Source organism: Cupressus sempervirens, chromosome 1 (assembly GCF_028749045.1).
Source record: "Cupressus sempervirens isolate cs-2001-9-10 chromosome 1, ASM2874904v1, whole genome shotgun sequence".
In the NCBI taxonomy this organism is placed as follows: domain Eukaryota; kingdom Viridiplantae; phylum Streptophyta; class Pinopsida; order Cupressales; family Cupressaceae; genus Cupressus; species Cupressus sempervirens.
Genome location: NC_143118.1, coordinates 598,268,173 through 598,412,351, shown reverse-complemented (window position 1 = coordinate 598,412,351; position 144,179 = coordinate 598,268,173). Strand labels below are relative to the sequence as shown.

General features: G+C 33.3%; 1 pseudogene; it reads right to left on the bottom strand.

Annotated features, from left to right (window-relative positions):
* Positions 1 to 51,398: 51,398 nt before the first annotated feature.
* On the bottom strand, positions 51,399 to 114,800 carry LOC149578860 (calreticulin-1-like; annotated as a pseudogene).
* Positions 114,801 to 144,179: the final 29,379 nt, after the last annotated feature.

Here is a 144,179-nt window from a genome sequence, read left to right as displayed (position 1 = left end):
CTCTCAAATATCTAAGAATCCATTTGATGACATTCCAATGCTCAATTCTTAGATGACTCATATACCTGCTAATGACTCCCACTGCATTTACAATATCGAGCCTAGTACATACCATAGCATACATCAAGCTTCCTACAACTGAAGCATTGGGTACCTTAGACATCTTATCCTCCTCTTCTTGTGTATTGTGACACATCTCCTTAGTCAAATTAAATGACTAGGTAAAGGCGTGGTAACACCTTTAGCATTCTCCATAGAGAAATATTGCAATACCTTTTCAACATAATCAGCCTGAGATAGCATCAATGTACTATTCTTCCTATCTCTACAAATTTTCATACCAAGGATTTGTTTTGCTGCCCCCAAATCCTTCATAGAAAATGCATGTGCTAATTGGCATTTCAACCCCTTAATGTGATCCATGTTAGACCCAACTATAAGCATATCATCAACATATAAACATAAAATAATGTAGCTGTCATCATCCAACCTTTTAAAATAAACAAAATGATCTAAATGACACCTATTGTATCCATGCTTATGCATAAACATATCAAATTTTAGATACCATTGCCAAGGTGCTTGCTTCATTGCTGAGGTGCTTGCTTTAAGCCATATAAACTTTTTTTCAATTTGCACACTAAGTTCTCCTTACCTTTGACAACAAATTCTTGTGGCTAAGTCATATATATCTCTTCGTCAAAATCACCATGAAGGAAGGCTATTTTAACATCAAGCTACTCTAAATGCAAATCTTCAATAGCCACAACACTTAAAACAGTACGAATAGAAGTCATCTTAACAATAGGAGAAAATATCTCATCAAAATCAATGCCCTTTTTCTGTGCAAATCCTTTCACAACTAACTTGGCTTTAAATATTTTCTTACCTCCTTCCTCTTCTTTCAACCTATAAACCCACTTATTTTGTAAAGCTCTTTCACCTGTAGGCAACTTACATAAATGCCATGTCTTATTCTTTAGTAAAGAGTCCATTTCATCTTTCATTTTAGACTCCCACTGAATCTTAGTATCCACTTGCATAGCTTCATCATAACATTTAGGTTCACCAGCATCAGTAAGTAAAATTGAATACAAAGAGGGAGAGAATCTTTCTAGAGGTCTAATTTTCCTTGTTGACCATCTACCATTCACTCGTGTGTGTGGTATTTGTTGTTGTGGTTGTTGCACATCATGAGGGATGGTTGGAACATTAGCTTTTGGAGTATCATCTAGCACTACATAATCATCTTCTTTCTTCTCATGTTGTTGCAACAGATCTTTGTACAACACTTTCTCATTGAATATGACATCCCTGCTTCTTAAAATTTTATGACTTTCAAAATCCCAAAGCTTATAACTAAATTCATTAATTTCATATCCAACAAATACACATTTCTTTGACTTAGCTTCTAGCTTGGTTCTATTTTCAGAATCTATGTGAGAAAATGCTTCACAACCGAAGGTTTTGAGAAAAGAATAACTCACCTTCTTACCAGTCCATGTTTCCTCTGGAATACCATAGCCAAAAGAGTAGAGGGGCCTCTATTAATAAAATATACAAAAATATTGATATCCTCTACCCACATGTGTAAGGGCAACCCAACATGCAACCTCATACTCCTTACATGCTCCATTATCGTCCTGTTCATGCATTCAGCCACTCCATTTTCTTGTGGAGTCCTTGGAACAATTTTCTATCTATGAATACCATTAGTGGAGCAATAATCTTCAAATTCATGATTGCAATACTCACCACCATTATCAGATATGAGACATTTTAATTTCTTACCAGTCTCATTTTCAACCAAGCATTTCTATTTCTTAAAAGTTTGAAATACATTAGATTTCTATCTAAGCAAATAAACTCATACTTTTCTAGTTGCATCATCAATAAATGTAACATAATAATAAGAACCACCAAGGGAAGATACCTGAGCCAGTCCCCATACATCTGTATGCACAAGCTCTAATTTCTACTTTTTGTTTTCCTTCCCAATCTTTACAAAAATCACTCTCTTTTGTTTCCCATACACACAACTTTCATAGAAATTCATATTAACACATTTCAAACCTGGTAAAACTTTCTTTGAATGAAGTAATTTCATACCTTTCTCACTCATGTGCCCAAGTTTTTTGTGCCACAATGTTGTATCAAAAACTACAACAACTATTTGTTCTCCCTGCTCAACTGTAGCAATTGTTCCTAAACATTAATTTTTTTTGAAACAATTAAAGTAGAAGGAATAATATGACCTGTATAAAGATATAAGGTTCCTACTTTCACACCTTTTGCTACTACAAGGGAACCTTTTGAAACCTTCCAATTTTTATCATTAAAAGTAATTACACAACCCTCATTTCCTAGTTTTCTTGATGAAATTAAATTCCTACTCAGCCTTGGAACACGTCTTACCTCATGTAGTAGCCAATGATTCCCATTTTGCAAATTAATCTTAATTTTTCCCTTTCCAACAATCTAATAGGGTTCATTATCCCCCAAATAAACAAGCCAAAAATCCCCTTGGATATAATCAATGGAATAACCTCTATGAGGTGTAGCATGAAATGAAGCACCAGAATCTAAAACCCATGAATCGTCAACACTTTCTAAAGATAGAAGCAAAGCATCCTCTTCGGATTTGTTACTTACCACATTTGTCTCCGTGTTTCCATCTGGTTTATCTCCTTCATTTTTCTTCTAATTCCAACAATCTTTTTTTTAATGACCTAGTTTCCCACAGTACCAACAGTCATTTGGTCCTCTCGATTGAAACCTCCTGATCTCCTTTGACTTTCCTCTTAATTTGCCACGAGTTTCAAAATTACTTCCTCTCTTAGTCATTCTACCCCTACTTTGTGCATTCAAAGCAATTCCTGATGTAGATCTAGCAGAGGATTTCCTATGAGTTTCCTCATTCAAAATAACACTGATCACAACATCATATTTTAGGGTACTATATCCATGAACATAATTACCCACATCCATTACCAAGCCATTCTAGCTTTCAGGCAAAGAACACAAAATCAAGAGAGCCCTAATTTCTTCTTCAAAATTGATACCCGCAGAAGATAACTAACTAGTAATAGTATTAAACTCATTTAAATGATCTGCAACAAGTCCACCTTCTACCATTTTCATATTAAATAAACAATTCATGAAAAATATCTAGTTTAAAGCAGTGGGCTTTTCATATAGTGTCGCTAGGGTTTTCATCAACTCTTCTATTGTCTTTACTTTTGTAATATTAAATGCCACTGATGGTGCTAGACATAATTGAATGCTTCCAAATGCCTTTCTGTCTAAAAGATCCCATTCATCGTTTGAAATAGATCCTTGATTCTTGGCTTTGCCTTCCAACGGCTTCCATAAATCCTTCTGATAAAGATAGTCTTCCATTTGCATCTTCCATAACTAGAAGTTCTACCCATTAAACCTATCAACCCTCAACTTACCCTCATCAGCCATTGCTCCCACTCAATCGTGAGACTTCCACTCAACCTTGAGACTTTCCTATAAAGGATAATTGAAAAAACAACCTCACTCTGATACCACTTGTTAGGATTAAACCACAAACACAAATAACAATTATATGCAAATATAACCAATAACAAAAAATAATAGATCACACATAAAAGAAGACAAGACACCAAGATTTAACATGGTTCACCCAATCCTTGGGCTATGTCCACCAAACAACAAGTTTGATATTATTATGATCCAGTGATTACAACCTGATTACAATCTATAATCCCTTATAGCTCAATACTGCCGCAAGAACCAATTTTTGCATCACCACAATGAAATAATCCCTAACTTGAGCCCTTTTATACAGGTATTTTTATGCTACTTTAGGATTACAACATGTCAACCATATGTCAGCCATGACCCAAATTTTTTTTCAAAGCGTTGCCTCGAACCCTAAAGAATTTATGAAGTATGCACAATACTTCCCTAATCAGTCACCACAAACTAATAGAGCCTTGTTAGAGGACTTTAGACCATTCACTTGGAATGCCACCTAGTTAAAGGATTTAAAAATGACTATTAGGTCAAACTTAATATGAAGGATTTAACTTAGATTGGTACAATGATTAGAAAGTAATAGTAAGACTTGATCTGATAACAAATTACAACTCACTTGTATATTATAGATCTATATTTCATTCCTCCATTCTATTTGGCTTTCACACACTTTAGCTCTAATAGCTTGTTCACCCTTCAAGAATTTATACTCTTAAGCCTTCTTTTTTTCTTGCCAATAGTAGTCTCTTATGTTCGATCATTGAATGAAGCAATATCTTAGATCTCTTATCTAACTTAGGTTCTCAAACATTAACCAACCTTTCTTCTGACAAGCCATCTCTATGAATATAAAATTAAGATATTTTTCATTTAACCTCTATTGTCTATTTTAGAGTTAGGTAGGATTTAATGAATCTACCCATTTTTTCATTTGAGTCCCTTCTAGAAACTTCTTCTTCAGTCCTCTTTGGATTCTCCTCAAAATAGTTTACCATGAATTTTGTGCCACCAACTCATCATAGTTATCTTCCACATTCTTCACAAAATTAAAGAAAATAAAATAGTCTACCCAAATTCATCAAATCTATGATTTAACATGAATATTAGCTCTTGACATCAATATGATGTCACTCAACTTCCAAACTATTCTTCTACTCATCTTCAACTAGATCGCTTGACAAACACTAAAGTTTACCGGTGGTCGACATCAACTAAACTTTACTCGAATTACACTATATCACTCGACATACACATAAATTTCATTTTGCTTGACTCTGACTAATCTTCTACTTGGCTTGCACTAAATTTGGTCAGCACCTACTGTTCACTTGGTCAAGCTTGGAAAACTCAATTCTTCTTACTTGTTCATCTAGGCTTAGTTAGTGTATCCAACCTTTTCAGCCTTAAGTAGATAATCAATACATTATTACATCACTATTGTAACTAATCTTTGTACTCATTTTTTCTTTTTTTATCTCATTTGATCAAAATCTCCTCATCAATCAAATAAATGATAGTACTTAAATCAACTAAGCAGTTATCTTACCAACAAGTAGCAGGTTTGACATTAGTGACAAAACAATGATTGAAACACAATCTTATACTTGTATTGATCTATTTTCAACAATCTCCCTCTTTGGTATTGATGGAAAACTAGTACCAACAACAATACCAAAAAGAAAATAATTTCTTGTATTGAAATCTCTCCCTCCATCAGTAGCTTTCATCTCTTGTATAGGCTACAAAATTCTATTCTGATCAACAAACAATCAACTCATTCTTATGACTCCCTCTTGATCACTCCCTCTTTTTGATATTTATGTATCTCTGTACTATTCTATTCTTATATCACCCTTAGTACTATCTCCCTCTTACTAGATAGATGTATTTCTTTTAGTTATTTCTCCCTCTGTAGTAATCATCAGGTACACTATCTCCCATCTCCCTCTGAGTGGATATATCTCAACATGTAGATATGAACATTTTTAGTTTCTCCCTCTGTCATGTAGCTTGTGTCTGATTTGCAACTCCAACTCTTTGATTACTTTAGGTATCTCCTAAAGTAAGATCCACTACATCAATGTGTAAAATATGTCAATCATCTTAGTTGATGTAGGGCACTACTCATGCTTCTTTAAATAGCCTTGGATGGGGGTATCACCCCTATTTTACCTCTTAGATACTCATGAGCATCCTTAGGTAATGCTTTTGTGAAGATACCAGCTATCTTCTCTTTTGTATTCACATATTCCATCTTCACGTCTTTATGTTGAACTAAGTCTCTCAAGTAATGATACTTGATTGTAATGTGATTAGTCTTTGTATGCATCATAGAGTTCTTTGATATATTTATAACACTTGTATTATCACAATAAAGTATCACAAGTTCAGTGATTTTCTCCTTCATACCTTTGAGTAGTTGTTTGATCCATACAATATTTGTACACTTTATTGCAGCAACAACATATTTAACTTCAACAGTAGATTGAGATATGAAATTTTGTTTCTTGCTAGTCCATCTAACCAACCTTTTTCCTAAGAAAAATGATCCTCCACTAGTGCTCTTTCTATCATTAATATTTTTAGCTCAATTAGCATCAGTGTAGACTCTTAACTCAAATTTTGTATTTTTATCGTAGTATAGACCATAGTCTTCTATTCCTTTTAGATATCTCACTATTCTCTTAACAACCATCAAATGATTCTCTCTAAGACTAGTAGAGAATCTTGCAACTATCCCAATAGATAATGCAATATCATGTCTACTATGCACTACATATTGCAATTTTCCAATCATAGACCTAGACAATGTTTGATTCACCTTAGCTGAACCATCATTCTTTGACAACTCATTTCCTATCAAAATAGATGTGTTTACTAGCTTGGAATCTTACAATCTAAATTTTTTTAGTATCTCCTTTACATACTTGGACTAAGTGATGTGTATACCATATTTCATCTGATATACTTGTAAACCCAAAAAGAACTTGATCTCTTCAAACATAGAAATCTCAAATTCTTTCTTCATTTCATTTGCAAAGGATTTACATAAAGTATCTTGACCTCCAAATATGATATCATCAACAAAAATTTCAAATAGTAGAATACCTTTTCCTTTTTCCATCTTCAAGTATAGAATGTTGTTATTATTAGTCCTCTCAAATCTAATCTTCACAAGATAATTGTGAAGCCTTTCATACCATGTTGTTGGTGCTTGCTTCAAACCATATAAAGCTTTTTTTAGTCTATATACCATGTTTTTTTTTGTTAGCATCAACAAATCCTTCTGGCTATTCTATATATACCTCTTCTTCCAATATGTTATTTAGAATTGCAGATTTAACATCCATTTGATAAACTTTAAAACCTTTGTATGTAGAGTAAGCAAGCAAAGTTCTTACTCCTTCCAATCTTGCAATAGGGGAAAATATTTCTCCATAGTCTATCCCTTCTTGTTGTGCATACCCCTTGCAAACTAATCTTTCCTTATTCCTTGTGACTTCACCATTTTCATCTAACTTGTTTCTGTACACCCATTTGGTGCTAATCACATTTTTATCTTCTAGTCTAGGAACTAGAGTCCATGTCTTGTTCTTCTCAATTTTTTCAAAATCTTCTTTCATGGCTTTACTCTAGTCCTCATCTTCTAAGGCATCTTTCATTGTTTTAGGTTCATTCATACTAAGAAAATGTGTATCACTTCTTAGCTTGTTTCTTGTTATTGGTCTTGCATCTTTATCTTCAATAATTTTTGCAATAGGGTGATGTCTTTTGACATACTTTGACAATCTTGGTTCTACTCTATTTTCCTCATTAGGTCTATCAACTTTTGAATCACTATGTACTTCTCTATTGGATAATTCAACATCTCTTTCATGTACACTAACCTCAGAATCAGAATGTGCCTCAACTTCATTTTGCAACTCAACACCTAACTATAGCTCAATTCCTAAATGCAGCTCGACATTCATTGTAAGCGACTCGAAAATCACTAAAACTTGTTGATTTGCAACTTTATTTAAAACATCTTCATCAGTAGGCATACTTCATAAAATTATAAAAAATATTTGTATTCCTCTGGTTCCTTCATAGGTTCAGCCTCACGTACTTCTATATATTCATCAAATTTTACATTTTCACTTTCCACAACTTTGTTAGTGTTAGTATTTAAACACTTATAAGCTTTACTTCTTATGGAATAGCTAAGGAATACACCTTCACTTTTTGTATCTAATTTACCATTCTTGAAATCTTTGAGAATATAACACTTTCTTCCAAATAACTTAAAATATTTTACATTGGGTGAGTATCCATACCACAGTTCAAAAGGTGTTGAGTGAGTACCTTTCTTGACTTGCACATGGTTCAAGGTATAAAAAACTATACTTATAACCTCTCTCTAGTATTTCAAAGTAACATTCTTCTCCATCATGGGAGTCCTAGCACAATCCATTATAGATCTGTTCCTCCTTTCAACAATTCCATTTTGTGGAGGGGTCCCAGGGGAAAATGTCCATCTTTTGATTCTGTTTTAATTACAAAACATCTCAAACTCATTTGATGTAAATTGTGCTCCCCTATCAGATCTCAAACATTTTAGGATTTTACTTGTTTCCTTCTCAACTCTTGCTAAGTACCACTTAAACATTTGGAAAGCATTGGATTTCTATTTCAAAAACATAACTATCATCATCCTAGAATAATCATCAATAAATAACATAATGTATTTGTCACCTTTGTAGCTTTGCACATCAGTTGTTCAACACAAGTTAGTATGAACAATCTCCAAAATTACTTTAGAGGTGTGAGTCTTACTCTTAAAACTAGACTTTGTCATTTTGCCTAACTGACATTTCTTGCAAATTATATTTTTAGGTTTCTTCAACTTAAGAAAAACTTTAACTCTTCTCATGTTACTGATACTAACCAAGTTATCAAAATTAACATGACATAACGTCTTGTTCCATAACCACACATCATCAAATTCTACAACTAGACAAGTAGCATCATTCATATCAAGGTAGAATAGATTACCTCTAGTTTGATCACCTTTTCCAATTAGTTTTCCATCAATATCATATATCTTAGCTATCTTGTTCTCAAACTCAACCTTGCAACCTGAACTATTTAGTTATAACACACTCAACAAATTATAGTTAAGTCCTTCAACATAATAAGCATTGTCACATAAAATATTTTCTATGAGTTTGATAGATCCTTTTTCATTTATTAGATAGGGTGCATCGTTACCAAACCTTACACTATTTCCATCATAATAATTCAAGGTAATGAACTTACTTTTATCTCCAATCATGTGATGTGAATACCCACTATCAATGATCCATTTGTCATTCTTGTTCACACAAGACACTAGTGCAGTTGCCTCATCCTCATTAGAATCATCCTTCATTGCAACATACACCACTTCATCATCATGATCATCAGATCTGTCTTTGGTTTGCTCTTCTAGAATGTATCAAGACTTCTTACCTTTGTCTTTGTAATCTTTTCTTTCCTTATCTCTTCTACTTCTATATTTTTCCCCACTTCTATTGTTTTTCTTTTTTGGACATCTAACATCAATATGACCAACCTCATTGCAATTAAAACACATGATAGGTAACTTACCTTTGAATTTTCCTTTACCTCTATGAAATCTCCTTGCTAATAGTGCTTTAAGCTATTCTACATCCTCCTTATCTGTATCACTATCACTGGAAAAATATTTTACCTTTTTCTTCTTCTTCTTCTTATTAGGTTACTTTAATGACAACTTAGCTGTGACAACTAATTCAACATTGTCAGATTTGAAGTTTTCATAATTGGATAGCTCAAAAGCAGTGAGCTTAGCTATCAAACCTTCAAGAGTTAGATTAGAAACTGGTATACATCTCAATTCTTGTATTACATAAACTCTAATAGCATAGATGGGAAACAATATTCTCAAAAAATTTCTTAATATAGTACCATCAACTATCTTACCAAAAAATCCTCTTATAGCATTAACAACATCTTTTATTCCAGAGAAATTTTGAGCAACATTCTCACCTTCTTGCATCCTCATATCATTGAACTTACCTCTAATAATTTCAAATTTGGCTCTCAAAACATTTGCATCTCCTCCATAGATGGTGTGAAGAGCATCCCACATCTTCTTTGCATTATCACAACCCTTGATGTCATCAAACTTAACATAACTTAGGGCAGAGGAGATATCCAACATTGCTTGATTGTATTCTTTCTTCTTTTTTAGATCATCTATAGCTAGGGCTCCAACAGGATCAACATGCTCAGTGGCGATGGTAGATTGTGCATGGTCTCCAAGACCTCCTAGGTGTAGCTTCATCAAAATTTTCCATGCAAGGAAGTTGTCCTTATTAAGCTTGGGTGTCTCTCTTTTTGATATCTTGATCTTTTGCTTCTAGTACCTTTAAACTAGTCCTCTTAAGTAGATGGCTCTGATACCAATTGTTGGAATTCTTTAGAAAAACTAAGAGGGGGATGAATCAATTATCCAAGGTCCAAATGTACAAATAAATTTTTTCACAGCTTAGTGAACCTATGTCTATAAAATATATTCATGCATACATCCATTAGATCATACAATCAATTGAACTTGTAGATTATTGTCCTAGGTCAAAAAAACTTTGCTAAAATGTAAACATGAAACATAATAGATTCAATACCATATTTGACATAAAGATTTTACGTGATAAACCACCAGTAACATGCTACTCATTCTCACTCTTTTGAAGTGATATCACGTGAAAGGCCAACCTAGTTAAAGGTTACAATACACATTGTTAAATGTGAATTGGTTAGAGAATTTTAATCACCTTGTTGGGAGTGAGCCTTATTAGAGGACTTTAGATCATTCACTTGGAATACCACCCAGTTAAAGGATTTATAAATGATTGTTAGGTTAACCTTAATCCAAAGGATTTACCCTAGACTGGTACAAGGATTAGAAAGTAATAGCAAGGCTTGATCTGATAAAAAATTACAATTCATTTGGAGATTATAGATCTCTGTTTTAGTCCTCCATTCTACTTGGCTTTCACACACTTCAGCTATAATAGCTTGTTCACCCTTCAAACATTCACACTCTTAAGCCTTCTTACTTTTCTTATCAATAGCAGTATCTTTTATTTGGTCACTAAATGAAGCAATACCTTAGATCTTTTCTCTAACTTAGGTTCTCAAACATTGACCAACCTTTCTTCTGACCAACCATATCTATAAATAGAAAATTAAGATATTTTTTTGTTTAACCTCTATTGTCCATTTTAGGGTTAGGTAGGATTAGGTAGGATTCAATGAATCTAACCATCTTTTCATTTGAGTCTATTCTAGAAACTTCTTCTTCAATCCTCTTTGAATTCTCATCAAAATGATTTACCATGAATTTTGTGCCACCATCTCATCATAGTTATCTTACACATGCTTCACAAAATTCAAGAAAAAAAAATAGTCAGCTCAGATTCATCAAATCTATGATTTAACATGAATACTGGCACTCCACATCACTATGCTGTCACTTGGCTTCCAAACTATTCTTCTAGTCATCTTCAACTAGATCACTCGACAAACACTAAAGTTTACTAGTGCTAACATCAACTAAACTTTATTTGGCTTACACTATATCACTCGACATACACTAAACTTTCACTTTTCTCAGCTTGAACTAATTTTCTACTTAGCTTGCACTAACTTTTCTCGGCACCTACTATTCACTCGGTCAAGCTTGGTAGACTCAATTCTTCTTACTTGTTCTTCTAGACTTAGTCAGTGTATCTAACCTTTGCAACCTTAAGTTGATAATCAATACACTATAACATCACCATCTTAACTAATCTTTGTACTCTTTTTTCTTACCATAACTCAACCTTTCCTCTAGGTTCTTTTGTTATCTCATTTGATCAAAACCTCCTCATCAACCAAACAAATGATAGTACTCAAATCAACTAAGCAGTTATCTTACCAACAAGTAGTAGCTTTGACATTAGTGACAAAACAATGATTGAAACACATTATTATACTTGTATCAATCTGTTTTCAATAGGTACTTATGGAAGACATTAAAGATGTTGGCTTACACATTTTTTCTTTATATTAATTTGTATTTCTAATATAAAAAGATATAAAATACAAAAAAAATTGCACTGTGTTGGACTTTTATATGACTTTTTTTTCTTCTTCTTTCATACTTTTGTTAGAGCTTATCTATAGGGAAAATATTTTATGCACATCAAGTAGTTAGAGTGCATCTTCAAATTCATAAAATATTTGTACTAATAAATGTCCATTTTAGCTTTATTTTATCTAAACTTTTCATATTGTGAGCATCAATTAAAAAATGTTTAACTAAGGCTTGAGGAAGTGAAGTTATATTATAATAGTTTCTTAAAGGTGTTCATAATATTGTCTTGACTAAGAGTAGGTACTAAGATGAAAGGACAAAAAATTGAAGCAATTAAGAAGATTCCAATTTCAAATAGGATTACAAATTTGAGAATGATACAATTTTTTAATGATTTTTTTCAAGTTGATTCAAAAGGTTTTATACCATATTAATTTGTAATCACCTAAGTAGTGTATAATTTAAGGACAATTTGGCACCCACCTTGGTATAATTTTTATAGTGGGACCTCGTGTGATAGTTAATGTACACCTGGAATCAAATATGTATCCTCTTTTCATTTTAATCCTATTCAAAATGTAGGTTAGCTCTTATTTCTAAGTTTCCTCTTCTATTTTTCCTCCAATGTCATTATTCATTTCATCACCTAAGCCTTATATCACCATTTATCACATTTATGTTCTCTCCTAACTTGAGAGCTAGATATATCTTAGTTTCCCACATCATTTCATTGTGTGGGACCAATGGATTTGATTTGGTTTATGATTGGAGGGTATAGGTCATTTGAGATGACCTACACTCCAAGAAGTGGACCCAAATTTGAACTAGGTTCCCATCCCAAGATTTTATTTAAGGATTTAGATTTATAATTAGTCTAGATGAGTGAGAGGTATATAAACACCCTATATCTCTTCATTTTGGGATACATCATCTAGAATCCATTATCTATTTTCATAACTCCATTATTTCCATCAAGCTATCAAGCACAAAGAAGAAAAATAAGATCAAGAGTTATTAAGTAACCAAGTCCAATAATTCAAGATCTAGAATTCTTCTTAATTATTCAAGGTGTTTCCCTCTATAGATGTAGATTAGTTACCTCACTGGGGCTAATGAAAAGGACTTTCCTATCAATGAGGGAGATATGTAATCATCTACATTCATTTAAGTCTTCTTCGATCAAACTTATGTCAAATTACAACATCCATTACATGATATTTTGTCTTTCATCATTTCCTTTTGGGTTTTTGTTAAGTAAAATCTATTACATAAACACATTTGATTTCATTCAAAATAGCATTTGTGTTATCAAGATATTGCATATTTTAATTTCTAAATATAGCTTTTGATACACGAAAACACACTTACTTTTTTCATTTCAAGGTTGGATCAAGAACATTAGACAAAACTTATTTTTTTTGAATGAAAACACATGTTATATTTTGTCTCAAATGGTAAATACCTAGTTATACGTTATCTCTAATGATGCATACCCTCATAAAAATGCTCAAAATCTATGGGCAGGTATGTTAGAGTGTCAAAATCTCAAAACCTTTGTTATAGGTATTTTTGGCATCTTTTCTGTGAGTTTTCAAATTTGAAGCTACTAGTTTCCTATTGCATTTCTAAATGCAATTATTTAATTTATAATTTACATTTCAATCTTTACTATCATTTTCCATTTTAAAATTATAGAGAAGGAAAAATTGTCCACATTTAGCACTTGAGTCACCTCTTGAGCCTATTGGGGGCATCTACCTTCTAAATTTTCAATCCTAGAAAAGAAGGTGATTCTTCATCGTTTCAGTTTCTTCCCTTTTCATTTTCTACATATTGGTGAACTGAAATATTATTTTATACTATTGATTTTGGTGTTATATTTCCTTTTTGTGTTTATTAAATTTTGTTAGTACTTGATGAGACCTAATAATGTTCCATTTTATTTCCTATTTATCCTCTTTCATGAACCTTCATACTCATTCTTGAATTCTATTTCCATTCCATATCCTACCAATTTTCCATATTATGTTGCATATGATTAAATATATGTACATGGTATTTAATATAGTTTTTAGATAAAATATGGAATTGACTATTGATCTTATTTACTAATAATCATTGTGATTATATGCCTTGAAAATAGATCTTGCAACATCTTTATGGAAGGAGAAAAGTTTAGAATTCATGTCTATTTTTGGACTTTCTATTGCCTATGGGACAAGACTAGCCACCAAAGAGACTTCATGTCACTACCCAAACTTCTTGTTGCTTGCTAGATTTCATATATTTTGTCACCTGTTGGTGTATTCTCTAGCAAATAAATTCATACCAAAATATTAGTTTTCATGAGATATTTTAGTTATTTTGTTATGACTAATTAATATGCAATTTATAATTCAAGGGAAGTGAATTTCTTTACGTAAAAGATAATATCCAATTTTATTGTAACTATAAACTAAATAAGCTCCTAAATTTAGGGAATTTATTTCCAACAAATAAAAAAGTCAAATGTGAGCCACACAATAATAGAAAAGTGACATGAAAATAGGAAATAACTTTCACTCATATTATTATGTAAATATGAGGTACATTAAGGGTCCATTTGGTTCCTGGAAGATGACAGGAATTGCCTTTTTCAAAATTTGGATTTGAAATTTTTTGTGTTCATTTCAAAATTGGGAAAATGGAATTAGCATACTAGACTTTTGAGTTTGCCTCAAAACTGGGTTTTCCAACTGGGTTTTCCAATTTCAAAATTGAGAATCAAAACCTGGTTATGTTTTTTAAGGAGTGCAAAAACAATAGTTTGGACCACTTTTTGAAATTTTCCTTCAACTCCAAGCTTACGCATAAAAATGTGTCTTCACATGCATCTTTTGAGTGAAACAAACAGTTCAATTAAAATCCCAAAAATTTCAGAATGAAGATTTGCAAAACATTGATTTGGCTAAACCAAGGTTTGTAGAAATCTTGGTTTTTTAAATTCCACAAACCAAACGGACCCTAAAGGAAAAAGAGGGAAGAGAAAAACTTATTTATTACTTAGATTAATTTTTTTTTGCATGATTGGTCCTGTGTAGAGAAGCTTTCATTTACAACACTGCACAAACCGAGATCAAGGGACCACTCCTTGGGAAGTTTAGTGATATTTTCTTTTATGCATTTTATTTATTAAGATGGGTTTAATTTATAGTTGTGTTATTTTAATTAGTTTGATTTTATTAGTTCTAATTTGTTCCTATACTTGTGTGCCTACAATTATTTTTATTTTATTTTGATTAGATAGTTGTAATTTATTTTAATAAGTTGTGTGGTAGACCTTAATTACTTTGATTTTATTTTGATAAGAGAGTTCTAATTTATTATGTAAATAATTGTGTCATTTTAATTAATTGGGTTTGATTTTAATAAGCTAGATCTAATTTTCTTTAATATTTGTAAAATTTAAATTTTATTAGTTTAGTTTGATAAAATATTTTAGATTTAAGCTTGGTTTAGAAAAGTTCATTAATGTTTAATTTTAGTATTAATAATTTGGTGAGACATTTTATTTTCTTGACTTGTTTTTTTTATTTGATGTGCGTGTAGTTCCAACAACTAGGAAGTGACAATTCCTATCACTGGAATTTTTTTTCTTCATTGCAGATTTCTTTTCATAGCTGCATTCATTCACAATTGACTTTCTATCTTCATCCCTTCAGTAGACAAGCACTATACCTTTCATCGGTCTACAACCCCATATTGACTTTTTTAGGTAAAACCAAAGGGAATCTACATGAGTCCAAATTCAATCTTAAAAGGGATATAATTGAAACTATATTTTTTCCATACACCATTATTGTTAGATAACTATGGGGGAGGAATCAGTTATGTCCAATTATTCTACAAACCTTTCAAACACTTTAGTACTAGTTTAGACTTCATAAACTTCAATAATAGTAACTTGGTAATCACATTCAACTTCTCATTTCATACTTGTAATCAAATTACTTCAAACTATTATCTCATTGTCTCTATAATAACCAAGTATTAGATATTTACCTTAAATTTTACCAAATTGTAGTAATCAATAAACAACATGAAAAATAAACACGCAACACAAAATAAATCACACATTTGACATAGATATTTTAATGTGGGAACCCTAGAAAGGGAAAGACCACCTAGGACTGACAACCCAGATATTTTCACTCTTCTAAAGTGAGCTCTACTAGGAGCCAACCTTGTTAAAGGTTACATACACATTATTAATGTGTCTTGGTTAGAGTATTTTAACCAAAAGATCATCTAGACCTTATCACTCCTTGATCTTGTCTAAAGAGTGGTATGCTCTACAAGAATTACAATGCAAACATCACTAATCAATGTTACCAAATAGAATTTCATAGACTTGTTAGGTCCAGTCAATTTAGAGACTTTATCTACTATAATGATTAAAAAGTATTAGTCAAATGATTTTTTAGGTGTAGCACTACCTTATTTGTTTAGATATCTACTCTACTTGGTCTCTTCCTTTTGATCTTCTTCTGGTTGATTCACTTTATCACACTTTCACTTTCCTCTGCTTGATCTTCTCAACTCTATTATGTTTGATTCACCTTGCTTCTTCAACACCTTCAATAATTCTCATCCACATAGCATCCAACTAGAAATAATCAAAAACCAAAATTTTTCTTGATCATCCTTTTAAATAGTAGTCTCTCAGATTTTGTATGCTTCTATATTTTGTCACTTAGTCACTATTGTAGATCTAAGATTCATTGTACTTAAGTCACAAAAAAATAGAGCTTCATTAAACTTTGTGCTCATCATTCTTCAATATCCTTCAACAGATCTTCATTACATTTTTCTAGTCATAAATCTTGTAACTAACTTTGACTTTCTCTTTTGAAATTCTCTATCATTCTTTAATTTTTTCATAAGTCGGCATTAGATTCCATTTTTCTTTACTTGTTCTTCCAACTCATACTTGGTGTTCACATTACATTTTTACCCGAGCAATACATCACTCAGTTAACTCTAGAGTTTCTCGGTTGACACTAAACTTTAACTTCTTTTTACCAAATGCTCAGTAACAACTATAGTTTTGGTGAACATTGTATTCCTTCATTCACTTTGTAGCTTGGTATAACTTAGATATCTTACTGAATATCTAAACTTCAATATTACATTATAAGTTTACATGATTGTAAAATAATCAAACCAACCATTATATTATCATAGTCCAACTCATTCAAGTGTCCATTGAATACCATACATATCAATATTCTAACTCATCAAAATTTCTTCAAATCCTCTTCATCAATCAAATGAGATTGCACTCTATTGAATTAGAATAATGTCTAACCAACCAAGGCTTTGGCATCAATCACAACATAACAATTGATATGACTCTTTCACATACATTATCAACATTAAGTTGGGGCTAATGCATGGAATTTGCTAAGTTAGATTGGTGTGTGATAACTTATGTTGCTATGTACATTTCTTCTTACTTTTCTTTATCAAACACATTGAGTGAATAACAATTTATTTGATTTCATAATGTTAGTATTCCTTCATGGTATTATTGAATATGAAATTATGAGATTATTAAATATCTCTCTTCCTATAAGGTATATTTCATAACTTTAAAAAATATTTAATTTAAAGTTTTATCAAATTTATTTTTTAATAAAATGCATGGGATGTAAGAATGAATCCAAAGATACCATTAACAAACCTTCCTTATCACATTCCTATGATTCCTATTAATCATAAAATGTCTAGCTCCTAATAATCCAATCATAGAAAGACCTAGATCCTCTCATTCTCAGCCCACCTTAATGGATAGTATTAGGGGAGATAGCTAATACAATTATTTGGATGATCTTAAACAATCACTCTTTTATCAAAGAATCATTCATAATATCATTGTTAAGCATTTTCTTGATGAATTTTATCCTAAAATATTAAGTGGAAAAGAAAATCTTAATATACCTTCTTCCTCATCACCTAAAGAAGATAGGAATAGTGATAAGAATCTTTGTACAAAGAATATGTAGTGCCCACTTGTAGTTTTCTTTTCTATTCTGATTGTCAAACTCTTTTATGTTATTTTCAAGCATGTGGTAGTTTTTGAGATGTTTGATTTATAGTTATATGATATTATTTCATGACTTGATTAAGTATCTAGATTGATTACATAATTAATTTGTTTCATGTGTTATTTGATGATAATGATTACTTTCATAATGATGATGCTTTAATTACTCTTAGTTAGTAAATGCAATAGCTTTCATGATGGTGAGCCATTTATATTAAATTATAATGCTATTTATACTTGTGAGTTTTTATAGTACTTATCCCATACTTGCATGTGTATGGTGTGTGTGTCTATTTTGTATTTATGTTTGATGTACTTGATATGGTTAAGGGAGGGATTCATAGTCACCTACTAGTCTTAGTCTACATGATGCACCACTTCCTATCATTTCCTATTTAGTTTAGATATATACATGCATTTGTACATGATTTTCTTGTAATGTAGGTTGTAGGTACTGGGCATCAACTTCCTTGAATTGCCAAGATGAGTGTGCACTATCACAATAACTCAATGGTAAGAATGGAAAGATAATGTTCAAATCCAAAAATAGTCATAACCTAATTACTTATCATATAAAGGAGGACTTGTATCTATCTATCTACCCTTTTTAAACCCATGAGTTTATTTTTGCATGTGTTGGCTGACTTTGAGTTTAGTCAGTTTTGTTTATGTTACTTTTATGTAGATTTGATTATGTTTAATTAATTAAATACTAGCTTCAATTTAAAAGTCTAATTTGGAAAATTAGATAAAAATAATTAAAATGCTAAAGATTTAATATTGATTTATTGTTATTATTTAATTAATAATGATTGAATTAGAGTTGCATTTAAATAATGAATTTTAATTATTATTATTGATTAAAATAATAAATTCTGATTGAAAAAAGTGCTTGCACTAATTAATAAAGTGGAGAAAAGAAAATAAAAGAATATCTTAATTAAATTATTCTTTGACTGTGCATGAAAGGATCAATAAACTAAACTATTTACATTTTAAATAAAGTTATTGGCTTTTCAAAAATTAGAGAACATAAACCCTTGATAGGGCCAGGGCTCTTTATTGGAGGGTTTCTAGTTCAATTTTTAGACATACAAGTTTGGGGAGCAAACAAATGAAAATTAAGCTATAGATTTTGTTGACAACTCAAGAGGGTTTAAGTAGCAAGGGTCTTACCATTGTCTCATAGTTTAGTAGTTGATAAAGGGTAGGGTTTGAAACCCATGATAGAAAACTCATTTGAAAAGATCTATATTCTTTGTGTCTTTTTGAGTGTTTGTGATTCAGTTGTTTGATTTATTGTATTAACTTAGATTTGTGCAAACAATAGAGATTTTATATTTAAATTGGAGGAGTTTGAAAATTTGTTCATTATGAAACCCTTAATTGAATTTCCATAGAAGAAAAATAGGAGAGAAAATGAAATAAATCAACTAGGGTTTGATTGAGAAACATCATAGATTTAATCTACAATTTGTTTGTATTTTCCTTTAACACACGCACGCACGCACACACACACACACTTATATTTGTGATTGTTCATTATATGATTTTTTTAAAGATTAGAAATCCCATGGTTGCTAGTGATCCTATTAGACTTGTACCTACAAACAAATTTTTAAAAAAAAATTAGTGGGGAGGTGAGGACCCCATCCTCCACCTCCTTTATTGGCGATGACATACGACTAAAAATACGCACGTGACCTACTATGAAGGCACATCAACTTGTGGGTTGTGACCTTCCTTTAGGAAAGGCCAGCAAGGAGCTACTTAGGATTTGTGACTTGCCTAGCCCACAATGCCCTTTGGGTTTTTAAAAATTATATATAAATTTGATTTAATTAAATTTTAATATATTTAAATTTTAATCTATTCATATGTTAATCTATTTATAATTTAATATAATTAAAGTTATTTGATTTATTTTTTATAAGCAAGAGTTCAAAGCCATTGACTAAAATAGTAAAAAAATCAACCCAACTCAAGAGTCGCTAAGAGGAAAGAGTTGGGTAGAAGTCCTTATTTTTTCTAGTCATTTGAAAGGTATAAAAGAGATATACAATATGTGAATTGAAATTTTCTTCTTGCACTCAATTGCCCATTCAAAATCCCTTAATCCTGTTCAGTCTTGAAATAACACAGTCAGACTACCAAACAACTCCTTGTCTACCTTGTTAATTTATTAGTTTGTATTAAAATAAAACCACAAATCTAGAATTTGGAATTTTTAAAACCATATATATTAGAAGGATGTAAGAGGACTAATAACTATCATTAACAAAAAAAAAAAGAGGTACAAAAATATATATGAATATAAGAGCATTAGTTTAGTTAAAAATTGAATTCAAAGTACATAGCCTGATTAAATTGTCAATCAGTGGGCATAAAAGAAGGGGATATATGTTCTTCCTCCTCTAAGATCCCTTCATCCTTTGTTGCTGAGGTATAAAAACATCATTACCAAAATAAATTTCCTTTTTTGAAAGATCTTACTCATAGTACTACCATATTCATTAGCATGTTTTTCCCTTTAATGATGTCCTATCCTCATAAATATATAAATATGATCTACCTTCACTTATTGAAAGACCAATTCCCTAATAAGCTAACTCGTTTACCCTCTTATTCCCTTCATGATATATATCATTGATTAAAATTTTATCAAAATAATTACAAAGCACCAGGTCTTTGGATAACTAGCATCTAATCTCTAGTTAGTGAGGGATCTTTTCCTAATGGCATTGATTATTATGGATGAGTTACCTTCTATTACTATTTTCTTAAATCCAAATTCCTCACAAAGATTCAAACCCTCTAATAAAGAAGATTTATTTTTCCTAATTGTTGGTAGCTTCCCCAATTTATTTGGTTATACATGAAATCTCTATCCCTTCATCATTATGAATGTTGCATCCTATACCAACATTACCAAGATTCCCCCTAGATGCTCTGTCAAAATTGAGCTTATACCATCCTTTCTCCGGAGTCCTCCAAACACATTCTTATGTTACTTTGAAGGCCCCCCTTCCCCACAAAGGGAGGATTTTCAATCCACTCTTCTTACCATGCATCTTCTTATCCCAATGAGACATGTTTTCCCCTTTGGGGATCATAGACAACGATTGATTCTTTTTTAATTCAATGACTAGGGCTTCAATTTTATTGACAAGATGATCAACCTCCATTTTCTTGTCCTGATATATTCTTCTATTTCTCTCCTTCTAGAGGATATCTAAAGGTTCTATTAAATGATATTTGGTTTCAGAAAGGGCTAAGATAAAAGAAAATTTATGATGGTGTTAGTGAAGGCCAAACTCCACAATAACTTAGAATACAACCACCACTAGCAATGGTTTGAGGGATGACAATTATGAAAAAGGAGATATGTAAATTCCTCTTCTAATTTAGAAAGGGGGCATATATTAGGACCTTGGCAACCCATTCTCCTAAACCTATCTATTATCAAGGCTCTATTATGGATAACAATCTAGGTAAACATTCCTACCTTGGGGAGGAAAAATTTATCCTAGTAGAGATTAGTAGGAAGATTACTCTTAAAGAACCCTAGAGAGGACTCTATAAGATTATAACCCATCCTAGAACTATAAAAATCATTCTTGCATCCATCCCAAATAAGGGTATCTTTACCTCCCTAAAATAAAATTTTCCTAGAGGATAGCATACTGTTCAAAAATTCCTTCTCACTTAAAGGAATGTTCTCCTCATCTAATCTTTTCTAATGCCATTTAAGAATTTCTTATTCAAAAACCACATAATCCTTAACTCTAGAACCCCACTTGGAATCTAGATGAACCACTGAATGGAGGAGAGAAGAAAATGTGTCTAAGACTTTGTAACCACCCCAAAATTCATGTGAAAAATGTGCATCCTCTCCATTCCCTAAATCACAAGTTAACTTATTATGAATGAAAAATTTACACTTAAGAAAGAAATTCCAAATTATTGAGCCTTTGGGGGTATTGGCTTCTCTAAATAGATTAGAGGAAACCAGAGAGGCAAGATATTTGTGACAAAGAATCCTCACCCATTTTAGGTTTCAAAACTTTATCATCACCAAAGAATTTCCTTGTAATTTGATATTCTTGATACCAACCACACCTGTGTATTTTGATTTACAAACTCAATCCCAAGATACAAGGGGGAACTTTTTCTTCTTGTTCAGCCCCTGCTAGAAATTTTTTTGAAGAAGCTTATTAATTTCATCTAGTTTACTACCTAGTAGGTCTAGCTAAGAAAGTTGATAGATATGTAAGGTTGATAAGACTAATGTTTGAACTAAAGCAACTCTTACTCCATATGAGAGCTATTTTCCTTTCCAATTTTCCACTCTTTTTTGAAGCTTCTCTAAAATAGGATCCCATAATCTGGTTGATAAAGTACTAGAGTTTATAAGTATCCCTAAGTATTTATAGGGAAGGGATCCCTTATTAAGTCAAAATTTTCACAAATCTAATCTTCCACATTTGAATGGGTGTTAAAGAAAAAGATGTGTGATTTATCTTTGTTGCTCTCTTGACTAGAGGCCAAGGAGTACTATGTTAAGATTCCATTTAAAGTATTAGCCTCCTCAACCATGCTTTGACTATAAAGCCTGGTATCATCCACAAAGTGTTGATTCGTAATTAATTATAAATCACTACTAATATAAATGTATCTAATTTGGCCTATAGATATTGTTAATCTCAGATTGGTTTTGACAAATGAGTGACAATAAACTTAAGTCATTTATTAGATAGAACTTAGTTCATGTCAAACAAGTAATGCATGCCAAGCATAAGTTCTTAGATAGTATATGTTGAGTGAGATGTACAATATGTACTAAGTAACTAGTAAGTGTCGAGTCACTCAAGTGCCGAGAAGATTGTTGAGGCCGAGTTACAACATTGAAGTTGTAGCGGATGTTAAGCATTGAGGACTTCAAGTGCCGAGTAAAATAGTTTTGGACATAGCTATTTGTAATGGCACAAACTTCTATGTAAACCATTTTTCAGCCAACTTAAGGATTGTTTTCCAATTCTAGATGACAAGAATGAATCTATATTGAGGATCCCTATGCACTGCATGTAACCAATTAGTTAAAGGGATGGATTAAGTGACAAAATGGTTGAATCAAAATCATTTATTCATACCTAACCGTAAATCACCTAGGTCTTCTTAAGGAAGGAAAACCCTAAAACATTGTATGTGTGAAGAGAGAAATTTGCATACACAGACAAAGCATTCATGGTGTCTAAGGAGTTGTGAATCAAGTTATACATTACAGAATTAGTTAAAGGATAATAGATGAAAAAAGTTATAGGACATAATTGATACATTTGATTAGAGAGGATCAAGGATACATGCAAAGAGGTGATCTATTATCTAGCAACATAGTGCTAACCATAGGATCATTGTTGAGACATTCTAATATGTGAATTAGTTAAATCTCTTAGTAGAGTAATCCTAATAGGTATTTGTAAATCCTTTAATAGGGTGCTTACTTCATTGTAAGTTTAAGTCCTTTAATCAAGCACACTTCTAACAAGGTGTTGAAATCCTTTAACAAGGTAAGATCTAACAATCTTGTAAGCCTTTAATAGGGTATACCTTTCACAAGGTAGATCATAGTTTATGATCAAACATTGTAACCTTCATTGGATACACTTTACAACTGTAGTAGTGAAGATTTTTGGGTGTCATCCCCACCCCAATTTTACCTTCTCATTGGAGGGTTTCTAGGTATCCAAATATCTTAAGTCATATATGTGTTGAATGTTTATTTGATTTCATGCTATGGATGAACATGTTTAGTTTGGTAATTTAGTTTACATGTAAATTATGAGATGGATGTGTGGTGAATGATTTTATGGTTAAAGTTTTGAGGGACTGATTCACCTCCACCTCTTAGAGTTTACTTTTCCTATTGTATTTCCAACAATTGGTATCAAAGCCCAGTTCTTTGGAAAGGAAAGCTTTGCAGATTTGAGGAAAGATCTTGAAGATGGAAGTCTAAAAGTTGGGAAAGACTATTGAGAATCAAAAGATTGAAATCTAGCTTACCCTACATCAACTAAATGAAGAAAGAGATGATTTAAAGTGCTTACTAAAGAGAAGGAAAGAGATATCTATTAAGGAGAATAACACACATTACCAAGAGGAAGACACTATTGAATTGTTTGCAGATGGAAACTCAAGTGAATTTAATACAGTAGTTGTAGATCTAATGGAAAAGAATGGTGCCCTAACTAAAGAGGTTAGAAATCTTAAGATAGAACAAGAATTCCAATCAATATTTCTATGTGAAGTAACTGAGAAGAAGAAGAAAAGCTAAAGAAGAAAAAGTCATGATTGAAGATGAAAAAAGGATACTGACCAACCTACTGGAAGAGAAGACATTAGAGGTAAATAGGATTTCTCACACGCAATTGGAAATAATGAATCAAATGAGGTTTTCTAATCATGAGTTGAATGGAAAGGATATTGAGGTAATAACTCCAAAGTTGTAGAATGAACAATTAAGAAATGATCTGAAAAGAGAAAAAGAATTTGTTGAAAGTATCAATAGACCTAATAAAGCCATCAAGTACTTTGAAAAATTGATGAGATCTCCTAGACCTAACAATCATACTACTAGATTGGGTTACACCAGAACCAAAGAAGGAGAATCAATTAAAAGTGGTAAAAAAAGAAACAAAAATGGTAAGAACTACAAACCTACTTGTCATAATTGTGGAAAGATAGGTCATACAACAAATGTTTGTAGCAAAAACAATATAAATCAGAACCCTAAGAAGAAATTCATGGGTAGGTATCATAAGTGCAACAATCAAGGACATCAAGTACATGAATGCAAGACCAAGACAACACGCACACAAAGATTTGAAGGTTACTGGTACAACTATAAGAAGTATGGACATAGAGCATATGAGTGTAGATTCAAACCTAACTAGTCATCAAATAAGCAAGCTCAGGTAAACCATGCTAAAAAATCCTACAATTGGGATTAAAATACAAGGTATAGTTGTTACTATTGTCAAGAGTATGGACATGTTGCTAAGAGTTAAATTATAACACATTTTAGAAGTGACTACAGTAGATGGTTGAGTCAAACTACATGTTTTAGCTATTTCAAGACTAGTTATATCAACATAAATTGTTCAACAAGGTCAAAAGAACCTAGCAATGAATTCAATAAAGAAAAAGGAAAGGTTGATATTGAAGAAGTCAAAGTGAAGATGAATAAGACATGGAAGAAAAAGAAGATTACAAAAAATCAAGTTCAAATGGGATGTAATGCCTCGCCCGAAGATCCTTGGAAACAAGGATGAAATATAAGCCAAGATTTTTTTTTTTATAAGTATGAATGCACATGACAACATCATACAGGGATCACAACGATCGCAACGGAAGACTTCACCACTATCCTGACAACCAACGAATTTCCAAACGCCACTACCAAATTGACACACACAAACAAAGCCAACAATGACAACGCACATGATGAGGGCACAAGAAACAACCACTCATCAACAAAACACCAAGCTGGGGTAAAATGCAGAAACCTGAAATTTGGCTAAACTTGAAATCCTGAAGCCCTGAAAATTGGCTAAGTTTGGATTTCTGAAGCCCTAAAATTTCCTAAAATCCATAACTTATCTCTGAGAGGTCTGAAACCTATCTCAAATGATTTGTCACATATATTAAAATATATCTTAAGTATAAACTTATACTTAAACGATATATTTTAAACCCCAAGAGACTAAAATAGAAACACAAAAACTTGATTTCAATAAAAACTGACATAATTCAAAATGCAACAGCATAGGGTCGAAGAACACCCAAAAGGGTATCCAAAACCACTCTCAAAAGGTTTGAATCATGAAGAAAAGTGCCCGCTGCCGTCATGCGCAGGGTTTTCACAAAAATCGTGCTACACTTTTTACTAAGGGAGGGTGACACTTATCCTTAAGGCATGCGACACTCTTCCAGTGTATTATGACATTTCTCAAGAAGACATGCGACACTTTTTAGCATCGTACGACATTTCTCAAGAAGGTGTGCGACACTCTTCCAATGTCGTATGACATTTCTCAAGAAAGCGTGCAATACTTTACAGTTTCATATGACATAGTTTGCATGGGCATGTGATACTTTTCAAAGTGTCACACTATGCTGAACAAATGTCGCCCATAGAAAAAAAAAACACTCCTAGAAGCAAAAGGGACCAAAATAGAGCAAAGAACCTCCACATCAGGGAGTACCGAATCTACGCGAATCGAGGAATGAACACTCGAGTGCAAGAACAACACAAAAAGAAGAACATCTATCCATCTAAACTACAACAGCAAAGAACATACAAAAAGTAACAACTAAACAACCAAACTAAGTGCGCGGTTCCTCCCAACCATCAATAGCATCATAAGACCATTGTGGATCCTAGCCATCCCCCGTGTGTAACATCTCAAGCCACCGACCAGATCGTCAGTGCTGTTGTAATAGGGATGTCACTACTAAAACATGCAACAATATAAGCATAAGGAAATCTAACATGCTAGTGATAACACATAAGATAATCCTACCGTAGATAACATCACCTATCACATGCTAAACAACAGTAAGCAACATATATACTACTAAATCAAATAACATCATCTAATCATATGCTAAACATCATGATAAGGGAATGCACCAAGTAAACTAACATCATCTAAACATGATAGAAAAGCATCCCAATGAAAGCATAAATCACAAGAAAGCATACTCCAAAACTCGAAGTACCAAGTGAAAACATCCAACAACGATCACACTATGACAAAAGATCGTCTCTGTACACCAATCCCTAGCAGTGGTGAAGGTAGCTACACCTCCCAACCATGTGGCACCCATAGGTCCACACCCACCGTGCTGATGGAGATAATGATCCAACCACAAACACACATAAAGCACAACATCCAAGGCTAATACTCACGCCAGACAGTATGATGGCTGAACCAAGAATCTAAGATAATGCAAGGAGTATAGGTCCTGGTCAGACACTCAATAGGCTACTATGTAGGGACTAACATCATGGAGATTCGCTTGGCATCGAAAAGCCCAAGCTAGGACTTGTGCAGATTCAACATCCCTCAATGGAAAGGCTCTTGCACCCCAAACCTTTTTATTATCTTAAGTTTTATTATCATTCACACATTTATTTAATTATCACTTATATAAAACTTCCTCTACAAACCCATGATGCCATGATTGTCGGGCTACGAGATAGAAGCACCCTCCATATGCTACCCTACCCTACCCATGCTCATCCTATGACAAGTGTCCGTGGGCATGCATACTCCCATCCCAACTCCAATGATCATAACTTCTGGCAAATCCACAGAAGATCAGGCCTCGCAAGTCACCCAAAAAATGTACATGCACATACTCGTGTGTGGCACACCACCATCACGAAGATCATAACACAAGGACAAGAATGAGAACACAATGCAAAGAAACACCCAACCGAAAGCAACATAGGAAGGCTGGATTCTACATGAATCCCAAAGCCAAAAAAAACCATACATCATAAAATCACTCAACCGGCCTCAATCCGAGAGTATGGATTCTACAGGAATCCCAATGATGCAACAAGACCAAAAGTCATGAACTTACTCAACTGGCCTCAATCCGAGAGTATGGATTCTACATGAATCCTAGTGCTCATGAAACAAAAGCAAAGGTCCAACAGAAACCATAATAGGTATAAAATCACTCAACCGAACACAACGTCAGGAGTACGGATGCAACATGCATCCCAATGCAACATAAAAGTGCAAAAGTGGTCTGACTGATATCCAAACAGATCATCAAGGTCCATGATCTACATTGTGCCAAGAAAACTCGAGAAAATAGGGTAGCACGCAAAATGAGGTAAAAACCTCAAAATTTTAGAAAAATTTCAAAATTAAAACCCATTTGACCTTTGGGTTCAAAAACTCTAAAAATCCAAAAATAAATGGAATTAGACATCGTATGCAAAAACGGCTAGCATAACAACATAAAATCCCAAACCCTCCTCCCAAAAAATAGGGAAATGCTCATACCCGCCCAATCGGGTAGAACTAGCCTACAAAAATGGAGGGGAACACTAGTTCTCAGCCTCCAAACAAATAGCTACCAAAAAAAGAAGCAGAAACGGAGCAGAAACAATAAAATAGGAAAGCTCTACCTCACAGCCAAAAGGGCAAAATGAAAAATTGAACCAAAAAATAAAACGCCTGTAGAAGTGGCTGAAAATCACGGCAATCCAAGGTTTTCCTGAGCTGGATCCAACGAGCCCAACCTCGCGACGATCCCACACCCGTAGCTCCCACAATGAACAAAATAGTAAATCCTCATGAAGAGGATTTTGGGTTTTACTCTCCAACTTTCTAATTTGAAAGTGAGAAGTGAGGAATTAAATTCCTCTTTGGATACTTATTCACTTTTCGGGTGAATAATCAATTAGGGAATTTAACCAGCCAATCTAGTTAAACCCCAAATCGACCCAAACGAAAATAGGCTATTCCTATAAATAGGAATTCATCTATGGAAAAACTGCCAGAAATAAAAATAAAACAATTAAAAAGCCCAAAAACCCAAAAATACATAAATCTCCTTAACGAATTTCGTGACAAAGTGAACCTCTAAATGCACAGACATGCTCACAGGTCTAATCACATAATGCAAATGAGTTTGAATTTAATCAACACCAAAAGGTTTAAATTAAATATTTAATTAAGGATACGTCGACCATACAAGGACGACATTGGTAAAATATGAACGACTGAATCACTAACTCCATGTGCCACTACCAGGGATATAAATCCTGCACACTAAACAACACGATCAAGTGCAATTGCATATAATAACATAGCCGAAGCAATAATTGTATTAAATCACCTAATTTAACCATTTATTTAATTATATTAAAATAAGCTATTTACATCACTCACGTTCGCATATAGCATAACAACACAAGAATGAAGTAAATAACCATAGCATTAAATCCATCATATAATGAAATCGGAGGTATGTCCAAATACCAGATAACCAAATAACCAGATATCATCATAAAACACACTGTCATCTCTAAATGGCATCATCTTGCAATATGATTAACTGAATAGCATAGTAGTCTAAAATCCATGATACTGGAATCAAAGTGTAACATTTGACCCTTGGGTCCTCTCAAATGTAAACATAACATGAGTAACAAATATCTCTCTAATAAAAAATATAACAAGGTAAATGTCCGCAACACATAACCAAATAATCTCACATGAACAATCCATTTAATTACTTACACATTTAATAATGATTGATTAGTCTACATTAAAAAGGCACTAAAACCACATAAGAAAACACAGTCATAAACATGACTAACCACTGCTACAGGAACCTAGTCCAGTGTAGCATGGTAAAAAGTACACAATGCAATCTTTGCACACATCTCAAGGTAATCACGGAACAACCTCATGATACCACATCGATCCTGGTAACCACTGGCACAAACCTCAGTGAACTAAAAATTAAATCATAATCTCAAAGATTAGTTAAAAGCATAATCAAAGCAACTGATACAGAAACATAAATCCAAACACCTCAATGGTGTAGACCACTCAGGGTCACAATCATGATCCATCACAAAAAAAGATCAGCAAGGTTGCATCCATCAGGATGACTAACAAAAGTCAAATGGGAGAGGCACTACATGGGATCACTTCATCTAATGGATCAGGTGATCACACCACCCCCAACTAGGTAATCAAGAGGTATGTGTGGGACTTATATTTCAATATTCAATTATACATAAGTTCCAAGGTTTTAGTTCTAAAATGATCATATATGCATGGAGTAAGATTTAAAGTATTGCTTAGAAGTTGAAGAAATCTATAAGTTGTTGCCAAGCATGAAAGGTTTCATGTTTTTGTTGAGCATGAAAAGTTTTACTATTGTTGCCAAGTGAGAGTTCAGTTGATGCCAAGCTATCGAAGGTGATAGTGTTGACCAAGCCTGCTATGGTTGCTGAGCATAATATAAATTACATTGAAGTTGAGTGAGTCAAAATTTCTATTGCAGTCAAGCTTACAACTATGTAAGCAATGAGCATTTATTGTGAAGTTTGAAGGGCTATATGGTCATTTTTTGACTCATTTGCAATAATTATAGATTGAAGAGAGCACAAAGAAGATAATGAAAATTGGAGAAATCAATTCAAGAATTTTTATATTGAATTCAACTATTACTTGCCACCATACTTAAGATTTCTCAAGGTATTTATCGTGTGCCAAGCTATGCTATTTGAATTTACACAAACTCTAGATAGTTGTAATGACATCTAGCTCTTTTTCTGCTATGGTTAAGGAAGGAAAAAAATGTTCTAAATGTTCAATTGATTAGTAATGAGATTAAAAAGCCACATTTTTGAGAAATTCCTAATATTTCATACAAGGGAGACCTATCTGGTGCATTATCTATGATACCACCACAAGTTTTAATGATACAAGATGTAAAGTGTTACTACACTTGTAAGGTAGGGAGTATAGGAGACATAGAAATTAGAGACTTGTATGGAAAATTGTGTAGAAATGGAGTGTTGGAAGAGGAAAACAAAATTGTAGAGAGAAAAGGGTTAACCCATGCCCTAGATTTTCCTAACATATTCCAGACAAAGTGGATTAAGATAGTTCTTAATAGAATACATGACAAATTTGTATCATTAGAAGATGACTCTATCAAGATTACAAAGAGGATTATTTAAAGATTAATAGGGTATCCTACCCTAGATAGAAAAAAGACTATGAGGAGTGATGGAAAAGAGACAATTGAAAAGAATACAGGGGTAGTATGGAACAAGAGAGGGATGACCATAGATAAAATTAGTGATCTCCTAATTGCATTTGTAGTTAGAGTCATTGGACATATGCTCTTTCAATCCAATAGATTGAATAGTGTACCATGAGGCTATAAGATAGTAAAGAAGGACCATTCTTATGACCTTGTTGAGTTACAATTCCAACAATTATCATAAAAATTTTGAGCCATAAAAAAGACAAAAAGTGCACAATGCAAATTTGGTTCAATTCTTGTTTGTATATTTTTCTATGGTAGAACACATTTCCCTCATTTGGAAAAGTTGTTTGGAAGACCAATAGGTCTATTGTAGTGTAGATTGGAAAATACGTAGAGTAACTTAGAGATAATTTTGAGACTATAATGATAAGTTACTTTGAAGACTTCAAGAAGTCAATGAAAGAAAGACTAAGAATACTAGTATCACTAGTAGAGAAACATTACAATGATAATTTTTTTCTAGTTGATGTTGATTTCACTTATGTTTAAGCTATTGTTCCAAGGGTTAGATGGCTCAGGCCATTGTCTTATAAAATTCATGTGGATGAGGCATATGCATCCATCACTGCTTTCCTAGTAGAGGAAGTAGATAAGAATGCTACTACATTTGGATATTATGATGTAGCCAAGTCTAAAATCACAATGGACTTGAAGACAACTTATATAATAAGGAAGAAGAAAAAATTGTGAAAAAGCTTAAGGAACAATTTGGCAAAGAGGTAGAAGGAGATGAAGAAGAAGAGGAAAATGAAGATGATGAAGGAGATACACTTTCCCCAGCACCACTTGCTATCACATAGGGTCAAGGTGAGGACCAATGAGAAGTAGAAGCAAAATTTGATGAAGGTACTGAGGGAGAAGAAGCCAATGAAGAACCTATTGCTACAGAAAAGAAAAAGAGAAAAGCAAAGAAGCTAGCAACAAGCAAACCCAAAAAAGTTGTTAAACCTTCACAACAAAAGCCTATAGTTCCTGTCACTAGGGCTAGCACAAGAGATACTACTGAGAAGAATCAAGAAGTTGAGAAGCCTAAAGGAAAGAGGGCTAGAACAACTACGAAGGAAGATGAAACTAAGCAAATGAAAAGGAGGAAATATATAGCTCTAGTTGAATCAGAAGAGGAGAGGACCAAGTTAGATGACAATAGTTAATTTCAAGTGGTAAGCCACAGTGCCTCTTTTGATTTGGACAACTTGTGTAATAATATAAAAAATAATGTTGATTTATCAGGGTTCACACATGTTGAGTTTGACAAACTTGGTAATATAGAAATGAATAAGGTTGAAGAATCCATGTATAAAATGATGGCCACATTCAAGAATACCCTTATTGAGTTTTCCAACACTTTACCCAAAATTTTATATGATAGAGTTGAGCAAAGATGGAAATTTAGTTTAAATACAAAAAGGAATATTAGTGAGACTACTCTTGCTAGAGTAATTCTTAAATTAGATAAGTCATCTATGACTAATACCATTAATAAGGGGAGATTTGCTCCAAAATAAAGACCCTTCAATATTTTATAGAAAAACATTGAGAAGGTTGTCAAATAGGGCACCCAAATATGGAAGGTTATCTATGGGTTGTAGACAAAACAAGTTATTGAACAAGCACTTGTAAAAGTAGGTAAAGAAAAAGTTGAACAAGAGGAAGTTGAGTTAACAAAGGATGAATCTATAAGGGAAGGACATAAGGAAGGCACTGTAAAAGATGTAGATATAGAGGCTGTAGTTGAAGAAGAACAACAACAAGATTAGAATGTACTAGAGGTACATATGTCGAGTGTCAGTCCCCCTCATGTGGACAAAGTGGATCAATGAGAAAAAATAGTAAAGATCAAGAATGTCTCTGGCAACACCACTTAGAACATTAATCCCTTAATAGAGGAGGATGTGAAAAATATATTGATTGATACCACCACCAAGGCATCTTTAGGGGAGAAAAATCAAGAACTATCCATTGTCTCCCCTCAATCTACAGAAGTTCAATCTACAATTCCTATTATAGTATATCAAAGGAAGGACACATTGTCATTACATGTTAGCACATTGGTGCAAAATGTTTTAGTACATGCAATTTCAACAGTTGAGATAGATGGGACACTAGTCTAAATAGGTCAGGAAGCTAGTCTTGCACCTACAACACAAGCATAAGGTGATACAAAGATCACATAAAAGGAGATGGATAGGGCTAAAGATTCAATCTTGACTAAAAAACCAAAGGAAGTGATAGCAATTCAGATATTGGTTACCCTACCAAGTGTAGAAGCTACACCATTGCATTCATCAAGGCCTAGTCCTAGTACATCTAAGATTGACAAGGTTACATCTTATGGTGATATCAACTTAGATGAGGTGATTGAATTACCAAAGTTTGATCTTGCATCAATCACCATAGAGCAAATGAGCATATTGCAAGATGCTCTAACTAGAAAGAAACACCAAGAACTACCTAGAAGGGATCAAAGGAAAAAACAAGCACTACATGATATCAAGGACATATTTCTTGATGCATTCAACCTACCTACACTTGATGAAGCAAAGACAATCATTGAATAGTTGGAAAAAATTATGGAGAAGGTAAATGATGAAGACTTTGACACAAATGTCAAATTACTAGAATGATCTGAGAAGAAATTTCATGCTAAGGTAACTGAAAATATATCTACTGCCATTGCACTTAGTTAGGTTGAGTTAGCAACCAAAATTGATGGTGTGAAGAAAGTATTGGAGAACACTATCTCTCTTGACACCAAGTTGTGTGATGTACCTTTGTTCACACAAGAAGTGTAGAGACACATTGACCACCTAGAGGGAGATTTGAAGTCAATAGGTCAAATCCTACAACAATCTCTCGATCAAAGTTAGTCTCATTTCAAAAATTTGTTGTCAGCACAAGGTCAGTTAGCAACTTTATAATCTCAAGATGCCAACATTTGGGCTACATTGATCAACATCCAATCCATGTTGACCCCTCACATGGAGGTGTTGTACAAGGAGCTAGCCTTTGCAGAAACATTGCTCAAGAAAGATCCCCATCTTTCTACTCATGAAGGCCTAGTTAACCTTGTTGTTGAGTTAGCTATTCAAATCAAATCTCTAGAGGTAGCATGTGACAACTGGGATGCAACACCAATGCTCATAATGGAGATCCATAAATCATTCTTGGAAAAACACTATTTGTGTACCACCCACAACATAAGTGTCAAAAAGGGGGAGAATGAGGTAAAAGGGGGACAATGAATTTTAATTGATACAAAAGAGAATGAATGAATAAGTTTTGGGGGAGACCAAAAAAATGGGGAGTCAGAATAGAAACAAAGCCAACACAACCATACAAAAAATTTATTCAGTAGGAGTATTTAGATTCATAAAAGAAAAATCAACTCAGGGGGAGATATAAAATTTTGAGGTATGACTTACAAGTCACAAGTTTTGTAAAATTTTGAAGTTTTGAAATCTTGTATGTAAGACAAGTACTGAATAGATATTATATGAGTTATGCTCATTAGTTTAGGTTATATATGCATGACCAAGTGTTTTTTCCACTCATGTCAAAGGGGGAGATTATTGATCTTAGATTGGTTTTGACATATGAGTGACGATACACTTAAATCATTCATCAGATAGGACTTAGTCCATGCCAAACAAGTAATGTATGCCGAGCATAAGTTGTCAGATAGTATATACCGAGTGAGATATAAAGTATGTGCTGAGCCACTCAAGTGCTAAGAAGATAGTTGAAGCAAAGTTACAATGTTGAAGATGCAGTGGATGTCAAGAATCAGAGACTTCAAGTGCTAACTAAAATAGTTTTGGACATAATTGTTTGTAATGGCACAAACTTCTATATAAACCATTTTTGAGCTGACTTAAGGATTGTTTTGCGATTCTAAATGATAAGAATGAATCTATATTAAGGATCCCTATGTAGTACATGCAACTAATCAGTTAAAGGGATTGATTAATCGACAAAATGGGTGATTCATAGTCGTTGATTCATACCTAACCCTAATTCACCTAGGTCTTCTTAAGGAAGGAAAACCCTAAAACATTGTATGTGTGAAGAGAGAAGTTTGCATGCATAGATAGAGCATTCATGGTGGCTAAAGAGTTGTGAATCAAGTTATGCATTTCAAAATCAATTAAAGGAGAACATAGGAAAGGAGTTAGAGGAAAAAAGTGATACATTTGTGTTAGAAGTTGTAATCTTTCCTTGGTGTGTTAATAAACCAAGGTTAGAACTCCTTTCTTTATTGTTGTAATATATTAGGATATAATCCAAGGTATCCTAATATATTTCTTTTTTGTCCTTTTTCCACTACATCTTATTTTTTCATCTAGTGGAATATGTGAGGACAAATATATATTGTAATTTCTAATTTTAGATTATTCCTCCTTAAGAGGAATCTCACACTTGGCCTCACACACATATGAATGGTGGCATTCAGAGACATGGGAGTTACATTCTAACTCCTCTCTCTCATCTCTATTTAAGAGATGATCCTCTTCTCTCATTTAACAATGAGGTTTCTTCCTCTTCTCAATTATTGTATGAGCATTGCTCTCTATCTCTCTCTCTCTCTCTCTTCTTAGGCTTTTCATGCCTCATTCATAATGTCACAAGGGGTTTTCTTTGCTTTCCCCTTTCCAAATATCTTGTCTCATGGTGTTGGAGCTTAAAGCTTTCTCTCTCCTATTTTATGGTAATATCTTTTCATGCATTTACTCAGATTCTTTCCTGGTATTGCTTATTTACAAATTTCTTTTTCCATTTCTAACATGGTATCAGAGCAGTTTAACTTTGTTTTGAGTGTTTGCATGAAGGTACGATTCGAAGGAGACTCTTGAGAGAGATTTCACTAATTTCTTCTTTAATCTTTTTAAGATGGAAGAAATTGATTTTTTTTTTTTTTGAGTTTGGCTAGTTTACCGCCAAACCCGTTTAACTTTTGTTTGCTCTAATTTGTGCAAGTTACTTCTTATTTTCTTTTAGATTTCATCTAACCCCCTTTGGAAGGCTTTCCGCCAAAGGGTTTTCATTATTAGCAACTCTGTGCTCTTTCTTTCTCTTTTGCCTCCATATACTATTTTTTTTATCAAATCATATTTTAGCCAGGGTAGCTTCTTTTTCATAAACTCGACCTTTTGCAGTAGCTGTTTTCTTTGGTGAATACGCTCAACGCTTTTCCTAAAAGCATTGCTGTGGGTTTTTACCCATTCTACAGCTTCAAAATTGTGGCGAACCCCTAAATCTTTTATTCTTGTAGAAGTCTAATATTTGTATTTTCTATATCTTTCAACCTATTTATACACCTCTGTAATGTATATCTCTCACCCATTCCCTTCCACTATCGTTCTTGTTTCATACCTTGCTTGTCTGAGGATTCGATAGTGGGATCTCATCCTTTCTTCTGTCGCCTGCCGTCTTGCTCCGGCTATGGCCTATTGGTGTTTCATCAGCCTCGTTAGCAATGAACCACATTGTTTCATTGCTTCTGCAAGCTATTTACCAGCAACCAGATCAAACAGCGGCTTCTTCGGCTCCCTTCCGTCCAACTTTTCCTGTGTAGATCTTTTATGAAGACTAGACTTTTTATTTTCTTGCGGCAGCATCTTAACCTTACCTATCAGAAAATCTGAATTTGGAATTCGACAAGTCTCGCAATAGTCTCAGGAACCACCTGACTCTGTCGAGCGGCTCGCCTTTGATCTAAGTCCTGACGGAGGAGGCGTTCCGTCTGCTCTGCCTCTCTTTTGGCAATGTGCCCGCCTCGAGGAGGCCCGAGAATGCCTTTGGGATCCTTCCAAGTTACCATTAATACTCATCAACTTGCAATTATTTATGCGTTGGAACTAGTTTTAAGATAATAGGAATGGAACAAATAATGCATGTTACTATTGTGTGCATTGTGCTTTGCTTTGTGTGCTTACCCATCCGACACACCTGATTAAAAGCCCCCATGTACAGAATGATGTCTCTGCGAGAAAAGATAGGGGCTGCAGCTGTGCGTGCTAATTCCAACTCTCATAGTCATCCCCATCGCCATTCTCCTTGAAGCACCCTCACACCCGACGTTCATATTGCTCTCATCGCTCAGCGGCAAAGTACGCTGACCATGGGCTAAGCCCAAACCTTGGTTACCGTGCTAAACCAGAGGTCACTTCCTTTGTCATCACTGGTCGGCTCTTGTTTCCGTGAAATGGACTGCGAGCAGGAGCAGCTGAAACTCTATTGGTATTCTTGTCCAGTCTTTCAATTTCGTCAGTTTCCATTGTAGAAGTTATGGGTTTATGGTGTAAAGAGATGGTAGTAACACCATTAATCGATTCCATAGTGAATTATCTCTCTATATTTAGATTCAGTTGTATCATTTGCTTGTCTTTTCATGCAAGATTCTTTTTCTATTTTTGAGCTCTTGACAGAAGTATCATTTACTTTAATTATTGCCTCTTGTCAATCTATTTTTGGAAGGTAATCATTCATTGTCAGACAAGTGCAATATTAAATCTCTCTTACTCATTACAAGCTTTTATTCAAACTTTTTTTAGAAAAGTTTTTAAACTCTTTTTATTATATTCTTATCTGCCATCTGACCTCTATTATTAATTACTAAGTTTTTTTTAGTTATATCTTTCTTAATGTTTTATTTCAAAAAATATTCTTTTTGAATCACTTTCCATCTTGAAGGCATAGTATGAGAAAAATGGGGACATCTTTTTGCCCCATGACTTTATGTTCTTATTACTTTGAGGTTATATTTTTGAACCAAGGTAAATATTGTGACTTTTTATAAATTGTGTCTTTCCAAAATATTAAGTATGGAAAGGTAATTATTTTCTTTAACCAATCTATTTTCATATATTTATGGGGGCCCACATATATGCCCAGATAAATATATAATTTATGACTATAATGATTCAGAAATTAATATATACCTTTGCAAAATGAATTAAATACTCATGTTTACCCTCAATGGAGTTTTATACCTGATATTTATATTTAGTTGATCTTCTTTAAAACATTTTACTTAATTGGATTATGAGTAATCTTACACATTTTCCTTCATTTTGATATTTTGATGTGCCCATAGTTGCACTTTTATGCTTTTATAGCATCGTTCTATGCCCATGTTGGCACTTTATGGTTTTATACCATTGATATACATGATTTATATGATATTTGTTTTGAGTAGCATAGGGAGCCAATTTTTTCAAGGTTAACTATGTAGGTCCCCTCAGTGTAACTGATACATAGTTTCCTTATCTGGCCCATGGAGTATCCCTCCATCCTATATTGGTATGCACTCATTTTATATGGAGTTTCCCTCCATTTGATCCTATCTGTTCCATTTTGATAGGATAATATTTTTATGAAGTTTCCCTCCATGTTATTCAATTTTTGCTCCTCAATGAAGAGGATGCTATTATTGGAGTTTTCCCTCCAAATTCAGATGAGTTAATACAATTTGAAGGAAATATGTTGTTATATCCTCATAATCCATTATTTTGATTATCCTAAAAAAAATCATGATAATTCTACTTTGATCAGCATGTCTCTCCTTTTTACTTTATTTTTGTATATTAATGTGATAATGATCTGCATACATTATTGCTTAGATCATGAGTCATGCATGTTATGGAGGGACGCCCCCATTAGCTTGCAGTGGGATGATTCATTAAGTGGACTATCTATATCCACGTGATTGATGCAAGATTGATGCAAGTATCATTAGTTGGCCTTGTCTGTGGTCATTTGTGCATTAGTATAATATTCTTTTCATGAGAACATTGATCAAGCTTTTTACTCAATTTTTCCTTGTTGACAATTTTTTGAGCATATAATTTATCTTGATATCAGGTTATCTCCATTGTTTTGTGGTAACATATTTTACTCATTGTTTCTCTATAAGAGTTTTATTATCCTTATTCAAAAGGATTTCGAATTTGCACATATGATGGCATTCTACTTGTGGATATTTGTCTTGTTGTTCTTTTTTTCAGGTGATCCATCAAGGAACCTTCTTGGTTTTCCACATATGAAGAGGTGTCTATGCTTCCACTTGATCACATTCAAAGGACTCATGTACTTCTCTTGGATCTACAAATGTTCCATATGGCTTGAAGACAATCACATTACTTCATATTGAAGATTAAGTTGTAGATTTTTGTAAATTATGGGTTTAATACCCTTTGATGTAATTACCCCAAGTAAAGATTAAAGGGGGGTGTTAGAAGTTGTAATCTTTCCTTGGTGTGTTTATAAACCAAGGTTAGAACTCCTTTCTTTATTGTTGTAATATATTAGGATATAAGCCAAGGTATCCTAATATATTTCTTTTTTGTCCTTTTTCCACTACATCTTATTTTGTCATCTAGTGGAATATGTGAGGACAAATATATATTGTAATTTTTAATTTTAGATTATTCCTCCTTAAGAGGAATCTCACACTTGGCCTCACACACATATGAATGGTGGCATTCATAGACATGGGAGTTACATTCTAACTCCTCTCTCTCATCTCTATTTAAGAGATGACCCTCTTCTCTCATTTAACAATGAGGTTTCTTCCTCTTCTCAATTATTGTATTCCTCTTCTCAATTATTGTATGAGCATTGCTCTCTATCTCTCTCTCTCTCTCTCTCTCTCTCTCTCTTCTTAGGCTTTTCATGCCTCATTCATAATGTCACAAGGGGTTTTCTTTGCTTTCCCCTTTCCAAATATCTTGTCTCATGGTGTTGGAGCTTAAAGCTTTCTCTCTCCTATTTTATGGTAATATCTTTTCATGCATTTACTCACTTAGATTCTTTCCTGGTATTTCTTATTTACAGATTTCTTTTTCCATTTCTAACAATTTGATCATAGAGGATCAAGGATACATGCAAAGAGGTGATCTGTTATCTAGCAATAGAGTGCTAACCATAGGATCATTGTTGAGACATTATAATAGGTGAATAAGTTAAATCTCTTAACAGAGTAGTCCTAATAGGCTATTGTAAATCGTTTAATAGGGTTCTTACTTCATTGTAAGTTTAAGTCCTTTAATTAGGTACACTTCTAATAGGTGTTGAAATCCTTTAATAGGGTAAGATATAACAATCTTGTAAGCCTTTAACAGGGAAAACCTTTCACAAGATAGATCATAGTTTATGATCAAAAATTGTAATCTTCATTGAATACACTTTACAACTATAGTAGTGAATATTTGTGAGTGTCATACCCACCCCAATTTTACCTTCTCATTGGAGGGTTTCTAGGTAACCGAATATCTTGTGTCATTTATGTGTTGAATGTTTATTTGATTTCATGCTATGGATGAACATGTTTAGTTTGGTATTTTAGTTTACATAAAAATTATAAACTTCCAGACATTTACATAAGAATCTACAATCTACTCTATCATATACCTTTTTGATGTCTAGTTTGATCAACATACTTGGTTTTTTATTGACTTGGACATAGTGTATCATTTCTCGTGCTATAATAATTTCATCATAAATCAATCAACCATAGACAAAACTAGTTTGATCCTCACTAATAAGGTTAGGTAAGAGCAACCAAAGTTGGTTAGCCAAAGTCTTGGTAATCGATTTTTAAAGAGTATTATAGAGTGTTATAGGTTGAAAGTCATCAATAGACTTTGGTTTCTCTTTTTCTAGGGATGAGAGTGATAAAGGTATTATTTACTTCTCTTAGAAGTTTACCCACGTTCCTAACTCCTTTTGGAGAACTTGTTATGTCATCACCTAAAAAATCCCAGTATTTTTGAAAGAAGGTTGTTGGGAAGCCATTAAGCCCAAGCAATTTATTTGGGTTCATAAGATTTAGAGCTATGTCAATTTCTTTCATAGTGAACTTTTTCATTAGATTTATGTTTTGTTCCTTAGAGATAAGTTTGGGAATAGAGGTTGAAACATCCTTTTGGGCCCTAAGGTTGGAGATTTCTATATTTTTATAGATGTGATCAAAATATGAGATGGTTATTAGGCTAATATCTTGTAGAGAATCCATAATTCTTCCTTCAACATCTCAGATGGATCTTATATGGTTAATCATTCTCCTTTGTTTGGTACTATTATGAAATAACTTTGTGTTCTTGTCCCCATCCTCTAACTGGGTTTCCCTAGACTTTTTCTTATAGAGGAGTTCCTCCTTAGCTAGGAAATCTTCATACCATTGCATGTGATTTTTCTCTTCAAGGAACTTGGGTAAACCCATCCCATGTTTAAAAATCTCTTTGTTGAGAGATTCCAATTTATCCTCAAGGGTGAGTTTATCCTCAAAGATATTGCCAAATAAATGTGAGATCCATTCTTTTAGTTTTTGTTTAATAATATTCAACTTACTAACCACCTAAAAAAGTTTGGATCTAGATACTTTGGTTTCATTCCACCATTTCTTAATCAAATCAATGCATTTATCATCCTTAGGCCACATTTGTTTGAACTTAAAAGGGCATTTCTTGGTCTTTTATCCTTAATAATTTGAAGCTCAATAGGGAAGTGATATGATCTTGAAACTAGTTTAATTTTATCTATGAATTAAATAGAGAAGGAAGATAAATCCCCATGAATGAAGAACCTATCAATATTTTGAGAAATATTACAAAAACCCTTCCTCCTATTATTCTAGTTGAAAGAGTTTGAGGATAATTCAATTTTCAATAGACTAACCCTATGGACCCAGTCTGCCAAAAATTGGATGTTGAGGAGAGATAGATGCTAACACCTCATTTATTTGAAGGTCTAAGGATAGCATTAAAATATCCTCCTAAAATAGAAATATTTGATCCCCCTAGATTAATCCTATCTTCCATTTCCTTCAACACCCTTACTTTATTGTGGTTTCTTGTTGGACCATAAATGTTGAAGAGTCTAAAAGGGACATTAGATTTAATTCCCTTTACTAGCCCACACATCCAATTCATGTTAAAGTCTAGGGAAGATATTGAAACATTCTTAGGATCTGACAAAATAGTAAGGCCCCCTAAGGTTCCCTCTATTGCAGAGTCCTTAATTTCCTTCCAACTTAGGGATCTTCTAAACTTATCCATATCTTCCTTGGCTAGTTTGGTTTCTTGGATAAGGATCATATCAGCTCAAGTCGAAAAGATACAATATTTTAGAAGATGCCACTTTTGAGGGGAACTAAGGCCCTTAACATTCCATGTTAAGATCTTCTCCTTCCCTGCATAAAATAAAGATATTAATTTTGATTTCCCATGGGCTACTCCATCTCTAGATCTAAGCTCCTAAAGAGATTTACAACAATGTTTCATTCATGATTTGGAACAATCTAGGTTGGCTCATATTAGTTGGTGGAAGAAAATTCCTAAAGAATCTTTCTCCCTATCTGACAATATATCTTGATCTAAGAAAACTATCCCATCATTTAGGCTCAGGGGATCCTCTACATGCTCCTCATTATTTTTAAGAATCCAATTGATAAGAATTTTTTTTTCTATTCTAAGTTATTCTTCATCGCATATTTAATCTAACAATTGATTCATTAGATCATCAAATGCCATATTATTTAGGGCATTTACTCAAATATTAAGCTCTCTTTTGACTTGGCTTGGGGTCTCCATGGTTTCCTCTCATAGAGGAATGTCGATGTCATTCTAATCACCTATGTTAATATTGGGTGTACCCCATTCATAGTCAAAACCATGATCAATTTGATCCTTTTCAAGGAGATTTTTATTGAAGCTATATCAACATTAAAAGGGAAAGATTCTTCCTTCACTAGGCTCTTTGTCCTAACAATTACAAATTACAAATTGGGAAATCTCTAATCTCTCCTTCCCATTCTCTAGTTACATGAAAATAGAAACTTCTTCTATCCTCATTAAGAATGACCTAAATATTTGAGGTCAGGGTAACATCTAATGAGTAGTTTGGAGTTGGGGATGAAAGATTGCAAATAATCAGTTCTTCTCTAAAAAGACCCTCAAAAAATCTAGGCTTGATAGAAATAGTTTTACCATTTATGTTAATATCTAGTAGTTTTGGTTTTAATATGTTAACACTTATATGAACAATAATAATCAGATTGGAGCACTTAAGATCAATTTATACAAATTCTTAAAAATATCATAAAGTATTACCTATAAGTTTAAGAATTTCCTTAATAGTTATCTCTATTGGGAGATTTGGTAAAATTATTGTGTGATCTACTTTGAAATATCTCACATTCCTTGAATCAAAAAAGGGTTCCAGTCCAAAAATTTGAAGGGATGGGCATTGAAAACTAGGGTTTCCCCTTTAAGAAGACTATTTTAAAAATCTAAACTATCACAATCAATGCAAAGAAAATTATTTTCCATACATGCTAAGTCTATGTAATTTCCTAAGAGATTTTTAATATACTTTTCCAAATTTGAATTAGGAGGATGTGTTGATGTCAACTTCTTGGGGGGCTAGTGAACGAATAAACAATTTGAGTTAACCTTGGTATTGCTTCTATCTCCATTCTTAGGGGGAACCTTTGGATAGGGTTTCAGGTTCCTTCTGTCCCTTGATCTTGATCTTCTAGTATGATCATATTTTTGTGATTAGAAAAGATAAAACTACCATCTGTTATCCCTACTCATCTTCCATGATAGTTTGAGGGTTGAGGTATTGGAGGAAGGGAACTTCATATTGCAACCTCCAAAAGACATGCCATTGTCTAAGATATCTATTGAAATCTTCATGAGGGTTGAATGTTATTGGATTCACATATTTTTCTCTTAGTGCAGAGGCCATCATATATTTATTTTTCCTAAAATACATCCACTATTCAAATGCAATGTTATTAAAGTGTACGTACAAGAGTTTAGATTACATGTGAAAAAAATTAAAACATAGAATAAACAACATAGACCATTTTTAATATTAAAAGAGAATAAATGTTATTGTGATAAAATAGGAGTAAACTATAATAGAATGAAAATTGTATGCACACTTTCATGAGATATTAGATAAGTAGAATGTCCAATGAATGGAAGGGATGTCTAACACACCACTAAATGTTGAATTTGCTCCTACTGCATCCACTACTTTTGATTCACCTTCAAGGATTGAATTTCTATTTTTTTCTCAAAAAATTTACCTTCTTAATAAGTCACCCTTGGCTTGTTAATGATGAATCTCACATATGAATTGGATGATAATATTCCTTCCAAATTTTATAATTGTTGAAACTTGAATAAAAAATGACGCCCTTAAAAATATGTTGTAGTCCTATTGAGGGTTTGAATTCACTTCACAAAATTGTATTGCTTCCTTATTGGATGAATCAGATTACTCCTTATTCATTGATTTAGACTAATCCTTATTCTTTGAATCAATGAATGTTCCTTCCAAGCTAGTCACTATTTTTCCTTTGGATTTTTGAAACTCTTTGCCAAAAATGGGTCTAAAATGAAATTGTTGTTAGCCTTGATAGAAATCAAATCTAATACAGACTTTGAGGCTGAATTTGAATTTAGAAACCTTTTTCTTGGCCCTTCATGCTTTTTTTCTAATAAAGCTATTAATTTGTTTGTTACAGTGAGAAGCGCTCAGTTCCTCCTACAATAACACCACTATTGTTTCCAAAACTCCTCTACTGTTCACACCTAGATAGAGAGATTTTGTTTAGCACTAATTCTATTTGATCTCTAAATGTAGCTTTGAATCCTAGACACAAAATTATTTCCTAAAGGTATACTTTTGCTCAATTGTTGGTGTCTAGGATAAATTTTTCTTTTTAACCTTTGATTTTATGCCCAAATTCAAATTTCCCACTTGGCTATTTTAAATAGGCATTCAATATTAAAATTGATTTTGAATATCAATTGAATAGTACTATGGAGGATATTGAAATTTGAAAGTGGGTGATCCCTTGCTTTCACGTGCTTCAATCAAACAATTCACAAAAAAATGTCTTTACGTATATAAGCCTCTATTATTAAATCTTAATAATTCAACATTTCTTCTTATGCATAAGTTTTATCTTGAATTCACCTCACTCATCTACAATGTTATAACATAATATTGGTTAAATTTAGCACTGGAGTGGATGAAGGGATTTTTCTTGTTTAGTCTTAATCCTATCCTAGTACTATTGTCAATAAACAATTTTGAGATCTAATTGAAATTCTATTTTTTTCAATTTTCTTTCTCTCTAAAAATTTGATAGGATCAGATTTGTATCTTGTTTTGAATATTTAGATCACCACTATTGCTAGAAACCACCTTGGTTTGCTTGGCTGTAAATTTCATTTGGTCTTAATCTGCCTTATATGTTTGCAATTCTGAGTTTTTATTTTCATTTAGATCTGCTATGCTCTTAAAATTGTGGATGGATAGTGAACTCACTACATTATATTTCAAGTCTAATATAATTAAATTTTATTATATTAAATATAAAAAATGGGGATATTAATTATTAGTTTAAAGCTTTTAAATGTTATTGGTACAAGATGATATTGATTTAATTTAAACTCTATTTTTTAATTGAATATGTATAATATTTAAATTGGATTTGAGTAAATATTCTTTTATTTAATCAATTTTGATTTATTATATTTTAATAAAGGAATTTTGTTAAATTGCAAAAGTAATATCTTTATTATTGATTTATTCCTTTTTAAGAAAGATTAGTACTATTATTTCACCTTAAGAATTAATATTAAATGATGATATTTCTTATTTGTAACCACATGTTGTTATGATGGTTAAATATGTCCTATTGGCCAAACCAAATTTTTGAAAAAAAAAAAGAATGAAACCTATGACAGAAACTGGTATTTTCTATGTCTTTTTGAAGCTTGTAGTTTTTGTTTTCATGATGGGTTATGTGAGATGTTCAGCTGATCAACTAGGATGTACACCAGAGGCTTTTCAAATTATCTATACATTGATTATTTTGACTGGATGTCATATTGAATCTTATGATTTGATTTAGGATTTATATTTATGAGATATATTGTATTGAGAATTTATGATGAATTGAATTTGAGAATCAATATACTATTTTTGTGTTTCCTATCATGGAAGAAAGTTTGATCTTTTATTTCTTTTTGTAATATGACATAATTGTGGTTTGTGAACTTAGGAGAGGTTATTTAGGTGCATATCTATGGGAGTGGCTTACAATAAGGGCATGAGACCTGAAGTGGCAAGTGCTAGGGTAACCTATTGTAAGTTGTGTAATAAGTGATAACATAGTAATTACAATCTCTAGACTCACATTAATAAGAAAAATTAGAAAGCTTGCCTCATTCATGCCTTGAGTGCTTGTATAGGTTAAGGATGAGAATGGAATAATACCTAGAGAGAGTTATGCCTTTCTCCTCATCTTCATAAGAGGGTATTCTAGTTCTACATGTGTCATATTGAGGGTCTGAGGTCTAGAGTGACTAGTCTAGGGTAACTAATCATTTGATGGATTGGGTGTTGGAAATATAATAGGGAAAGTAAAATTTGAGAGGGGGGAGGGGGGTGAATTAGTCCTTCAAAAATTTAACCATAAATTCATTCCTGACACATCTATCTCATAATTTGCATGTAAACTAAAATAGCTAGCTAAACATATTCATCCATAGCATGAAAGAAAATAACATTCAACACATGTACAACACAAGATATTTGGTTACCTAGAAACCCTCCCATGAGAAGGTAAAATTGGGGTCAGGATGACAATGTTTCATCATAAACTATGATCTACCCTATGAAAGGTTTTCCCTGTTAAATGCTTACCATGTTAAAGGATTTCAACACCCTATTAGAAATGTGCCTAATTAAAGGACTTAAAACTCACAATGAAGTAAAAACCATGTTAAATAATTTACAATAACCTATTAGGACTACTCTATTAAGAGATTTAATTAATTCACCTACTAAAATGTCTCAGTAATGATCTTTTGATTAGCACTCTGTTGCTAAATAATAGATCACCTCTTTCCTGATGTGTAATTGATCCTCTCTGATCAGATTTATCACTTCTGTCCTCTAATTCCTCTCCTCTATTCTCCCCTAACTAATTCTACAATATATCTCAATTCAAAACTCATAAGCCACCATGAATTCTCTATTTGTGCATGCAAACTTTTCTCTTTGCTCCTTCTACACTCATAATGTTTAGGGTTTGTCCTCCTTAAGAAGACCTAAGTGATCTAGGGTTAGATATGAATCAATGAATGTGATTCATCTATCTTGCCACTTAAAATATCCCTTTAGTTTATTGGTTGCATGTACTGCATAGGGATCCTCAATAAAGATTCATCCTTATCATCTATAATCTCAAAACAATCCTTAAGTTAGCTCAACAATAGTTTACATAAAAGTTTGTGCCTTTACAAAAACAATGTCCAAAACTATTTACTTGGCACTTGAAGTGTTTGATCCTCAACATCCATTGTCTCTTCAATGCTACAACTTAGCCTCTAAATGACTTGGCATCCACTGATCACTTGGCATTTGAATAACTTGACATCTAATATTTTCTAGATACTTGAGTGACTCGAAACTTACTAGTTACTCAATACATACTATATATCTCTCGCTTAGCATATACTATCTGGTAACTTATGCTTGACATACATTACTTGTTCCACATGAACTAAGAAAATGACTTAAGTATATTTTCACTCATATGTCAAAACCAATATGAGATTAAAAATCTCCCCCTTTTGACACGAGTGTTAAAAATACTTGGTCATGCATGAATAAACTTAGCTCTTGAGCATAACTCAAATAATATCCATTTTGTACTTGGCTTACATACAAAATTTAAAAACTTTAAAATTTTGTAAAACTTATGAATCTTTAGTCATAACTCAAAATTCTATAATTCCCCCTGAGTTTATTGTTCCATTATAAATCTAATACTGAATACTCTTACTGAGTAGATCTATTGTGCTACCTCTATCTCTCATGAATCTGAAACTAAATACTCTTGCTAAGTAGATCTGCTATGCTAACTCTTTCTTTGTAGTCTCTATTTCTATTTTGTTTCCCCCAAAACTTATCTTTACCTTTATGTATTATCTCCCTTTCTTCATTCTCTCCTCCTTTTGACACTTATGTCATGGGTTGTACACAAATTGTGTGTTTGTCCAAGAAAGATTTATGGACCTCCATCATTATCTTTAGTGATGCATCCTAGTTGTCACATGCTACCTCTAGAGATTTTATTTGTATGTCTAACTTGACAGTAAGGGTGACTAAGCCTTCATGTGTAGAAAGATTGGGATCTTTCTTCAACAATGTCTCTACATAGGCTAGTTCCTTATGTAACACCTCCATGTGAGGGGTTAACATGGATTGGATGTTGATCAATGTAGCCCTAATATTTTCATCTTAAGCATGTAAAGATGATAACTAACCTTGTGCTGATAGTAAATTCTTGAAATGAGACTGACCTTCACCAGGAGATCGTGGTAGAATGTTACGTATTTTATTCAAACCTCCCTCTAGATGGTCAATATGTCTCTACACTTCTTGTGTTAATAGGGAAACAACACATAACTTGGTGTAAAGAGAGAAAATATGTTCCAACATCTTCTTCATACCCTCAATCTTAGTTGCTAACTCAACTTGGTGTAGTGCAATGGCACTAGATATTTGTTCATCCACCTTTGTTTGAAATTTCTCCTTAGACCATTCCAGTAATTTGACATTAGAATCTTGATCTTCATTATTAATTTTCTCTACAATATTTACCAACTGATCAATTATTGGCTTGGATTAATTAGGTTTAGGGAGGCTAAATGCATCAAGAAATATGTTCTTGATGTCATGAAGTGCTTGTTTCTACCTATGCTCCCTTTTGAGCAGTTCTTGGTGTTTCTTCCTTGCAGAGCATCTTGCAATATGCTCATTTTCTCTATTGTGATTATTGTAAGATCATACTTTGGCAACTCAATCACCTCATCTAAGTTTATGTCACCATAGGATGTCACCTCATCAACCTTAGCTGTGCTAGGACTTGGCCTTGATGCTTGCAATGGTGTAGCTTTGATACTTGGCCTGTGAAGTTCTTGACTAGGAGTAGGAGTAGTAGTGTCTTGTAAGGTAACTAGTGTCTATATTTCTATCACTTCCTCTAGCTTCATATTCAAGATTTAATCTTCAATCCTATCCTTCTCCTTTTCTTTGATTTCTTCTCCACCTTGTGCTAGTAGTGTAGGTGCAAGACTAGCTTCCTGACCTATTTGGACTAGAGTCCCTTCTTTCTCAATTATTGTAATTGTTGATACTGAAACATTTTGTACCTTAGTGTTGATATGTGAAGGCATTATGTCCTTCCTTTGATATTCTACCGTATGCATGATGGGTTGCACCTCTGTAGATTTAGGGGGGGCAATGGGAATTGCTTGTGGTTTCTCCCATCCAAATGCTAATTCTACCTTTTCAATCTCTCCACACTGACCAAAATAGGATGATTGCATGGTTGTGATTATGTGGTGGACTCAGTTAATATCTTCTACATATCCTCCTTTTTTAGGGGATTGATGTTCTAAATGGTAGTGTTAGAAACATCCTTAACCTTTACTATATTTGTTTGAGGACTAACACTCAGCATATGTACTTCTAGTACATTTTGGTCTTGTTGTTGCTCTTCTTCAATTGTTGCCTCTATAGTGCCTTCCCCATGTACTTCCATTGTAGATTCATCATTTGGTACTTCAAATAACTCCTCTTCTTCTTTGTCTCCACCTACTTCCTTAGGTATTTTCTCAATAGCCTTTTGTGTTGTTAGCTCATAGATCACCTTCCATACATGTGCACTCTATTGAACAACCTCTATAATTTTGTTCTATAGAATGTTAAAGGCTATATATTTTTTATGAAGGGTGTTCCACTCAATACCTTAAATGCATAATAGAAACAAAGAAATAACAACAAATGTGAGAAAAAAATATGGACTTCTTATTTGCATCATAAATGCAAAATTATAGAATTCATAAGTACAATATGCTAACCCATATGGGTGCCTTCAGTGCAGTAATCTGTAAGACTACGTTGTGAACTACCACCTAAAATTGTCCTAGACAATGTTTGGGCCTTTCTTAGATAGGCAATTTTATGTTGTCCGAGAAGGTTCTAGACATTGAAACTTAATATCTAGGGCCGACAAACCCTAAAAATACATATAGAGTTTACCAAATACATATTTGACAATTATTTTAGATGTTTCAAGTAGCCCAACTTTGGAAGGTCATAACTCTTGAACTATTGCCCTAATTGGCTATTATAACCACTTTTCAAAAACATCAACTTTTGATCTATAGGCTCAGAACCATGCTAGTGCCCTTCTGTCAAGTTTTCAGACCTCATCCATGAACTCTAAGGCTTCCAATGGTGAGCCTAAAAATTTTCTTGCAAATATTTCCACCAAAAATCTACAATAACTTCTCTACTACTTAAGGTGGAGCAATGAGATTATTATGGTGGGCTTATAACTCTAAAATGAACCTTCTTGTAGAAAATGAGAACATTCTAAGCTCATATGAAAAACTTACTAAAAATAACAAGTTCCCATAAATAGTAACCACCTTGTCTACTAGTCCTTATTAAGATAGAAAAGAGGTGATGCAAGATTACTATTACACATAGGATGCTCTTGCATAAATTTTGGAGAAAATCTTCCCTCACACACACACACACACACACACACACACACACACACAATTGATTGGGTTTCTAATCTTGACTTGGTCAACATTGTTGATTTAAGGCTGCTTCTTCTGACCTTGCACTTTCTTGTTTGTGGGTTTTTCTTAAACATAGTTCTACATCCATCCCCAGTTTCAAGCGATTTGGCAATGCATCTATTTTCTGCAAGAAACAATACCCATTTCTTGTTTTAGTTTCTGATAGGTCTTGCTGAACTCTTTCATTTGGAGAGAAGGTTTCTATCATGATAGCAATGCATAAAACATCTCAAGGTGTATATATATACATACATACATACATACATACATACATATAAGTATATATGTTTAAACACATATATAACATGTGTGTTTATATTCAAGAATATGCAATTGGCAGGTATAAAGCTAAATCACACAACCTTTGCCAACATTGTTGTTGCCTATACCAAAACAAGAGCTTTGGAATAAGCTATGGACATGTTTTAAAGCATAAATAATTTTTGTCAAATGTTGTAGTCACAATTGCCATGGTAGACATGTTTGAAAAAGGGAAGTATATATAGAAAAGGCATGTGAATTTTTTGATAAAATTCACGAACAAAGTGTGGTCATGGCATGCCATGATTGCCAAAAATGCATCAAAATAGATTTTATGAGATTATATATATGTTTAAGTTGTGATTGTCTTATTAGACATGCATGCAAAATTAACAATATCAGATTTCCATAGTCCATTTGTAATGCAAGTTCATTTTGGATTTGATTGTGTGTGTTTTTTAACATCATCATTTTAGATCACTCTCTGTAATCCATCATCAGGATGACAAAGTGTAGGATGCATGCAAAATGTCAAATCATAGGCAAGGCATGTGAACTATTTTATAGAATGCCTTAGAGAAATGTGGTCTCTTTACAGACATAGCTTTCTATATATATAATGTTGGTATCGATTTCATGATGTATTTTGGAAATTTCAATTTTACAATCGCAGGATTTGACAATCATCTCATAAAGTGGGTGTTGCTAGTGTTTTCACATATTTGTCAATAAGCATGGTATCTAGATGGTGATTAAAAAGAATTTTTCTACATTTCAATCTTGGTGTCTAAGTTGACTTTTAAGGCTTTACATATAATTTTTTTGTAAGGGTTTACATCACTTTTCTACTATTGTTGTAAGGGTTTGCGTCACTAGACTTACCTTTCTCCTGCAAGAATTTTAGACCAAGATTTAACATTAACAAACTAAATACTTTTGAAGATCTTATTTGCATGGTCCTAAATAATATGTCTATAATCACAGGCAAACAAGAAGCCCAACAATTTACTAGAAAATAAGCAATGTGAATCATGAGAAGATAGAACTATAAGATACATCACCTCTTCCTCTTTCTTCTTCTTAATCTCTTCAAATGCTGCCTTTTCAACCTAAAAAGACAAGGAACAAAATCATTAGAAAATAAGAATGATTGGCTCTACAGTCAATATAAACATCTACAAGAGAGAATTTCAAAAAAAGACTGACTCACATCTTTTTTTTCCCCATTTCTCCTCTACTAATTTATTTTCATATTCAGGGTCATCATACACTAAAATATTATCAAATAAAGTTCCTGATTTGACTAGTTGTACAAGAAAATAGAAGAACACAAATTGTCAAAAGGAATCAATTACTCATTGTCAACAAGACACTACAAGTAGACCGAGTTAACAAATTTTAAGATGAAATACATATACAAACCTACCATAACTCAATTCCAATATATTTCAAAATAGGAATACATAGAGCTCAGGATCATCCTTGAATTCTATTTACAATAAGATTACAATTAAGTGTTAGATACTAGAGTATCAGGCACCATAAGCAATCAAAGATCTAAATCCCCAATGATACATCATTTGAAAAAAATAACTAGAGTGCTGGACACCATAAGAAATCAAAGATTAATATGCATACCAAGATTGTCAATTAGTGGAGCCTCCATTTGCCCTTGAAGTTTGGATTCTTGATTTTTTGTCAATTTTTTTATGTGGTCTCATAAGAAACCCATTGTTACAAGCACTAAAGAAAGCAAGATAGATGCAGGGTACCAACAATGTTCAAATATCAACACTTAACACAATTTACCTTCATCTATACCTTGGCCTTCCAAGGACCCTTGTATTCTAGGTTTGGAATAGTTGGAGTTTTCTATTCACCATCTTCCTCATCATCCCAATCCTCTAGCTGAAAAATATAAGAATGGATAATTATAGATAGTAGTCATAATCAATACATATAAAACTTTACTAGAACTTGATTTGGCCATTGAAAAGTGAGAATACATTTCCATGAAATAGATGGATATAAAACAAAATTTTAAGACTTTATGTAATCACCAAAGATTCAAATGCCTACCTTAGTGGCATTTGGATTAGTTATTTCCTATGGTACATCATCATAACCCTACACAAAGGAGGGTATTAATCTTTAGAGAAAACTTTCCTCCTAACTAAATGCATCAATAAGCAATTATTCATTAGAGACCATAGCAATTAGTTAAATGATGGGGACACAACCCAACAACAGAATAGACACAATAGAAAGGGGGAATTATATTAACTGAGAAAATAAGCTAGTACAAATAATGCAGAGAAAATAAACTTCAAAACATGCCCTACGGGCTTACAATAGCATAAATCTGGAGAATATTTCTCCTTTTAGCACCTCCTCTCAAGCTCCAATCCCAAAAACTGCCTTTTACAATGCCAAAATCTCCTTAAATAGACCCTGGAGGGTTAAGGACTAGGAGTACATTCTAGAAAGTGCTAGTAGGCATCCACCGACAAAATAGAAGGTTCCAAAAGCCGCGTTAGAAGTCGGTGCAAATCTAGAAGAATCCAGAAACGGTAGCCGAACTTCCGGGATGCATAACTGTCGAACCGTAGCTCTGATTGACGAACCGTTTACATTTTTGGAAAGCTCTCGAAGTGCTCTATAGCCCTATGGACCAGCTTTGCTTGTCCCCCATTTTTTGACCCTTTTTGAGGTCATTTAATGCCCCAAACCTGACTTTGAAGCATTCTTAGGAGGTCTCCAAAACCCGAAAAATTGCAATAACTTTCAAACCATGGGGCCTTTTGACCTGATTCTTTTTCTGGAATGCTCTAAATCTCAATTACATTCATCTGGCCAAGTCACACCTTCTAGGTCATCAAAATGATGGCCAAATTGCATGCTCCTATTTTTTTGAGATTTTCAAATGCACTGATAGTTGAACTATGAGAGTTGGAACCTTTATTTGAGCCAAATGGGTATCCAAAAATGTAAAGACATGAAACAAAAACTAAGTCTAAGTACATTTTTTTGGGTGACACAGGATTGCCTTTATACCTTTGGATGCTCCTGCATCATTAAAACTAGTAGAATACTTTGTGATTGTAAGCAACTCCATTATACCTTAGGTTTCTTGTCTTTTGGATCAGGAATGAATTCCTTCTCCTCCCACTCCTTAGGTTGCAACCACAAGGATTTGGATTCATCATAAGAAAAGCAGTGCAGTAGTGCACAAAAGGTTTGGTCCATAAGATCCAATGGAAAAATACCCATACCTTTTTCACATTAGGATCCTTGATCTTCTTTGGTGGTAGTAAGTCCCAATCCTTAGATAGACTCCCAGATTCTTTTTCAGTTTTGTTAATAAGAATGCTATATGTTGCATTAGGTTTAAGAATAAAAGTATATTCATGTGCCAATTGATTAGTTTCACATGCAACCTCCTTTTTAATAGGATTGTTCTTTCCTTTATAGGCTAGTGTAGCATGAAATTTCTTAGTACTATAACCACAAATGTCAAGTCCAAACATGATGCTGTTAAAAAAAAAAAAAACAAGCAAATGCGTCAATAGAGACTCTAAACTCCAAAAAAAGATATAACTAAAAATCCTAGCAAAACAATATTTTTGAAGATTATTTATAGTGCACACTAAATACCTATAAGGTGTCTCTCCACTGAATGTCTTCTGGTCTAATTCATCATTTATCAACATTAGATAGCCACCACCACAATCAAGTTTCTATTCATGTTTGACATAAAACTAAAGAACAAGGGTCTTATCCTTGTTGTTGAATTCAAGGAACTTGGCTGAGGTGGCAAAAAACCTATAGTCTAGACTGGTTTGGATGCCTGATTCCCACAAACTAGTTCATTCCATTGAGAATAAGAAGAATAGAAAACAATCAATTTTCATGTTCACAAGAGCACTTAAATAACCAAGTCCTAAATCTTAGCAAAATAAGAAGATATGACTACACACGCTTGTCCTCTAGATCCCCATGCCATTTCCTTGCTGTGTGAACCCACTCTCTAGCTGTGCCTTCATCCTTTTTCTAATTAGACTACACCCAACAACTCTCCCAGCCATCTATTTGAAACAAATTAAAAGAGTTAGCTATATAACCAATAATTAGTCAATGAAATTTACTCAAAATTAAATAAAAGTACACAACTATGAAAGAACAACTCAAACTTCCAGTTCCATCAAATACATATAGCTTATACAATCATCAAATTTAACTACAAAATATAATACAATAGTAAAGACACCGAATAAAAAATTGTGTTGGGTTTCAAACAAAAGAAGTTCATTTAAGTCTATAGATTATCAACCTATAAGTAGTCGAGTCTTTCAAACTGGTTGATGGAATGTCTAGAACTTTGACCATGCCTACGATTAGGCTCATACAAAAGGAAAGGCATTGCCTTTAACTAGCCATCAACCAAACTATAGCAATCAATTCAATTTTTGGATAAAATGCAATATGAAAAGGATAACATAGTATTACACACAATAATTAAGGCATGAACTATATGTCCTTTTAGTGAAGCCTCATTAATCCAAGTCTTAATAGAATAAGCTTACATACACATAAATTTACTACATTAGTCCTAAATTATACCTGTTAACAAAGTTCAAATAGCCTTCTTGACAGTCTTGCCAAACTTACACATTTATGAAGTTATGTTATGGAGAAACCTATATAGTCATAGCCCAAAAATCTATGTATTAGTAGCATACGAATCCATATGATTGCTACCACCCTTGACATCTACAAAATTCAAAAACACAATGCTAGCCAAATCAAAAGAAATACCTTATAAAAACTGAAATAGTTGGTGCACATGAGCACGGTAATTTATCAAGAAGAGGGTATACATATAATTATGTCAAGGCAAGCCTATGAAGGTACCAAGGCTGACAAGAAATCCCAACCTGGCCACCTTTTCCCATTCCCAAATTATTAAAAAGAGAATGACTTTATAGTTACACAATGCCAAATATTGTCATGATAAAACTAGGATGACTTGACTTTGTTGTCATGCAAGCATTTGTTGCCATGAATGATAGTGAAGAATGTTAGCTGAAGAGTGAAAAGCTTTAAAAATCAACAAAAATATATGAAATTGATTTTCTTTTAGTGGAGGGGGTGTTATGTACCAACTTGGTTTTTTGTTTATAGTTTTTTTGTAAGTTTTAGATATTCTACTATTCTCGATTCCATCAATAACTTGCATACTTCCATTAATAATTTATGAATGAAGGATCTCAAACATATTTTTATACTATAAGTATATAATTATATGGAGAAGATTGTTTGTTCTTAGGAAGTGGAAAACAATAACCTGTACTTAAGTCCAAGCCATCATCTTCACCATAGGACAAAAAGGAAATGGAATCCATCCCAAAGACAAAAAATAGTATATTTAGTATCATATTATCAACAAATTGATTTCACCTAAAAATACTACTTCAAAATGCATAGTATCTTTGCTGAAAAAGTTGAAATAGATCACAAAATATGAAGATTCTAGAGGGTAAAGAAATGGTACAATCAATAGGATTTTTAACCAAGGAACTTTAATTGGAGTTGAATGGAAACATCACAAAAAAATTGTCATTTAATTGATTAGGACTCAGTAGCTCTGCACAGGCTTTAGGAAAAATGTCATTTGTAAGAACATCTTAAAGAATGTCACCATCAGAGTCAAATTGGGACAAGTTCCTAGCTTTGCCGCTTCACCTGATCCATTTAATCAAGGTACTAACTTGGAGAAAGAAATAGTTTCAAATTTTAAGCATCATTTCATTATGTTGCAAGATTCTTTGAAGAGACGTGATGAATCAAATCATTACTATTCCCAAGGATTCTAGAATCATCTACAATAGATCGAAGTGTCATTGCAATTAAGCTAGAAAACAAAGCAATAAAGCTCTCCTTGTAGGAGGTTAAGTAATTGTATAGGACAAACACACTCAATATATTCAAAAATCCCTCTATAAATACCACAAATGATGTTGGAGATGTATTGATTCTAAAATTACTTCTACCTAGTTCTTCCTAACTAGAATAAGTTGAAAACTATCCATGGAAGCATACGGTTGACTTACCTCAGACAACCTTCACCTTTAGAGCCAATTCAATAGCATGTGAACAAAAAATAGAGAATTTGTGGGATGAGAAACATATATTAAATAGGATTGCAAACAAGAACACTAGGGATATTTTTACTCTTCACGATGGTCCCCCTTATGCCAATGCAGATTTGCATATTGGGCATGCCTTAACAAGATACTGAAAGATTTTATCAATAGATATAAGCTACTTGAAGGGTATAAGGTGCTCCAGCTCCTTCACTCTTGTAGCTCCCACACTCTGTTAAAACCAAATTGAATGCTTGTGTAGCTCCCGCGAGCACTCCATGAAACATAACAATGAAATAGGAAACCCTTTTTCATTTTAACATGTTAAGCTTTTGTTGGTCAAAATTTTGACCAACACGGGCATGGATTTAAAAAAAGAAGATATTTTTCCTTCCATATTCCAACCAATCTAAAACATTTTAATAGATGGTGGAAAATTTTATTTGAAAAATGAGGTCAAATGTACTAGTGGTGGAATGATCCTTGCTATGTCAATTATGTCAATATAACCTATATGCAATGGAGATGTAATGGCATTGCTTCCACCAATGCAAATTGTTGTCACTAGTATGACTTTGATAACATGCAATATCTAATCCTTATTTATTGCTAATGGTGATACAATTGTATTAATGTTGTTTCTAGTATAATCCTTCAATGCTTGCAATCAAATCTAATTATTTCTTAAAGTGAGATTTGATGTTTCCGATTTGCTGATAGGCTTATGAAATTTTGGAAATGCTGCTATGTCTGATATGATTGAATAATTCCTGCAATAGGGGTGCTATGTCTGATCTTTCTTTAAATGTGTGCAACCAATAATGCCAAAGGTAGTTGTTCAACATAACATGTTTATTTCAAATTGATGTTCAAATAAATGACAACAAATGTCCTTTTATACCATGCACTTGGTGTGAGAAGTCACGTAGGATAAATAATTCTCCCTATCTCTTTGTAATGCCACTCTTCATAATAGCTAATTGTAACACAACCTTGTAATTGCTTCCTTCCATTATTAATTACTTATTAGAGCATATCATAATTCACTATCTTAATTTAGATTGGGCTTGATTAACATTTTCAAGGTACCTATTCATGATTAGTAATTTTCAAGAATGGATTAACATTTTGTCTTTACATAATGGCATCAATTTGTTAACAAATCAATGCTAACATTAACATAAACTATCATATTATGGATAAGTTAGTCTTTTTTATCTTTATCGATCACTGTTTATGATATTGATTATGGATGTTATTCAATCATTAATGTTTGAAAACATTAGCCTCTAATGTGATTGGTTCATGCCTTAGCCAATACTAGTTGCCAATGGCCATCATTGATTCTTGAAAATATTCTCCATTAATTTTTTTCTTTGATGGTGAACATGGATCCTCCCTTAGTTGATTTATTAATCTTTCTCTTGCTCTGTAATTGTTTAGTTATTATAGAACTAAATAGATATACTGATATTAGCATTCACTCTTCAACCCTTGATATTATTTGTTGTTCCTTATCAACCATTGATGCTTTTTCCAACTCCCTTAATCTTGTTTGTGATTTTTGACACTTGTCTCAATTAAGGTTCTAATCTTGCTCACTACTTTGCAATGCATTTATTTTGAACATGTATTTGATTAATATCTTTAATTGATATTGATCAATGTAATCTTATCGATATCTTCTTTTTGATGCTTAGTGACCTTCTTTGTTGGTTAGCTTCCTCACAAAATTAATTATATGATCAGTCTTAGTAGGATTCAGATGAATCATCAATATGCATTGATTCTGACTATCCTTTGCAATTGTTGATCAATTTATCTACACAATTGTAGTCTATAAAATTCATGATGATGTCTTGAATGTGTCAATGACAATGAAGATACATAATTGGTATGATTGACATGTTGCCCACTTTCTTGGAAAATTCATCAAAATCTTGGACTAATCCTTATTCCTTTGATGCAACTATGGACTATCCTTATTCCTCTAATGCAACTAGGAAAACCATCTTATTCATAAGACTTCATAGTTTCCCAAACATCTTATTCTTCTACTAATACATATGTACATCTAATTTTAACTGTTAATGTGCTATTGATGTCAAGGAATGCCACTCCTTGTCCACAAAAGTACTTTATTTTTTGGATGTTATTAGTCCAATAATGGGTATACCATTGTAAAGTAGGTATGTCAATGTCTCTAGTTCCTTGGTATATGACTAGGTATAGAATCTGGTAGTTTTTAGTTTTGTTACACATAACTAAATATTTTTATATATGGAAACATAGGATTTTGTTGTGTAATAAGCCTTATTTCCTCCTTCTAGTTAGCCTTCATTTCATTATTCTTATATAACTTTATGAAATGAAGACTTTGCACTATAATTGTTTCTTCTTTCAATTTCCTGGTTATATTCAACTCTATACTAACATGATTGTAATGACCACTCCTGATTTTTTTCTTTTATGATAAATGAAACAAGATATATCTACTATTGATTGTTAGCTTCAAATTGCATGCACACTAATTAAACTCACACATGCAAATAATTTAAAAGATAAAAAATTGGTTGAGTGGGGAATATCTACTCCATCTCAATCAGTGCAATAATATGAAACTCACAAATACAATGCTCCCAAGTCCTAAAGATAAAAAACTTGATGAGTGAAGGATGTCTACTTCAACTCATTTATTACAATAACATGAAATAGGGACTAAGCATGCAACTATCTAATTGAGTGGTGGTTGGCTGCTACTTTGAGAATGTTTATAATATACAATAAACTTCGAAATACAATATAGGGATCAAACTTGAAATACTTAGTGAAAACCAATTAAAATTGTCGATCTAACATACCTAGTTGCTGAAAAATAAATTAAAATACATGCAACAACAAAGCCATAAAATGGGTTTCAAAACCCTAACCATCTACACCAAGAACTTTGAGATGGATTATTGGAGCATGAGAAATGGTGCCACAAACCAGCTATAAACCTGTGCAATATCCTAGGAGATGAAAAACTAGCATTAAAAATACTGGTCAACAATGATTAGACCCAAAAATTTACAAAATCTCCTCAATCAGCCTCACAATTGGGCTCTAAAACTCTGCTTCTCAAAGAACCAAATGTATCAGCACTATTAAAACTTAGTTGTGAACTTTGTGTAAAATGACCAACTTATCTTCTAGATTGTATCTTTCAAAAATGTGGAGAATGTTATCTACAAGAGTTTCCATCCTCACAAACCAAGAAGTAACAACTCTTTCAAAACCAAATCAAATGCTTGTGTAGCTCCCACATGTGCTCCGTGAAACACAACAATGAAATAGGAAACTCTTTTTCATTTTAACATGTTAAGCTCATGCTGGTCAAAATTTTGACCAACACAGGCATGGATTTAAAAAAAGGATATTTTTCCTTCCATATTCTAACCAATCTAAAACATATTAATAGATGGTCAAAAATTTTGGTTGAAAAATGAGGTCAAATGTACTAGTGCTACAATGTTTGATCATAAACTATGAGCTAACCTATGAAAGGTCTACCCTGTTAAAGGCTTAGAAGATTATTAGACCTTACCTTGTTAAAGGATTTCAACACCCTATTAGAAGTGTGCCTGATTAAAGGACTTAAAACTCAAAATGAAGTAAGCACCCTGTTAAAGGATTTACAATAGCTTATTAGGACTACTCTATTAAGAGATTAAACTAATTCAACTGCTAGAATGTCTCAACAATGATCCTTCGATCAACACTCTATTGCTAGATAATAGATCACCTCTTTCTTGATGTGTACTTGATCCTCTCTGATTAGATGTATCACTACTCTCCTCTAATTCCTTCTCTCTATTCTCCTTTAACTAATTCTACAATGTATCTCAATTCACAACTCCTTAGCCACCATGAACTCTCTATTTACATATGCAAATTTCTCTCTTTGCTCCTTCCACACTCATAATGTTTAGGCTGTGTCTTCCTTAAGAAGACCTAGGTGACTTAGGGTTAGATATAAATCAATGACTGTGATTCACCCATTTCCCCCCTTAAAACATCCCTTCAACTGATTGGTTGCATGCATTGCATAGGGATCCTCAATAAATATTCATCCTTATCATCTATAATCGCAAAAGAATCCTTAAGTTGGCTAAAAAATGGTTTACATAGAAGTTTGTGCCTTTACAAACAACTATCCAAAATTGTTTAGTTGGCACTTGAAGTGTTTGATGCTTGACATCCACTATCTCTTCAATGTTGTAACTCAGTCTTTGAATGACTCGACATCCACTGATCACTCAAAATTTGAATGACTTGACATCTACTATTTGCTCGACACTTGAGTGACTCGACACTTACTTGGCACATACTGTATATCTCTCACTTGACATATACTATCTAGCAACTTATGCTCGACATACACTACTTGTTTTGCATGGACTAAACAAATGAATTAAGTATATTGTCACTCATATGTCAAAACCAATCTATGATTAACATTGGGGTCTACTCAGAGACTAGTCTATGGTAACTGAAGTAGTTTGACCATTTGATGACATTCCCTAGTATGTACTTTGATTTTCATCTATAGATTTTATATTTGTCTTTGGTGGTCTATTTATTATTGGTGATTTACTTTCATTGATTATTATTTTTTATTTGTTGGTTATTGTGCATTTTGGCATCTAATTTGGAAGTGGATATTCTTTCAGTGGTTGTGTCTCTTTGGTTTTGATACTTGATTTGTAGTTAGTATCTAGATATTTATTTTGGTATTGGTTGATTATCTTTTTTACTTTCATTATCTTTCTTTATCAATAGTTTGTGTACCCTTGAGGTAGATTGGGTTATCAATATTCCTTAACTAGGATTGACTTGTGGTTTGATTATCTATGTGTAGATCATTTACTATTTTCCCTGCATGGTGGCTATGGTGATTGACTAGGTTGCCATGAGATTGGGAGGTAGTCAATTCTTAGGTCATTTGATTCTCTCACAAATTGGCAGATTATATGTTCATTGATGTAGTTGTACTTTTACCTTTCTTATTCTATCTTGGAGACTTTCTATTTATTTGATGTATCTATGTATTATGTATCTTGTATTTTGAGATCCTACACGATGATGTATTATATTTAGATGTACTCGTATTTATGATTGTATACCCTATGACATGTGTAGTGAATGATGTGTTTTGGATATTACTTCATTGTATCAATTATACTTATCTATCTACTTATGAAATTTTGTATCTATTATTCACTTATGATTATGAACATTATACTTAAGATTTAAAATTATTAATAAAACTTCTTAAACATGAATTAACATGAAGGAAACCTTGAGGAATGAGATATGTATTTGTATTACATATGTGTAATTGATTTGTATATGTATATTTCATCCACATTGTTACTTTGATGTTTCATAACTTTTTCAAAAAATAGTAAACTTTGTAACATATTAAGTTTATTTGTCTTGGGTTTCCAAGTAGGGAATTGCAAAATATTTCTTTCTGTAGATTCCTCTTTATAAAATATATTTCCATGAAACTTGAGATGAATCTCCTTCACCCTCTACATTAAAAGATAATTATAATTTAGGTTATTAGGTTAAAATGGATTAGATCTTGGCATTAATGAACAAGGTATTAAGGTTCCTATATATATCCTCCTACACAAGTCACTATATACAGTCTATGTTTTTATATCTCAAGATACTACTTTAATTTCTCCTAATCCTTCCTCATACTAATACAAGCCTCTTCTTGAAATTCTTTCACCAACACCATCCAATGTTACACCTCCTTTTGAAGATTGATTAATCTTAATGGTGAGAATCTTTTGGAGATTTAAATAAGAACATAATTTTTTTTCCTTATATAGATCTTCCAAAGAATAAAAAACCTATCAATGGTGAATATGCTTTTTTCATCATAGAAATAAACACGCACTTTTTTATTGTATTGAATTCACACAATTTTCTCAAGATTTAGTAGATGTGTCTCTTCTTTATTTGAAAATGGAGCTTATGTTTTTTCTTGATATCAAAGGCATACCTTAGAATCTATCATTCCTATTATGTTTCTCTCCATTGTGTAAATTTAGTAGCTTATCATTGAGGGATCTTATCTTTGCATATTGTGCATTATGAGCATCATAATAGGTTGTTTCCCTTGTTTCCTCACTTGTGGGGAAGGTCTCTTTATTTCATCTATTTCTCCTTTTAGTGGAATCATTATATCTTTGTTTCTTACATATTTTATACTTTAATATCCTTCCATTCTAATGCAAGGGCATCTTGGGTTGCATTGCTATCCTACATGTTTCTTTTCATAGTTGCTACTGAGTTCATAGTTGATGTCAAGTTCTCTATGGTTTTTGAGTTCATAGTTGATGTTGAGTTCATGGATGATGTTGAGCTTATGTTGATGCAAAGTTCTTGTTCATGTTGATCTCATGTATGTTTCGAGCATTTCCGAGTGGTAGTATTTGTTCTTGTCTTTCTTTGGCTGAGCTATCTATGTATGGTTCCAGTTTGGGCTGACCTTGTGTATTTTATTTTGTGATTTGTATTTGTTGAGAGTTGACTTGTGGCTTGGTTTGCATTTAATGTAAGGGTTATTTAGTTAGTAATTTGTAATAGGTCAACTTGTGGCCATTCAAGTATTTAAAGGGGTCTCGAGTAGATTCCTAGACATGATTCGTAGATAAGGAAGAGTAGAAGAAAAGTGAGAATGTGAAGATCATCAGTGAAGATTGATGTTTGAATTGTAATATTGGTCATAACCCAAAAGGACTTACAACTGTACATGTATGTTGATGATTCGATGAATCAATAAAATGTTTTACTCTTCTATCTCCTTTTGGTTGTTGTTCTTTGTGTTGTGTTTTTCACAGTGTTTATTCTTGCAGGTCACTTTGGTAGTTGGGTGTGCCTTTGGCCCTAGTTATCCATCATCCTCCTTGTGTTAGGTGGTATCATAGCTTTAGATTCATCCTTGTGGAAGACTGGATCATGTAGAACCCTGAGTTAATTTGGTTGTGGGGTAGCAGATTTGAGGATTTGACCTATAACTTGCAAAGGGTTATGATTTTGTAGGAACCTAATTGTAAAGATGGTTTAAGGTAGAGGAAATGTTGACAATGTCCTATTGGATACATTGAGATAAATTGTAGCTAGATTATATACTATAGAGACAACTTAGAGGGGATGAGTGCATCTTGATGATGTGAGTGATGATGAAGCAACAAGACCAAAATCTAATATAGAACCTAAAGAAGATCAAGATGAGGCAAGATTGTTGAGAGTATTATCTAGGAAAAATTCAAAGCTTGTTGAGAATTCATTCCTTATGATGGAAAAATGGACAATTTTTTTGTGTTGGATTGGATCTTTGATATGGATAAGTTCTTTGAGTATGAAAACACTCCTGATAATAGGAAGGTGAAAATTACAGTACTTCACTATGGTGGGATCATTTACAAATTGATAGACAAAGTAGAGGAAAGGAGAAGATCAAGACTTGGGTGAAAATGGTAAACAAGCTAAAGAACAAGTTCCTTCCTACTGATTACCAAGTTAGCTTATTGGGAAAGATGTAAAATTTAAGGCAAAGAGACATGATTGTGAAGGAGTATACTAAAGAATTCTATATATTGGACATTAGATCTAGACATGTGGATGATGATTTTTCTTGTGGTTTCACAATGCATGCCCCATTTTTCCTAGAAATGGGGAACCCCTACTTTATTTTTTAGCTTTCTAGATCCCTATTCTGGGATGTAAGCCTTTTTTAGGATTTTGCCTACTATTTTTTGCCTAATTTTGATCTCTTCCTAGAAACCCAAATGCTAGAAACCTTGTTTCTAAGGCAGAAAGTCATTTTTTCAAAAAATGAGGCACACCTAGTGCACCTCACCAAGTGCACTAGTGTGCTAATTTATTCAAGGAAAACACTTCCCTCTTGGAAGTGTGTAGCTGTACACCTCCAAGAGGTGTGCTAGATCCTGAGCCTATAAAGCCCGGCACCCCACCCCCTTTCCTTATCATTTTTTCCTCCTCACTTCATTCTCCCACATTATTGCACCTCCTAAGGTGTGCTACTTCACTACTAAAAACTTCCAAGAGGTACACTAGATCCTAGGCCTATAAAGCTTGGGACACTACCCCCTTTTCTAATCATTTTTTCCTCCTCACTTCTCTCTCCTGCATCACTGCACCTCCCAAGGTGTGCTACTCTGCTACACCTGACCCTTCTCCCTCACCTACACACAAAGCACACATAGGCTAAAATATAAACTTGGGAAAACGTATGCATCTTGCACACTTCCCAAAGTGCACAATGTTTGCACCTTTGTATTAATAATGAAACTTTAAAAAAAATAATCAACAAACTAACATAAGCCTCACCCACAATAAAGGTGCATAGGTGTGCACTTATCCAAGGTGCACACCTGAACACCTTTACTAAGGTTAAAACATTCCTAAGTGGATTAAAGGGTGTGCACTTAGTGCACCCCATAAGGTGTGTTAAATGTGCACCTTTTCCTTTTACATTAACTTACCTTTGTATAGTAAGGGTGCACAACTAGTGTACCCCTTGAGGTGCAATAGGTGTGCACTCTTATTTTTAAGAGTTTGATAAAGGGAAAAGGTGCACCTAGCACACCTCCAAGGTGCACAAGGTGTGCCCTTTTTTGTCTTCCAAAGGTTTTTGTTGGGATTTTTGAGCCTTTTCAACAATTTTATAAAATTAGGGTTTCTAGGTTGTATTTTTGTCATCATTAAGGTTTATGGTAGTTTTTTTTTTTTTTTCCTCTAGACTAATAGATATTGGTTTTGTGTAGATTTAATGGCTTCCTCCTCATCTTTTCTCACTATAAAGATGGCTTTGAAACTAGTAGTTTTCAAGTTTCAAGGTGTTATGGTAAAATCACGCTTCCAAGATGAATATTTGAAGATCTAGGACACTAAACTTGGCCATATTGATTGGAGCACTTACCTAGTTTTTTGTAACAAACCAACTAAGAGGTCTCCAGTGATATCTACTCTTATTAGATCAGGGCTAGTCAATGCAATATCTCACCTGGTATCAATACAATCTTTGGAATTGATGATGACATTGGTGGAGAACTATGTCTTAGAAGAAAGGGTTGTGAAAAGTATAAATAGAGAGATTGTACTAGATCTAAGACCTAAGAATATAGAGAAGGTATTACATCTTTCAAGAGCAGATCAATATATTAGGTTGACATATCATTAGGCATAAAGATGGTACAGAGAACATGGAGAGGAAGCATTAGAAATCATCCAATCCTCATACCTCATCAATAAGACTCCTCTTGGATGCAAAGAAAGAAAAGTGGACATGACAAGGGGCTATATGAAAGATGATACTAGATATTCTATAATACTTTTGAGTACAGTCATGGGGTTACTAGCATCAACACACTTGAATATGTGGATGGTACACTTCATTGATACCATTAGAACAACAAAGATACCAATTGTCTGGGCTTCAATTCTTAGTGAGAATTTGGATGAGCAACTAGTGGTAGTAAAGAACAATCAAAAGTTCTATATGACATCTTATTTGGTGTACTTATTATCTACAAGAGCAACAAACTATTCAAGATTGTTCAAAAGGGGCAACATGAAAGATGCAAATGCATGGCCTTATATATTATACCCCTAGTTAGTGAAGAAAAATATTTTAGAGCATAGTAAAGAATAAAATAGTGAATGATGCCTTCATTTTTGCAATCATCTAGTTTATTGAGGGAGATTATGCTAAAAGGATGTTAGATGATGTAGCAACAAAGATTATAGAAATCGGTGCCTACTACATGTAATATAAGACATTCACTTATTTGAGGGTAGTGGGTACAACTACCAATCCCAAGAAACTCCCTAGATATCTATATGACAAGCTCATATTGCTAGAGTTTGCACAACAACTCTTGTCTTCATATGAGAGAGTGAGGACATAACATAAGAAAACTTGGGTATGGCCCATTACTATAGGACCATTTAGTGTGGTCTAAAAATAAGATATTTTGACTGTTGAGTTTGAGTGAGATCAATATCCCTTGGAGGAATATAACTCTCCTTATCCTTACTTTGATAACATTCAAAGAGTGTAGTACTTAGTGGGGAAACAATTCCAACATGAAGATGCAATTGAGGACCATTGGATGAACGTAGTGGATGACTACAAAATCCATACAAGGGATTAGTGTAGGATGACTCTATTTGGTAGGTAGTTCTTTGAAGGTAAAGGTACCTTTAAAGATAGTACATTAGGTTAATGAAGAGTTCCCAAATCTATTGTACAATAGAGATATGATTTTTGATCGACCTATCATGAATGCAAAGATTGATAAAGAAGAAAATTCAGATATTAATCATAGGGCAAGGCATGCCATTTAATTGACCAAGGATTGTATCAAAAAACCTTTCAAGCTGGATCCAATTCCTCAAACTATAGTTTTTCAAGCTATAGTTTGCCTACTGAAAGGTAGAGGAGCCAAGGTGACTGTTCCCACTTTCACAACTTAGTCCCTAGTGAGGCTAGAAATAGTGCACCAACTTGATAGAGAAGTTGGATATTATAGGGCTCAGAAGGGTAAAGGAAAGAGGAATATAACTTCAACCCAACAAGCCAAGTCGGAAGAAGGAACAACTCAAGCACTAAAACAACATCATGGGGTAGAGAATGTATAAGGAATAGAGAATGTAGAAGCCACACAAACTTAGGATAATTCTCAAGTAGCATCACTATAACAAGGGCAAGGAGGAGCTTAAACAAAAGTATAGGAAGTGTCTCTATTTAAACAAGAGGTAGAAGCCTCCCCATCAGCTCCTAAGAGAAGAAAGATCAAAACTCTAGTTAAAAGGAGACAAAAGGTAATAATAAAGGTGATTCCTTTTCCATCAGTTCCAAAAGTTATTCTAGAAGAGGGAGAAGAGGATGATGAAGATGAAGAAGATAACCTTCCCTTGAGTCAGAGGACTCCTCTTGATAGGGCCACAGAGTTAGAATGGAGAGGAAGCTCCACTATTACTCCACCATCCATTCCCACATAGCCTATTAAATCTAAAACTTCAGAGGATGAATTGCAACAATGGAGTGATGAGAAAGAAGATGAAGGGGATGATGTCTTTTGGCTGTTAGGTTTTGATTTCATGCTAGTTGGCACTGAGTTAGTAGGCGATAAAATAAGGGATACTCCAACAAATCAACCTCCACAAGAGGATTGGAGTCAATTTCCATTTTAGTCACAAGACCTTCAAGTGCTCCACCATCATCAACTCAAGATTTATCTTGTTTGGATAAAGGGCCAGCTACTCCTCTCCCTCTAGCTAATCAAGAATAAGTTCAAGTTGAATAGGAAGAAGAGCCACAACAAGTACCTACCAATTGAGTGTTAGAGGAAGGGAAAATATATGAATAAACTCAAGAAACTTCACAAGACATAGAGGCGAGGACCATGGAATTGATAGATACAAAGACAATGTGGATCTCTCACAAAAGGAAAAGACTTTAGAGAGGAGTGATAAGGGGAAAAGTATAGTGTTACAAGCTCCATCTTCATCTAAGGATAAATCTTTGATGGAACATACTCCAAGATGGTTAAGGAAAGAGGTGATGATTAGAAACAAAAGGTAGTGGTATTCTACTAAGGAAAAGGGAATGTGAGAATTAATTAAAGCTATCAAGAAGCTTGAGTCAACTAAAAAGGATTCACAGACATTGGCCTTTGTCATGAGTGATCAAAATTAGGACTTGTTCACCCATGTTGCTATCCCTCCTCTACATGAAGACATTGATGAATTGACTCCAAAATATTATCAAACTAGGAAAGTTGTGCTTGGAAAACCCATTGTGGACATTGCCAAATTGATGGTCACAATGGGAATCAAAGAAGTGTTTAGGCACTTAGAACAAGATGAGACTAAATTGATGACCCTTTGGAAGTAGAATGTGATCCTAAGGGGGTATCTAAATGAAATAGTTGGTTTTTTGGATCCTAAAAATCCTGAGGAGACTCTAAATGCAACACTTGAGAAGAGGGATAAGGAGACTTTACGACTTGACCCATTTTTGAAGGCTTATCAGTAATGACGAGAAAGTTTTGAAGAGAAAGGTGTGCAGACCATACAAGGAAATCTTAAACTACTACACCATATGTAGAATAATGCAAATAAGCCAGTTTCTATATTGAACCAAGATTTTGGGCTAATGGATGAAGTACATATGTGGGGTAAAGACCTGCAAGCATTACAGTCAATAAAGGGTCAAAGGTATCAGATGTTAATGAATGTATATACAACAGGTGAGTTAGATAAGATTAATGATTGCATAGAGAAGATTGTGGATGGAAATAAAGTAATGGAAACATTATATGTGAATATTCATAAGCTTAAAGATAAAACCCAAGAGCAAATTTTGGAGGTAGAGAGACATTACAGTGATGCTTGCTTAGACATTTTTGAATATGATTCAAGGGATAAATTGATGACTATAGAAGTAGTTGTTGAATAGTTTTGATAGACTTTTGAAGAAGCTTCCACTGATGAGGATATCAGACAAGAATTTAAGACCAAAGAGGCATTGCTAGATTTGTTTGTGAAATTGGGAGATTTTGTAGAGACTCACATCGAGGTGGTAAACTATAGGAAAAAAGTGAAGGACAAATATGAAGCTTTAGATTTTTCAGATGCAGTCAAAGTTACTAAGATTATAGATAAATTCAAGAGAAAATACCTAGACATATCTATGGTATGAAGGGTAACAAAACCTAGAAGCTAGAATTTAAGTTTTGATAGTTGGTAAAATTTTGCATTTTTTGGACCTGCTTTAGAGGTATGCAAGCTTCCAAGGTGTGCTAGGTGCACTACTTTTGAGGTGTGCTTCTTCTGAGGTGCATTGGAATTTTTTTCAAAAATTTAGAGCTGCACCAATAGTTAACTACCAATTCCAAATTTAGAGCTTTCCATGCACCAGAAATGCATTTTGATGATAGTTTAACTCCTACAAACATCTAGAGAAGGTTGAGCTTCTATTTTTAGTATCTCTAGAGACTCCTACATCATCTAATTTCTTTATTCTTCTTATTTTATCATGATTTGTTTGTTTTAAGACATGTAAATGCTCATGCATCCATTAAATGATATAAATAAGGATGAAGTTCTACTTAGCACTAGTTAAAGAGCCAGTTTGTACATAAATAAATTTGTTTTATTTATTTAAAAGCATATGTTTGCATAAAGAGATTTCTCACTCTCAACAAAAATTGAGGAGATGATTTGTTATAAATTTAGGAATGTAATATGTATTCCAAGCCATTATTTTCATGCAATAATATATGCTTTTGGTGCTCTCATTTGGAGTGTAGTTATTCTTGTCTGAATGTGTTATATTTTGTGAATGTATGTTCATAGAATTTAATGGAGACAATAGTTTTATTACATTATTTTGATTGAGTCATCTTTTAATTCTGGGGTTTGCTATGGGTTTACAAATTTTGTTGATGTACTTAGTTCGAGAGGAGATCACCTCATTGTTTTTGCATAGCTTTTTTGTCTCAAATGAGTGCACTTTCTGTGGCCTTGTGATTTGATGAAAAGTGAAACATCTTACGGTTATTGAATTCCCATTGACAATTGCATAGTGGAATTAAGGAAGCATTGCTCCTATTTTGATTGGTTACCTACCAATCTTTTCAAAGGCTTAACTCACATATGCATTGTTTCTATAGCTTATGTCCATTAGGAATTTACTTTTTAGGTTTTTTTTTTTAAAACTTCTTGTTACCTTTTGTTCTTTATTTTCTTTTACAAACACTTGGTTAATTTAGGAATTCATATATTTGCATTGTGTTGGAAATAATCAAGACTAACAAGGTTACTGAGAGGGGAGGGCTGAATCAGTAACTCTAAAACTTTAATTCAATTTCTGCATAATAATATTTTTACCATTCATCCATCTAATCTATTGTATGCATGAAAAGATAAATATTTGTAACACATGAACACACAGATAGTGACCCAAAAACCTTCCAATTAGAAAGTAAAACTGGGGTGGGGATGATGCCCACAAAACTTCAATACTGCAGTATAAAGTTGGTCAGTTAAGGCTTACAATGATCACTTTTGATGATCTTCCCTGTTAGGAGCAAGTAGGATTGCTAGATCCACCTTGTTAAAGGATTTACAAACATACAATAAAGTATGCACTCTGTTAGGAGATTTACAAAAGACTGTCAAGTCTACCCTGTTAAAGGATTTACAAACTGATTCACTTGTTAGGATGAAGCAGTGGATCTGGTTACAGCTGATTGCTGATAAGATCCCTTGTGCTCTGATTACCTGATGTGATGGATATAGCTTTTCTGCATCAATTTTTGATTTTACTTTATTCCTCTATTCTACTGGTGATTCGCTTTTCCTCTTCTCAAAATATTGTAATATAACACCAACGATATTCAACATCTCATTATTTCAAATGATATATACCATTCCAATATTTACAATAGCAAGGTCAGCCAAACATAAGTGAATAAATATTATTGAGTCTGCCAGATGGTAGAAAACTCGGGTTCCACAAACTGACTCGGTGACCTTTTGATACTTGGCATCCACTATAATACTCTGCATCATCATGCACTTAGTAAGAGTAGAGGCATGGTCCATACTAATAATTCTGAGTAGCTTGGAATTCGGTAACCATTGTTGACTCGGTGAATATTGTGTCACTCGGTAAAAATATAATCCATTGATAACCTTCTTCACTTGGTAAACACTGATTCCTTTGTTTACCTTGATCACTCAGTAAACACGAAGCTCTTTGTTTACCTTGATCACTCAGTAAAAACTAAGTACTTTTTTTAACTTGGTCACTCGATAAACACTAAATTATTTGTTTACCTTGATCTCTCGGTAAACACTAAGTTCTTCTGATGACTCGGTGAGCACTGACTGCTTGGTAAACACTACAAAGCTCGGTAACCACTAACTGCTTGGAGAACACTGTCTTGCTTGGTAACCACTATGAACTTGGTAAATACTGTTGAACTGCCCATATGCTTGGTTTCCAAAGGAATGCTCTGTATCAACTGTTTACCTGCAGAATTTATAAGGTAACCGCTGAATGCTCGGTGTGAACTGTAGACTAGTTGATGAGCTCGATAAGCATTCAGAATTGAATAAGTGTTGTGACTAATGACAAATATATCATAATTCCAACAATCTCCCCCTTTGGAATTAGTGACAAAAACACTTATGAGCCAAAACTTATATACAATATCTGACATAGTTTGACAACTGATTCTGCTAAATATTCATGGCTTCCTAACAGATGACTCCCCCATACAATATACACAAGTTATTTATATGAGTTATATGAATTTTATTTATAGTATCTTTTCTTTTGTACATTTATCTCACAAATAACTCTTTCTAAGTATCTCTTTCTCCCCCTTTTTGACAATAATGCCAAAGAATTAAAAAAAAAAATGTATTTACATAGAAACACCAAAATGTGAGATAAACTCTGAATGTACCAAAAGAATGAGTTGCAGAGTCTTATCCCAATTTTCTTGCAGGATTTTGCATGTGGATAGAGCTATTTGAACTTCTGCAGAGAGTTCAATCACATGGTCTGCAAAAAAGAAATTGTTGTCATGGATCAATGTTTTTGAATGGGCAATGTGCTTCTACATTGTGTCCATGATGGGAAGGATCATATTCTGAATATCTAATAATGTAGATCGGATCCTTGACTCTTCTCTCTGCATTTCTATTTTCTTTTCTGACAAAAATTTGATGTTGAGGTGATGAGATGAGGTTGAACTGGGGTCAAGCTTCAAGTTTTGTGCGCTTGCCTTAAGATCCTCATCTATCTTATTCAATTGCTCTCTTATTTCCTTAGTATACTCAGTAGCATCACAAATCTCAGCAAAAAGAGATGTTACATTATTAAAAGAATTTTCAATATTGGCCAAAACTGTGGTTAATTCAACTTGTTTTATTGCTATGTGCTGAGCAATGTGCTCAAGCACCTTATTATCAAACTTCTTTTCTACCTTCTCCATCAACTTTTCTTGACCAAAGGTATCCTCATTGAATTTATTTACATCCTCTTCTAACTGGATCAAAATGTGTTGAGTAGAATCTACATCAACACCTATAGCCTCTGTAATTATATTTTGAGCATTCTCAATTATTTTATATTCCTTATCCTTTTCATACCTTAGCTATTTCTGCGTAGCCTTCATCTCAATTAGTTGACTAGCATACCTTATTTCTTCAATGGTAGCATTTTCATAGTCAATCTTTGGAATTATTATCTCAGTGTCTAGGTCAATGTCTTCAGGAATTTCCTTTCCAATGATCATAAGTCTTAATGGTTTCTTTTGTTTGACTTCTGTGATGACTGGTTTGACCTTGGGAATAGACACAATAGTAGAGATGGAAGGGCTAGTAGCAAAAACTGGGATGCTTGGGGGTTGAGTGCCAATAGGAGTATATACCAAGTCAAAAATTGAAGTACTTGCCAAAAATGGTGATACACTCGGTAATGCAATATCTGAACTAACTGGGTTTGAAGTAGATGTAGATAATGCTGACAAAATTGTAGAACAAATTGGAATTGAAAAAATTGCAGAACTTACTGCTATTCCGATTGGTATATGATATATCTGATGTAGATGTGACCAAACCTTCTAAAGCTGACTCCAACCTTGATGATATCAGATTTTTAGGTGGAGAGTGAGGAAGGGATGCAATAACTGCTGCTGCAATTTTCACCGAATCATCTTCCTCCTTATCCACCTCTTCAGCTTCTTCCTCCTTGTCTTCTTCCTCTTTATCTTCCATCAGTGCATGCAGTTCTCCTGGTGAGACTATGATGGATGGAGTGCTATCAAGCTCATCATCACTATTGTTGTCATCATCTTTGATTTCTACTGGGTCTACACTGGGCTTATGTAGATGATAGATGTTTTTCCATATATTTGTAGCATTATTTACAACATGTTCAATGTCTTTAATCAAAATCAAACAAGTGTGGAATCTGATCATCATTTTACCTTCATGGTTTTTCATTTCAGCTTTTACTTCTACTCTAGTGAGACTTGGTCAGAGATTCTTCAGAGATTGCTCATAAATATCTTTTACTATTTGGGTGGCTGACTCCCATCTCAGTTGCAATCTCTCTAGTAGTTCTTTTGAGATTTGAGGGGCAATCTGGTCTAGGGAGTATTTCCATTTACCCATCTTGCTGAGTACCAGTTCCTCAATCTGCATTTTCTCAACATCAGTTCTAGTTTCAAATTTTAATGCTTTGAAATTTGTGCTGCTAGCTCCTTCAATTGTTTGAGCCTTTTCTCAAATGTGGGTGCAGGCCTGACTAGTATAGGTTCCTGCTTATTTTTCCTAGTTCTTCTGGTAAACACTGCAGTAGGCTTCTTCTTAGGTTTGGTGATGATTACCTTGCCTTTCTTCTTTGGCTGTTCCTCTGTAGATTCTTCTTCTCCTTCTTCTTCTCCTCCTTCTTCTTCTTCACCTTCTTCATCTTCACCTTTTCCCTCAGTGAGCATAAGAGGACCGGTAGAAGTTTTCAATTTGGCTATTTTCCTCTTACCCTTACTTATGGCCTGTGGTGGCTTGATTTCAAGCTCAATTATGGCCTTAGCTTCATCATAGGTTCCAAAAATTTGTTGCTTAGGGTCTATTGGCTCATTTACCAATGCTTCTATAATGTCTCTGGCTTCATCAATATTTACCTCATAAGGAAGAGGTTTCACCCATGCAACTCGGGGTCTGACTGCCTGAATGTATACCTTGTCACAGTCAACCATGAAGCACACATCATCTTTGTAGTCCTCAACAAGCTTAGGAGGGATTCTGAATCTGTTATTCATCCTTTCTTTGAAGTCTTCAAAATAATTATCCATAATACTATCAAAATTTTCACCCATCTCTGCTAGAAACTCATTTATTTGATACAAAACTGGAATATCTTTTCTCCATACAACTGTACCTTTTGAAGGGAAAAAATTTGGTACATAGAAAAATAAACAAACTAAAAAAGAACCAAATTTACAAGAGTTGGTTTTTGAGGTCCTTATATTTTCCATGTTTTTATTAAGTTCTTTCAACAACACATCTGCTAGGTCAAACTCCATGTTTTTCTTCACAACCTTATAGGCTAAATCTATAGCCTCACAGGGCACACTATTCAATCTGTTGGAACTATACATCTTATATGAAATTAAATAAATTCCAAATCTTAGCTCTATATCAAATACATTGTTAGGTTTTAATCATCTTCCATCCCATTCAGCTAGGGTTAACTTTTGAAGTTCATCCCACCTTAGGGTTTTGGTTGTTTTTGATTTGCTTAACATTGGAAAACCTGTGATCTTATGAATCATTTTCTTCGTTATCAGGATGGGTTTCTCTAACCATATTTGACCTTTATGCATATGGCTTAAAATGTATCTTATCCATTTCATTTGAAAGTTCCTTGGCAGGTGCAGGATATGAGTCAAACCTTTGGTTTCCAGATGTTTGAACTCAAGTTTGAGGGTTCTATCCACACATAACTCGGCTAGGGCATTATCCATATCTAGTGTCCCTATCTCTTGAATAGTGCATTTGAAATGAGTATGAATGTCATTTATAAGTAGTACCTTTGGTGGAATTTTTTATTGGGCTCCATGTGGGTCGAGCGATTCAGCTATGGCAGGAATGAGCTTGAAACTAGGTGCTTTCCATTCTACTCCCTTCACAAGCATTTCAAAGCCTCTCTTTACCTTACTGCTGCTAGTGCTTATGGATGCCATTGCTACTCGATGAGTGCATGATTTCATTAAATAAATTTTTTGTTGGAAAATCACTTCAAATCACTTGAACTCACTTTCGCACTCTTGGAAACTTCTTCACTCTGTATATTCTAAATTTGTGATTAAAAATGATATCAAATTTTGCCTTTTTGATGAAAAATTTGCCATTAATGCTCAGGTACGAAGGTAGCTGAGATGACCTATATAGTCATCAACTTACTTAGTAAACCTTGCAACTCGTTAAATAAACAAAACCTTTCACATTACCGACCTAGCTTGGTAAAGTCTGAAACCAACCTTGCTCGGTAGATGCACCACAGTGAACTATGTCTTGCATCTAAAATACTGATTTGTCATTTGCACTTCTACATTTTGGAACTACTTTAGGATATTGCTTAAAGATGTAGTCCCTAGTCCTTCTTGATGAGTCTAATTAGAAATGGTGGAGTCACCCATTTCTTGAGTGACATTACCATCATTTTAACTTTCTGGCTCGGTAGACTTAGGAATGCACTATTGTCTCATCTATTTTTGAATGTTGTTAACTCTGGCTTTCTTTTCATCTTGAACTCTTCCTATGTTCATGTAATTTTTGGATATATGACCAAGTTCAGTACATGTATAACATCATATAGTAGTATCTTTCTTCCTTAGGTGATTCCTTGCACAACTTATTCCAATGTGTCCATATTTTCCACAATAGTAACATCTGCACCAAGTATTATAGTCCCAACCAAATAATGCATTGACAATTTGTTCTGCTAGATTAAATGATTTAGATCTACATTCAGATGCCTTGTGACCTTGTTTCTTGCATTTGTGACAATTGCCTTCAAACTTTAGTTTTTCTTTGCATTCATTTGCTTTGTGACCATGCTGATTGCAATTGTAGCATTTACCATTGAATTTTCATTTACCATTGCTCCAACATCTATTAGATGTATGACCTAACTTACCACAATGATTGCAAGTAGGTTTTTGATTCTTTTGGGTACCCTGTTTGGAAGATTCACCTTCTTCATTGTATCCAAGGCCTGCTTTACCTTTTTGTCTATGAAGATTCTGCTCATTTTGCAGATTCAATTGATCCATATCTTCTTGAGATTTTATCATCCTTTCATTTACTTGTTTTTCAACATTTAAGTCATTTTCCAAACTTTCATTGATTTGTCTTTCAAATCTCAGATCACTTTGTAAGCTTGCATTGATTTGTCTTTTAATGATTAAATCATTTCTCAAACTTTCATTCTCAGATCTTAGATTCATAATTTCTTCATTTGCATCAGATAGTTGACCTACAAGATCTTCATGCTGAAGGGGTTGATTATTTCTTACCTCTAAGTCTTCATTTGCCTTGTTTCTCTGTTCCAAAACTTCACATAGCCTGATGCATTGGATTTCTTGTTCTCTTTTGAGCTTTCTTACTTCTTCGTGCAGAGAACCATTCTTTGCTAGGAGTTCCTTGATTTCTTCATTAGCTTCATTTGAACTGCTTGATGGTAAAAGGTCTTCAATCCTTTCTTCAATATACTGATGATCATTCATTTGTCTTCCAAGTTCCTTCTTTTCAGAGATTGAGAAAGATGCTCCTTTGCTTCTTTGAGTTGAGTCATGGCTATTTCCAGATCTAGCTTTTCATTCTCAATAGATTTGTCAAGTTTGAACATTTCCATTGTCCTTGATCTTTGCTCAAGTTGTCAAACTTTATCCTGTGAACCAAAAAGCTTTGATACCAATTGTTGGAAATAATCAAGACTAACAAGGTTACTGAGAGGGGAGGGGTGAATCAGTAACTCTAAAACTTTAATTCAATTTCTGCATAATAATATTTTTACCATTCATCCATCTAATCTACTGTATGCATGAAAAGATAAACATTTGTAACACATGAACACATAGATTTGGTGACCTAGAAACCTTCCAATTAGAGAGTAAAATTGGGGTGGGGATGATGCCCACAAAACTTCAATACTACAGTATAAAGTTGGACAGTTAAGGCTTACAATGATCACTTCTGATGATCTGCCCTGTTAGGAGCAAGTAGGATTGCTAGATCCACCTTGTTAAAGGATTTACAAACATACAATAAAAGATTTACAGGTTGATTCACCTGTTATGATGAAGCAGTGGATCTGGTCACAACTGATTTTTGATAAGATCCCTTGTGCTCTGATCACTTGATGTGATGGATATAGCTTTTCTGCATCAATTGTTGACCTTACTTTATTCCTTTGTTCTATTGGTGATTCGCTTTTCCTCTTCTCAAAATATTGCAATATAACACCAACAATATTCAACATCTCATTATTTTAAATGATATATACCATTCCAATATTTACACTAGCAAGGTTGACCAGACACAAGTGAACAAATATTACTAAGTCGGCTAGATGGTAGAAAACTTGGGTTCCACAAATTGACTCAGTGACCTTCTGATACTCAGCATCCACCATAATACTCTGCATTGTCATGCACTCGGTAAGAGTAGAAGCACAGTCCATACTAATCATTCTGAGTAGCTTGGAATTTGGTAACCATTGGTGACTCGGTGAATATTGTGTCACTCGGTAAAAACTAAATCCATTGATAACCTTCTTCACTTGGTAAACACTGATTCCTTTGTTTACCTTGATCACTCGGTAAACACAAAGCTCTTTGTTTGCCTTGATCACTCGGTAAACACTAAGTACTTTTTTTACCTTGATCACTCGGTAAACACTAAGTTCTTTGTTTACCTTGATCACTTAGTAAACACTAAGTTCTTTGTTTACCTTGATCACTCGGTAAACACTAAGTTCTTCTGATGACTCGGTGAGCACTGACTACTTGGTAAACACTATGAAGCTCAATAACCACTAACTACTTGGAGAACACTGTCTTGCTCAGTAACCACTATGAACTTGGTAAATACTGCTGAACTACCCATATGCTTGGTTTCCAAAGGAATGCTCAGTATCAACTGTTTACCTACGGAATTTATAAGGTAACTGCTGAATGCTCGGTGTGAACTGTAGACTAGGTGATGAGCTCGGTAAGCATTCAAAATTGAATAAGTGTTGTGACTAATGACAAATATATCATAATTCCAACAATCTCCCCCTTTGGCATTAGTGACAAAAACACTTATGAGCCAAAACTTATATACAATATCTGACATATACATATCTGACATACTGACAATTGATTCTGCTGAATATTCATGGCTTCCTAACATATGACTCCCCCATACAATATACACAAGGTATTTATATGAGTTATATGACTTTTATTTACAGTATCTTTTCTTTTGTACATTTATCTCACCAATAACTCTTTCTAAGTATCTCTTTCTCCCCCTTTTTGACAATAATGACAAAGAATAAAAAATAATAATGTATTTACATAGAAACACCAAAATGTGAGATAAACTCTGAATGTACCAAAAGAATGAGTTGCAGAGTCTTATCCCAATTTTCTTGTAGGATTTTGCATGTGGATAGAGCTATTTGAACTTCTATAAAGAGTTCAATCACATGGTTTGCAACAGAGAAATTGTTGTAATGGATCAATGTTTTTGAATGGGCAATGTGCTTCTGCATTGTGTCCATGATGGGAAGGATCATATTCTGGATATCTAACAATGTATATTAGATCCTTGACTCTTCTCTCAGCAATTTTGCTTGCTTTTCTGACAAAAATTTGATCTTGAGGTGATGACATGAGGTTGAACTGGGGTCAAGCTTCAGGTTTTGTGTGCTTGCCTTTAGATCCTCATCTATCTTATTCAATTGCTCTCTTATTTCCTTAGTATACTTAGTAACATCACAAAACTTAGCAAAAATAGATGTTACATTATTAAAAGAATTTTCAATATTGGCCAAAATTGTGGTTAATTCAACCTATTTTATTCCTATGAGCTGAGCAATGTGCTCAAGCACCTTATTATCAAACTTCTTTTCTGCCTTCTCCATCAACTTTTCTTGACTGGAGATATCCTCATTGAATTTATTTAAAACCTCTTCTAACTGGATCAAAATGTGTTGAGTAGAATCTACATCAACACCTATAGCCTCTGTAATTATATTCTGGGCATTCTCAATTATTTTATATTCCTTATCCCTTTTAGACCTTATCTATTTTTACGTAGCTTTCATCTCAATTAGTTGACTAGCATACCTCATTTCTTCAATGGTAGCATTTTCATAGTCAATCTTTGGAATTACTATCTTAGTGTCTAGGTCAATGTCTTCAGGAATTTTCTTTCCAATGATCATAAGTCTTAATGGTTGTTTTTGTTTGACTTCTGTGATGACTGGTTTGACCTTGGGAATAGACACAATAGTAGAGATGGAAGGGCTAGCAGCAAAAACTGGGATGCTTGGGGGTTGAGTGCCAATAGGAGTATATACCAGGTCAAAAATTGAAGTACTTGCTGAAAATGGTGATACACTCGGTAATGCAATATCTGAACTCACTGGGTTTGAAGTAGATGCAGATAATGCTGACAAAATTGTAGAAAAAATTGGAATTGAAAAAATTGCGGAACTTACTACTATTCCGATTGGTGATGATGGAGCTGAGAAGGCTTGCTCAGTAGCTGAAGAAGAGAAATGCAGCTCGGTAGATGAAGTGGTAGACACTTCCATTGATGATACCTGGAGCTGAGATGTGGCAGGTGTAGATGATATATCTAATGTAGATGTGACCAAACCTACTGAAGCTGACTTCAACCTTGATGATATTAGAGTTTTAGGTGGAGAGTGAGGAAGGGATGCAATAACTGCTACTGCAATTTTGACCAGATCATCTTCCTCCTTATCTGCCTCTTCAGCTTCTTCCTCCTTGTCTTCTTCCTCTTTATCGTCCATCAGTGCATGCAGCTCTCCTGGTGAGACTGTGATGGATGGAGTGCTATCAAGCTCATCATCACTATTGATGTAGTGCCTCTCCCATTTGACTTCTGTAAGTCATCCTGATGGATGCAACCTTGTTGATCTTTTGTTGTGATGGATCATGATTGTGACCCTGAGTGGTCTACACCGTCGAGGTGTTTGGATTTATATTTTTGTATCAGTTGCTTTGTTTATGATTTTGACTAATCTTTGAGATTATGATGTGATTTTTGGTTCACTGAGGTTTGTGCCAGTGGTTACCAGGATTGATGTGGTATCATGAGGTTGTTCTATGATTACCTTGAGATGTGTACAGAGATTGCACTAAGTTCTTTTACCATGCTACACTGGACTAGGTTCCTATAGCAGTGGTTAGTCATGTTTATGACTGTGTTCGCTTATGTGTTTTAAGTGCCTTATTAAATGCATTAATGATTAGAAATAGATTATTCTTGTTGGATTCTTTGGTTATGGGCTGCAGACAATTTACCTTCTTATATTTCTGATTAGAGAGATATTTGTTACTCATGTTATGTTTACATTTGAGATGACTTGAGGGTTAGATATTATACCTGGTTTTCAATATCATGAATTTTAGACTACTATGTTGTTCAGTTAATCATATTGCATGATGATGCCATTTTGAGATGACAGTGTGTTTTATGATGTTATCTGGTTATCTGGTATTTGGACATATCTCTGATTTTGTTATGTGATGGATTTAATGCTATGGTTATTTACTTCATTCCTGAATTGCTATGCCTTTTGCAAACATGAGTGATGTAAATAGATTATTTTAATATAATTAAATAAATGGTTAAATTAGGTGATTTAATGCATTTATTGCTTCAGCTATGTTATTATATGCAATTGCACTTGATCAAGTGTCGTCCTTATATGGTCGATGTATCCTTTATTAAAAATTTTAATTTAAACTTTTTGGTGATTATTAAATCCGAACTCATTTGCATTATGTGATTAGACCAGTAAGCATGTCTGTGCATTTAGAGGTTCGCATTGTCATGAAAAGTTATTAAGGAGGTTTATGTGTTTTTGGGGTTTTCGGGCTTTTTTTTAAAAATTGATTTATTTTAATTTTTGGCAGCTTTGCCATAGATGAATTCCTATTTATAGGAATAGCTTGTTTTCATTTGGGTCGATTCGGAGTTTAACTAGATTGGCTGGTTAAATGCCCTAATCGATTATTCACTCGAAAAGTGAATAAGTATCCAAAGAGGAATTTAATTCCTCACTTCTCACTTTCAAATTGGAAAGTTGGAGAGTAAAACCCAAAATCCTCTTCATGAGGATTTATTGTTTTGTTCGTTGTGGGAGCTACAGGCGTGGGATCGTCGTGAGGTTGGGCTCGTTAGATCCAACTCGGGGAAACCTTGGATCACTGCGATTTTCAGCTACTTCTGCGAGATATTTATTTTATGGTTCAGATTCCCGTTTTGCCCCTTTTGGCTGTGAGGTAGGGCTTTCCTGTTTTATTGTTTTTGCTCTGTTTTTGCTTTTGTTTTTGGTAGCCATTTGTTTGGAGGCTGAGAACTAGTGTTCCCCTCCGTTTCTGTATGTTAGTTCTACCCGGTTGGGGGGGTATGAACATTTCCCTATTTTTCAGGATGAGGGTTTGGAGTTTTGCACCGTTATGCTGGCCATTTTTGCATATGGTGTCCGATTTCATTTATTTTTGGTTTTTTGGAGTTTTTGAACCCAAAGGCCAAATGGGTTTTAATTTTAAAGTTTTTCAAAATTTTGGAGTTTTTACCTCATTTTGCATGCCACCCTATTTTCTGAGGTTTTTTGGCACAATGTGGGTCATGGACCTTGATGATCCATTTGGATATCAGTCAGACCACTTTTGCACTTTTATGTTGCATTGGGATGTGTGTTTCATCTGTACTCCTGATGTTGTGATCGGTTGAGTGATTTTATGCTTGTTATGGTTTTTGTTGGACCTTTGCTTTTGTTTTGTGAATGCTAGGATTTGTGTAGAATCCATACTCTCAGATTGAGGCCGATTGAGTGAGTTCATGATGCTTGGTCTTGTTGCATCATTGGGATTCATGTAGAATCCATACTCTTGGATTGAGGCCGATTGAGTGATTTAATGATGTATGGTTTTATTGGCTTTGGAATTCATGTAGAATCTGTCCTTCCCGTGTTGCTTTTAGTTGGGTGTTTTCTTTGCCTTGTGTTATGATCTTCGTGATGGTGGTGTGCCACACACGAGTATGTATGCATACATTTTTTAGGTGCCCGATCTTTCATGGATTTGTCAAAAGTTATGATCATTGGGGTTGGGATGGGAGTATGCATGCCCACAGGCACTTGTCGTAGGATGAGCATGGGTAGGGTAGGGTAGCATATGGAGGGGCTTCTATCCTGAAACCTAGTGATGATTTCTCGGTTGGAAGAAGAAGTTTTATATAATTGATAATAAAATGTTTGGGTTGTGCGCCTTCTGTCAAGAATAGTAGCTGCCCTAGGTTATGCGCCTTTCGTCGTGAAGAGTTGCTTCCCTAGGTTGTGCGCCTTCTGTCGAGAAGAGTAGCTGCCTATAATAGCTTGGGCTTTTGGATGCCAAGTGACTCTCCATGTTGTTAGCCCCTACTTAGTAGCCTATTGAGTGTCTGACCAGGACCTGTACTCCTTGCATTGTCTTAGGTTCTTGGTTGCAGCCATCATATTGTCTGGCGTGAGTGTTAGTCTTGGATGTTATGCTTTATGTGTGTTTGTGGTTGGATCATTATCTCCATCAGCACAATGGGTGTGGACCTATGGGTGCCACGTGGTTGGGAGGCATAGCTACCTTCACGACTGCTAGGGATCGATGTACAGAGACAATCTTTGTCCTAGTGTGACTGTTGTTGGATGTCTTCACTTGGTACTTCAGGTTTCAGAGTATGCTTTCTTGTGATTTATGCTTTCATTGGGATGCTTGTATATCATGTTTAGATGATGTTAGTTTTCTTGATGCATTCCCTTATCATGATGTTTAGCATATGATTAGATGATGTTATTTGATTTAGTAGTATATATGTTGCTTACTGCTGTTTAGCATGTGATAGGTGATGTTATCTATTGTAGGATTATCTTATGCGTTATGACTAGCATGTTAGATTTTCTTATGCTGTTGTTATGCATGTTTTAGTAGTGACGTCCCTATTATGACAGTACTAACAATTTGGCCAGTGGCTTGGGATGTTATGCATGGGGGATGGCTAGGATCCACGATGGTCTTATGATGCTATTGACGGTTGGGAGGAACCGCGTACTTAGTTTGGTTGTTTTGTTCCTGAGATGTATTTATGTACATTGCGATGTTGCTTTTGTTCTCTGCGATGTTTATATTCAGTGTGTTCTTGGTTGCTATAGTTTAGATGGTGGATGTTCTCCTTTTTGTGTTTTTCTTTCACTTGAGTGTTCATTCCTCGAGCCTTTGTGGATCCGGTACTCCCTGGTGTGGAGGTTCTTTGCTCTAATTTTGGTCCTTTTTGCTTCTGGGAGTGTTTTCGTGTTTCTATGGGCGATATTTGTTCAGCATGGTGCGACACTTTAAAAAGTATCGCACGTCCATGAAAACTATGTCGTACGACACTATAAAGTATCGATTACCTTCTTGAGAAATGTCGTATGACACTGGAAGAGTATCGCATGCCTTCTTGAGAAATGTCGTACGATGCTGAAAAGTGTCGCATGCCTTCTTGAGAAATGTTGTATGACACTGGAAGAGTGTCGCACGCCTTAAGGAGAAGTATGGCCCTCCCTTAGTAAAAAGTGTCGCACGATTTTTGTGAAAAACCTGCGCGTGCCATCCATGGACACTTTTCTTTGTGATCCGATCTTTTTTAAAGTGGTTTTGGATACCCTTTTGGGCGTTCTTCAACCCTATGCTGTTGCATTTTGAATTCTGTCGGTTTCTCTTGAAATCAAGTTTTCATGTTTTTGTTTTAGACTCTTGAGGTTTAAAATATATCGTTTAAGTATAAGTTTCTTATACTTAAGATATATTTTAATGTATGTGACAAATCATTTGAGGTAGGTTTCAGACCTCTCGGAGATAAGTTATGGATTCTAGGAAATTTCAGGGCTTCAAAAATCCAGACTTAGCCAATTTTCAGGGCTTCAAGATTTCAGGCTTGGCCAAATTTTAGGATTCTTCATTTTACCCCAGCTTGGTGTTTTGTTGATTAGTGGTCATTTCTTGTGCCCTCATCTTGTTGTGGTGGTTGTTGGCTTTTGTTTGGGTGTGTCAGTTGGGTAGTGGCATTCAAAGATTCGTTGGTTGCCAGGATTGTGTTGAAGTCTTCCGTTGCAATATTTGTGATCCCTGTATGATGTTGTCTTGTGCATTCATACTTGTAAAAAAAAAAATCTTGGCTTGATTTGAATCCTTGTTTCCAAGGATCTCCGGGCGGGGCATTACAGTTGATGTCATCATCTTTCATTTCTAATGGGTCTACATTGGGCTTATGTAGATGATAGATGTTTTTTCACATATTTGTAGCATCATGTACAACATGTTCAATGTCTTTAATCAAAATCAAACAAGTGTGGAATCTGATCATCATTTTACCTTCATGGTTTTTCATTTCAGCTTTTACTTCTGCTCCAGTGAGACTTGGTCACAGATTCTTCAGAGATTGCTCATAAATATCTTTTACTATTTGGGTGGCTGACTCCCATCTCAGTTGCAATCTCTCCAGTAGTTCTTTTGAGATTTGAGGGGCAATCTGGTCTAGGGAGTATTTCCATTTACCCATCTTGTTGAGTACCAGTTCCTCAATCTGCATTTTCTCAACATTAGTTCTAGTTTCAAATTTCAATGCTTTCAAATTTGTGATGCCAGCTCCTTCCTCCAATTGTTTGAGCCTTTCCTCAAATGTGGGTGTAGGCCTAACTAGTATAGGTTCCTGCTTACCTTTCCTCGTTCTTCTGGTAAACACTATAGTAGGCTTCTTCTTAGGTTTGGTGATGATTACCTTGCCTTTCTTCTTTGGTTGTTCCTCTATAGATTCTTCTTCTCCTTCTTCTTCTCCTCCTTCTTCTTCTCTTCCTTCTTCTTCTTCACCTTCTTCATCTTCACCTTTTCCCTCAGTGAGCATAAGAGGACTGGTAGAAGTTTCCAATTTGGCTATTTTCCTCTTACCCTTACTTATGGCTTGTGGTAGCTTGATTTCAAGCTCAATTCTAGCCTTAGCTTCATCATAGGTTCCAAAAATTTGTTGCCTAAGGTCTGCTAGCTCATTTACCAGTGCTTCTATAATGTCTCTAGCTTCATCAATATTTACCTCATAAGAAAGAGGTTTCACCCATGCAACTCGGGGTCTGACTGCCTGAATGTATACCTTGTCACAGTCAACTATGAAGCACACATCATCTTTGTAGTCCTCAACAAGCTTAGCAGGGATTCTGAATTTGTTATTCATCCTTTCTTTGAAGTCTTCAAAATAATTATCCATAATGCTATCAAAAATTTCACCCATCTCTGCTACAAACTCATTTATTTGATACAAAACTGGAATATCTTTTCTCCATACAACTGTACCTTTTGAAGGGAAAAACTTTTGTAGATAGAAAAATAAACAAACTAACAAAGAACCAAATTTATAAGAGTTGGTTTTTGAGGTCCTTATACTGTCCATGTTTTTAAGTTGTTTCAGTAGCACATCTGCTAGGTCAAACTCCATGTTTTTCTTCACAACCTTATAGGCTAAATCTACAGCCTTACAGGGCACGCTATTCAATCTGTTGGAACTATACATCTTATATGCAATTAAATAAATTCTGAATCTTAGCTCTATATCAGATACATTGTTAGGTTTTAATCCTCTACCATCCCATTTAGCTAGGGTTAACTTTTGAAGTTCATCCCAACTTAGGGTTTTGGTGGTTATTGATTTGCTTAACATTGGCAATCTCGTGATCTTATGAATAATTTTCTTCGTTATCGGGATGGGTTGCTCTAACCACATTTGACCATTATGCATATGGCTTAAAATGTATCTTATCCATTTCATTTGAAAGTTCCTTGGTAGGTGTGGGATATGAGTCAAACCTTTGGTTTCTAGATGTTTGAACTCGAGTTTGAGGGTTCCATCCATGCATAACTCGGCTAGGGCATTATCCATATCTAGTGTCCCTATCTCTTGAATAGTGCATTTGAAATGAGTACGAATGTCATTTATAAGTAGTACCTTTGGTGGAATTTTTGATTGGGCTCCATGTGGGTCGAGCAATTTAGCTATGGCAGGAATGAGCTTGAAACTAGGTGCTTTCCATTCTACTCCCTTCACAAGCATTTCAAAGCCTCTCTTTGCATTACTGCTATTGGTACTTGCAAATGCCATTGTTGCTCGGTGAGTGAATGATTTTCTTAAAAAAATTCTTTGTTGGAAAATCACTTCAAATCACTTGAACTCACTTTCGCACTCTTGGAAACTTCTTTGTTCTGTATATTCTAAATTCGCAATGAAAAATGAGATCAAATTCTACCTTTTTGATGAAAAATATGCCATTAATGCTCAGGTACGAAGGTAGCTGAGATGACCTAGATAGTCATCGACTTACTTGGTAAACCTTGCAACTTGGTAATCAAACAAAACCTTTTACATTATCGACCTAGCTCGATTAATTCTGAAACCAACCTTGCTTGGTAGATGCACCATAGTGAACTATGTCTTGTATCTGAAATACTGATTTGTCATTTGTACTTCCACATTTTGGAACTACTTTAGGATATTGCTTGAAGATGCAGTCCTTGGTCCTTCTTGATGAGTCTAATTAGAAATGGTGGAGTCACCCATTTCTTGAGTGACATTACCATCATTTGAACTTTCTGGGTTGGTAGATTAGGAATGCACTGTTGTCTCATCTGTTTTTGAATGTTGTTAACTCTGGCTTTCTTTTCATCTTCAACTCTTCTTATGTTCATGCAATTTTTGGATATATGACCAAGTTCAGTACATGTATAACATATTATAGTAGTATCTTTCTTCCTTAGGTGATGCCTTGCACATTTTATTCCAATGTGTTCGTATTTTCCACAATAGTGACATCTGCACCAAGTATTGTAGTCCCAACCAAATAATGCATTGATAATTTGTTCTACTGGATTGAATGATTTAGATCTACATTCAGATGCCTTGTGATCTTGTTTCTTGCATTTGTGACATTTGCCTTCAAACTTTGGTTTTTCTTTGCATTCATTTGCTTTATGACCATGCTGATTGCAATTGTAGCATTTACCATTGAATTTTCCTTTACCATTGCTCCAACATCTATTACATGTATGACCTAACTTACCATAGTGATTGAAAGTAGGTTTTTGATTCTTTTGGGTACCCTATTTGGAAGATTCACCTTCTTCATTGTATCCAAGGCCTACTTTACCTTTTTGTCTATGAAGATTCTGCTCATTTTGCAGATTCAATTGATCCATATCTACTTGAGATTTTATCATCCTTTCATTGACTTGTTTTTCAACATTTAAGTCATTTTCCAAACTTTCATTGATTTGTCTTTCAGATCTCAGATCACTTTGTAAGCTTGCATTGATTTGTCTTTCAATGATTAAATCATTTCTCAAACTTTCATTCTCAGATCTTAGATTCATAATTTCTTCATTTGCATTAGATAACTGACCTACAAGATCTTCATGCTGAAGGGATTGATTATTTCTTACCTCTAAGTCTTCATTTTCCTTGTTTCTCTATTCCAAAACTTCACATAGCCTGATGGATTGGATTTCTTGTTCTCTTTTGAACTTTCTTACTTCTTCGTGCAGAGAACCATTCTTTGCTAGGAGTTCCTTGATTGCTTCATTAGCTTCATTTGAACTACTTGATGATAAAAGGTCTTCAATCCTTTCTTCAATATACTAATGATCATTCATTTGTCTTGCAAGTTCCTTCCTTCTTTTCAATGATTGAGAAAGATGCTCCTTTGCTTCTTTGAGTTGAGTCATGGCTATTTCCAGATCTAGCTTTTCATTCTCAATAGATTTGTCAAGTCTGAATATTTCCATTGTCCTTGATCTTTGCTCAAGTTGTCAAACTTTATCCTGTGAACCACAAAGCTCTGATACCAATTGTTGGAAATAATCAAGACTAACAAGGTTACTGAGAGGGGAGGGGTGAATTAGTAACTCTAAAAGTTTAATTCAATTTCTGCATAATAATATTTTTACCATTAATCCATCTAATCTACTGTATGCATGAAAAGATAAAATTTTTTAACACATGAACACACAAATTTGGTGACCCAGAAACCTTCCAATTAGAAAGTAAAACTGGGGTGGGGATGATGCCCACAAAACTTCAATACTACTATATAAAGTTGGCCAATTAAGGCTTACAATGATCACTTCTGATGATCTGTCCTGTTAGGAGCAAGTAGGATTGCTAGATCCACCTTGTTAAAGGATTTACAAACATACAATAAAGTATGTACTCTGTTAGGATATTTACAAAAGACTTTCAAGTCTACCCTATTAAAGGATTTACAAATTGATTCACCTATTAGGATAAAGCAGTGGATTTGGTTACTATTGATTGCTGATAAGATCCCTTGTGCTCTGATCACCTGATGTGATGGATATAGCTTTTTTGCATCAATTGTTGACCTTACTGTATTCCTCTATTCTGATGGTAATTCGCTTTTCCTCTTCTCAAAATATTGCAATATAACACCAATGATTTTCAACATCTCATTATTTCAAATGATATATACCATTCCAATATTTACACTGGCAAGGTCGGTCAAACACAATTGAACAAATATTATTGAGTCGGCCAGATGGTAGAAAACTCGAGTTCCACAAACTAACTAGGTGACCTTCTGATACTCGGCATCCACTATAATACTTTGCATCATCATGCACTTGGTAAGAGTAGAGGCATAGTCCATACTAATCATTTTGAGTAGCTTGGAATTCGGTAACCCTTGGTGACTCAGTGAATATTGTGTCACTCGGTAAAAACTAAATCCATTGATAACCTTCTTCACTTGGTAAACACTGATTCCTTTGTTTACCTTGATCACTCAATAAACACTAAGCTCTTTCTTTACCTTGATCACTCGGTAAACAATAAATTCTTTGTTTACCTTGATCACTCAGTAAACACTAAGTTCTTTGTTTACCTTGATCGCTCGGTAAACACTAAGTTCTTCTGATGACTCGGTGAGCACTGACTGCTTGGTAAACACTATGAAGCTCGGTAACCACTAACTGCTTGGAGAACACTATCTTGCTCGGTATCCACTATGAACTTGGTAAATATTGCTGAACTACCCATATGCTTGGTTTCCAAAGGAATGCTCGGTATCAACTATTTACTTACGAAATTTATAAGGTAACCGCTTAATGCTCGGTGTGAACTGTAGACTAGGTGATGAGCTCGGTAAGCATTCAGAATCGAATAAGTGTTGTGACTAATGACAAATATATCATAATTCCAACACATTGTTAGATTATATTCATTAAAAAATAGAAAAATAGAAAAATATATTTGTTTTTGTGTGGCTATTCTTTTGAGATAACAAGCAGATTCAACATCTTATTAAAATCGATTAGAACTAACAAAGTCTTCCTTGTGAAAAAATACATTTATCTTCAATTGAGTGGACTCTAGTACATCACAAGATCACTTGAAACCTTGGAGTTGATCCTTGATCAAATTTTCAAGAGAGGAGTTTGAAAGGATTCCTGTCATTAAGCATCATGCAAAACAACAACTCAACAATGTTGAGAAAATTGCAAGGGACATAACTGGATTGAGATATGGGATTCAAGATTAAATAAGTTTCATGAAATTGGAAAGTGTGGTGGGTGCATATCAATATGCCTTAAAAGCTGAGGAGATCTTGACAAAGAAGCATGAAAAAAGATAAAAAGGTAGAGATGGTAGATTCTAGAGAGGCAAATAGAGATCTTATGGAGAAGGTGGTAGATCTAACAATTTTGTGCAAGATAAGGAAAAATTTGAATGGAAGAGTAATGATAAAGGAAAGATCAAGTAGAAAGGTGGTGATTCTTACTGAGGAGGTACTATTTCTTATTGAGGAAGAGGTAACTCTTATTCTAGAGGTGGCTTTCATGGTAATTGTTTCGAATGTGGTAAAGAAAGGCATGCATCCTCTAAAAATGGGCAAGGTAACAAAAAATTTGTGGCTCAAGGAGACACTGAGGGTTCACTTAGAGGACCTTAGGCTAGAGAAAATTTGATGGTGAGAAGAACCTGTCCTTTGGAGAAGTCTTTTCAAGACGAGATGTAAGATGGTTGGAAAATGTTGCAAGGTGATCATTGATAGTAGAAGTTCTACAAATTTGGCATTAGAAGAATTGGTTACAAAGTTGCAGTTGTAGAGGCTAAAGAATCCTAAACCCTATCATGTTTCATGGATCAAAGATAAGCATAAGATATTGGTAAGTGAACAATTTATTGTGAAGTTCAAGATTGGACATGATCTTGATGAAGTTCTATGTGATATTATGCCTATGGAATGTTGTCATATTTTGTTGGGTAGACTTTGGAAACATGATAGATATGTTGTACATGATGGAAGATTAAATCAATATACCCTTTGGGTGAATGGAAGAACAAAAAATATTGTTGCCTTTGATTGAAATTCTAGATGAGGTTGATTGTACTATTGTGAAGATTTGCATAGTTAATGGGAAGCAATCTGAAAAAGAAGTGAAGAAGAATCAAGTTTGTTTTGATATAATTCCTAGGAAGCTGAGTTGTACTAGTAGGGGCCGAGTGATAAAAAATAAAGGTGACCAAGTAACATCTAGTGATGGCCAAGCAATAGAAACTAGTAGAAGCTGAGTACCAATAGAAAATTAAAATTTTCTAAATGAGTATAGAAATATTATTGTAGAAGCTATTCTTGATGGTTTACTACCAATAAGAAGTATAAGTCATTGGATGGATTTCATTCCTGGAGCTAGTTTTCTGAATAAAGAAAGATATATATTAACACCTACAAAGAATGAAGAACTTAATAGAAAAGTGCATGAGTTGTTGCAGAAAGGTTTGATCAAAGAAATTTTGAGTTCATGTGTTGTACCTATTGTATAAGCACCTAAGAAGAATGGAGAATGGAGAATGTGTACCGATTCTAGAGCTATTAATAAGATCATAGTGAAATATAGGTTTCCTATGCCAAGGATGGATGACATAAGGGATTGTTTGAGTAGAGAAAAGTATTTTACCAAGATTGATTTGAAGAGTATTTATCATTAGATCAAAATTAGAGAAGTTGATGAATGGAAGACCTCTCAAGAGAAAAGATGGTTTGTATGAATGGTTGGTAATGCCTTTTGGTTTGACTAATGCACCTAGTACTTTCATGAGGTTGATGAATGAAGTTCTTAAGAGATTGGGTAAGTTTGTGATTGTTTATTTGGATGATCTAATGATATTCAGTAATCCTAAGAAAGAATATCTTGAGTAGGTTAGACAAGTATTACATATATTGAAAGAGGAGAAGTTGATGATTAACTTGAAAAAGTGTTCTTTTATGCAAGAGGAGACTGTGTATTTAGGATATGTGATCTTTGTCGATGGTTTGAGAATGGATCCTAAGAAGGTTAAAGCAATTTTAGAATGGCCTATAGCTAAGAATGTAGGTGAGGTAAGATCATTTCATAGTTTGGCTAGTATTGATAAGACATTTATAAAGAATTTTAGTTCTATTTGTAATGGTATGACTGAGACAATGAGAGGAGATAAAAATGATTTCAAGTGGACACATAGAGCTGATAATAGTTTTGAGACTTTGAAACAAAAGGTTGCTAAGTTTCATGTATTGGCTTTGCTTGATTTCAATAAAGTATTTCAAGTTGAATGTGATGCAAGTGGTAGTGCAATAAAAGCTATATTGAATCAAGAAGGTAAAGCTATTGCTTTCTTAAGTGAGAAACTGAATGATGCTAGAAGGAAGTATTATGTGTATGATCAAGAGTTTTATGAAATTGTTCAAGACTAGAAGAAGTGGAGACATTATTTGATTCCTAAGGATTTTGTGTTGTATACTAATCATAAAGATTTAAAATACTTGGGAAATCAAAATAAATTGAATTAGAGACATATGAAGTGGGTTGACTACTTGAAAAGTTTCACATTTGTGATTAAGCATAAAAGTGGAGTCACTAACCAAGTTGTTGATGCATTGAGCATAAGACATTTTTTGTTGACCGAGATGAAAGTTGAAGTTCTTGGTTTTGATGAGATGAAAGAGTTGTATGATACTTTCCCTATTTTTTTGAGGTGTGGAGAGAGTGCAAAGCATAAAATCTATTAGATCACATTAGTAAGTATGATGAGTATGTTCTTCAAGAAGGTATGTTGTTGAAAAGAATTCAGTTATGTATTCCTAGAAGTGATATGAGAGTTAATTTGATCAAGGAAAAACATAGTGTTGGATTGGATGGACATTTTGGAATTGATAAGAAATTGAGTTTGCTGAAGGATAAGTATTATTGAGTACAAATGTATAAGGATTTTCAGAAATTTGTAAAGAGTTATGGAGTTTATCAAGTTGCAAAAGGAGTAAGTCAAAATACTGGTTTGTATACACCTATTTTTGTTCTCAAGAAACCTTAGAGTGACATCAGTATGGATTTTGTTCTTGGATTACCTAAGATAGAAAAGAGGTATGATTCCATATTTGTTGTTGTGAATAGATTTTCTAAGATGGCTCATTTCATACCATGTAAGAAGACATTAGATGTTGAACATGTCACTGAGATTTTCTTTAAAGAGATTGTTAGATTGCATGGATTACCAAGAAGTATTATTTTTGACAGAGACATTAAATTTGTTGGTTACTTTTGGAAGACTTTGTGGAAGAAAATGGGTATTGAGTTCAAGTTTAGTTCTACATTCCATCCATAGACATATGGATAGACAAAGGTTGTGAATAGAAGCTTGAGTAAATTTTTAAGATGTCTAGTTGGAGATAAAACCACATAATTAGGAGTTGGTGTTGACACAACCTAAGTTTGAATATACTAATTCTATGAATAGGAGTATAGGGAAAATATCTTTTGAGATTATTATTGGAATGCAACCTATAGGTATATCTAAATTAAGGGATGCTACTAGTGAAGAAAAGAGAAGTGTTGTAGGGTTAGAATTTGCTGATTTTATGGATTCTTTACATAAGGAAGTGAAGTTGAGGTTGGAAAGAAGTAATAAAAAATATAAGGTGAATGTTGATAAGTCTAGAAGACATCATATTTTTTAATTTGGTGATGAGGTGATGGTTCATTTGAAGAAAGAAAGATTTCCTAGTGGAACATATAGTAAGTTGAAGATGAAGAAGTTTGGACCTTGTAAGATCTTGATAAAATTTTATATTGGTAATGCTTATGAAGTTGAGTTACCTGATGACATCGATATAGCTCCTATATTCAATGTTGTTTATTTATATAAGTATCATGAGTTAAATGATGAAGTTGTTGTATCAGATGATTATCTTAAAAAGAAGATGGAAGAGGATGAATATGTATTGAATTAGAGAGTTGGTAAAATCACAAGAGGAAAGGATTACTATGAGTTTTTGGTGAAGTGGAAGAACATGCCAGTTGAAGATGCTACATGGATTTATATTGGGTTGTAACACTTGCATGATTCAGGAGAATCATTTCATTCAACCCTAGTTATCTGATGTAGGAGCATCCTGGGTTGCATTTCTATCTTGCATGTTTATTTTTGTAGTTACTACTGAGTTCACAATTAATGTTGGGTTCATGGTTGATATTGAGTTCTCTATTTTTGTCGAGTTCACATTTGATGCTGAGTTCATGGTTGATGCCAATTTCTTTGTGGTTGTTGAGTTCATGTTGGTGCTAAGTGCCTGTTGGTGCTGAGCATGTGTATGTGTCGAGCATTTCTGAGTGTTAGTATTTGCTTTGGTCTTTATTTGGCCGAGATATCTATGTCTACTTCTAGTTTGGGCCGACCTTGCATATTTAAATTTGTGATTTGTATTTTTTGAGAGTTGACTTATGACTTGCTTTACATTTAATGTAAGGGTTTATTTAGCTATTAATTTGTAACAGGCCAACTTGTGGTCGTGCAAGTATTTAAAGGGGTCTTGGGTAGAGTCTTAAGCATGATTCATAGATAAGGAAGAGTAGAAGAAGAGTAAGAATGCAAAGATCATCATTGAAGATTGAAGTTTGAGTTGTAATATTGGTCATAACCCAGAAGGCCTTATAGTTGGGAATGTATGTTGATGATTTGATGAATCAATAAAGTGTTTTTTTCTTCTACCTCTATTGGTTTTTGTTCTTTGTGTTGTGGTTTCTACTGTGTTTACTCTTGTAGGTGACTTTTGTAGCTAGGTGTGCCTTTGGACCTAGTTATCCATCGTCCTCCTTGCATCACATTCATGTACATTCTTAAGGACATTTCTCACTAATTGGAGTGATATTCTTCTTTACAACCTCTTGCTTGTTTGGAAGTGTATATTTTGTGTAATTGATTTATCCACTAATTTTGCATTACGTGGCATCATTTCCCTTCTCTTCACATTGTATATTTATGGATTTGTATTTTTTTATGGTGGTACATCATTTTCAGTATGAGATTCTTTGTTTCACACAAATTATTTTTATATTTTCTGAACAATCTATTTCATGCATGAAAAGACATGCCTATAATATATGATCTCCTATTTAGTGACTGGAAATTATTTCTTTTATAATTATTTATATACTTTGTTCAATTATTCGTATTATATTATGATGTAATTGTTAGATAATAATTGTAATTATTTCTTTAAGGGATGTTTAGATTTAATTTTTTGTCATTCTTATTAACACACGTTCACAAGTTTCAGAGATAAGTTGGATAGACTATGATTCTTCATGTAAAGGGAAGTTTAATAGAAAAGTGAGGACAATGTATGACATTCTCGAGTATAAAAGTTGGGATATACATTTCAAAGTTTTGCATACCTTATGTCTATTGACTCATAGCTTTATGTGGTGATCTATGACAATTATAGTTATTTTGGTGAAGATTGATTGAAGTCCAATGATAAGGAATTATGCTAGAAGTGATCATTGTGTTTCAAGTACATGTTTTTGGTGAGATGGAATTTTGTATGAAAGAATAAGGCATAGAAGTGTATGTGTAAAATGTGACACACACATTTCTATGAAATTCTATACAAGGGATCCAATGAATTAGGAATCTTGAATGATGACTTATAGCTTCATTTCTATGATGTCCAAGAATAAAAGGAGTATGAATTGTGGCTCTCAAATGAACCCAATAAAAGGGACCCTTAAAAGGCACACCATAGAATTGAAGATTCAAATGAAAATATAATGCAAAGATAAACTAGGATAAGAGTATAAGAACCACACTAGATGTAAATGCAAGTAAAATAAGTTAACCCAATGAGTATTACAATTCCCCTAGTTAAGCTAGATTTTCTAAGCTAATTCCAATAATGAAAACTAAGATAGTATGAAAATAAAGTAAAATATTTTGCAATTAAACAAAGTGCAAGTATGCGCTCAAGTGCTCGATAATGGAAGTACACAAACTAGCAGCATAACACTAGCACAAACATGAGATATGAGAGAGTGGGGAGAGCAAAGGATAATAAGATTAAGAGGTAAAATCTACAATGGAGAATAATCCTCATGTTGAATTTAGTGCACAACAATATCAAGAGGCAAAATAAACATATGTGTTTAAGAGGAAAATGATGTGTGGAGGAGAATAAGAGGCAAAAGAGATTCCATTTCCTTGGAAAGTGTGCATTCAATGTGTAGACAAAAATGCAATTTTCTTTTTATTTTTAAATTAGGAAATTTATTTTATGTTCATGCATAGAATAAAGGGGATTGATTTAATTAAAAATGGACATGTTCTTATTATTAATTAAATAATTAGAATAAGGTGTTCAAACCATAGGTTATAATCGAAAAAGTAATAAAATGATGTTTTGATCAAAGATAAGTGATATGCAGAATTGATTAAGCATAAGATAGATTTAGAAAAGGGGCTAATGGTTTAGATGGCCATTTTTGGGTGATTGCATTTTCCCCTCTTCAACTAATGTGTGATAAATCTAGGAACACACTAAGTGAAAGAACGATGATTTCAAGCTAGTTGACAAAGATTTAATTCTAAACATAATAGAATGAAGCACAAATAGATAGATAGAACAAATCGTAACCCATAATGATGACATGGGAACTAATATATCCAAGATAGATAGATAGATCAAGATGAATCAAAAACCATAATGATAAGATAAGTACTAATACATACAAGATAGATAGGTTAAAAATATTGCCCAGGTAAAGCACAAAGTAGATAAATAGTAGAATCAATTTGCAGATTGATTATTCCCACCCCTCTGGATTGATATTGAAATGAGGTAGAGGGAAAGAAAGAATGTGATAGATATGATAAAACCAAGATAAGGTAAGGTCCATGATGAAAGATAAGAGATTTAGAGGGCATAAAATCAAGTTTTCACTGCCAAGCATGGAGAAGGTGCCCTAGTTTGACAGAAAGTAATGAAACATAAGAATTAGGTCAACATAAGAGGAAAGGTGGTAAAATAGTCAAAAGGAGGAGGTGAAGAGAGTTTAAATGATGAATAAATGGAGGAATGATGATTTTCTTAGAATCTTGAAAGGTTTTCCTCAAAAGGGATTAGTCAATTGTGCATAGAAGAAAAAGAGTTATAAAACACGAATTTGACAATCAAGATGAATCCAAAATTTGACTTTAATCCTCAAAATGGATCCAAGTGTTGACATGCAGTCAAGTTTGTTTATTAGTAAAACCCACACTTATTTAGATAGTAAGTATCTATCAAGCTTATTGTATAGTTAATAGTGTTAACCAAATATTTTAGGCTTTACCGAGTTCTACAATTGCTACCGAGTTCAATGAATAGTAATTAGTTTGCACAGAGTAGTTTCTACTAGGTTGGTGATTACTAGTGTAAATTGAGCTTCTTAGTGTTTACTAAGTTTCTCAGTGCAAATTGAGTTCTATAGTGGTTATGGATTTCATAGTTTTAGTGATGTGAATCTAGTGTTGATTGAGCCACTCAGTGTTAACCAAGTGATTCAATTTATACCAAGCTCATAGTAATAGCATTGATCAAGCTATGTAGTGTGAATCAAGTGATTCAATTTATATGCTAAGTTTCATAGTATTCATTGAATCACTAGTGTAGACTAAGGGTGAATCCACAATACTGGGTACCACTTTTGGGGGATGAAGGAAATCGCGAAATGATGAAAAATTCCCGTATTGAATTTTATGTATGTTCGCGCGAACATATTAATAAGGTATGTTCACGTGAACATATTGAGTTTAAATAAGGTATGTTCACACAAAAATAACTTATTAATATGTTCATGCAAACATATTTTAATGGTGATTTTGCAATAAAAAATCCATTTTTCCATTTGAGATCTTGATATATTTGCCTTTTTTTAATGTTTGCATGAACACAAATTATTTTACATGTTTGCGTGAACACGTTAACTTAAATTTTTGATTGCTAGATTATTTTTCTCATATGTTCACGTGAACATGCGTTCACAAAAACATATGTAATATGTTCACAATGAACTCTATGTTCGCATGAATGCTCAAAATTAAGAATATTTCAACCCTTATTTCATTTTTTTTTGCTCTTTTGACACCCATAATTGCAGAGGAATGATCTCCTACTGAAAAATAAAAAATGTCCAAATGTGTTGCTCAAAGCAAGCTTTCCAACGACCATAATTGTAATACATATTTTAGTCATTAAGACTTTCAAAAATGGGTTTAACTCATTATAGGTTCATTACCGATTGAACATCAACCGACTTCGACACCTTGGGAAAATTAGTAGTTCAAAATAAATAATTTAGGTTTATGATAAATTGACTTCAAATTATCTATGTCAAACAGAACGTATGTTTGAATTATGATTGGTGTCACTTCAAAACTTCATAAACCATACAATATTCAACCAAAATGAATCAAACCAAATGTATCCTCTGGATATTGATGTTACAAATCTAACACCAAAAGAATTACTTCATTATCATTTCTAGAAAAAAAATTATGTGTATCAAATGAATTGTCACTCTTTAAAAATATAGAATTTTATTATCTGCCACTTTTCAGAGGAGATAAAAAAATTGACATAAAAAAAAAAAATTAGATTAAAAAATATGGTTACAAAGTAGGAACAGAGTACTAAAAATCACTACTTTATGTCATCTTGAAATTATTTATAGTTTTGGACATATAGTCACTTGAACATGACGTTTGTTGTAAAAATATTGATTTTATTGTCAAAATTGGTCAAAAAGTGGAACCCATTATTGTGGGATCACCCCTGAGTTTAGACTACTTGGAAGTGATCAGTGTGGATCGAGCTTCTATGTCTAGCAAGTGCATGACAATGTCGAGTATTGATAGTGCATGCCGAGTATCAGAACCTCATTGAGTTAGTCTTCAAAACCCAAGTTCCTACAGTTGAGCCAACTTTATGTATTTGTGTAAACTTGTATTGTAGTCAACTTTGTTGAATTGTAAATTGGATTGGTATATATTTAATGTATTATATCACATCAAAAGAAGTAATGAATGTAACAAAGTAGTAAGAAGCATAAGTGCAAAGTAAAAGGCTACAACAATATAAGGAGCAACAAAGATTTATCTATCATAGCAAGGTGATTATTACACTCAAAGGAATTTTATTTAGAAAATCAAGTTGCAAATCAGAGATCACCCACTAGTTATCTTGATAGGTGGAACTATTAAATCCTTTCACAAGGTAGACTTAACAGTCTTTTGTGAATCTCTTTACCAAGTGCATACTTCATTGTATGTTTGTAAATCCTTTCACAAGGTGGACCTAGTAGTCCTTATTGCTCCTAACAAGGAAAATCATTAGAAGTGATCATTGTAAGCCTTAACAGGTCAACTTTATACTATAGTAATAAAGCTTGTGGGTATCATCCCCACCCCAATTTTACTTTCTATTTGGAAGGCTTCTAGGTCACCATATTCTATGTCAAAGTGTTATGATTGTTTTAATGCTTTCAGTTTCTCATGCATGCAATTAGATCAAAATACACATGAAGGATTGATTGGTAACTAAGGATTAAATTTAATTGGTTATTGATTCACCCCTTCCATCTCAATAACTTATCCTATCATAGATATTTCCAACAATTGGTATCAGAGCTTTGTGGTTCTCACATAAAAAGTTTAAAAACTTGAGCAACGATCTAGGCTAATGGAGGTATTTAGACTTAATAAGGCTATTGAAAATGAAAAACTAGATTTGGAATTGGCTATTAGGAAACTCAAGAAAGTAAAGGAGTGAATCTCTCAATCCTTGAAAAGAAGAAAAGATCTTGCAATTCAGATGAATGAAAAATTCTACATTGAAGAAATAATTGAAGACATCCATTGAGTAAATAATTTAGATGAAGCCAATGAAGCAATTAGAGAATGACACACTTCAAGAAGTAAGAAAACTAAAAAGAGAGAAAGAAATTTAGTCAATAAGATTGTGTGAAGTCATGGAAGAGAAAAGCAAGATAAAAGAAGAGTTAGAAGGAAAGAACAATGAAATTCAACATCTATCTCTTCAGTAGGAAAACTTCATTTATCAACTTACTAATGCAAATGAAGAAATCATGAACTTAAGATCAAAGAATGAAAGATTGTAAAATGATCTAAACATTTAAAAGAAAACCAATGAAAGGATGATGAAATCTCTAGCAGGCATGGATCAACTAAATGAGAAAATCCAAAACAGACAAAAGGGCAAAGCAGGAATTGGATATACAAAAGTAGGTGAACCATCTAAGAAAGCAGCTCAAAAGAATCAAAGACCTACTTGAAATCACTATCGTAAGATAGGTCATACATCATTTTTTTTTTGGAGCAATGGCAAAGCTAAGTTCAGTGGAAAATGTTACAATTGTAATCAGCATGGTCATAGAGAAATGAATGCAAAGAGAAACCTAAATTTGAGGGAAAATGTCACAAATGCAAGAAGCATGGGCCCAAATCTTCTAAATGCAAATCTAAGCTATTGAATCCAACAAAATAGATTGTAAGAGCTATATTTGGTTGGGACTATAACACTTGGTGCGAATGTCATTATTATGGAGAATTTGGACACATTGGAATGAATTGTGTAAAACATTACATAAGGATAAGAGACACCACTAAAAGATGTTTTATCTATACAGAACTTGGTCATCTTGCCAAGAACTGTATGAACACTGGAAGAATTGAGGATGAAAAGAAAGTCAAGGCTGACAACATCAAAAGGTAGATCAGATAGTAATGGATTCTAAAATCTTCTAAGAATGCAAGTTCGAGCAATAAAACACATGTTATGCATGAATTACGTGACTCAAGCATTTCTACTTGATTTCCCAAAAGGAGAACTAGAACTAGGATTTTGAAGTAGATATCTTACATCAGTTCTAGTCAACTAGAAGGAAAGACCCATATCAACATTCAATATGAAAATGGATTGCTGAGTATCATAGAAAATGCTAGTCATTACCAAGTGTGGTTGGGTTGCAAGACCCTATCAAGAAAGGTCAGGAATAACTAAGTTATTGTGTGGACACTGAGTCATGAATGTTCCTACTAAGCATTTAATTCAAGTCGAGTGGAAGATAATCTATCATTGAGAAATAAATTGTACTAAGAATTTATGGCGATTGAAAGGAAAAAATTGATAAAAAGGGCAAAATCAAATTCATTTGTTATCATAAAATTTTAAGAGCTATTTGTGCAAAGTGATTTTAGTGCATCTGAGTGATCTGTGCAAATTACTATTGAAGATTTTCATGTTTTTAGAAACCCTACCAAGAAATGGCATCCTCTAGTAGTAAAACAAAGAAAGGATTATAAATGTTAGTTCAAGTCATTGAATGGAAAGCACGAGATTTCAAGCTTAGTTTGGTTGTTGATGAAACCCTAGATCCAAGTAGAGCTCAATCTCAAATCCTAGCTAAGGTACTATTGATTAATGATATTCATTTGCATTTTTTATGTTCTATCCAAGATATAGGAACCTTTGAAATGGATGAAACTTTAAAGAAGCTATGTGTGAATGATGTGTTAAAACCGAAGTATCAACACCTAGAAGTGAAGGGTTTGACTCACATTCCACACATGCCTCGAGATTTTTAGATTAAGTGGATAAGATTTATCCTCACCCATATACATAATGGGTAGTTATGGTTAGATCAACCTATTGTGATAACACAGAAAATGATCCATCAGATCATAGGGCTTCTAATGCTAACAAAGAGTAAAATGACTAACACCATAAGTCAGGTAGAATTGGAGAAGAAAACCCTTTTCAAATGGGATGAAAGGGGTATGAAGATCAGTTGTGTTACTGATATGGAGTTACAGTTTGGGATACATGTAATTGCACATAAGATATACAACTCTAGTCATCTAAACAATGTATCATGTGAAGTAGTGGATCTCACATTCAAAGTGGTCAAGAACAACATGTCACTTGACCTTGTTGAATTGATGTTGAATCAGTTCAAGAAAAACATAGAAATCATAAGAACTTCATAGAATAACCCTTGTAAGTTTGGTTCACTCTTAACCTATTTATTTTTCTTTGTGCAAAATTTCTTCCCATCAAAAGGTACCATTATATGGAGAAAAGATGTACCTATTCTTTATCAAATCAATGGGTATACAAGAGATATGGGAGAAAACTATGTAAGTATCATGGAAAACTATTTTAATGCATTTAAGGATAAGATGAATAATAGATTTAGAATCCATAAGAAACTTGTAGAAGACTACAAGAATGATATTTTTTTTTATGGTTGATTGTGATAAAGTGTATATACAAGTAGCCAGACAAGGAATTGTATGGCTCAGGCCTCTAGGTTATGAGGTTAATATAGATGAAAACAAAGATATTATTGAAGCATTGTTAAATGAGCTAGTTTATCCAAAAGCTACATATTTTGGCACATATGAGGAAGCTAAAGCAAGAATTGAATTAGAAAAAAAACTCCCTCAGGGGGTCAAAAAAGGAAAGAAAAGAATAGCAAAGTTGAAATAAAACTAGCTTTACTCTCCTATTGATTGAAGGTAAAGGAGATGACATAAAAGAAGAGCCTATAAAGAAGAAAGGTAAAGTTATTATAAAAAAACCCTACAAAGGCATCTACTATAGTGTTTACAAGGAGGACATCTAGAAAGAAACTGAAGTTGGGTAAAGAAGCAAAGGCTATAATTTTCAAAAAACCTCCACCCACCTTTCAAAAAAGATAAAAAGAAATTGATTCAGGAGCTAGCATAAAAAAATTCAGATCATTGAGGTACGAAACCAAAACTACAAAGGAGAAGCAACAAGTTGAATACATGATCGTATCAAAACTAGGAAAATGGAAATACTCTCTAGATCAACTTGTGTAGTAGATTCCCAATGAATTAATAGATAAAATTAAGCCAAGATGAGAGCATGCAAAGAAAACTAAAAAAAATATTTATGAGTAGACCCTAAGACAACTCATCCCGAGCTTGAGTGATAAAGAAGTAAAAGAATCCATCAAAAAGAATGAAGAGAAGCTCACTTTGAGATTCAACAATTGTCTTATATTAATAAATGACATTGAACATGTGGTGAGGAATGTCACCAACACATGGAAGAACACTTATAATCTTCACTATTTTGTTGTTAATGTTAGTGACAAGGATGAAGATGATGGTGAACATGACAAGGAAAAGGAAATTCATGATAATAAAGAGAGGAATAGGAAGCTACCAAGGAAGATCTCCCTAAGGTTTAGAACATTGAGGAGACTGATCTTGAGAAGATTGTAGTAGTAGTCATAGCCTCACTTCTTCATTCTTTGAGCAAAGCATTGAAGACATCAAGCTTAGAGAAAGCTATTGTAGAATTGGTTGTTTCAAACATTGCAAGTTCAAGTACTCAATCAATATTTACACCTATTTAGCTTAGTAATTCATTAACATAAGTGACAAGTAGTTCATCTACCAAGTAGACAATACTTTCTCCTTCATCAAGTTTGGCAACACAAGGTATTTCTTCAATAAGTGTAGTATCTACTTTTTCTGCCAATCCTACTATTTCTACTATTGTTTCTATTCCTAGCATGCAAATAATAAGTACAAGGATAGTTGAGACCAAGCCTCAACTGAGTACAATTTTTTTGAGAAAAGGAAAAGATAAGGAAGAATACATTGATCTTGATGAGGAGATAGTTATCCTGAGTTAGGCTATCTCCAATCTTAATCCCGATCAAATGCACATAGTAGGAGAGCTACTATAGAAGAATGCTAAGCATCAAAGACTTAAAGAAGAAAGAAATAGATAATTTCAAGTGCTTGAAGATGCAAAGAACATTCTTGCAAAAGCACTCAACAATGAGGTTGATACTTCTCAACCAATTTTGGCATAGCTAGTAGAAGTGGTCCAAAAATTCAATGAAAATTTGAATGGAAAAGAGAAATTGTTGTAGAGAGTAGAGAAGAAATTTGAGAATAAAGTTTTGGAGCTAGTAGCACAAAAGATTGCAATACATCAAGTATGTTGGATACAATTGATTAATTGTGTATTGTCTTTGATGTTACACAAATTTCATATCATTATCACTAAATGCATGTTGAGCTCACTCAAGTAGTGTAGATAGTTTTATGTGTCTATCAAGCATTCTTGTGTTTGCCTAGTTCAAAAGGTAGTGTCTACCAAGTTAACTTGGGCATCAAAGGAAATTCTATAGAACATGAGTGTTAATCAAGCTCATTTAGTTAATGAAGGAAATGTTGGATGGAACTAGTATTAACTGAGCTCACTCAATTACCAAAGGATCTTCGTGAATATGTAGTGTTAACCAAGTTCACTTAGTTAATACAAGAAAATTGTTTTTGAAATAGTGTCTATCGAGTAGGGTCGACTAACAAAAGATTTCCTTGTTTTGGCATATTGAGTTTAATTGATTTATCTATTGGTTCTAGATGACTGAGGAGATGAATATTAATTATTCTAAGTTGTATATGAGCCAACTTGATAATATGAATGATATAAGGTCAAGTTGAGAATTTGAAAGTGTGTAAGAGTGTTAATGCATGGAAGATTTTGAAGATCTACTGGTGCAACAAGAAAGAAAATCAGAAGGATAAGAAAAATATCCTTTTAAAGATGAAAAGATATATTTGATTAGGAAGGATCAAGTACAAGCCAGAACCATTGTAGTAGTGATCTAAATCTCATAACAGATTTGGCTTAACAACTATTTGTAAAATCTCTAACAAGGTGGTCGTTCTATTGAATTGTCTAAAGATCTCTAAAAAGGCCACTCCTAACAAGGTGATTAAATCCTTTAACAAGGTCACACCTAACAATGCATTTTGTAACTTTTAATAGGGTTTGCTCATAACAGGGCTCACTTCAAAAGAGTGAAAATGATAACTAGTTGCAATTGGTATTCCCCAAATTGGGTTTCCACATTAAATCCTGGTGTCAATTGTGTTCATGTGTTTGCATCTAAGTTAAAATAATGGTAATCATAGATAACATCCAAGATTTTCATGTTAAGTATTACCAAGCATATTTAGTATTTATCGAGTTACAACATTTTATGTGTGTTTGTCAAGCATCAACAATATTCAATTTTTAGAGTTTATTTTGTATTGACATCTAAAGAGATCAGGGATTTATTTTTTTGGTAACTAATTCACCCCTCCACTCTCAGTTACTCCTCTTATATTTCCAACAATTGGTATCAGAGCTTTTGGTGCTTGTAGAAAAGGTTTCAAGGACCTAAGCCAAATATCAGGATATCTTATAGAAGAGAAATTTCCAAGTTGAACAGAGATAATTTTGCAGCATGGCAAGGACTTATGAGGTTACATTTGGATACCATAAGTGATTTAGGTTGTAAATATCTTGATTTTGAGCACAAGACTCCCACTAGAACATTATCAGTTGAAGATATTGTTGAAAAGAAGAATCATAACATCATGATGATTGATATGGCATCTGCTCTCAGTTATGCTGAATTTGATGAAGTAAAATATTGTAAAATTTCTCATTAAATGTGGACCAAACTAAAATACATTTATGGAGGAGATAAGGCTGGAAGTCTTAGAAGTCATTTTGATCAGATGAAAATGAAAGAAGATGAGAACATTGCAAAACATGTGGAAAGAAACAAAGCAAGTGTGAGTGCAATCAAAGCATTTGGAGGAGACGTTCAAGAAAAAAATAGTTGTAAGAAAGGTACTTAGAACTCTTCTTCCTATTTATACAATTAGAGTATCTTCTATTCAAGAGATGAGATGTGATCTAAAGAATGAAATATCTTTGGATGCTCTAGTTGGAAGATTGACAACTTTTGAGTTAGATAACTTTGATAACTATGTTCCTAGTTCAAAAGTTATTGAGTCTACATTTGAAGCTAAACTCTCACTCAAGAAAAAGAGAAAGAAATCAAAGTCTAGTCAATTAGGAAGTGAAGAAGAAGAATTAGAAGAAAGCTGAGATAGTGATCTTGAAGTTGTTGAAGCTCTACTTGCAAGAAAGTATTTCAAAGGTAGAGGAAAGTACAAAGGTAAAGTTCCTCTGATCTACTTTTCTTGTGAAGAAGTTGGTCACATTGCTACAAGGTGTCCAAAAAGAGAAAAAAAAGATGAAAAGAAAAGCAATAAGCACAAAGGCAAGAAGGATTCCAAGAACTACAAGAAATACAAGGAAAAAGGTAAGAAATCTTGTTTTATGGCTAAAGATTCTGATAACAATGAAGATGAAATGGTATATATTGTAGTAAAAGATGAATTTGATGACGAAGGAGATAAAATGACACTTATCTCTCATGTTAAAAAAAAATGATACATGGATTATTGGTAGTGGTTATTCACATCATAGGACTGGAGACAAAACAAAATTTGAGTACATGGAATATTATGATGGAGGTAGTGTGAGATTTGAAAATAATGAACCTTGTAACATAAAAGGAAAAGGATGTATTTCTTTGACAAAGGAACTTGTATGTGTCAATACTTATTAGGTTGAAGGACTAAATCATAATCTACTAAGTGTGGCATAGTTAATAACATTCGATTCAAGGTAGAATTCATGGATTGATAGGCCAAACCATTGGATGGTAAAGAAAATTTGGTTGGATCTGGTAAGAAAACAAAAGGTAATTTATTTTATCTTGAACTTAGGGAAAGTTCATGTGTATTTGCTCAAGTAGAAGAAAATTGGTTATGGCACAAAGGATTATGTCATGTAAACTTTGATAATATAGTTAAGATAAGAAAACATAAAAGAGTAAGAGGTATTCCTAGTTTGAAGAAACCTAATATGGGTATGTGTAAAAATTGCCAAATTGGTAAGATGAGAAAGACTAGTTTTAAAATCAAGAACTATCAGTTAGAAGAAGCCTTAGAAGTTGTGCATATAGATTTATGTGACCTATTGGAATAGAGTTTTATAGTGGAGAATTTTTTTTCATTCTTTTTGTTGATGATTATTCTAGAATGATGACTATAATGTATCTAAAAGAAAAATCCAAATATTTTCAAAAATTCAAGTGGTATCTAGCAAGAGTAGAAAAAGAAACTGGAAAGAGATTGAAATGTTTAAGGTTAGCCAAAGGTGGTGAATTCATCTCCAATGAATTTAATAATTTCTACATTGAAATTGGGATCAAAAGACAAGTATCAGCCCCTGGTACTCCACAACAAAATGGTATAGCTAAAAGAAGAAACAAATCTGTCATGGATTGTGCAAGAACACTAATGATTGAAAAAAATGTTGCAATAAAATACTAGAAGGAAGCTATCTGCACCGTAGCTCATACCTTGAACAGAGTAAAGTTGAAGAAAGATTCAAACAAAACTCCTTATCAACTATGGTATGGCTATAAACCTAATGTAAGTTACTTGAAAGTATTTGGTAGCAAATGTTATCTCTTGAAAGTATCTAGAAAATGAAAATTTGATATCGAGGGTGATGAAGACATATTATTAAGATACTCTTGTAAAAGTAAAGCATTCAAATACTTGAATTTTTCTACTCATAAAATCATAGAAAGTGCACATATGAGAATTGATGAGTTTGCATAGAGTGAAGAAGAAAGCAACAAAGAGCTAGAGGATTACAAAAATTTTTTTTACTATGAATTTGATACCATACCAAATCTATTTGAGAGAAAGGAAGCTTCATCCCCCAAGTCCCCAAAATCTCCAATAGTTATTGAGTTGTAGATAGTGCAACCTAAGTCATAGTATGAAGGACCCGAGTAACAGTTAGAAGCTACCGAGCTAGTTTGAACCAAGTCTAATGAACCCAAGTTGCAGACAGTGGAACTTGAGCTAGATACTGAAGTTCATGATGAAAATAGTAAAAATCATTCCAAATCCAAAGAACCTGCATTAGCAAGATATGTCAAAAGACATCATGTACCTTATCAGATCATTGGAGACAAATCTGATGGAACAATGACAAGAAGCAAATTAAAAGGTAAATGTTTACTAGCTGAATTTGAACCTAGAAATGTTAAAGATGCTCTGGATAATGAAAGTTGGGTTGAAACAATGAATGAAGAAATAGAATAAATAGAGTAGAACAAAACTTGGACCCTCATTCCTAGAACCAAGGATAAAAATGTAATTGGCACAAAATGGGTGTTTAGAAACAAGCTGAATGAAGATGAAAAAGTTTCCAGAAACAAAGCAATATTGGTGTACAAAGACTATTCTCAAGTAGAAGGTATTGATTATAGTGAAAATTTTTCTCCTATTGCAAGATTAGGTGGTGTTAGAGCTCTACTAGCATATGCAACACACAAAGGATTTAAAGTATATCAAATGGATGTTAAATCCGCATTCTTGAATGGAATTCTTGATGAGGAAGTCTACATTAAACAACCAGAAGGTTTTGTAGATCCTAACAAAAAAGACATGGTTTGAAAATTACACAAAGCATTTTATGGTCTCAAGCAAGCTCCTAGAGCTTGGTATGAAAGACTTCATAATTACTTGATATAGATTGCCTTTCAAAAAAAAAATGATAATAGTAGTTTGTATATCAAAGAAGGACTAGACAATAAGATTGTGTTGGCAAAAATATTTGTTGATGATACCTTATTCATTGGAAATGATGACTAATGCAAAGTATTTTTAGAAGAAATGAGAAAAGAATTTGAAATGTCCATGTTTGGTGAGATAAAATTCTTTGTTGGATTGTAGATTTAGCAGAACAAAAATGGTATATACATTACTGAATACAAATATATCAAGGAGATACTAAAGAAATTTTGAATGGAAGATTCAAGACTAGTTGGAACCCCTATGTCTACTAGATACATGCTTTCCAAAAATGATTACTCAAAGGAAGTAGCTCAGACCACATACAGATCAATGATTGAAAAATTGCAATATGTAGTTCATACAAGGCTTGATATTGAATTAGTAGTTGGTATGGTGGCAAGATTCTAACAAAATCTCAAAGAAAACCACATGATCGAAATCAAGAGAATCATGAGATATCTGAAAGGTACTAAAGACTATGGCTTTTGGTACAAACTTGGAGGCAATTTAGACTTAAAGGTGTTCATTGATGCGGATTGGGAAGGAAGCATTGATGATAGGAAAAACACTAGTGGTGGAGAATTCTTTCTTGGTAAAAGATTGATGTCTTGGACAAGGAAGAAAGAAAATTGCATCTCTTAATTGTAGTGCCTACCCCTAGTTCACATTTTGTTTTAATTGCCAAACTCTTTTAGGCCAGTTTTATACTTGATGTTTAGTAGCATTATTTTCAGATTATCAGATGTTGTTTTACACTCAATTTATTATATGATGAGATGACTTGGTACTCTATATTTCATGCATGTATGATGATTATTCAATGTTTTCAGTTATCGATGATGATTAGTTAGATGGTTTATTATCACATGTGCTTTCTTATGGATACTTACCCCATACTGCATGTGTATGGTGTGCGTGTTTGTTTTCTTTATGTATGGTGTTTCTGATGTGGTTAAGGAAGGGAGTCGTAGTCACCTGCTAGTCGGGATCTACACGATGCACCACTTCTTGCCATTGTCTATTTAGCTTAGAATATTGTGTCTGTACATGCGTGGATTTTATGCAGGTTGCAGGTACCGGGTATCGACTTCCCTGAATTGCCAGGATGAGCATACCCTATCGCATTATCTCAATGGTAAGAGAGGGGAGATAAACTCTTAAGTCCAAATCCTAAACCCATTTAGCCAATTGTCCTAATTGATAATTAGGGCAAGTATCTGAGTTATGTACCCTCCGAATGCATCAAATGATGTTATTTTGTGATTATAACCCTTTTGTTTGATTTAATATGTATTTTTCTATGATGGGTTTTCGTATGTTGCTTTATGAGTCCTTGATGTATTTTCTATTAATTAAGTTTAATTAAAAGGGATTAATTAATGATTTAATTTAATATAAAATTATTATGATATTTTAATAATTGATTATATTTAATTAATTGAGAAATTAATTAAATAAAAAGAATTAAATTTGGAGATAAAAGTTTTAAGTATAATTTTAGAATGTGATAATATTTATTTAATTTAATAATAATATATATTTAGAGTTCATTTATAAATAAATGCTAAATATTATTATAAAATTGAATTAATAAATATTTTATCAATTAAAGTTTCTTAAATATATTAAAAGTGGAAAAGATATTAAATTATTAAAGGTTTCTAGATCGCATGATCTAAGCATGAGTTTAAATATAAAAGAAATTAATTAAAACGATTAGTTAATGATTTAATTTAATAGAAGATTATTATGATATTTTAATATTTGATTATATTTAATTAATTGAGAAATTAATTAAATAAAAAGAATTAAATTTGGAGATAAAAGTTTAAGGATAATTTAGAACATTATAATATTTATTTAATTCAATAATAATATATTTAGAGATCATTTTTAAATAAATGCTAAATATTATTGTTATTTAAGTTAATTAAATATTTTATCAATTAAGTTTCTAAAATAAATTAAAAAGAAAATATATTAATTATTAAAAGTTGTAAGATTGCATGATTCGAGTATGTGTTGAAAATAAAGAAATTAATTAAAAAGATAAAATAAGAGGAAATTATAATGTTATTTTAATTTCATAAAGTGCGCATGGGATTAAAAGTAATAAAGATTAAAAATAGAAGTCAAGTGGAATATTAAATAAAGTTGTTTAATAATTCAACTTAATGTGCATGAAAAGATGAATGCAAAATAAAATAAAAGATTAATAAAAGTTAATTTTGGAGTTAACTCAGTTGTGCAAAGAGTCTTCTCGGGTGAACGCACAATTAGTGCCCCGATTTGAGGAGAAAACTCCTTATCACAACTTTGGGGTTCATTTTTGGGGGAGACGAATTTGGACAAGGAATTTGGGAAAAGAATTTTAGAGACAAGAATTTTGGTAGAAAAATTTTTGGAAGGGGATTTCAGAAAGAGAATTATAGGAAAGATATTGAAGAGAAGAAAATCCTCTCACAGTTTCGGGGACTTCGTATTAGCATCAGGAGCAGGTAGGGTCTTGTGCTTTGATCACTGGTTAAATTATGCAATTTGAGATTCCTGTCTTCTTCATGAGTGTTAAAATCAAGTCTCTGGGTTTCATTGCATGAATCTCTTGTTCTTTGGTTATGTATCTACGATAGGGTATTGTTAAATTATGTTTAGAAGAAAAATAAATTTAATTACGAACCCTCACCTTCTAACTTAAAGAAGACACGATTGAATTAGGAAGGGTTCGAATTTAAAAAAAAACAAAATTCTAAATTTATAATTTGGATAGTTGGCAATAGTTCCTCTATCAGAGTAATGTGGTGATCAAATTAAAATATATATACATATATATATAGTTTAATAAATTATAAATTATTATTAATTTCATAAAATAAATAAATTTATATTTGAAAAGAATTGGTTATAAAATGTAGTATATGTATAAAATTTATAAAATAAATTTATTTATTTAAAAATTTTATTTTGCAAACATAATAATTATGATAAAATATTTTATAATAATAATAATAAAAAAAAGGAATTAATTAAAATTTATATTTATATGGGGGTGGGGGGGGGGGGGGGGGGGGTCGTTGACCCACACCCCCACCTGTCCTTTCACTGTCGTGTGTCGCAGTAGGTACTGCTGCGGTAGCAGTACTGCTGCGACAACAGGTACTGCTGACGCAGTAGTACCTTGCTGCAACAGCAGCCAGTAGCGATTTAATATCGCTTGTTCATATTTTGTTTTGATTTATTAGTTAGGTTATGATAAAGTTTTATATATTAATTTTAATTATATATATATATATATATATATATATTTATGCATTATTAATATTTATTAAATATTATTTAATAAATGAATGTTTATCATAGTTGTTATTATTGAATTAATTAATGATTATGAATATTATTTATTAGAGAATTTTGTTAATAGACATTTTTAATTAATTATTTATTTATTATTAAATAAATAATTATTATTAATTTAGTAAGGTAAATTGGTTTTGGGATTAACTAAGTTAATAAGAAATATCATAATTATGTTATTATTTAAAAAATTTGATTATTAATGAAATTGAGATTTTTATTATTTATTTAATAATCAATTATTATTATTTTAATAATTAATAAATGATTATTATTTAGTCAAGATTTATCTAAGACAAGAATGAGTTAACTCGTAAAGTAAACTATGAAAACTTATTACTTGAAATATATATGAAACTGGGAATAGAGACCTTACATTGGCTCAATAGTATATTATCAACCAATTTGAAATACGAGATTATTTACTTGAACTCTACACTGAAACTGAAACCCTCTTGTTTAACTCAAACTATGTGTTTTCTAATTCAACCAAACTGCAGATTGTCCTTTTTATGTGTTCTTTGTACTGCTTATGTTTGGGGGTGTTGGGGGTTGTTCTAGTATTGACCAGTTTAGGTTGTTACTAGAGGCTCGGGGTTGTGAATGTGATGTTATGATGATTTGGTCTCGATCTTTCTTAACCTGACCATGGTAATGTGATGGAGTGCTCTATGACATGATTTTATTTACTAGTTGTTATTGCTTTCAGTCTTCTTGTGTGAAGCTAAGGTGTATGTTTATGAGATACCTGACTTAACCATTTTCAAGTCTCGATCAGTTATATTTGATAACCATTTTTGAGTCATCGATCAGTTATACTTGGATTGCTTTTCGGTCGATTGAGAGGACTGAAGTGTTTGTTATGTTCTTGATGATGTCATGTGTTGACTTGACCATTTTGGAGTCTTTGATCAGTATTGTGATTTATTATTGGGATACTTTCTGGTTGCTCATTGGAGAACCACTGGATTTTGTGATTTATCATTGATGTCTTCAGTTGCTGATAGAGAGCTGTTGTGATCATATGATTATTATTTGATGCTTATCTGTTGCTCATGAAGAACTAATGTAATTTTTGTAGCTTATCTTTTATGATGTTTTTCAGTTGCTTGTATAGGACTGAGGTGATTTTATTATGATTCTTTGATTTGTGATTTCATGAGCCTAGGGTAGGTTATCTATGTGTAGTGTCGGGAAGTGGCTTGCAATGGGGATCGAGGCCCTAAGAGGCTGCCTGGAGCAACCCATTGTAAGTTGTTTTAACAAGTGAAAACATCTCACCTAAATACTGACTTAAATGAACCTAATAAGATAATTGTATGTTCTCTCCCATGCCTTGAGTGCTAGTACAGGCTAGGATGGGGTAGAGAGAATGCTTGGTTGCGACCTTGCATTCCATAGTATGCCTCGTCAGTAGGAGAGGATATTAATGGCCGCAGGATCACTAGGGACCCGGGATTCCTAAGGGATTGCTCGGGTAACTTCTATGTGACTTTTGCGATGACACTTTCCCGCTTGCATAGTAGGTTTCCTACGTGTCTTTGTGGTGCCTCTGGGTCTAGATGTCTTTCTATGTTGGAACCTTTGAGTTAGTATACTTTTAAGATTTCCCAGACTTAGAGAGTACTTGTGTTTTGTGTTTGATACCTTGTTTGGGACTTGAGACTATCTCCTCAGCGCAGTGGGAGTGGACCATTTAGGTTCCACGTGGTCGGGTGGTAGTGCTTTTACTCTTACCATTGAGATCCGTTCCGTGGTCACCGTGGCTGGAGTTGTCGTGATTGGCATTTACCTTCACTATGTTCTTGGATTATTATGATGGATGGTTATATTTTATGATAGATGTTTTATCATTATGGATGTATGGATGTATCAGGTATGTTATTAGTTTCATTTATTTTACTGTACTTTGTATCATGGTTCTGAGGATGATGTATCTTTATCTTTATATATGTATATTCTTTTAAGCCTTTCATACCCTGTGACATGTACAGTGGATGATTGAGCATTCCGAATTAATTTGCCAAGAGGCATTCAGAACAAATGTATATTATGGACATTGGACTTTCTGATTATTCTTTCATATGTATGTGGTAGTTGTTAGACTTAGAATTAATTAAATTTAAATGTGACTCAACGTCTTGGGATCCTTAAGGTGTAACTTGTGATGTATGTTTGTTGATGATTACATGTTATTGCTTCCGCTACTATGTGTTTGATGTGTATGTTATACTTTCTTACTTTAAAAAAAAAAAAAGTTTTGCAAACTTAGTGAAACTTTAGGTTAATTCTTTTGGATCCCTTGGCCGGGCGTTACATCTGGTATCAGAGCCCAAGTTTCTACATTGGGAGCTCTGGGTATGTTGGAACGCCACTAATGTGAACTAGTTGAACAAAATGAAAATTTTAAACTATCATGTGTATCTCTTTTAAACTGAAAACTTGAACTAGTCAAGCTAAAACATAACTTAAATTGTTAGTTGCATATTTTTCATACTTCAACACTTAGACTTCAAAACTGAAACCAAAATTATAGTCAAACTAGAAATTGAAACTAGCTTGTTTGTAAAACATGTACCTATTGTCTATGTTTTAAAGTAGTGTGCTTTTGATTATCCTTGGGAGTATTATGTTGATTTTGTTTAGAGAGTTTAGGTGATCAATTTCAATATTTGTTAGGAAGGATGCATGTTGGATCAATATGGTTTTCGGTTTATTATTAAACCAGAATTACATTGCTCTAAGTGATTTAAAGTTATATATATGTATGCTTATGATACCATCTTGTATCTGGATATTATTGTAGGATGATATCTGGGGCAAGATCTTCTGTTATAAGCCATAGCCCAGACCATGGTGAAGGCCATGGATGAGACAGAGCTATCAGTTTCCATGAGTCTATCCATGAAGAACCTATCCAAGATGGGAATAGGGAAGAGCATGTCAGTGAGCATCAGGAAGGGTACTGTAGAGAGCAACAAGTTGTCTCTGAGGAGGTTGAGCTGAGGCAAATGTTGCAGACCATCATTGATCGCCTACCTCCTATTCATGACCATGATAGAGCACCTTGGGCAGGACTTGAGCATAGACCTAAGAGCATGAACTCTCGTCAAGCTCGTAATGCATGGCGTAATAAGCGCCACCAGCGTTACCAGCCATATCTGGGTAATCAAGGTGTAGGTGGCAATAGGAAACCTCCTTCTGGGGGTAACCAACAGCAGGAAGGTACTTATCCTCCAGCACAGTGTGGTGGTGATGGTTCCAATGCTAGGAACTATCACAAGGTTCATCGCAACAAGCCCAACCAATATGATCGACAGTCTCAGAGTGTTCAGCCTTATCCTAGTGGGGGTAGTTTCTTGTAGTCTAGTGCACCTAAAGCTCAGAGGAGCTTCGATGGAGAGTGTTTCATATGTAGACAACGTGGACACAAGGTGTCTCATTGTCCTCAAAGGAAACCTCAACCCTTGGATGAGAGACTCGCAGCTTCAGAACCTACGGTTGGTGATATGGGTAGATCCCAAAGAGTGTTCTCAGTGGAGACATATCCTCCTGCAGGGGAAAGGTTCCCATTGGACCCACACAGTGAGACCCTTAGTTTTATCATTCATGTACGCTTCCAGGAGTAAGCTTAAGTCTAGGGGAGGTGGATGTAGTGCCTACCCCTAGTTCACATTTTGTTTTAATTGCCAAACTCTTTTAGGCCAGTTTTATACTTGATGTTTAGTAGCATTACTTTCACATTATCAGATGTTGTTTTACACTCAATTTATTATATGATGAGATGACTTGGTACTTTATATTTCATGCATGTATGATGATTATTCAATGTTTTCAGTTATCGATGATGATTAGTTAGATGGTTTATTATCACATGTGCTTTCTTATGGATACTTACCCCATACTGCATGTGTATGGTGTGCGCGTTTGTTTTCTTTATGTATGGTGTTTTTGATGTGGTTAAGGAAGGGAGTCGTAGTCACTTGCTAGTCGAGATCTACATGATGCACCGCTTCCTACCATTGTCTGTTTAGCTTAGAATATTGTGTCTGTACATGCATGGATTTTATGCAAGTTGCAGGTACCGGGTATCGACTTCCCTGAATAGCCAGGATGAGCATACCCTATCGCATTATCTCAATGGTAAGAGAGGGGAGATAAACTCTTAAGTCCAAATCCTAAACCCTTTTAGCCAATTGTCCTAATTGATAATTAGGGCAAGTATCTGAGTTATGTACCCTCCGAATGCATCAAATGATGTTATTTCGTGATTATAACCCTTTTGTTTGATTTAGTATGTATTTTTCTATGATGGGATTTCGTATGTTGCTTTATGAGTCCTTGATGTATTTTCTATTAATTAAGTTTAATTAAAAGGGATTAATTAATGATTTAATTTAATAGAAAATTATTATGATATTTTAATAATTGATTATATTTAATTAATTGAGAAATTAATTAAATAAAAAGAATTAAATTTGGAGATAAAAGTTTTAAGTATAATTTTAGAATGTGATAATATTTATTTAATTTAATAATAATATATATTTAGAGTTCATTTATAAATAAATGCTAAATATTATTATAAAATTGAATTAATAAATATTTTATCAATTAAAATTTCTTAAATATATTAAAAGTGGAAAAGATATTAAATTATTAAAGGTTTCTAGATCGCATGATCTAAGCATGAGTTTAAATATAAAAGAAATTAATTAAAACGATTAGTTAATGATTTAATTTAATAGAAGATTATTATGATATTTTAATATTTGATTATATTTAATTAATTGAGAAATTAATTAAATAAACAGAATTAAATTTGGAGATAAAAGTTTAAGGATAATTTAGAACATTATAATATTTATTTAATTCAATAATAATATATTTAGAGATCATTTTTAAATAAATGCTAAATATTATTGTTATTTAATTTAATTAAATATTTTATCAATTAAGTTTCTAAAATAAATTAAAAAGAAAATATATTAATTATTAAAAGTTGTAAGATTGCATGATGCGAGCATGTGTTGAAAATAAAGAAATTAATTAAAAAGATAAAATAAGAGGAAATTATAATGTTATTTTAATTTCATAAAGTGCGCATGGGATTAAAAGTAATAAAGATTAAAAATAGAAGTCAAGTGGAATATTAAATAAAGTTGTTTAATAATTCAACTTAATGTGCATGAAAAGATGAATGCAAAATAAAATAAAAGATTAATAAAAGTTAATTTTGGAGTTAACTCAGTTGTGCAAAGAGTCTTCTCGGGTGAACGCACAATTAGTGCCCCGATTTGAGGAGAAAACTCCTTATCACAACTTTGGGGTTCATTTTTGGGGGAGACGAATTTGGATAAGGAATTTGGGAAAAGAATTTTAGAGACAAGAATTTTGGGAGACAATTTTTGGAAGGGGATTTCAGAAAGAGAATTATAGGAAAGATATTGAAGAGAAAAAAATCCTCTCACAGTTTCGGGGACTTCGTATTAGCATCAGGACCAGGTAGGGTCTTGTGCTTTGATCACTGGTTAAATTATGCAATTTGAGATTCCTGTCTTCTTCATGAGTGTTAAAATCAAGTCTCTGGGTTTCATTGCATGAATCTCTTGTTCTTTGGTTATGTATCTACGATAGGGTATTGTTAAATTATGTTTAGAAGAAAAATAAATTTAATTACGAACCCTCACCTTCTAACTTAAAGAAGACACGATTGAATTAGGAAGGGTTCGAATTTAAAAAAAAAACAAAATTCTAAATTTATAATTTGGATAGTTGACAATAGTTCCTCTATCAGAGTAATGTGGTGATCAAATTAAAAAATATATATATAGTTTAATAAATTATAAATTATTATTAATTTCATAAAATAAATAAATTTATATTTGAAAAGAATTGGTTATAAAATGTAGTATATGTATAAAATTTATAAAATAAATTTACTTATTTAAAAATTTTATTTTGCAAACATAATAATTATGATAAAATATTTTATAATAATAATAATAAAAAAAAGGAATTAATTAAAATTTATATTTATATGGGGGTGGGGGGGGGGGGGGGTCGTTGACCCACACCCCCACCCGTACTTTCACTGCCGTGTGTCGCAGTAGGTACTTCTGCGGCAGCAGTACTACTGCGACAGTAGGTACTACTGCGGCAGTAGTACTGCTGCGACAGCAGGTACTGCTGATGCAGTAGTACCTTGCTGCGATAGCAGCCAGTAGCGATTTAATATCGCTTGTTCATATTTTGTTTTGATTTATTAGTTAGGTTATGATAAAGTTTTATATATTAAGTTTAATTATATATATATATATATATTTATGCATTATTAATATTTATTAAATATTATTTAATAAATGAATGTTTATCATAGGTTTTATTATTGAATTAATCAATGATTATGAATATTATTTATTAGAGAATTTTGTTAATAGACATTGTTTATTAATTATTTATTTATTATTAAATAAATAATTATTATTAATTTAGTAAGGTAAATTGGTTTTGGGATTAACTAAGTTAATAAGAAATATCATAATTATGTTATTATTTAAAAAATTTGATTATTAATGAAATTGAGATTTTTATTATTTATTTAATAATCAATTATTATTATTTTAATAATTAATAAATGATTATTATTTAGTCAAGATTTATCTAAGACAAGAATGAGTTAACTCGTAAATTAAACTATGAAAACTTATTACTTGAAATATATATGAAACTGGGAATAGAGACCTTACATTGGCTCAATAGTATATTATCAACCAATTTGAAATACGAGATTATTTACTTGAACTCTACACTAAAACTGAAACCCTCTTGTTTAACTCAAACTATGTGTTTTCTAATTCAACCAAACTGTAGATTGTCCTTTTTATGTGTTCTTTGTACTGCTTATGTTTGGGGGTGTTGGGGGTTGTTCTAGTATTGACCAGTTTAGGTTGTTACTAGAGGCTCGGGGTTGTGAATGTGATGTTATGATGATTTGGTCTCGATCTTTCTTAACCTGACCATGGTAATGTGATGGAGTGCTCTATGACATGATTGTATTTACTAGTTGTTATTGCTTTCAGTCTTCTTGTGTGAAGCTGAGGTGTATGTTTATGAGATACCTGACTTAACCATTTTCGAGTCTCGATCAGTTATATTTGATAACCATTTTTGAGTCATTGATCAGTTATATTTGATAACCATTTTTGAGTCATCGATCAGTTATACTTGGATTGCTTTTCGGTCGCTTGAGAGGACTGAAGTGTTTGTTATGTTCTTGATGATGTCATGTGTTGACTTGACCATTTTGGAGTCTTTGATCAGTATTGTGATTTATTATTGGGATACTTTCTGGTTGCTCATTGGAGAACCATTGGATTTTGTGATTTATCATTAATGCCTTCAGTTGCTGATAGAGAGCTGTTGTGATCATATGATTATTATTTGATGCTTATCTGTTGCTCATGAAGAACTAATGTAATTTTTGTAGCTTATCTTTTATGATGTTTTTCAGTTGCTTGTATAGGACTGAGGTGATTTTATTATGATTCTTTGATTTGTGATTTCATGAGCCTAGGGTAGGTTATCTATGTGTAGTGTCGGGAAGTGGCTTGCAATGGGGATCGGGGCCCTAAGAGGTTGCCTGGAGTAACCCATTGTAAGTTGCTTTAACAAGTAAAAACATCTCACCTAAATACTGACTTAAATGAACCTAATAAGATAATTGTATGTTCTCCCCCATGCCTTGAGTGCTAGTACCGGCTAGGATGGGGTAGAGAGAATGCTTGGTTGTGAACTTGCATTGCATAGTATGCCTCGTCAGTAGGAGAGGATATTAATGGCCGTGGGATCACTAGGGACCCGGGATTCCTAAGGGATTGCTCGGGTAACTTCTATGTGACTTTTGCGATGACACTTTCCCGCTTGCATAGGAAGTTTCCTACGTGTCTTTGTGGTGCCTCTGGGTCTAGATGTCTTTCTATGTTGGAACCTTTGAGTTAGTATACTTTTAGGATTTCCCAGACTTAGAGAGTACTTGTGTTTTGTGTTTGATACCTTGTTTGGGACTTGAGACTATCTCCTCAGTGCGGTGGGTGTGGACCATTTAGGTTCCACGTGGTCGGGTGGTAGTGCTTTTACTCTTACCATTGAGATCCGTTCTGTGGTCACCGTGGCTGGAGTTGTCGTGATTGGCATTTACCTTCACTATGTTCTTGGATTATTATGATGGATGGTTAGATTTTAAGATAGATGTTTTATCATTATGGATGTATGGATGTATCAGATATGTTATTAGTTTCATTTATTTTACTGTACTTTGTATCATGGATCTGAGGATGATGTATCTTTATCTTTATATATGTATATTCTTTTAAGCCTTTCATACCCTGTGACATGTACAGTGGATGATTGAGCATTCCGAATTAATTTGCCAAGAGGAATTCAGAACAAATGTATATTATGGACATTGGACTTTCTGATTATTCTTTCATATGTATGTGGTATTTGTTAGACTTAGAATTAATTAAATTTAAATGTGACTCAACGTCTTGGGATCCTTAAGGTTTAACTTGTGATGTATGTTTGTTGATGATTACATGTTATTGCTTCCGCTACTATGTGTTTGATGTGTATGTTATACTTTCTTACTTTAAAAAAAAAAAAAGTTTTGCAAACTTAGTGAAACTTTAGGTTAATTCTTTTGGATCCCTTGGCGGGGCGTTACATCTAGTATCAGAGCCCAAGTTTCTACATTGGGAGCTCTGGGTATGTTGGAACGCCACTAATGTGAACTAGTTGAACAAAATGAAAATTTTAAACTATCATGTGTATCTCTTTTAAACTGAAAACTTGAACTAGTCAAGCTAAAACATAACTTAAATTGTTAGTTGCATATTTTTCATACTTCAACACTTAGACTTCAAAAATTAAACCAAAATTATAGTCAAACTGGAAATTGAAACTAGCTTGTTTGTAAAACATGTACCTATTGTCTATATTTTAAAGTAGTGTGCTTTTGATTATCCTTGGGAGTATTATGTTGATTTTGTTTAGAGAGTTTAGGTGATCAATTTCAATATTTGTTAGGAAGGATGCATGTTGGATCAATATGGTTTTTGGTTTATTATTAAACTAAAATTATATTGCTCTAAGTGATTTAAAGTTATATATATGTATGCTTATGATACCATCTTGTATCTGGATATTATTGTAGGATGATATCTGGGGCAAGATCTTCTGTTATAAGCCATAGCGCAGACCATGGTGAAGGCCATGGACGAGACAGAGCTATCAGTTTCTATGAGTCTATCCATGAAGAACCTATCCAAGATGGGAATAGGGAAGAGCATGTCAGTTAGCATCAGGAAGGGTACTGTAGAGAGCAACAAGTTGTCTCTGAGGAGGTTGAGCTGAGGCAAATGTTGCAGACCATCATTGATCGCCTACCTCCTGTTCATGACCATGATAGAGCACCTTGGGCAGGACTTGAGCATAGACCTAAGAGCATGAACTCTCGTCAAGCTCGTAATTGCATGGCGTAATAAGCGCCACCAGTGTTACCAGCCATATCTGGGTAATCAAGGTGTAGGTGGAAATAGGAAACCTCCTTCTGGGTGTAACCAATAGCAGGAAGGTACTTATCCTCCAGCACAGTGTGGTGGCAATGGTTCCAATGCTAGGAACTATCACAAGGTTCATCACAACAAGCCCAACCAATATGATCGACAGTCTTAGAGTGTTCAGCCTTATCCTAGTGGGGGTAGTTTCTTGTAGTCTAGTGCACCTAAAGTTCAGAGGAGCTTCGATGGAGAGTGTTTCATATGTAGACAACGTGGACACAAGGTGTCTCATTATCCTCAAAGGAAACCTCAACCCTTGGATCAGAGACCCGCAGCTTCAGAACCTACGGTTGGTTACATGGGTAGATCCCAAAGAGTGTTCTCAGTGGAGACATATCCTCCTGCAGGGGAAAGGTTCCCATTGGACCCACACAGTGAGACCCTTAGTTTTATCATTCATGTACGCTTCCAGGAGTAAGCTTAAGTCTAGGGGGGGTGGATGTAGTGCCTACCCCTAGTTCACATTTTGTTTTAATTGCCAAACTCTTTTAGGCCAGTTTTATACTTGATGTTTAGTAGCATTACTTTCAGATTATCAGATGTTGTTTTACACTCAATTTATTATATGATGAGATGACTTGGTACTCTATATTTCATGCATGTATGATGATTATTCAATGTTTTCAGTTATCGATGATGATTAGTTAGATGGTTTATTATCACACGTACTTTCTTATGGATACTTACCCCATACTGCATGTGTATGGTGTGCGTGTTTGTTTTCTTTATGTATGGTGTTTCTGATGTGGTTAAGGAAGGGAGTCGTAGTCACCTGCTATTCGGGATCTAGACGATGCACCACTTCCTGCCATTGTTTGTTTAGCTTAGAATATTGTGTCTGTACATGCATGGATTTTATGCAGGTTGTAGGTACCGGGTATCGACTTCCCTGAATTGCCAGGATGAGCATACCCTATCGCATTATCTCAATGGTAAGAGAGGGGAGATAAACTCTTAAGTCCAAATCCTAAACCCTTTTAGCCAATTGTCCTAATTGATAATTAGGGCAAGTATCTGAGTTATGCACCCTGCAAATGCATCAAATGATGTTATTTCGTGATTATAACCCTTTTGTTTGATTTAGTATGTATTTTTCTATGATGGGTTTTCGTATGTTGCTTTATGAGTCCTTGATGTATTTTCTATTAATTAAGTTTAATTAAAAGGGATTAATTAATGATTTAATTTAATAAAAAATTATTATGATATTTTAATAATTGATTATATTTAATTAATTGAGAAATTAATTAAATAAAAAGAATTAAATTTGGAGATAAAATTTTTAAGTATAATTTTAGAATGTGATAATATTTATTTAATTTAATAATAATATATATTTAGAGTTCGTTTATAAATAAATGCTAAATATTATTATAAAATTGAATTAATAAATATTTTATCAATTAAAGTTTCTTAAATATATTAAAAGTGGAAAAGATATTAAATTATTAAAGGTTTCTAGATCGCATGATCTAAGCATGAGTTTAAATATAAAAGAAATTAATTAAAACGATTAGTTAATGATTTAATTTAATAGAAGATTATTATGATATTTTAATATTTGATTATATTTAATTAATTGAGAAATTAATTAAATAAAAAGAATTAAATTTGGAGATAAAAGTTTAAGGATAATTTAGAACATTATAATATTTATTTAATTCAATAATAATATATTTAGAGATCATTTTTAAATAAATGCTAAATATTATTGTTATTTAATTTAATTAAATATTTTATCAATTAAGTTTCTAAAATAAATTAAAAAGAAAATATATTAATTATTAAAAGTTGTAAGATTGCATGATGCGAGCATGTGTTGAAAATAAAGAAATTAATTAAAAAGATAAAATAAGAGGAAATTATAATGTTATTTTAATTTCATAAAGTGCGCATGGGATTAAAAGTAATAAAGATTAAAAATAGAAGTCAAGTGGAATATTAAATAAAGTTGTTTAATAATTCAACTTAATGTGCATGAAAAGATGAGTGCAAAATAAAATAAAAGATTAATAAAAGTTAATTTTGGAGTTAACTCAGTTGTGCAAAGAGTCTTCTCGGGTGAACGCACAATTAGTGCCCCGATTTGAGGAGAAAACTCCTTATCACAACTTTGGGGTTCATTTTTGGGGGAGACGAATTTGGACAAGGAATTTGGGAAAAGAATTTTAGAGACAAGAATTTTGGGAGACAATTTTTGGAAGGGGATTTCAGAAAGAGAATTATAGGAAAGATATTGAAGAGAAGAAAATCCTCTCACAGTTTCGGGGACTTCGTATTAGCATCAGGAGCAGGTAGGGTCTTGTGCTTTGATCACTGGTTAAATTATGCAATTTGAGATTCCTGTCTTCTTCATGAGTGTTAAAATCAAGTCTCTGGGTTTCATTGCATGAATCTCTTGTTCTTTGGTTCTGTATCTACGATAGGGTATTGTTAAATTATGTTTAGAAGAAAAATAAATTTAATTAGGAACCCTCACCTTCTAACTTAAAGAAGACACGATTGAATTAGGAAGGGTTCGAATTTTAAAAAAAACAAAATTCTAAATTTATAATTTGGATAGTTGGCAATAGTTCCTCTATCAGAGTAATGTGGTGATCAAATTAAAAAATATATATATAGTTTAATAAATTATAAATTATTATTAATTTCATAAAATAAATAAATTTATATTTGAAAAGAATTGGTTATAAAATGTAGTATATGTATAAAATTTATAAAATAAATTTATTTATTTAAAAATTTTATTTTGCAAACATAATAATTATGATAAAATATTTTATAATAATAATAATAAAAAAAAGGAATTAATTAAAATTTATATTTATATGGGGGTGGGGGGGGGGGGGGGGGGGGGGGGGGTCGTTGACCCACACCCCTACCCGTCCTTTCACTGTCGTGTGTCGCAGTAGGTACTGCTGCGACAGTAGGTACTACTGATGCAGTAGTACCTTGCTGCGATAGCAGCCAGTAGCGATTTAATATCGCTTGTTCATATTTTGTTTTGATTTATTAGTTAGGTTATGATAAAGTTTTATATATTAAGTTTAATTTTATATATATATATATATAAATTTATGCATTATTAATATTTATTAAATATTATTTAAATAAATGAATGTTTATCATAGTTGTTATTATTGAATTAATTAATAATTATGAATATTATTTATTAGAGAATTTTGTTAATAGACATTGTTTATTAATTATTTATTTATTATTAAATAAATAATTATTATTAATTTAGTAAGGTAAATTGGTTTTGGGATTAACTAAGTTAATAAGAAATATCATAATTATGTTATTATTTAAAAAATTTGATTATTAATGAAATTGATATTTTTATTATTTATTTAATAATCAATTATTATTATTTTAATAATTAATAAATGATTATTATTTAGTCAAGATTTATCTAAGACAAGAATGAGTTAACTCGTAAAGTAAACTATGAAAACTTATTACTTGAAATATATATGAAACTGGGAATAGAGACCTTACATTGGCTCAATAGTATATTATCAACCAATTTGAAATACGAGATTATTTACTTGAACTCTACACTGAAACTGAAACCCTCTTGTTTAACTCAAACTATGTGTTTTCTAATTCAACCAAACTATAGATTGTCCTTTTTATGTGTTCTTTGTACTGCTTATGTTTGGGGGTGTTGGGGGTTGTTATAGTATTGACCAGTTTAGGTTGTTACTAGAGGCTTGGGGTTGTGAATGTGATGTTATGATGATTTGGTCTTGATCTTTCTTAACCCGACCATGGTAATGTGATGGAGTGCTCTATGACATGATTGTATTTACTAGTTGTTATTGCTTTCAGTCTTCTTGTGTGAAGCTGAGGTGTATGTTTATGAGATACCTAAGTTAACCATTTTCGAGTCTCGATCAGTTATATTTGATAACTATTTTTGAGTCATCGATCAGTTATATTTGATAACCATTTTTGAGTCATCGATCAGTTATATTTGATAACCATTTTTGAGTCATCGATCAGTTATACTTGGATTGCTTTTCGGTCGCTTGAGAGGACTGAAGTGTTTGTTATGTTCTTGATGATGTCATGTGTTGACTTGACCATTTTGGAGTCTTTGATTAGTATTGTGATTTATTATTGGGATACTTTCTGGTTGCTCATTGGAGAACCATTGGATTTTGTGATTTATCATTGATGCCTTCAGTTGCTGATAGAGAACTGTTGTGATCATATGATTATTATTTGATGCTTATCTGTTGCTCATGAAGAACTAATGTAATTTTTGTAGCTTATCTTTTATGATGTTTTTCAGTTGCTTGTATAGGATTGAGGTGATTTTATTATGATTCTTTGATTTGTGATTTCATGAGCCTAGGGTAGGTTATCTATGTGTAGTGTCGGGAAGTGGCTGGCAATGGGGATCGGGGCCCTAAGAGGCTGCCTGGAGTAACCCATTGTAAGTTGTTTTAACAAGTGAAAACATATCACCTAAATAATGACTTAAATGAACCTAATAAGATAATTGTATGTTCTCTCCCATGCCTTGAGTTCTATTACAGGCTAGGATGGGGTAGAGAGAACGCTTGGTTGCGACCTTGCATTCCATAGTATGCCTCGTCAGTAGGAGAGGATATTAATGGCCGCAGGATCACTAGGGACCCAGGATTCCTAAGGGATTGCTCGGGTAACTTCTATGTGACTTTTGCAATGACACTTTCTCGCTTGCATAGCAGGTTTTCTACGTGTCTTTGTGGTGCCTCTGGGTCTAGATGTCTTTCTATGTTGGAACCTTTGAGTTAGTATACTTTTAGGATTTCCCAGACTTAGAGAGTACTTGTGTTTTGTGTTTGGTACCTTGTTTGGGACTTGAGACTATCTCCTCAGCGCGGTGGGAGTGGACCATTTAGGTTCCACGCGGTCGGGTGGTAGTGCTTTTACTCTTACCATTGAGATCCGTTCCGTGGTCACCGTGGCTGGAGTTGTCATGATTGACATTTACCTTCACTATGTTCTTGGATTATTATGATGGATGGTTAGATTTTATGATAGATGTTTTATCATTATGGATGTATGGATGTATCAGGTATGTTATTAGTTTCATTTATTTTACTGTACTTTGTATCATGGATCTGAGGATGATGTATCTTTATCTTTATATATGTATATTCTTTTAAGCCTTTCATACCCTGTGACATGTACAGTGGATGATTGAGCATTCCGAATTAATTTTCCAAGAGGCATTTGGAACAAATGTATATTATGGACATTGGAATTTCTGATTATTCTTTCATATGTATGTGGTAGTTGTTAGACTTAGAATTAATTAAATTTAAATGTGACTCAACATCTTGGGATCCTTAAGGTGTAACTTGTGATGTATGTTTGTTGATGATTACATGTTATTGCTTCCGCTACTATGTGTTTGATGTGTATGTTATACTTTCTTACTTTAAAAAAAAAAATGTTTTGCAAACTTAGTGAAACTTTAGGTTAATTCTTTTGGATCCCTTGGTGGGGCGTTACATTAATCCACGACAGAGGAAACATACGTGGTAGCAACATTTAATTGTTCTAACATTGTTTGGTTCAAACAACTATTGGAAGGAATGAAGATAGAGATCAAAGATCCAGTAGTCATATACTGTGATAACACTAGTGCAATCAATATATCAAAGAATCTAGTGATGCATACCAAAACAAATCACATTGCAATAATATATCACTTCTTAAGACAATTAGTGCAAGATAAAGAATTCAGATTGGAATATGTAAATACAAAATAATAGATTGCATACATATTCACCAAGCCATTACCTAAGGATGCATTTTTGTATCTAAGAGGTAAGCTAGGGGTCATTCCCCTATTTGAAGCTCACTAAATGAAGTTTAGTGATGCATCAACCATAACCTATGGAAGATTAATCAGTTGATGTAGTATTGACAAGGGCATATTGCAAATGAATCAGTATTGAAGGTACATTGACATTAATAGAGTTGTTGTCTTTGACATGTGTTGTCAAAGAGGGAGAAACTTACTGTCATATCTCATAAGAAATTTTATAAAGAAGGTGATTTTTTTGTAACGCTATCATAGAAGATGTTTATGAGTGAGAATAAACTCGGTAATAGTTGCTGACAGAGATTTTCTAACAAAGGGAGAAACTAAAGATAGAAAGAGTTCAAATTGACAAAGAAAGTTATCATAGATAAAAATTTCATTTTGTATTGTCTTTGATGTTACAAAAATGTCATATCATTATTAGTCAGTAGATGCCAAGCTCACTTAGGGAGTGTAGATAGTTTTCTATGTCTACTGAGCATTCCCATGTTTGCCTAGTTCAAAAGGCAGTGTCTACCAAGTTAATTCACACATCAAATGAAAGTTTACATAAGATGAGTGTTAACCAAGCTCACTCAGTTAATGAAGGAAATGTTACATGGAACTAGTGTTAACTAAGCTCACTTAGTTACCAAAGGATTTTTTGAATATGTAGTGTTAAGCAAGTTCACTTGGTTAACATAGGAAAATCATTTCTGAGTTAGTGTCTACTGAGCAAGGTCAATTAGCAAAGGCTTTTCTTGTTTTGATATATTGCATTTAATTGATTTATCTATTGGTTCTAGCCGACTGAGGAGATGAATATTAATTATTCTAAGTTGTATATGAGCTGACTTGACAATATGAATGATATAAGTATAAGGTCAAGTTGAGAATTTGAAAGTGTGTAAGAGTGTGAATGCATGGAAGATTTTAAAGATCTAATGGTGCAACAAGAAAGAAAATCAGAAGGATAAGAAGAATATCCTTGTGAAGCTAAAAATATATATTTGATTAGGAAGGATCGAGTACAATATAGAATAGAGATCTATAATTAACAATCTAGTTACATCAAAAATTAGGTAATCTCATTGTTACTCTCTAACCATTGTAGCAATGATCTAAATCTCTTATCAGAGTTGGCTTAACAACTATTTGTAAAACCTCTAACAAAGTAGTAGTTCTATTGAATTGTCTAAAGACCTCTAACAAGGCCACTCCTAATAGGGTGATTAAATCTTTTAATAGGGTCAAACCTGACATTGTGTTTTTTAACCTTTAATAGGGTTGGCTCCTAACATGGCTCACTTTAGAATAGTGAAAATAGTAACTAGTTGCAATTGGTGGTTTTTCCAAATTGGATTTATGTGTTAGATCCTGGTGTCAATTGTGCTCATGTGTTTGAATCTAAGTTAAAATAATGGTAATCATAGATAAAATCTAAGATTTTTATGTTAAGTACTTTCCGAGCATATTCAATATTTATCAAATTATAACATTTTATGTGTGTTTTTCGAGCATCAATATTATTTAGTTTTCAGAGTTTATTTTGTATTGACATCTAAAGGGATTTGGGATTTATTTTTGTGGTAACTAATTCACCCCTCCCCTCTTAGTTACTCCTCTTATATTTCCAACAAGTAGACTTATCTATTATTCTAGGCTCATTGGAAACCTCTTGCAACAATGTAACCTCTCTATTTGGTAAACTCTGTGACACATCAATTTTCACCAAGGAAATCAAAGATAAACTTTCCAATATTGATGAAGATCTAAAGGCAAGTGCACAACAGTTGTCACTTGACCCAAGCTATAGTTTTTCTCACAGTACAAAGATCAGATTTCTAACTGATATGTAGGCATAGTTTCGAAGAGAAGAAGCTAGGGTAAGAGCTACACTTGCAAACATATAGGGCATGATTCTTCCAAACATGGATACATTGTAGAAACATATTACACATGCTAAAAACCTCATCCATGATAACAACTTCTCTATTGCTGATCATGTTGGCTCTTGATTTAACATATTTGAAAATAACCAAGAAACCAAACCAATAAATCTAAGGCTAGAAAATTCCTATAATGGATGCACTTGACTGCATATCTTGGGCCAAATATAAGGCTAATTCCTTCTTCTTTTTTAGGCTCTACAAGACCTAGGCGGGTGGACCTCAGATTATTTATATGGTACAAGTGTAAAGGCATACAACTAAATCTAGAAAATAGATAAAACCCCTTAATCTTCTATGTTTATGAAAGTATTCATGGTCATGAAATAGCTAATAATAGAGCACATGAACCTGATAAACCAAGTGAGGGAAACTCTTTGAAAACTTAAGCATAAAGGAAAAGATATTCAATCAAAGATTTGGATCTTAGCATAACTCGGGTATGAAATGGTAGATGACATGCAATCTCTAAGTTGACCAGTCCCTATTCCATTAAGCATCAACTAAACATTAACATACACATGGACACCTGAAGTATACTCATATATCTAGACATCTGATCTATCTATCTAACTTGCAAATAGACATCAATCTTCATAAGAACTCTCATAATTATGGTAAAATCCTCCCGGTGTAACCTACAACCCTATCTATGTAAACAAGCATTTACTTGGCCCTTTGTTGCAATCGAAAATTCATCCAAACATAAAACCTTAAAGGATTGCAAATGAGTTTAAGCTCTTCGTTATTAAACACAAAACATTATAGATAATAGAGGAAGGTGATGAGAATTAGAATGAAACTAAGAGAAATGAAGCTCTTGTATTAATTTCCTTGAAACCCTGTGTATCAAAACCTAGAAAATAACATCAAGGAATAACTATATATCTTAAAATGCCTCAAAAGAAATACAACTAATGCTATTCATAATAGAGGAACACCAAGAATGGTATCACAGAAGTTAGGAAATTCTTCAACTTTGGAACCTATCTAGTCTCTCAATGATGAGAAAATCTCAAAAAATGGAAAAGTATTACAATTAGTAGAAAAGAAGAATATATAGAAGAGAAGATATTTTAGGATCTAGAAACTAAAATTGACATGTGTCCCACTGAAATTATTTTCAATTTAATGTTGTTGAAACTGAACTTCTTCATCTACCTCTAACCAAAAACCATAAATGATGCAAAAAAATATCTGATATATCTCTTTAAAACAATTAGCAAAATATCCTCTGAAGAAAATATCAGATACACATCAAATTTATACTAGAACCTTAAAATTTGATTTTTGGTATGTCACTTCTGCTTTTGCTAGCAAAAACTTCATTTGCAACCAAATACATTTAAAATAGTCAAATCATCTTTGAAGTTGCTGATGAAGTCAAAAATGATGAAATTATGGCTATATCTAATCTCAATTCAAACTAGAAATATAAATCTACAATTTTCATAGAGATTTCCCTAAAATCACAAAACCTCCTATAGCTACTTCTAGTGAATACCTATAAAAAAGCTAATTATAGAAATGGATAGTTCATTTCTTCATGGTTCCAATGGTATATTACACTATACAATTCAGACAAAAATTGTGTCCCTATGGTCCATTTGAAATTTTAGGCCCCAGGCCATGAATAGAGCTAATTAAATTGAAAATTTTAAAAATCCATATAGCATAAACTATATGAAATCATAAATTTATTCAAATTTATGAACTATAAAATTCCTGCATGTTGAAAATCAATAGATGTTGATTTTGATTTTATATTGACTGCCCTAGCTGACACTTGTCAATTCTTCATTAGCTATCTTATCCAAGCAAACCCCACAACTCCACTGCTTTTGAAATATTTGGATTTTATTCTTTATACTTTATCTTCATTCATTTCATAACATCTCACTTTTCTTATTTGTCTTTCCTGATCACACAACAACTTCATCATTTTCATTTTAATAATATCTTATGCCTTCCTCTGGGGCCTCCCGATCTTATGATAATCAGAACATCGGGAAACTTTAAAATTTATGCCTTGATCCCATAACAATCATAGCATCAGAGCTCTTTATTTTTCCATCTATGATTTTATGATTCCCTCTTCTCAGCGTAATATTGTAGATCTTTGATCCTAACTCCCCAATCTTAAGATTTGATTCCCATAATGATGCCACATGGCACCTTAGAATAGGCATTGTTGGTTAAAATGACCTTCTGGTCACATTTAGATGGTCAAATGGGCCCCTCCATGTAAGCTTCACGCTGCCCATAAAGTGTGTGTCTTAAGACACTATAACATTGCATGTTTGGGCTTTTAAAATGTTCTAAGAACTAAATCCCAATTAATGTGGGATATACATTCTGAGTAGGGCCTCTCCCTAAGCTATGGCCAGCTCTACCTTCATCTTGCAATTTCCTTCCTATGTTTCAGCTACACCCTTATGATAGGATATTCTACCTTGTGTGGGGATTTCCCTATCTCTTGTGCATGGGTCGCTACTCTTCTTGCACATAAAGATTTTCTTCTTCCATATTGCTGCCTCCTCATTGCTCTATGCAAGTACTGAAATATCCACTATCATATATAGAAGATGAGTACTTGTTGCTCATTTGATGTTTTGGGTCTTCTATTTGAAAAAGTGGGCTGCTCACATGGATATTTTTTCCTTGAGTGGGTATCCTTACAAATGTCATCCCTACAAAATTTGCAAATTATTTTCAACATAGTGAATTTTTTTGGCTGCTCCCATGTGAGATTTTGATTTACTTCCCCACATGGACTATAATGCTTTGGGAATTCCTCATGGATTTCTCCCACTGGTGGGAGCTCGGCTCTCCAACTCATGGTTTCCATGTTGGTTGATTTCTTCTTCACATGGAAAGCCCCTCTAGGCTGCATGATGCCCCTATTCTTTCAAACTCTTCCTCATGTGTTGGTCCTTCTAACTTCTCCAACCATGGACATTCCTTGAAACTGAGTGCCCCTTTTAATCATTATTATTATGTGTCTTTCTAAATTGAACTCATTGAAAATTTTCAAGTATGTTCCACATTTCTTTATATTAAATTATTATTCCTATCTTAAAATGAAATGATGCCACTTTTTGCACATGAAAACATCAAATTGGATATATCAAGCCCCCACACTAGTTCAGTTGTTGGGATTCACTCATGCCCCTCATTGACTATATCCCAAGTTGATGGCAATCCATTTTTCTTCTAACATGTAGCACACCATTATCCTCTTGGAAAAGTGTCATTAGTATTTCAACTAATGAAAATACATAGTTTTAATATTGACTTGGTAGAAAAACCACATTGGCATGCCCATTTTTGCAAATCCCACTTGAAATCAAAAGAATTGTCAAACACATTTAATTATCATACCACTATCTTATTTGAGAACTACAACATTTTCTATCTCATTATCTTGGTGATTTGGTGAAAGCAATTGGACCCCAAAGTGGGTCTAGATAATTTTTTTTGAACTAAAACAATCGACCCTTCCAATTATTCCACTGAAACTTTAGTATTGACTGGAATCAAATTTGAACCCCTGAATAAAGATTTTAAAACACATTTCACTCCCTTTCTGCAAACTATGATTCTTTGCTCACAGGGCCTATCAACTGGCTTTAAAAATTGACCCAAACAGATAACAGGGCTCTGAAAGCTAACATGTAGATTCTTTGTTCCACATTCTTGCATCCTACCATATCTCATCACATGAAAATCACTCAGTCAAAATATTATTGACGTTCCATGTTACCTAGTCAAAACTATCTATAAATAAACTTGTTAGAAAACCATGAAATGTGTTTGGTTTGAGCTTCAAAAATAGGGCAAACAAATACTTGAAGCCTTGAAAACTAGGGAATTAGTTCATTTCCATGAGGGGAATATAATTGTGTGATTTGGATTCATAATGAATCATGAGATTCATTTGGAAAGCATGCAAAGTGGGCTACTTAGAATTACAGGATAGGAAACATCAGTGGAAAAGTATTTTTTGCAAATGGAATGACCATGGGAAAATGTGTAGACAGATTCACCAAGGTTTACAAACTAGCACATTTGAAGTATTTTCATAGCAGAATGTAGTGGTACAATCCATTTGATCTAGGTAGTTGTGGATTTTAAGTTATAATATCATGAATAGGGGTACCAATCAATCTGCATTTTATGACAACAGTAAAAAATTAAAAATTGCATTCAGAATTGCATTTGAAAACTAACCAAACAGATTCGTCAAAAGCTCAAATCTAAAACATAGAAAGTGTGTGACCTTTGGAATGAAATTAAAAAGGAAATTTCTTAGTATGTTCAACTTTTTCAAAGTTATAATAGCTCGAACAGGGCCTCCCAGATTTCTAAGAAATATGCATCAGCATGACAGAGATAAGTAGCCAAATTTGAGGGATTCAAAACCTAGTCAAAACATATCAAAATGACTCAAAAATTGATACATAGGTTCATTGATATGCATAAAAAACAATACTAAAGCATCAAGTCATGAAATTTTTTTGGGTAAAAGATATTCAAATAAAAACTAGGGCTCCTATCATAGTTTGACACTTAGGTAAAAATGCAGAAATGAACACTGCTCAATATGGAACTTTGTAGAATGACTTAGAATGTCAGTTGAACGTTATAGAATTCATAGATATACTGAATGCAAGGTGTTAGAAACATAAAACACCTCTTAGGCCTTAATACAACATCTAGGTACATAAGCATGAAAATACATTTATAGGGCTCAAAATGACTCAAAATTTGGAATGGTACTCAAAATGGGAATGCAATTTTGAGTCCCAATAGATCACATGATAGAATAATTAGTAGAAGTTTAGATTGCATTTCACTTAAGCATGGTGTTGTAAGAAAATTGGGACAAGACAATGACATTGATTCTAAAGGTACATTCTGATTTCTTATCACATTTTGGTATTACTGTATAGAATACACATTTGGCATTTATGTTAAAAAGGGGGAGAAGATGAGAAGATATATATGTAGGGGAGCATCATAATATTATAAATATACATGTACATATATTTAGATAAGCATCTCATACAAAAGAAATTTTGAAAAAACTCAAAAACATAATTCTTTATTGGGCTGAAGGCATAGAATGGAGAATAAATATTTTTTTGAAACTTTTTGAGAATTCAATTTTGATTGATAAGTGTTTTTATCACTAATGCCAAAGGGGAAGATTATTGACATTGTAGTCAAGTTTTTTTATTAGTGACACACACACTTATTCAGATAGCAAGTATCTACCGAGCTTATTGTACAGTTAACAATGTTAACCAAGCATTTTAGGCTTTACCGAGTTCAAGGAATAGTATTCAGTTTGCATTGAGAAGTTTCTACCAAGTTGGTGATTATTAGTGTAAACCAAGCTTCTTAGTGTTTACCAAGTTTCTCAGTGAAAATTGAGCTCTATAGTGGTTATCGAGTTCGTAGTTTCAATGATGTGAATCCAATGTCGACCGAGCCACTCAGTGTTAACCAAGTGATTTAGTTTATACCAAGCTCATAGTAATAGCATTTACTGAGCTATGTAGTGTGAATCAAGTGATTCAGTTTATATGTTGATTTTTGTAGTATTCACCAAGTCACCAGTGTAGACCGAGTTTAGACTACTTGGAAGTGATCAGTATGGACTAAGCTTCTATGTCTACCAAGTGCATGACAATGCCAAGTATTAACAGTGGATGTCGAGTATCAAAACCTCATTGAGTTAGTCTTTAGAACCCAAGTTCTTGTAGTTGAGTTGACTTTGTGTATTTTGTGTAAACTTGTATTGTAGCTGACTTTGTTGTATTGTAAATTGGATTGGTACATATGTAATGTATTGTATCACATCAAAATAAGTAATGAATGTAATAAAGTAGTAAGAAGCTAAAGTGTGAAGTAAAAGGCTAAAAAAATATAAGGAGCATCAAATATTTATCTATCATAGCAAGGTGATTATTACACTCAAAGGAATATCATTCAACAAATCAAGTTGCAGATTAGAGATCACCCACTAGTTCATCCTAACATGTAGAATAGTTAAATCCTTTCACAAGGTAGACTTAATAGTCTTTTGTAAATGTCTTTACCAAGTGCATACTTCATTGTATGTTTGTAAATCCTTTCAAAAGGTGAACCTATCAATCCTTATTGCTCCTAATAGGGAAGATGATCAAAAGTGATCATTGTAAGCCTTGACATGCCAACTTTATATTGTTCTACTAAAGCTTTTGGGTATCATCCCCACCCCAGTTTTACTTTCTATTTGGAAGGCTTCTGGGTCACCATATTGTGTGTCAAAGTGTTATGAATGTTTTAATGCTTTCAATTTCTCATACATGCAATTAGATCAGCATACAAATGAAGGATTAATTGGTAAATAAGGATTAAGTTTTATTGGTTACTGATTCATCGCTCCCCTCTCAGTAAATTAGCCTATCACATATATTTCCAACACCAAGATGTCAAAATTAGGTTAGGGTGCATTTTTTGAAGTAATCCAAGACTTTGAAAAATTAGGTCAAAATGTTATATAAGGGGTCCAAAGGATCATTTTTAAATTCATTTGTGTGTTTTTCTTTTTGTAAGCATAGATCTTGCATAGAGAGTTCTCATGGAAGATTAGTGATTTCCCATCCATCAACATGTATTTGAGCTCATTCAGGCACATAATTAGCCTCTTCAATATTCTCAGTTAGTAAGTAACTAAATTTTTTACTTGATCTGGCCTTGTTTTGTCCATTTTTGCACATTTTTATCTTGTAGTGGTCAAGTGTTGTATGATACACTCAAGTGTCATTCAGTAATTATGTAGAACATTGTATGATAGTCCTAATTTCTGTAAAATTTCATCTAGTCTTCATAAGATATTTCATACAAGATCCTCCCTTATCTTATATGATATTAGGTGAAGTATCATCTAGTCAAAAACTATCGCCTCCATGTTATGTGAAATGTCATAGAAAACTTGTTGAAATGATGAAATATCTTCCAAGTAAAACTAGTTGTATAACTACTCTTAGGGATTTTTGAGTTGTACTTTGAAATATCTTTGATGACTATTTGACATCCTTATGCACTTTTTGGGTTTATACTATTACATTCTGACATATTTGGTTTCTTTTGTTAATGATGCAAAGATAATTTCCTTCCATTAGAGCACTATATTTGATAGGATTGAGATCTATTCTATAGCCAACTATCAAGGATAGGGATACAGTCACAAGGATGGTTTGGAAATCTCCTGTAGATGCCCTCAATTAGGTAAAACTATTTCTTGCCCACATCTTTGGTAAAGAGATTTCACTTAGAGCATAACACTTTTTACTTGTTGATGGGAGATGTTACCATTACCCTTGAGGATGTATGTCAGATTTTGTGCATCCCATGTCATGGAGAGTTGGTAATCAAATTTCACATTTTTTTCTCTTTTCTTGATATATATTCATGTGATCTAATGTTGATAGTTAAAAGGTTTGTAATACTGATATATTTTGATTAGTCACCTCAAGATGGTATTGCAATCATGGAGAGGGTATTTGATGGTGCCACTAGACTTGACCAAATGATTATATAGGAGTCCTTAATGAAGAGATATGGTGAGGATCTATAAAGCCTTCTAGTATGGGTGGAGCTGACTAGTTATGGATATTCTATCACATCTACAATATATGGCATGGGGCCCCTCTCTCCTAGTAGTTATGTATCTTAAGCTATGCAATATCGTCTTTAGGGAGGGGAATCATAGGCCTATTACACAATGTTAGAATAGATATGGGCATGGGAACACATTTTAATGATCTACCCTAGGGTACATGCAAGGGCTATATGTTATTCCTATATTTACATATATTCAAGCTTTGTGCAATAGTCACATGTGGGGTAGACAACATACTAGAGGAGGAGGTTAGATGATCTAACATCTATAGTATAGAGACCATATGTAGGGTTTGATTAGTGGGTGGATGTGAGGGTGGAGATATCCTACATATTTTACAACTAGTCACTGGTGGTGAGGCATGCAGAGATATTTTTGATTAGCATGGTATGGAGACAGTTTGGATAGTGACAAAGTGTAAGTGCTAAGGTGACAACATATGCACAATATCTAGTAGGGGAGGGAACACAATGGGGGCTGATGTTGTGATATGAAATGTGTCTTCATGAGATGGTATAAATTCAACCAATGGCATGCCAACTTTTATTGACAATGTGAGATGAAGGGATGTCTCTAGAGTACAAGAGATGGGAGATGGAGCACCCTTTATCTAATTTTGTTGACCTGACTCAACCAACATGAAAATATAGTAAGGATGGTGATTATGATGGAGATGATGATGGTGATGGAGGGAGAGATCATTGAAGGGAGTACATGAGATGAGATGGAAGTAGTGGTAGTGGGACTAGGGGTGATGCCCCTTCCATCAATAGGCTAGCCACAAGTTCTCAGACCATGGGAGTGGTAGTAGCTACAGAGGAGCATGAGGAGGAGGGAGAGAGGTTGATGTAGAGAGAATAGATGGATATGGGTTTTTTTCTAGAGAAAAGGCCATAGGGAGGTAATGGTAGGGTGGTGAGGTTGGAGTTAGAGATGAGGGAAATGTAGGCAATGTAGGCAATGTTAAGAATTTTGATCCAGATTTTGATCTCACTTTGTACTTGTATTAATTGACCATATATATATATGATATTGGATTGTTGTGTACTTGTTTCATTTGCTTTATGTTCATTTCATTTATGTCATGGATTTATCATTACTTTCAAGATTTTACTTTCTCATGTAATGTTGTCATATGCTCATGTCTCTTTCTTTTCTCTTAGTGTCATGATATGTGTAATGCTTTCATAGTTGACACACTAGATTTGATATGTATGATATGAAATTCATAATTTCAAACTAAACACCTTGGATAAATTAGATATGATTATATGATTAACCCCTTATGATGATAGGATAGAAAGAAAAAATGAAATAGGGATGATGAAGAAAGACCAAGGGGTGATGAAGACATGATCAAGAGATGGAAGAAGAAAATGATGTTAGAACCTATAATTAGAACAATTGTTATGTTGTCATTAATGTCAAACCTATTGGTGAGACATTTTTTTGTTTGATCTAAGTGTCATAGCTATTTAATTGATGAAAAGGACTTGGGAAGTTGGTCATAACAAAATAACCTAGAGGAAAGGTTGAGTTATGTAGAGGAAACTACAAATGGACATTTGACTAGTTGGACTTTGACAAGATAAAGTGATTGTTTAATTAGTAATGTGAGTGGAGAAGATAGTAGTGCTAAAGTATGAAGATGTGATCAAAGATAGATCAAATGTATAGGATTGATTGAGCAACAAAGTAGAACATTAAAGAACTTGAAGTATATGCTGAGTAATGCTAGTGTCAACTAAGAACTAGAACAAACCAAGACAAATTAGTGTTAACCAAGCTTCAGTATTAATCAAGTGACTATATATATATATGTTGAGAAAGATATTCAGTAGCAACCAAGTATCCTAGTGATGATCAAGTTTTAGAACATAGTGCTAGTCAAGGAACATCGTTTTAACTATTTATGAGAAATCATAACTTCCAACTAACTAATATGATTTCTTGGAATATGGAAAGCATGTTGAAGATAAAGATCAATGAGTTGGATCATTTAATACTAGGGGAGGATTAGGTAAACAACCTAAGGAATGGATTCCAAGAGAGGTTTCTAGAAAGGAAGAAGATAAATAAAATGGAGACTAGATTCATTTTATGTAGTGGATCTAATTGTCAACCCTAAGATTTAGGGTGATGTTTAAGTGGAAAAAGATCAAAATTACCTCTTTAAGGAGGTATAAAGGTTTAATTTATAGTTTTTTTTAAGAAAGTTCAAGAGAGGCAAAAGGTTGGAAGAATTTTTGATGTTATTGACTGCCGAATCTAAGCAGAAGGCTGAGAAGAGTTGATGGAGAGTGATTGCTTGAAGGGTTTCCAAGTAAATAAAAGACTGAGATGACAATGGAGGCTAGATAGTGAATCACTTTATGAGCCAAACTAAGATCTACACATACAAAGTGGGTTGTACTTAATAGATCAAAACCTATTGTTACTTTCTAACCATTATAAATAATATTTGAAATCCTTTAACCAAGATTGACCTAATAGTCATATGTAAATCCTTTAACATGGTGACATTCTAATGGATTTTTTTTAAGTCCTCTAACAAGGCCACTTTTAATAGGGTGATTAAATCATTTAACAAGGTCACATTTAACAGCATGTTTTGTAACCTTTAACAGGATTGGCTCCTAACAAAGATCACTTCAGAAGAGTGAAAAATTAGTGACATATTGCTAGTGGTTTTTCCCAAATTGGGTTTCCACATTAAATCCTAGTGTCAAACTTGTGTGGATGTTGTTTATGGTATTTTATTGATTAATGTTTACATTTTTCAAGTCTATTATATTTAAGATAGTAAACATCTAGTTGATGTTTTTAAAAGTTGGCTATAGACATTGAGTTATGGAATAATAAGATTTAAAGTCGATTAACTGTTTGTTTGTTTAATTACCACATATGGACCTTGGATAACTGATTCACCCCCACACCACCCCCCCCCCCCCCCCCCCCAATTATTCTAAACTTCTAACAATTGGTGTTAGAGAACTAGTGCTTATAGAGAGAAGTTTTAAGTTACTTAAAGCTAACAATCATGATGTACAAAAAGGAGGTACTAAAGTTGATCAAAGATAATTTTCCTACATAGAAAAGATTGTTGAGGCTACATATAGCTAGTATTGGTGATGTTTCACTAGAGTTTTTGGGAAATGCATATGTGAATATTGCAATAGTTTCTATGACTGCTCAACAATTGAAAGAAAAGCAAGAACATAGTTAGGCAGTGCTAGAGATTTCTTTAACCCTAAGCTATGCTAATTTTGATGACATAAAATATTGCAAGAATACAAAGGAAATGTGGGATAAACTAAATACCATATATCATGAGAGCCAAATCAATTTTTTTGAGAGAAAAATTTGATGAAATGAGAATGACAGAAGGTGAGAATATAGTTCAATGTTATGCAAGAATTAAAGAAGTTGTCAATGCTATTAAAGGAGAAAATAGAAAGATAGAGGATGAAATAGTGATAAGAAAAGTATTGAGAACTCTACTTATTATCTATGCTATTAGGGTTTCTACAATACAAGAACTGAGATGTACACCAAGTAATACCCTAAATTTAGAAGGTGTGATTGGTTGGCTTACTACTTTTGAGATGTCTAATTTTGGTAATTACACTTGTACTATTGTTGAATCTTCTTAAATCACAACTAGTTCTTAGCAAGAAGGGAAAAGGTAAACATGTGAAAAGTGAAAATGACACTTTTAATGATGAACTTGATGAACTTGAGGCACTAATGGCTAGAAGACTTGGGAGAGGCAAAGGAAAATAGAAAGGTAAACTTCCTATGATATTCTTTTCATGCGAAAAAGTTGGTCATATTGTTGCAAGATGTCTTGATATGGAAGACAAGTATGAGAGAAAGGAAAGCAAGTACAAATGAAGTAGAGATGGCCAAAACTACAAGAAGAATAAGGACTATAAAGAAAAAGGTAAGAAATCCTATTTTATTGTTGAAGAAGAAACTAATACTAAATCAAAAAGTAACAATGGAAGAAGTTTTCTATGTTTCTATGAAAAAAAATTCTGATGAAGATGAGAAAACTACATTAATCTCTTATGTGAATAAAAGTGATAGATGGATAATTGATAGTGATTTTTCCAATCACATGACTAGTGATAGAAGTAAATTTGAGAACATTAGACCATACAAGGGTAGCTATGTTAAATTTGGTAATGATGTTCCATATCTTGTGAAGGGTGAAGGATCCATACAACTAACTGATAAGATCAAGTGTGACAATGCTTACTAGGTTGAAGGACTTAACTATATTTTGTTGAGTGTTTCATAGTTAAACAAATCAAGCTATGGGGTTGAATCCCAACACAAAAAGGCCAAAAAATTTGATGTTGATGGTAAAATAATTGGAAGTGGTGATCAAACAAGAGGTAACTTGTTCTATCTAGATTTATCTAATGAGACATTTTTTTTTTTCATAACATGAAGATAATGGTTTATGGCACAAGAGGTTATGTCATGTAAACTTTGACAACTTGGTTAGCATTAGTAGAATGAAAAGAGTAAAAGGTTTGTGAAAACTAAAGTCACCTAATAATTCTATGTGAAAACAATGTCAATTGGGAAAAATGATAGAGTCTAGTTTCAAGAGAAAGACATATTCATTAAACAATATCTTGGAATTGGTTCATACAAACCTATGTGGATCTATTGGTGTTTAAAGATATTGTGGAGACAAATATTTCATTTTATTTGTTGATGACTATCCTAGAATCATGACTGTGATATTTTTTGAAGAAAAATATAATGCTTTTTAGTTATTTAAGTGATATTTTTTAAGAGTTGAAAAGGATATAGGGAAGAGTATGAAATTCTTGAGATATGATAGAGGTGGTGAATTCATTTCCAATTAATTTAACATATTCTACATTGATAGAGGAATCAAAAGATAGATGTTAGCACCTAGGATCCCTCATTAGAATGGAATAGCTAAAAGAAGAAATATATCAATCATGGATTGTGATAGAACATTGATGATGGAGAAAATGTGTCACATAAATATTGGAGAAAAGTTGTAAGTAAAACTATTTATACCCTAAACAAAGTACAAGTCAAGATAGGTACAAATGTTACACCTTTTAATTATGGTATGGTTATGAACCTAATGTAAAGTATTTCAAAGTTTTTGGAAGAAAATGTTACATATTTAAAGATAATAGAAATGGAAAACTCAATGCTAAAAGTGATGAAGGCATATTCCTAGGTTATTACACTAAGAGCAAAGCTTTTAAGTGTTTGAATTATAACACTAGAAAAGTTGTAGAAAGTGCAAATAAGAAAATTGATGTGTATATAGAAAGGAATAAAGTAAAATGAAAGATAGGACCTAAATACTATAGCTCATTCATATATGTGAATGATAGTGCTTTAAAAACCTTACCTACACAAGAAAACAAAGCTACAAATCTACAATAGACTAGGGATGACAATTTGCAATAGCTAGTTGTTGGGAAGTAGATTGTGGTTGTCAAGAAATAGGAAAATGATGTCAAATTAAAGACACGGGAAGCCAAACATTAGGAATACAATGCCAAGCATGTAGAACATGAAGTAGAATCTGAACAAGAGAGAGAGAGAGATAATGAGCTTGAAATCATTTTTCAAGATGATTCTATTGAAGAACAAAGAGGAAAAAAGCTTGTATTAGAAAGATATGTGAGAAGACATCATGCACCTAAAAATATTATTGGAGATAAAGAATATGATGTTATGACAAGAAAAAGGCTCAGAAGTGGTCCATGTTTACTTTTTGAAATTGAGCCCAAATTAGTGAAAGATGCTATAGAGAATAAGGATTGGATAGAAGCAATGAATGAATAAATTGAAAATAATAAAACATGGACACTAATACCTAGAGCCAAAGACAAAAATATCATTGGAACAAAGTGGGTATTTAGGAACAAGATGAATGAAAATGGTGAGGTCACAAGGAAAAAGTCTAGATTGACATGCAAAGGATATGCATAAGAAGAAGGTGTTAATTATGCGAAAAAAATTTCCCCTATAGAAAGGCTAGAAGGAGTCATAAAACTACTTTTATATACTACCTATAAAGGATTTAAGGTATATCAGATGGATTCCAAACCTACATTTCTAAATGAGATACTTGAAGAATAAGTATACATAGAGTAGGCTGAAGGATTCATGGATCCTAGCAAGAAAAACATGGTGTGTAAGCTACACAAGGATCTACATGATTTGAAACAAGCCCCTAGAGAATGGTATGAAAGACTACATAACTACTTGGCAAAGATTGGATTTGTAGGAATAAATGATATCAACAATTTCTACTTGAAGATTTGCAAGATAAGTGTGGTATTGCTATCTAAAAATCTTGTTGATGATATCATATTTGGAGGAAAGAAAGCATTATGAAAATCATTTTTTGGTGAAATGAAGAAGGAATTTAAAATGTTAATGTTTGGAGAGATCAAATTCTTTTTTGGCTCACAAGTATATCAAATGAAGCAAATTATTTGTTAACCATTTTAGTGCCCCCCCCCCACCTTCTAAAATGCCAATATTGCCAGCCTCATAAAAATATCAGGTGATAGCCATGTCTATGTTCATTGACTTAATTTATCTATTGCCATGCAAGCACAACTAGGGATACATAAAACCTTGACTCTTCCTTATATCCCTAAGCCTTTTATTCCTTGGGATCGTATGAGAGATTTCAAGTTGCGACAATGCAATTCTTCCTTTATTTCTCTATCACTCTTGTTCATGACTTAACTGTCATAGGTGCTACGAGGGTACGATGCTGTCAATTTTAGAGTCAACATGACTTTATAGCTGCTAGTCTAGCATTCAGATTCAAGTTGTAAAAATGAAAAGCTAACTACAAATAGTTTAAATCTATGTGTTTTTGCATCATTTCAAGAGGTCAAGGAAAACCAAGAGTCAAGGTGGGAAAGTAGTGAATGCTTTGGTCACAGTTTCACAAGGTTAGAAGATGGGTTAATGCTTCAAGTGGAAAAGTTTCAAAGAGGTTTTATTTGCACCATTGCACATTGTTCAAAACAAATGAGGTTCATCATTGAGTTAATGATTTAAGTCATGATGGTGTGATAGCAGTCAATTTGAAGGCTAATTGCAAAGTCACAAGGGTTGGTGGAAGGAAGCAATAGGTAGTCACAATGGAGTGATCAATAATTTAGAGTTATTTTCAGAGCCTCGTAGGGTATGATCTATGG